The sequence below is a fragment of the Castor canadensis genome, chromosome 14, assembly GCF_047511655.1.
Source record: "Castor canadensis chromosome 14, mCasCan1.hap1v2, whole genome shotgun sequence".
Lineage (NCBI taxonomy): Eukaryota > Metazoa > Chordata > Mammalia > Rodentia > Castoridae > Castor > Castor canadensis.
The window spans coordinates 62259038-62403216 of record NC_133399.1 but is presented as its reverse complement, the minus strand read 5'-3'; the positions used below and the strand labels follow the sequence as shown (position 1 = coordinate 62403216).

General features: G+C 37.3%; 1 pseudogene; it reads right to left on the bottom strand.

The window, feature by feature from the left end:
• Positions 1–36253: 36253 nt before the first annotated feature.
• LOC109680082 (small ribosomal subunit protein uS2 pseudogene) lies at positions 36254–127150 on the bottom strand (annotated as a pseudogene).
• Positions 127151–144179: the final 17029 nt, after the last annotated feature.

Genomic DNA, 144179 nt, shown 5'->3' with positions numbered 1-144179 from the left:
TAAAAAAGCTTCTCCATGCCACATTACACTAAGAAAACAGGACAGATCCCGAACTGCCAGACACAGGCTCCAAACCTGCCTAGGATATGCACACAAAAAGGACTGAAAGCTGAAGAAGTAACACCATAACTACTAAGACTGAAATTTTACTGCTCCTGAACTGGGAATTTTTTTTTTCTTCTTTTCTTTAAGTGTTTGTTTGTCTTGTATGCTGTTTGATTGTCAAGCATCTCTCCCTATTGATTTCTTTGGTTCTCCATTTTTTTCTTTCTTTTCCTTTTTTTCTTTCTTTCTTGGTTTTGTTAGTTTTACTATTGTAAGTTAGCAAATACTAAATTACACACAGACAGAGACAGAAACAGCACCAAGTGGAATAATGGGAAGACTAAAAAGGGATGGAAACCATTCTCCCTGCAGAAATAAATTAGTCAGGACTCAGAGGGAAATGAAGAAAATGGATACCTAGATCTAGACTCCAACAAAACAAAGATAAACTATACCAAGGAACCCAACTAAGGACACAAGAACACCCTGAAAGGATAAATCCTACATGTAATCAATGAGAATTTTGTAGAGCTGTTACTAGACATGGCGAACCAAAACATACTGGAGGCACTCAAGAAATTCTAAGACAACAGAAATAAAGAATATGAGAAAACACAAAAACAAATAAATGGACTCATAGGAGCCGTAAATAAACACCAAACTGAAACAGAGAACACCATAAATAGAGAAATAAATGAATTAAGGGCAAAAATTGACAATATTAACGAGGAAGTGGCCCATGATATGGAAAACCTCAGAAAAAAAGAAGGAAACAGAAATACAAAATAAAATGGAAGGCCACTCCAGCAGACTACAATAAGCAGCAGACAGAATCTCAGAACTTGAAGGTGAAATGGAAATTAAAGGAAAAACTGAAGAACTATTAGTCAGACAATTCAATACCTGTGAAAGGAATATGCAAGAACTCACTGACTCCATCAAAAGACCAAACCTGAGAATCATGGGCATTGAAGAAGGAGAAGAGGTGCAAGCAAAAGGAAATTGTAATATATTCAAAAAAAGTAATAACAGAACATTTCCCAAATCTGGAGAAAGTTATGCCCATTCAGGTACAGGAAGCCTCCAGGAAACCAAACAGACTTGACCAAAATAAATGATCCCACTACATATTATCATTAAAACAAGCACAGAGAATAGAGAAAGAATAGTGAAGGCTGTAGAAGAGAAAATACAAGTAACATATAAAGGTAAACCCATCAAAATCACAGCAGATTTCGCAAAAGAAACCTTAAAGGCAAAAAGAGCATGGAATGAGGTCTTCCAGACATTGAATGAAAATAACTTCAACCCCAGGATACTCTACCCAGCAAAAGTATCATTTAAAATAGTTGGAGCAATAAAAGTCTTCCATGATAAGTAGAAATTAAAACAATATATGACCATCAAGCCACCACTACAAAAGATTCTTCAAGGAATTCTGCACACAAGAAAGTGAAAGCAAACAAAACCATGAAAGGACAGTCAGTACCAAACCACAGGAGAAGAAAAGGCAAGAAAGTAGAGAGTAACACTGATTCAGCTGCACACAATCAAACCCTTAATCAACAAAGACAACTAAATGACAGGAATCATCACATATCTATCAATAATAACACTGAATGTTAATGGACTAAATTCCCCCATCAAAAGACACCAATTGTCAAACTGGATTAAAAAGGAAGATCCAACAATCTGCTGCCTACAGGAGACCCATCTCATTGACAGAAATAAGCACTAGCTGAAGGTGAAAGGCTGGAAGAAGATTTACCAAGCCAGTGGCCCCCCAAAACAGGCAGGGATAGCAATATCTATCTTGGATAAAGTAGACTTCAAACTTACATTGATCAAACAAAATAAAGAAGGACACTCCATACTAATAAAAGGGGAAATACACCAAAAGGAAATAACAATTATCAGCCTATTTGCACCCAATGTCAATGCACCCAATTTCATCAAACATACTCTGAGGGACCTAAAAACATATATAGACTCCAACACAGTGGTAGTGGGAGACTTAATACCCCCCATCACCAATAGATAGGTCATCCAAACAAAAAATCAATAAAGAAATTCTAGTTCTAAAATCAAATGGACCTAGATGATGTGTACAGAATATTTCATCCAACTTATGCACAATATACATTCTTCTAAGCAGCCCATGGAACTTTCTCCAAAACTGATCATGTTTTAGGGCACAAAGCAAGCCTCAGGAAATACAAGAAAATAGTAATAATCTCAAACATTTTATCTGATCACAAGGCATTAAAACTAGAATGCAACAACAAAAACAACAGTAAAAAACATGCAAACAATTGGAAGCTGAACAACACATTGCTCAGTGTTCAGTGGATCATTGATGAGATAAAAGAAGAAATTTAAAAGTTCCTGGAAGTTAATGAAAATGAAAACACGACCTACTGGAATAAATGGGACACAGCAAAGGCAGTCCTAAGAGCAAAGTTTATAGCCATGAGTGCATATATTAAAAGGTCAGAAAGATTTCAAATCAATGATCTAATGATACATCTCAAACTCCTAGAAAAACAAGAACAAGCAGATCCCAAAGCAAGCAGAAGGAGAGAAATAATAAAAATAAGGGCTGAAATCCATGAAATAGAAACAAAATAAAAACCATACAAAGAATCAATGAAACAAAAAGCTGATTCTTTGAAAAACTAACTAAGATTTACAGACCCCTGGCAAACCTGACTAAAATGAGGAGAGAAAAAACCCAAATCAGTAAAATCAGAAATGCAAAAGGGGAGATAACAACAAACACCACAGAAATTCAGGAAATCATCACAGACTACTTTGAGAAATTATGTTCTAATAAATTTGACACTCTTGAAGAAATGGACAGATTTCTAGATACTTATAACCATCCACAACTGAACCAAGAGGATATTAATCACCTGAATAGTTCTATAACACAAAATGAAATTGAAGCAGCAATCAAGAGTCTCCCAGAAAAGGCCAGGACCTGATGGATTCTCTGCTGAATTCTATCAGATGTTTAAAGAAGAACTAATGCCAACTCTCCTTAAACTGTTCCAGAAAATAGAAAGGGAGGGAACACTGCCTAACTCATTTTATGAAGCCAATAGTACTCTCATCCCAAAACCAGACAAAGACACCTCCAAAAAGGAGAACTATAGGCCAATCTCCTTAATGAACATCGATGCAAAAATGCTCAATAAAATAATGGCAAACCAAATCCAACAACACATCACAAAGATCATCCACCATGACCAAGTCAGTTTCATCTCAGGGATGCAGGGATGGTTCAACATACACAAATCTATAAATGTAAATCAAAACCATACTAAGATTCCACCTCACCCCTGTTAGAATAGCCATCATCAAAAACACCACCAATAATAGGTGTTGGTGAGGCTGTGGGGAAAAAGGAACCCTCATACACTGCTGGTGGGAATGCAGGCTAGTGCATCCACTCTGGAAAAAAATTTGGAGGCTTCTTTAAAATCTGAACATAGATCTGCCATATGGTTCAGCAATCCCACTCCTGGGGATATACCCAAAGGAATGCGACATAGGTTACTCCAAAGGCACCTGCACACCCATGTTTATTACGGCACTATTCACAATAGCCAAGTTATGGAAACAGCCAAGATGCCTCACTACTGACGAATGGATTAAGAAAATGTGGTACGCACAGGAAATCAATGTGAGTCAATGCCCTGTATAACTATCCTTATCTCAACCAGCAAAAACCCTTGTTCCTTCCTATTATTGCTTATACTCTCTCTACAACAAAATTAGAAATAAGGGCAAAATAGTTTCTGCTGGGTATTGGGGGGGGAGAGGGAGGGGGCGGAGTGGGTGGTAAGGGAGGGGGTGGGGGCAGGGGGGAGAAATGAACCAAGCCTTGTATGCACATATGAATAATAAAAGAAAAATGAAAAAAAAAAAAGAAAATGTGGTATCTATACACAATGGAATTTTATGCAGCCATGAAGAAGAATGAAATCTTATCATTTGCAAGTAAATGGATGGAACTGGAGAACATCATCTTGAGCGACGTTAGCCAGCCTCAGAAGACCAAAAATTGTATTGTGGACTTCAGATCTAGGGCAAATACAGCAATGTTGTTGGACTTGGGTCACATGACAAGGGGAGAGCACGTATGAGAGTTGTGGGGATAGGTGGAAAACCCAAAACATGGAAGTGTTTGATGTCCCCACTGCAGAGGAACTAATACAGAAACCTTAAAGCGACAGAGGTCAACATGAGAAGGGGATCAGGAACCAGTGTAAAGATCATTTAGAGATGAATCAACTTGGGTTGTAACACATTTGTACATGGAAGCAATACTAGGAATCTCTCTGTATAGGTATCCTTAACTAGCAAAAACACTTTGTCTTTCTTATTTTGCTTATATCTTTTCTTCAACAAAATTAGAGACAAGGGCAGAACAGGTTTTACCTGGAAGCAAGGGGGGGGGAAGGGGGAAGAAATGACACAAATAATGTATGCACATGTGAATAAATGAATAATAATAAAAAAGTCAACACAAATTCCCAAACCAACAAAAATAAAGTAAAACAAAAACAAAACTGTTTAAGACATTGTTAGCTTGATCTTATATATTTCTTTGACTAAAGCCTCCAGCACTGTTCACATTGCTCATTTCCTCAAGAAATCAGTATCTACCCTGTATAAGACAGGGTGCCAGGCAATGAAGATAATAAGAAATGTTCCCTGTTTGTCTACTCCTCAGGAGCATATAGCTTTATTGAGAAAATGGCAATTAACAAAACAAGATGGTGATACACATCTTCAAGAATGTGCAACTGGTAAGAAAAGTTGCTGGAACTGAGGGGAACACCTCATGACTGAACTCTGTGTGTTTGGAGAGCTGTCAAAACCATGGAGTACAAAAAAAGTCATTTTTTTCATCTCTCAAGCTAACTAAAGTGATGTGGTTTTGTACTGTAATTTTAGCAGCACAACTATTTTTTAATGAATATTTACAGATATTCCAACTACTAAATAAGTAAAGCATACGTTCTTTGAGGTATAAACCCAGTATTAACTCTCTTAATTCTTCCACCCCAGTCTGTCTCCATGCACCCCTACCTGCCCCCACCCCCAAATCCTTACATACTCCTCTGAAATTCCAAAGATCACAGAATCTAGTTTGAAAATGATCAGGCATGATGATTGCGGAGAATTACGGAGTTAAAAGAAATGCATCTTACAAAGATCAGGCATGCATATTTTTTGGGTACCTCTACCACTTCATGAGCTCAGTGCCACAGCCTGGCTGATCACTTAGTCACGGATAGAAGCCTAAGCAGAACTGGTCACCCATAGACACGTGCTGTAAAGTTAATCATAGGACCAGGGAAGCAGAAGGTCAGAGCATGTGAATGAACCAGTATAAAATCCATCATCACTAACTAGAAAAACAACTTAGAGCTCATTCCTCACTGATTGTGAGTTGGTGACATATCTCTTCTTATTAAGGGAGGCCAGCATTTCAAACATCATGAAAGGAAAAATGCTCTTTAGATTAGCTCCCCCTCTTATCACTCCTCCTTGTACCCAGAGGGGGAGGCTATTGTGCTCATTAGCTTTTCTTGTATTAAATCTGCCTGGTCTGACTAGGCCATTTGATTTCAGGTTTATCCTAAAGCCACAGAAATCGAGTTGCTGGGTATTTGCTTGGGATTAATGACCAGTTAGGAGCAGCTGTACTTTATACCATTAACCCAACCCAGGTGCTAATTCCTGGAACATGCCCTGCAAACAGAGGTCATTATTGCTATTTGAAACTGCAGATGCTGCCTTAGAGACTACAAGCTTTATTTAAAGAGGAAGACATTTTGATTGGTCAACATGACATATTTCTGGAGAATTAATGCCCTGTGTATAAGCCAAACTGATGTCTGGAAACATCTTCCTGCACCGGTGCTGTTCAGCTGATAATCTACTTCAAGACATGGGGCAGCTGCTGGAAACTGCAGCAGGTTCTATTTTTGGCACCTAAAATCAATGCCCCACTCTGGCAGCCTGGTCTGCTGCCTCATTATCCCTCTCCCCCCAACACTCCACCGAGCGCACTAAGCCCAGCTTCCCTTTGTGGGAGATTAAAGCAAGTCAGGGAGTATGATAAATGCTTTCAGTCATATCTGCTGTCATTTGAATAATACTAGGTGTCAGGAAGAAATACGTCCCTAGCCAGTTTTAACCAACCAAACTCTTTTGATATTCTCTTTCCCCTTAGTGCAATAAGAAATGATGACTTAGGAAACTGCAACCCCCTCCAGCCCTCTCCACTACAACCATCAAAAAAAAAAAAAAAGCAGAAAGCAAATCCTGCTTATATTTTCAGGCCGAGCTGGAAAGACTTTTAAATTTAGACACATCTAGGAAGTGTCTACTTGGTTGGGGAGGGGCATTTCCTCTACCAGAAGAGAATGTGATTCCATTTTGCCAGAACATCTTAACCTTTTGCTACTAGCTCACATTTTCTGACTAGACCTTGATCTTTATGCATTTAAGTTAGCCTCGTTGAGTATGCTTTTTCATGCTTCAGTGTTACTGTGATAAAATGGAAAGAAAATGGAGGTATTATTAAAGGCACAAGAAGATGAAGAAGTAGCAAGTCATGAGTCCTGACCCTCCCCTTCTGGTCACACCAACCTATGATACCTACGCTGGCCATGATATAGCATTGAGGCAGATGAAATAGGTCTTTAGTGGCCCCAGGTTCCCTCTTTTGAGCCTATTTGACACACAGGTGGGTTTCTCTCCATTTATCTTGTCACTAAGCAAGAATCTTAGATTGTTTCTCTCCCCCTCCCATGGAACCAGCTCTATGGAAGGAATCTGATGGATTTGTTCTTAATATGGTACTGATGGCAGGAATCAGTGATTCTTGGTGACAGGAGGGTGGCACACCTTGAGCGACAATTTAGATTGATGTGTCTGGTCATTTAAAATCTCTTAATGGCCTCCAGAGATATTAGTATCAGGCATTCTTGGAGTCCAGGAGTAAGTACCTAAGGGCTCTATGTTGTGCTGGAATACTGACTTTTGAGGAAAGAAAGCCCCAAGCTTTTGCTTTTGCTGATTTCAGTGGTATAACTGTTTCCATGATGCCTGATTTCAAATCTCCAGTGCAAAGGCAGTGACCAGGAAGTTGGAAAGAGATGTACACATTTAGGTTCTGTGAACCATGTGAGACTTTCTCTGGCCCCCTTTAGGGGATTGGTCAATGTGGGTTTTTTTTGTTGTTGTTGTTGTTGTTGCTATTTGTTTGCGTCTGTTTTTTCACAGCTCTCAGATTTTACTGGATGTAAGATAGAGTGTTGCTCAGGTTTAGACTGAGAAACTTAGCTTTGGTTCCAGGAGCTGAACATTAATTATTAACTTTATGATTTGGGACAATTAATTAATCATCAATAAGCTTTTGTTTCCTTGACTGTAAGACAAGGATAACACATATCTCTTAGAGATGTTCTGAGAGTAAATTGTATAAAATATAAAGAAATGAGCCAATGTTAATGGCTCATTTTGAGCCTTTTGGGCTGGGGCATGGCCAGAGAGGTAGAGAGCTTGTCTAGCATGTTATAGGTTCAATCCCGAGTACCACATACAAAAAAAAACTGCCTTTTTAATAATGTGAGTCTATTGTCATTTACTTCTATTTATTATTTGTTTAAGAAAAATAAGTAGGAAATACAACCTTGAGGATACATATGAAGATGCCTAGAGAGGGGAGTTGTATTATTCCTTTCTATGATTTATTTTCCTATACCTTCGTGAATCCTTCAGTAGAGAATTTAGTTAAGAACACCCTCATTTTGTGGATGATGATAAGTATGATAAGCATGGTTATTTCTCCTTGTTCTTGTCAAAAAGTAACTCTGTACCATGGTGTCATCAATTGCTCCATTTGATTTTCAAATATTCTCAGTACCTCCATAAAAAGATTTTGCATTTTAATAAGGATAAGGATTTTGAGTCAAGAGAATGGATGAAAATAGCTAACATTCATTCATGTTTACTACATGCTAGAGATGGCACTAAGCCTTTTTAAAAGGATTAACTGATTTAGTCCTCAGAACAACTTGTGAGATGGGCACTATTATCCCAATTTACAAATAAGCAGTTGGAGACTTAGAGGTGTTAAACACTCTGCTCAAGGTCACAGAGTGCAGAGTGCTTAATCTTTAATTATGGAGTTTCAAGCATCACTGAACTTGTATGTGAGGTAGACTGGGGAAAAAGAAACCTCTTCAGGACTCCAGTAGTCATACTTCCAGGCAGTCTTTGCTTGGATGACTCCATTAATACTTGGCTACAATAAGTTCTTTGAGGGCAGGGATCTTGTTCTGTTCATTCCAACATCATCAGTGCTTGGCTCAGTGCTTTGCATAAAGTCCTCAGTCAAGGATGTGGACTGACTCTTTAATTTACTCAACAAACTTTTAGAAAATGCCTACTATGTGATAGATACTTTTCTGGACACTGGAGATAGGATATTAAAAAAACAATAATCAGAAGATATGATTTGTTTTCATGTAATTTATATTCTGTTGGAGACCAATAGGAAATATAATTAATAAGTCAATTATTGCTGGGTGCCAGTGGCTCACACCTGTAATCCTAGCAACCTGGGAGGCTGAGATCAGGAGAATCACCATTCCAGGTCAGCCCAGGCAATGACAAAAAAGTTTGTAAACTTCTATCTCAACGGAAATAAAGTTGATGTGGTGGTGCACACCTGTCTTCCCAGAGACAGTGGGGCAAGTAAAATAGGATCTTGGTCCAGGCTGGCCTGGGCAAAAAGCAAGACCCTATCTTCAAAATAAGCACAGCAAAAAGGACTGGAAGTGTGGCTCAAGCTGTAAGGTGGCAAGTATGAAGCCCTGAGTTCAATCCCCACTACACTAATTTTTTCATGTTAAATCTTAAGTTTTACAAAAAAAGAATAAAAGAAAGGAGAAATTTAATGAAAGCGGTTCAATGAAATGATAGTATTTGAGTAAAGACTTGAAAGAGAGGGGGAATTGGCCATGTGGCTATATGGGCAGAGGGGTAGGTCATGACTGACCTGCTTTGTAATAGCAGGAAGGTCACTGTAGCTGGGGCAGAATCAACAAGTGGGAGTGTAGGAAAAGACAAGGACAGAGACTTCAGGGATATACATTTCATAGACTGTCTAAGGAATGGCATTTACCCTGATGAAATGAAAAGCCACTGGAAGGTTTTGAGCGAAGCATCAATGATCTGACTTACATTTAAAAAGGATAATTGTAACTGCTGTGATAGGCTCATGCTGTAGAGGGAAAAAGGCTGGAAAACAAATTAGGAAGCCTTTGTAATAATCTAGGCACTTAATGATGGTGCCTGGGACCAAGAAGACAGCAGTGGAGTCAATGGAATGTAAGAGAGGTCCAAGATGATTCCAAGCAACTGAAAGGTCGGGGGCACATAACCCAAGCTGGGAAAGACTGCTGGCAGAGCAGGCTTTGGGAGGAAGATCGAGATTTCAGTGCCAGACCTGTTAAATTGGAGATGCGTGTTAGGCATTTGTCCAGTAGGCAGATGGATGTGGAATTCTGAGCAGAAGATTAAGCTGGAAATTTTTTAAGTGTTTGGGAGTGATCAGCTTCTGGATGGAACTTCAAACCAGGAGACTGGAGGAAAATGCCAAGGAGACAGTATTCAAGGATTAAATCTTTATGACCTAAAATTAGGAGGTAAAAAATAGGAGTTAAAAAATATTAAGAAAGTGTGGTCAGAGTTTGGAAGACATCAGAGCTATATGATGTCCTAGAGGAAAAATTAAAATAGGAATATTTAAGAGAAAGTAATGAACAATGGGGTTAATTGTTGCTGGTAGCTCAAGTATAATGGGAACCAATATTGACTTATGATTCAGCAATTTGACCTTGACAAAGGCACTTTCAGTGGTTTGGGTGGCAAAAGCCTAAGTGGAATTTCTTTAGGAAAGTTTGGGGTGAAAGAACTTCAAGATAGTAAATAGAGGCAACTCCTTCAAGGAGTTTTAATATATAGAGGAACAGAGAAATGGGACAGAAGCTGGAAGAAGAGGGACTGAGAAGAGACATGTTACTGTAATTATTTCCTCTTAAGTTAGAAAAGTCATAACAGTAGTTATGAAAAATAGATGGCATAAGTGTGGTACAGTTTAGATGTCCTTATATAGGAGATGGAAGATGAGATTTTGTGCAAGTATGCAGGGTTTGGTTCTAGGCAGGTGAGTGAGCAGGGCATTTAAGTTTTGGAAGGAAGTCAAAGAGTATGTGCACTAATTTTTTGGTCAAAATTGCCCAGAGATTTTTGTTTTTGTTTTTTTGGGAAGTACACACACACACACACACACACACACACACACACACACACTATATATATATATATATATATATATATATATGCGTATATAAATATATAGGTTTTTGGTGAGTTGTGTGTATATGTGTTAGTGTGGTTATAGGTACATGTGTATAAATAATACCTGTAAGGGATATATGTATGTAGAAATGTTTGAATGTGTGTATATGTCTATTATGAATATATACATATAATAAAATTCAAAGATTGTTCATTTATATACACATGTGCATACCCATACATATACGTATATAGTGAAATGTATGCATATGTATACACACATGCATAGTGATTTTCTCTATAAGGTAGAAAACAATAACAAAAAAATGAGCACTCATTCCATGAGGTTTCCAAATTCTATAGCACTATAAAGCCACTTAAATTCTCCCAACCTTACAAAGGCATATTGTTAAAGCTCAATTAGTCTTCTTTTTTTTGTACCTCCCAATATTAAATTAAAATGAAAGAGCAGTTAAGTATATTTAGGACATTTTATTTAAAGTGTTTTCCAATCAGGAAACAATAAATTTTTTAAAAAGAGTGAATCTTTGAAGTAGTCAGCTGCTGCTTCTCCCTCCCATAATTGAAGAGAGAGGGAATTATGTAGAAAGAGTCCTGGTGCTGTGATGATTAGGAGAATGAATTGCAAATGAGGAAGACAATAGGGAAGAAGGTTCTTTTATAGAGGGAGAGAGGGTGGGTGTTGCAGAAAGGACACTTAATAATGACAAGCTAAGCTCAGAAAGCACTTGAAGATGTGAATAATTCAGCAGCCATTAGAGAAAGGTACCCTTGGAGAATGTCAATCTGTGAGCACCAAATTGTACACTATGGGTGCAACATCTGTGCCTTCCCAGAATGGGCCTTGCTGTTGATGGGTAAAAACAACAAATGCAGCCAGTTTATTGAGTGTGCTCAATTAAGAGAAATACCAACATAAAATGATTTTATTTTTCTATAGCCACTGCTCCCACCTGATGATGCCTAATCTCTCAATGGAGAGCAGCTCTTACCCATTTGGGGCAGATCCTATAATTCACCCAAAGCTTTAAGTTATTAAAAGACTTTCCAGTTTAAACTTTAATTTTATATCTCATTCTAAGCTTTTCTTGTCATAATAATATGGAAGGATGGTAAATACAGAGACAGGAAGCATGGTGGCCAGTCATTGCACAGTTATGTCAAGCTGGCTGCTTCTCATGACGCCATGTATTCCTTTAGCAATGTCCATGGTGATGGGCAAACTCCAGAACTCCCACTGAAGTGGACTGTTTGGTTAAATGCTATGTTGGTATGGGATTCTATGCCTGTAAGTCAGCCCCTCATTGGCCCTGAATCATGGTACTGCTTGAGGTTCTGTCAGGAGGAAATGCAAAACCATACCTAAAAGACTATTTTTGTCAGAATGTATCATGTAGTCTCCCAGGTTGAAAGAAACCCATTATAGCCAATACACCATGATGTGGCCAGCTGGACTTGTTAAGGAATGATGCCAGTCTCAACTTTGATCTTAGTTGCTTGCAGGTTAGACATTCAGAGATGACAATAGCTAGATCAACTTTGCTATGTGTTGTGAATCCCTTGCTAGTTCAGAGTCTATGCTGTTGGTTTCATGCAAAGTCTTACTTCTGCCACTTTGTTCATGTGCCTATTTTTCCAGCAATTGCACTTGGCAGCTGACAGGGCTGGCTAATATCAACTGACTGATTCAATTTATCTAATTGGAAATTTACTGCCTTTTCTGTGATAGATGCTTTCTTCTAGGTGCTAATGGGTAATGTAAATATCACCAAACTTTATACTTATACTTATATTGCCTTGTACATGGTTTTGTGTGATTATAATGGAGCTGAAAAAATCCTATCACCTACTGACAGAGAGTGTCATAATGTTCAAGCATGCTGCTTGTGTTTTTAGGGATGTTGGTATGAATGAAACTCTTGCACTGTCAGTCATTAGAGTACAGCACAAACAATTATGTACAGTACATAATACTTGCTAATAAGTGAGAAGGTTACTGGCTTGTGTATTTACTTAATACAATTTTTAATCATATGTTAGACTGTGCTCTTTCTATTTGTAAAAAAAAAGTTAGCTGTAAAACAGTATGTTGGATTATGCTGTCAGCTAACTCATACATCTTATACTTCAAGAGACATCATTCTGAGTGAGGTTAGCCTGGCCCAAAAGACCAAAAATCGTATGTTCTCCCTCATATGTGGACATTAGATCAAGGGTAAACACAACAAGGGGATTGGACTATGAGCACATGATAAAAGCGAGAGCACACAAGGGAGGGGTGAGGATAGGTAAGACACCTAAAAAACTAGCTAGCATTTGTTGCCCTTAATGCAGAGAAACTAAAGCAGATACCTTAAAGCAACTGAGGCCAATAGGAAAAGGGGACCAGGAACTAGAGAAAAGGTTAGATCAAAAAGAATTAACCTAGAAGGTAACACCCACGCACAGGAAATCAATGTGAGTCAATGCCCTGTATAGCTATCCTTATCTCAACCAGCAAAACCCCTTGTTCCTTCCTATTATTGCTTATACTCTCTCTACAACAAAATTAGAGATAAGGGCAAAATACTTTCTGCTGGGTATTGAGGGGGGGGGAGCGGGAGGGGGTGGAGTGGGTGGTAAGGGAGGGGGTGGGGGCAGGGGGGAGAAATGAACCAAGCCTTGTATGCACATATGAATAATAAAAGAAAAATGAAAAAAAAAAAAAAGAATGAGACTAGAAAAAAAAAAAAGAGGCTATGTTGAGTGATGGATCTATATTATTCAGATTTGTGTAAATACTTTCTGATGTTCACATGTGTCCTCTTTAAGTGACACACAACTGTATATGTATTAACCCCAAGTCTTTTATTTTCCCATACAAAGTAGATGATCAGTGTATTACCAAAACTACCCACTGAAAGGCTTTCTTTCTTCTCTCTTTCAAGGCTACCCTGGAGTAAGACTGTAAGGAAGCTCACCCCCATCAAACCACCCATAAAGTAGACTTGGACTTATTCTTTTGCTCCAGCTCATCTTACAAGGCATCCCATCTGACTATCTGTGTGAACTGTGAGAAATGTGATGGTGTAAATGTGATGAGTGATCCCCACTCATGTTCTGCCTTTCTTCCAATGCTCCATCTCTTTGAATTGCCTTTGGGACAGCCTGATTTTATTACTTTGCAGGTCAGTTGGGACCCAGTTTGGACTGCACATTTGCTTGGTATTTCATGAATAAGTATTCCATCTCTCTCTGAGATTGGAAACCGTCAAGGGCTTGTAAGTTTTTATGTTTGTTTGCTTTTTTAAGGCATGCAATTCTCCACTGTAAAAGTTGAGGCTTTTTTCTAGAACTCCAGATTCTGCATTGTCCTTCTTCTCCTAGGTTTGCCATGAAACTATGTCTTTTACCATCACTAGCGCCTCAAACACCACAAGGTTTGCAAGAACGTTGCAGAGATACCTGCCCTGCAGTCTGGACAAAAGGCTGGTTGTGTTCCTGCTTCAGGCTCCACTTGCAGTTACTGTCTTCCACATCTTGGGCTGGTGCTGTATTCCTAGCTGTGCAACACGTTTTTTCTACAACTCACAGGAAGCTGAAACTGCTAGGTGTGTGCTTCATTTTTTATGGTAGAGGATGGAAGCAGTGCAATTTGTTTTTTACACTTTTCCTTTCAAAGCCTCTTTATGGAAGTGTGATTGACGTAACAGAACTGTACATACTTAATTTATACAATTTGACAAATTGGGGTATAATTATACACTTGTGAAACCATAACCACAGTCTATGTCATCAACCTATCCAGCACCTCCAAAAGTTTCCCCTGCCTTCTTATTTGTAATAAAAAATCATTATTATGATTTTCTGAGATCCACTGTCTCAGCAAATTTTTAAGTGTACAATAACAGCATTATGACTGTAGGCATGATACCATACGGTAGATGTCTATGACTTACTCATCTTATATAACTGAAACTTTGTATTCTGTGACTCTGCCCATAGTCCCAGGCATCTACCATTCCATTTTCTGCATCTATGAATGTGATTATTTTTGATTCATCATATAAATGTCTTATGGTTTTGATTTCAAATGTCCCCCAAGCCCATATGCTAAAAACCTGGTCTCCAGCTGATGGCATTGCTAGGATGTTGTGGAAACTGGAGGAGGTAAGGTCTACTTGGAGGAAGCAGGTCACTGGCCCCTTCCTCTCTTGTTTTGGTTCCTGGCTGCTATGAAGTGAGCAGTTTCATTTGACTTGTGCTCCCAGAAAGACTGTTCTGCCATGCCACAGGGCCAAGTGACCATGAACTGAAACTTCTGGAAAGTGAGCCAAAATAAACCTTTCCTTCTTATAAGTTAATTAGCTCAGGTATTTTTTTTTCATAGTGATAGAAATTTGGCCAACACAAATTTTATCTTGAAGTATCTGGCTTATGTCATTTACATTAATAAACTTCAGGACTTTCTTCTTTTTTAAGGGTGGGTAATAATTCATTGTATGCACATGCCCCATTTCCTTTATTCATTTATCTGCCGATGAACATTTAGGTTGTTTTCACGGCTTAGCTATTGTGAATAATGTTGCAATGAGCTTGAGTAAGATAATATCTCTTTGAGGTCCTGATTTCGATTCTCTTGGGCATATGCCCAGAGGTGAGGTTGCTGGATTATATGGGAGTTCTGTTTAACTTTTTAGGAGCCTGCAATAGGGGTTTTCCTAGTAGCTGCACCAGTTTGAATTCCCACCACAGTAGGCAAGGGCTCCCTTTTATTCATACTCTCACCAATGTTTGTTATCCTTTTTAAACAGCCATCCTAACAGATGTGAGGTGATTTCTCATTGTGATTTTGATTTTAATTTTGATTTCCCTAATGATTAGTGATGTTCAGCACTGCATCAGTCAGTTCTTTGTTACTAAAATGAAATACTGAGGTTGGGAACTTATAAAGAAAAGAGATTTATTTAGCTTACAGTTTTGGAGGCTGAAAATACAAATAGCATGTTACCAGCTCTGACAAGGGCCCCTCTGAGTGCATATCCTCATAGTGGATGGAATCCCAATGACAGGAACACATGAAAGAGGAAGAGATCATATCATCAAACAGGAAGCCAAAGAGGTGAGGGACCCAGCTTACTTCTTTTATAACAACTCTATTACGAGAAATAACCAGGAGTCCCATGAGGACTACATGCTCCCTTCTGAGGCAGTGCCTGTCATGACTTCTAAGCCCCACTTCTTAAAGGTCCCACCACTTCCTAACATCACACTGGGAACCAAACTTCCAACACTTGAACTCCTGGGAACAAACCACATCAGGTCATAGCAAACATCTTTTTATTTAACTATTGACCATTTGTATGTCTTCTTTAGTGAAATGTCTATTCAGTTCCTTTGACATTTTTAAAGATGAGTTATTTATTTGCTTACTGCCATTGAATTGTAGTAGTTTCTTGTATATAGAAAGAACATTTTATCAGATACATGGTTTGCAAATTTTTTTCCCATCCCATAGTTTGCCTTTTCATTCTGTTGATTATTTTCTTTGCTTTGTAAAAGTCTTTTAGTTTGATGTAGTCCCAGTTATCCATTTTTGCTTTTATGACTTGTACTTTTTATGTCATATCCAAGAAATCATTGCCAAGTCTGGTGTCAAGGAGTATTTCTTTATGTTTTCTTTGAGAAGTTTTATGGCTATAGTTCTAAGGTTTAAGTCTTTAATTCATTTTGAGTTTATTGTAGTGTACAGTTTAAGATAATCCAAGCTTATTCTTTCACATGTTCTGTCCTTTCCTTTAGAGGGGTTGTCTCAATATGCTCCCAACACTGGACCTCTAACAACTTTACTCAAGTGACAGATACATGAGATCTCTGCATTATACTTGTTTCTTGAGGGTACCTCTTGCTTAATTAGTTGGGTCTGCATCATGTTCTCAATATAAACTATCACTGTGAAAAAATATCTATTTTGAATGGATTCTGAGGCAAGAAGAGTTAATAGAGTTCTAGGGTAAAACTGAAGATATGTATCATTATGTATACCATATGAACTGTTTTCACTTCTCTTTCCTGACTGGGATAGAAAGAAGGCTTTCCTCAAATCCTTGCCCACATACCACTTATTTGAAAGTATATTAGTCTGCTGTAGCTGTATACAAGCGTGTGGTGGCTGTGACATTGTTGCAGCGTGCAGTCCTTCTCCAGCAGCTCTCTGGTGTCTACAACGTCTGAGTAGTGAATTAAATGGGGATATAAGGACTGCCATTTCTGCATCCTTTAGGTACTTAAGTGGTCTCTCATTTCCTCATTACGCAATATTGTTTTCAACCTGCTATCTAGTGTAGAATGAAGTGCAGAAGCTTACACTTAGCCTTCCACACTCAATAGATTTCACTTCAAAGACCAAGGATCCAATGTGAAGTTTACTCTAGCTCAACTAAGAGGCCACAGGTCACTTTAAGGACAGATTACAGAATCATTACAGTAAATATTTGCATGGTGTTACAGTAAATGTTTGCATATTGTATGGGCAATAATTTCCATTTCTGAACTCTAGCTTAGGGATAGGATCCAGCCAAGAGACAGTTACTTTTTATTGTAATGACCTCAGCTTCCTGTTCATTCATTCTTCCTTTCTTTCTTCCTTCCTTCCTTTCTTCCTTCCTTCCTTCCTTCTTTCCTTCCTTCCTTCCGACTCAGGGCCTTATGCTTGCTAGACAAGCACTCTATCACTTGAACCATTCCCCTAGCCCTTTTTGCTTTATTTATTAGCTAGAGTTTTGTATTTTTATCCAGGGCCAGACTGAGACCATGATACTTCTGAGTAGCTGGAATTACAGTCATGCATTACTGTGCCTGTCCCAATTATTGTATTAATTATTGTGGTACTTTTATCAGATTGGCAGTGCATGGTTTTGTCTATACCAGTATCACCATGAACATAGTTACCAGTGTGTTAGTTGAGTCCTCTAGAAGTTGATGTTGCAATAGATTTAGGCATGCAAGCATTTTTTAATAGAGTAATGCCTGTGAGAGAAAAAGGAAGGAAATAAGATTCATTTGATGTGGCTGTTAGATTGCTATGCAGATCTAAAAAAACATCTTTGATAGCTCAACAGGAAAAGCACAGATGGCTGTTCAAAGTGTCCACGTAGATGGAAATGGTTGGGTTCTTATGCCAGTTTTCCTTGGTCACTGCTATTGTCAACCAAAGAAGTTGTGGTAAACCCAAAGGAATTCACAGCTGGAGACAATTAGATAATCATATCCTTGGAAGTTATCAATGAATCCATTTTAAAGTGTGATCTGAGCAGCACATGTCTGTGACTGTCATGGATTCTGGCTCAGGGAGGAGGGAGAGACAAAAGGACATGCAACTCCTACCAAACTTTCCTCTTGTGCACACCTCTGTTCATTGTTGATGCTCTTACTGAGGCAATCACCTAATTCTTTGTTTTCTCATAGAACATGTGTATGGAATCTTTAGGGTTTCCAGTGGTGACCTTACTGTACAGTTTTTGGTAGCTGGATTCTTATGATGGCTTTGTGGGTGTTTAGCTGGGTCAAACTAAGCTCTTTTCCCTATATCCCCTTTCTAGTATGTTTCTAAATGAAGTTGGCTACATGGGATAATCTCTCTTAGAGCTGGAGGATGGAAAGGAAGCAACGGCCAGCATCTAGCAAGTACACATCTTCTCTCAGTCCATCAAACACTCATTGATCATATTTAAAGTTTGACTTTAAATTAGGGTTGACTTTGAATTAGGAAAATTATCCTGACTTGGTTTGAGGTTTTTTCAAAAAAGACAGGGAGGGGGAGAAAGAGAGAGAGAGAGAGAGAGAGAGAGAGAGAGAGAGAGAGAGAGAGAGAGAGAGACTGGTTTGGATCATAAGATTCAGTCTATGCTTTTGGGATTCTAACTAGTTTATAATCCCCTCCCTGACTGCTTGCCATATGGAATTTGATCTTGTTTAGTGAGCTCCCATAATGAAGCCAGCTTCTTGCTCTTTCTCTATTCGATTCTACTCTACTGGCTTTGCTGATTATTCACTCTTATCTTTTAGTCCATAGCACTTTGCAATCTTTTGAGTCCTTTTAGCTAAAGTCTAGTTAATGACTAGTCTATCTAGTCATAGCTAAAGTCTGTGGAGAAGGCACAACCCACATAATACAAACCAGGCTATCATTTTGGCTTTCTATTTGCTTCCCAGGAAAAGCCCTCTTATTCTTGTGTGTCAAATAGAGCTTTTGGGCATGCAGTTGCTGTATATCAACACCTTCTCTTTGCCCTAATGTCTATCTCCATATAGCTTCCCATGATTAGTAGGAGTAAAGGGGAAGAAAAACCCTCTAAATTAGATGAGCAAATGGAGATACACTGCCATTTTCCTTTACTTGCAGTCACCTCTTATCTTTAGTAGGGCACTTGGCTCTGGAGAGTAGAGAGTACACCCATTCCTTTCCTTACAGGAGCTTCCTGGCCCCATCACTGAAGAATCTCAATTTCCTCTTTGTCCTCAACTCTGGTCTTCAGTCACCAATTGAGGCAGGGAAGAAATGCTGATTTCTTCTAGAGAACAAACAGGCAGGAAAGCTTAAGGATTCTGTGCCTTGTAATGCAAGTACACAGGAGTCTGCTCAACTTGTCTTCTTGGGTGGAGATCTTAGAGAGCAGGGTCTCATTCTGAGTGAGAGCTGCTTCCCTAGTGGCTTGGGGAAGAGTGTGCTGTAGTCACAGGAAGAATCCATATGGGGGTCACTAGGAAACCTGGACTAAAATTTAACTCTACCACTACTTACTGCTCAACATTGGGAAAGTCACTTATTCTTTGTGAGCTATTTTCATCATTTACTTTCACATTTTTCTTATGTGATATAAAAGGCTGTTTTGAGGATTAAGTAGGATTGTGGGTGTGCACATACATAGTGTAATAACAATTTTTTCAAAGGTAAGGTCATTTTTAAGGGTGTTGGTTCTGAGGGTGAAGGTTGATTGAAAAAATGTTTTTTTATAGGCTATGATTTTCACCTCCCATCCATCTATTCATTCATCTATCCACCCACCCATCTGTTGGCTCATTCCTTCATTTATTTACTCATTCATTCAGTATGGAGCACCTATAATGTGCTGGATGACAGAGATCCAAAGATAAGGAAACATGTCTTCTTTCACAATCTAGTAAAGAGGAATACATGAAAACATAAATATAACTCAGTTGATTAGAGATTTTGATAGAGGTAAGTGGCAGAACATTGGGAGCACACAGGAGGGGCATCTTATTTCTGAAAGGGTCAGAGGAGGTGACAATCTCTTCACTTGTGAAGTCTAGGAGAGTAAACACATTCTGAATTAGTCCGTACATCTTTTGAGAATTGTCCCATGATGAAAATTATTTCCTGGTTTGTGTTCTCAGATGCTGCCAATTTTCCTGCCAGGTAACATCTGCTGTAGCACCTGTAAGCTTTACGCTAATGATTATTAATGACCCTCTCTCTGTGCACTATAGTAGATTGCAGGGAAGCCTTTCCACATACCAAGTGCTGCAGCCACTGCTGAAGGGACCCATATTACCTCTAGTGCTGCTGGAGAGCGGCCCACCCATCATGGATCCTGCCTGCCGACAGCATCCTGTCTTTGTCCTTTTCATATCTTTGGATATTAAGCTTTCTTAGGAAAAGGGACTCTTTTTCACTGTTTATGATTTTTTTCCACATTATCCATTACAAAACAACAACAGCAGCCACAAGAGCAGATTCCCACATGTACTTACCCATTCAATAATTTTGGTCAACTGTGGGTATGAAAAAGGTGTTTCTCACTCACTCCCGAGATCAGTCCTGACTTGGCCTCTTTCATGTGAGAAATAAGGACATTCCTAACTTGGATATAACATATGGATCTAAGGTGCTTTTCCAGGAGTTGGTTAAAATTGGGTTTGGATCCTCAATTCAATACTTTCTAGCTGTATGCCCTTGGACAAATTGCTTAGTTCTCTAGAACTTAGTTTCCTTCTATAGTCCTTTTTCCAAAGGGCATTTAGTAGAATTAAACAAGATAATGCATATAAAATATTTAGCACTGTGCTGACACATTGTAGGAGTGCAATCAATGAAAATATTACTGCTACTGTGATGCCACTGTCCTGATCCCCTGCAGACTATGCTGTTCCTTCAGGGTTGGGGTTAATATTAAGTGGAAAATCTTAAACCATAGAAGAGGAATTGATGGAGAAATGACCCCTTCAGCATTATTTGTCAATAGTCTGATAAAGTTAAACTCTTCATCCTCTAATTCAAATGCTGTTGTGTTTATAGGTTTAGTGTTTATTGGACAAATAACATGAGGACATTTGTATTTATGTTATCTTCACTCTTGTAAATAGCGTCTTTGGTGGGAAGGTTGCTAACTCCTCCTTTCCCTCCCTTACCAGACTTTGTGGCCTCATCATCTCTCCCTGAGTGTCATATGGTCCTTCATCCTCCCAGTGACCCCAAGGTAATTCTCTGAGTGGGTGTTGGGATGTACTACCAGGAAAAAAGACACTGAATAACTGGTTTGTGAAGGAACACAGCTCTGTTCTGACTGGAGAGTGCTTCCTTCCTCCCCTTTTGCAGAGCAGTTTATAAATAATTGAGATTTACCTTTAAATTCTGAGTCTGTAGGATTATGTGCATGCACTGTTTTACTTCCTTTCTTAAGAGAGACTTTACTTTGCTCATTACCATCATTTTCTTCCTATTACTTAACTCCTTCATTTACTTTCACCACTGTTATTATTACAACTCAATGCAAACATCAATAGCAGTTACATGATAGTAGCTGGCATTTAAGATGCCCTTGCAGTGTGCTCGGCAATATTCAGAATACTCAAGTAACATCACAACATCAAAAGAATCTGCATGTTACACAAGGGAAATGGAGGCTCCAAGAAGTTAAGTGTCCCTAAATCACACAGCTAATAAGTAGTGGGGCCATGTTTTAAACCCAGGCAGCCCATTTCAGGAGTTCCCAGTCTTTTATCACCATGAATCATTGTCTTTCAAGGACAGTGTTTTATAGCAGTATATATATGCATATATACTGACTATATATTCAGTTAGCCCTTACAGGCAGCTTGCAATGTAGCTGTTAATAGTTTTTTGTTTTATAAATGAGAAAACAGGGTTTCAGAAACTTTTTAAGATTTACCCAAGTTTCACAGCTAGTAGCCATCCATCTGGATCTGGGAAGTAAGTTTTGTAACCATAAATAATCTTTCCATGGAGTACATGTCTTCAAACAAGGAATTCATATAGAAACTGCTAATTTAAGGAGCCCATCCATTGTCTTAACAATTTTGACCTGGTAAAAAGCCCATGTGCAAAGCACTGAAAATGCCCCCCCAATAATTCTATTCTCTAAGGTCTGTTTTTTCTCTTTTTTCTTTTGTTTTTCCTTCACATAGCAAGAAGAGCTAATTGAAATTCTGTGGTTTTATGAACTATGACTCAGAAGGAAAGAAGCACTTAATCACTTAATGCAATGATTGTCTTTTCAAGCAAGCAAAAGGGAATAGGGTGAAAGTGGGGTGCAGAGAGGAAACAAGTGTTCATGATATCTTATGAGAAAGTCTTTGAAAACATGACCCCTTGATCTTTGCGGGGTTTCTTTTCTCTCTCTCTTTCTTTCTTTCTCCCTCCCTCCCTCTTTCTTTCTCCCTCCCTCCCTCTTTCTTTCTTTCCTTCCCTCCTTCTTTCTTTCTTTCTTTCTTTCTTTCTCTTTCTCCCTTCCTTCCTTTCTTTCTTTCTTTCATCTTTCTTCTTTCTTTCATTCTTTTCTTTCCTCACTTGGGTCAGTATGTTCCTTATACTCTACTCAATAAAAATGAAGCTGGTTGATTACAGTTATGCATCTACATTAATGTCAGAAGACACAGCCATGTGTGTCTGTGACCCAGCATTCATGAGTCATTGTCAGGTCTTTATAAACATACACACAACTAAGGTGAGGGACAGTATTACCATCTGGGTACTCAAGCTTCCTCTGTTGTTTATGCAGCTGAATTGGACTTGTTTCTTAGAGTCAAGTGTAGCTCCCAGGAGGATCGATACTGTCCTATGGGACTTTTAGCCTATCACTTTCCCCACCACTTGTTTTCTTGTTAGGCTCCAAAGTACTGGTAGATGACAAAACTTGCAAGTAGTCATAATTTCTCTAGAATTATTTCTTCAGTTCTACATAAAAAATACATTATATGAGTTTATGCATACTGCACTGTCCTAGTGAACCAATGCAAGCCAGTTTTTTCTCTCTGGCATTGAAAAAATTTCATTTCTTTGACTTTTGTGCCAGATAAAGTGCTTAGTTTGTGCTTAGAATGAGGTTGTCTAAACATGTTTTTTTAAAAAATTACCTTTATCTAACTTTGCGTTTGAATTTGCACAATTTAAATGTTCTCAAATTCTACTTAGTGCCAGTGCCATATGTTGAAGATAACTGATATTATCACTCTGAATTATTCTGATTGAGGCAGAGAGTTAGGCCACTATGTACATCAAGGACGTCATACCATGCAGCAGGGAGTGCTTAGAGTTGGGCAACATTTTAGACCTTGGACAGTTCTTATGTTAGATTTCTCTGAATGTCCTTTGCTGTGTATGTGATAAAATAATGTTCCCTGTACTTATGGAGGATTGTGTTTGTGTATGTACTATAATTACCATATACCTAGCATTCTGGAGAGGAATTAAAATATAGAAAGTTGCATATTCAGAGATGGGTCTAGAATACAAACTCTCCCCCCATTTTAAACGCCAGAGAACGTAACTTTGGAGACATTAGAGACTTTTTGAGCTTCAATTTCTTTATTTGTAAAATGGGGACAAATTAGTTGCCTCATTGGCTTTGGATTTGTGGGAAGGATTAAATATATAGGAAAGCAGTTTTGTGTGTGTGTGTGTGCGTGTGAAATGAGTGGGGCTTCTAAAATGCATAATTTCTATTTTAAGTATCTGAAATTTTATTTATGGTTTTAGGGTACTATTAGAACTATTTGATACTTTATGTGAGAAAGTTAGTTTTTTAAACAGAGAGAACAAATCACCTTATTTTTAGAATAATCATTTAATGGAAAAAATTCAACTAGCCATATTAGATAGTATTAACTTAGATTTTATAAGCACAAAGGAGAAGGAAAATCAACATGGAAGAGGAAAGTTAAAATAATTACAGCATTAGGGCTGGTGGTGTTATTAAATAATGATTACGACTCCTGGGTACAGCAGAGGGAGTTTGACCAAGGAGTTGAGTTGGTAAGTATGACCTATCCGTTTATAACATGTGATATGGAAAATGAGTAATGGATAAAAGGGACTGCATATTGTGTATCTTTTATAGCCTTCAGGATTTAGATACCAAAATTTCTAGCACATGTAACTAGAAATTTCACACATCACATGAACTCTTTGTTTTAAAAAATGGACTGCTTTTTTGAGTGATGTGTCACCAGCACTGCATGTTTTTGTGATTATTACTCATCAGGTAATATCAGATTCTCTCTCTGGCCTTGCATTACCCTTATGGAGAGACTGGAATATTATACTAAGTCATTTATGAGTGGACAAATGCTTCATCCTTCAAGAATAAGCAAGAGAAAGTGAGACAGGCTTGGTCCATTCTCCCTTGAGGTCTGGCAAATTTCCTGATGATTGAGATAATCTTTCAATAATCTGAAAGGAACTTTTAGACAAATTATTTATTTTATGTGTATATAAAGTACCCAGAAAAGATACTTGCCTAAAGTCACATAGTAACTGTATTAAAGTTTGGTTTCCAGGTTCTACTCAGCTATGATTTAATGGAAAAATAAAATAAAATTTAAAATAAGATGTATTTCGGACTGCCATTTTCTAGTATCACTGACCACTTTGACCTAGTTAATTGTGAACTTGCCAAGTTTCTACCTTATCCTCAGCTATGAAGGAAAGTTATTGATATTTACTTTAGAAATATGAGTTTTCTTTGAGCAAAATAGCATTGAAGTTTATTCTATTTTATTAAAGCAACAAGAATATAGTTTCTGAAGTCAGAAAGGTCAGCTGTATTGCAGCTACCAAAAGAAAAGTTGAGAGGAGATTTTTTTTTTTAACTTGAAATTATTTTAGTTTAGCAGACAGAACTAGCTATTAAATCAGTTTCCAGGAAGGTTTTGAATTTGAAGAAAACATTGGGAGCTATAAGTAGTTTTAAATATATCCACGAATTCTTTGAGGCTCCTCCTTTCCATATATAGAGCTTAAGTTTTCTTCACCTGTGGATTAGACTTAGAAATTGTCTTCTAACAAATAGATGACAGCAGAAGTAATGATGTACGATTTTGGAGACTAGGTCATAAAAAGATACCAGAGCCTCCTTCTGGATTCCTCTTTTGTATTGCTTAGTGTGGATGAAGTTTGCTTCCATTATTGTAAGAACACTCAAGCAGCCTATGGAGTAGACCATGCACTTCAAAAATCTCCTGCCAATAGCTACCAAGGAACTGAGGTATCTGGCAAATAGTCATGTAGGTGCACCATCTTGGAATCACATACTCTAGCTTAAGTGAAGCCATTGATGAAAAAAGACCCTCTCATCTAACGGACCCAGTTGGTTCCCAGTCGACCCAGTAGACATATTGCATACTGGCTTCCAACTGAGACATCCTGAGTCCAAACCACCCAGCTGAGCCCCAGCTGATTGACTCATTCTGACTTGACTGGAACTTTCCTGATTTTTATCACTGAATGCCCAAGTTCCTTGATTCCTCTTAATTCCAGGCAAATCAAAATGGGTTTCCATCTTAATCTTTTCTGAATTCTTGACCTGTAGAAACTCTAAAATAATGACTGTTACATTAAACCACTAAATTTTGGGTTAACTTTTTACATAGCAATAAATGCAACATGGTTAATTGTTGGCAATGGTTAAAACAAAGGAATACAGAAATTGTCTTAGACATTTACTTATGCCATTTTGAATTTTACATTCTGACTCTAGACTTCACGATCTAACAAGTAGCTAAAAATCCAATCATTTAGCCCATTATTTTATCATTTGAATGAAATTTTGCCTAAATTTTTTGATGTTTTGACTTGGTACCTTGGAGATATTTGTCATACTTCTTTTCTTTTTTTGCTGCTAGGGATTGAATCCATGGCCTCACACATGGCAAGACAAATGTTCTACTACTGAGTTTGCCAACCCCCTTATCATACTTGTAAATGATGTTACTTAACATATTTTCTACAAACTACCTGCTTTAGAATCACCTAGAGAGTTTTTTAAAAATGCTGATTTCTGCTCCCATTCCAGGTACACAGAATTATATGTTTTTGGGAATGGGGATCAGAATTTTGTTTATTAAGCTTTTGGGGGTGAGTCTTAGATTCTGATTTAAAAGAAATGAAAAAAATATTACTATTAATAACAACTTTCAAGCTGGTAGAAATAATACTTTGAGTATAATACATTATGAAAGAGTTGTTATTGATAACAGGATTACAATTACCCTTGGTTTCAATCTTCTTAACTTCACTGGGGAAAGGAGAAGAATATGAACTGACAGAGCAGATGGATGAGATCAATGATTGCTTTCAGAAGATGGGTAATAGGTCAGCAAATATACTGTGTACTCATCTTGGGAAGTGCCTGGTGTTATCTGGTATTGGGAGCAGAGGAAAACAATTGAAAGTCCACTGGCTGTGAGGTCTCAGTGCATATTTTTCCCTTTCTTATAAAGTTATACAGACATCAGAAAGTCCAACTAATCTGACACAAATCCAAACAATTATATCTGGAGTCAGCCTGGTTTTGAAGAGAGATGAAAAAAGAAGACAAATGGAGGAGACACAGAAAAGCCAAAATGAGAAAAGTGATTTCAGTTCCAGCATAATGACAAATACCAATAATAACACACCCCTTTCCCAGTGCACAATTGTTGCTAATGAAACTCTGTACAGATTGTACAAATAGCATATCCATCACAAAGAGGAGGTACACCAAAGTGAAATAATCAAGGAAGGCAACACTTCCCAGAAAGAATGTAATCTAGCAAAAGCAATAGATGAAAGCTAATGGAGGAAAAGGAAAGGGAGGCTATGAAATCCTTCTTGTGTTAATATGAACAGAGCAGCAAGTCAAGGGGATAGGATAGAGTGAAAAGAAGTGAATCTTAAATAGCATATATTTTTCTCTGATGCACACATTTGTTTGGTATAAGTTTGATTAATTTCAATTCAGTTACATTTAATTAAACTCAATTCAACATTGCTAACTCTGTAATACACTCCACATAGGCACCAAGGTTATCTGGGAATAAGTAAAAGCAGATTCATCTCCTACTAGATTGTAAAGTTACAATTTAGAGGACTGAAGTGGGGATAAGTAAGCAGACATATAAACAAGTATACAGAGTGATGAGTATTCCAGTCTCCACTAGATGTCTAAAATGCAGTCCTCTGTATCCTAAAAGACATTCCATGTGTCCTTCTGAGTGTGTGGAACTCATTCAACTCATTTGAAAAACTAAAACAATTTTGGTTTTGCTAATGAATTGTCTCATTTTTTCTAACTTGCTATTTTGTTTCTATAGAGAGACAATATCAGAAGAGTTTATTTAATTAAAGCCACCTAGAGTAAATATTTCTTTCTAACATCAATTACTTAAATTATAGCAGATATTTATAAGCATAAAGATTTCTCTACTCCTCATAATAATTACATGAAGTAGCTATTATTGTTCACATTTTAGAGATAATGAAAAGAGATTGACACAGTTTAAACTAAATGTGTTGTCCAAGGTCATACAGCTAGTATGGGGTAGGGCTGCAATTGTAACCCATGTCTTTCTAATGTCATTAGCATACTCTCTTAAAATTCCTTATGTTGCCTTTTGAGCTAGCATAGAAGGAGAGAGAAATAAGGGCTAAGTATATGTACAAATAAACTGTAGGCATCCAAATGAACAGGCAATTTTTTTCTGACATGGCGTTAGACAATCCAAAGGCACAGCGGCAAGTGAAATGGGTCTTGAAGGATGAGAAGAATTTTAATAAAGAGCTTGAGAGAATAGCAGGAGCGAAATCATCAAGACACACAAGCAAAGGGTGTATTTTGAAATTGATTTGAGTGTAGGGCATATTGTGTTATGTAGAGAGGACTAAGGATAGAATGATAATTTGCAAGTGGATGTTTTAAAAATCTGTGATAAAAATTTGGGATTATATTCTGGACACAGTAAGGAAGCACAATAGTTAGTGAAGAGAAAAATGAAATAACCTGACCAATATGTTTGGTTAATAAAGTATGAGAATATGATATTCAAGAAAAGCAAATATTGCAAGACTGATCAGGAGTATTATCAAATTAGTCTATGTTAAAACAAAAACAACAAAACACAAGAAGCATATTCAATGGCAGAAATATTGCAAAAAAAAAAAGACTTATTAGGATTTGTTGAGTATATGGGTGCAATGGACAAAGAAAGTAAGCTGTTGTCCACTGTGTAATTTGTGCTTATGCATAAGATATAATTGCCTCATTAAACAGAACAGAAAATCTGAGCAGAGTAGACATTTTTAGGAAGGAGAAGATGAACAGTTTAACATCATTAAAACCGAGGTTTTTATTTATTTGCAAAGGTATGGAAAGCACTTGGAAATCTTGTTCTAGAGCTCAAGAAAGACTGTGGGCAGTGATATGAGTGGGGGCATTTATGCTCATTGGGCAAGTTCGAAGATTATCTCTATTTTAACTATGGGTAACTGGAGGAAAAAGCAGGCATACTCACTTCCCTTTGGTTATATATTACCTGAATAAAAAAATTAATCTCTAACAATATTTATGGAGAAAAATCAGTCTGTGGTCCTTGCAAGCCTTTAGTCCAAGAAAGATAAAAGAAGTAACTCAAATTCCAGAAATATTCTACAAATTCCATGGATATCTCAACAGAATTAGAGACTGTTAATGCCTTTAAAAATTATTATTACATATGAATTATACAAAGAGGTTTCAACAGAGTATTTCATATATATGTGCATTGTACATTAATTACATTACTTAATTAAGCCCCCTATTGTTCTGTCTTTTCCCCACTCCCTCTATCATTCTATTTTCCAAAAGCTTTAAGTAGGTTGCCTTGTGCCATTTTCATACATAGATACAATGTATTTCAGCATTGTTCACCCTCCTTCATCACCCTCTCCTGGTCCCCAAGATAGCTCCTTGACTACAGTTTGTGTGTGTGTGTGTGTGTGTGTGTGTGTGTGTGTCTATATATATTTTAGGTCTAGATTCCACAAAAGAGAGAAAATATGCAGTCTTTGTCCTGAGTCTGGCTTGCTTCACTTAACGTGCCCTGCAAACATCGTAATTTCATTCTTTTTATGGCTGAATAGTATCCCATTACATAAATATACCACAGTTTCTTTTTTTAAAATTTCTTTTATTCACATGTGCATACAATGTTTGGGTCATTTTTCCTCCCTTCCCCCTGCAACCTCCCTTCCCCCCCCACCCCCTTGCTACCAGGCAGAAACTATTTTGCCCTTATCTCTAACTTTGTTGAAGAGAGAGTATAAGTAATAATAGGAAGGACCAAGGGTTTTTGCTAGTTGAGATAAGGATAGCTATACAGGGAGTTTACTAGCATTGCTTTCCCATACATATGTGCTACATTCTAAATTAATTCTTCTCGAACTAACCTTTTCTCTAGTTCCTAGTCCCCTTCTCCTATTGGTCTGTGTAGCTTTAAAGTTTCTGCATTAGTTCCTTTGCATTGAGGACATCAAATGCTATCTTGTTTTTTTGGGGGGTTTCTTGCCTATCCTCATACCTCCCTTGTGTGCTCTCGCCTTAGCATGTGATCAAAGTCCAATCCCCTTGTTGTGTTTGACCTTGATCTAAAGTCCACATATGAGGGAGAACATACAATTTTTGGTCTTCTGGGCCTGGCTAACCTCGCTCAGGATGGTGTTCTCCTGTTCCATCCATTTATCTGCAAATGATAAGATTTCATTCTTTTTCATGGCTGAGTAAAATTCCATTGTGTATAAATACCACATTTTCCTAATCCATTCATCAATAGTGGGCATCTTGGCTGTTTCCATAACTTGGCTATTGTAAATAGTGCCGCAATAAACATGGGTGTGCAGGTGCCTTTGGAGTAACCTGTGTCACATTACTTTAGATATATCCCCAAGAGTGGTATTGCTGGATCATATGGCAGATCTATGTTTAGATTTTTAAGAAGCCTCCAAATTTTTTTCCAGAGTGGTTGTACTAGTTTGCATTCCCACTAGCAGTATATAAGTGTTCCTTTTCCCCCACATCCTCACCAACACCTGTTATTGGTGGTGTTTCTAATGATGGCTATTCTAACAGGGGTGAAGTCAGTCTTAGTGTGGTTTTGATTTGCATTTCCTTTATGGCTAGAGATGGTGTGCATTTTTTCATGTTTTTTTTTTGGCAATTTGAATTTCTTCTTTTGAGAAAGTTCTGTTTAGTTCACTTGCCCATTTCTTTATTGGTTCATTAATTTTGGGAGAGTTTAGTTTTTTGAGTTCCCTGTATATTCTGGTTATCAGTCCTTTGTCTGATGTGTAGCTGGCAAATATTTTCTGCTATTCTGTGGATGGTCTCTTCAGTTTACAGACCATTTCTTTTGTTGAGCAGAAGCTTTTTAGTTTTATGAAGTCCCATATGTCTATGCTATCTCTTAGTTGCTGAGTTGGTGGGGTTCCATTGAGAAAGTCCTTGCCTATACCTATTAATTCCAAAGTATTTCCTACTCTTTCCTGTACCAACTTTAGAGTTTGGGGTCTGATATTAAGATCCTCGATCCATTTTGAGTTAATATTGGTATAAGGTGATATACATGGGTCTAGTTTCAGTTTTTTGCAGACCGCTAACTAGTTTTCCCAGCAGTTTTTGTTGAATAGGCTGCTATTTCTCCATAGTATATTTTTAGTGCCTTTGTCAAAGACAAGTTGGTTATAGTTCTGTGGCTTCATATCTGTGTCCTCTATTCTGTTCCACTGGTCTTCATGTCTGTTTTTGTGCCAGTACCATGCTGTTTTTATTGCTATTGTTTTGTAATATAGTTTGAAGTTGGGTATTGTGATACCTCCAGTGTTGCTCTTTTTGCTGAGTATTGCCTTGGCTATTCAATATCACAGTTTCTTTATCCATTTATCTGTTAAAGGGCATCTATGTTGATTCCATAGGTTTGCTGTTATGAATGGTGCTACAATAAACATGGGTGTGCAGGTGTCTCTATTATATCCTGACTTACATTCCTTTGGATTTAAGGCCAAGAGTGGCATCACAAGATCAAATGGTAGTTTTATATGTACCTTCTTGAGGAACTTCCATACTGCTTTCCATAGTAGTTGTACCAACAGTGTATGAGGGTTCCTTTTTCCCCTCATCCTTGCCAGGATTTGTTGTTTGTGTTCTTGATGGTAGCCATTCTGACTGGGGTGAGAAGAAATCTCAATGTTGTTTTGATTTGCATTTCTTGGATGTACATTTCTTCATTTATTTGTTGAACATTTCTTCATGTATTTGTTTGCTCTTTGTACTTAATTTGAGAATTGTCTGTTCAATTCATTTGCCCATCTTTTAATTGGATTGTTAGTTCTTTTAGAGTTTAGCTTTTTGAGTTCCCTGTAAATTCTGGTTATTAATCCCTTGTCAGATGTATAGCTGGTGAAGAATTTTTTTCCCATTCTGAAGGCTATCTCTTCATTCTAGTGGCGGTTTCCTTTGTTGTGCAGAGGCTTTTAGTTTGAGGAAATCCCATTTGTCAATCTTTGCTCTATTTGCTGAGCTATTGGAGTCCTATTCAGAAAATTGTTGCCTATGTCTGTGTGTTACAACTTTTTCCTGTAGTAGCTTCAAAGTTTCAGAACTGTGGACTTAATGAAAATGCAACATTATGTAGACAGGGAGGAGAATGGGAGAGACACATTGGCTTACCTAGGATGACTGCGTTTTCAGTATATATTCCAATAGGAAACAAGCCTTGGGATAGGATGCTATCGACACTTTTATAGCTCAGTATTCATGCCCTAAAATTTTTGCTGACTCTTGTCATTGTTTGATTCTTTCACTGAAGAATGGTTTTGGCAAATATATTGTTTCATGCTCTGCCTTTTTGAAATCTGGATGTTATTCTCCCCATAGCCTCTGAAAAAATTTACAAGTAGGAACTGCATGTATCATAATTGAGAAACACATCTTTTCTCTCCAATGTTTAAAGGAAGATTTTTGCAGCTGTCATTTTGAAAATTAATTATCTTTTATGCTACATGTGTGACATATTATCACATTATTTAGAAACACTGAGTATTATTTTAACTATTATGCCGTGAGTATAATTATTTAATTTTTTCTGATGAAGTTTAAATGGATATATGCTATTTTATAGTGAAAGAAAGTATTCTGTTTATAGCAAGTTTCTTTTAGTGTGACTTTTAGACTTTAATTTCTGACATTTACGAATAGGAAAAGTCTTTCATTAGTTTATAGATACTCAATAGATTTCAGCATTCCTACAACTTAGTCTCCAAAATTGTGGTCAGTCAAATAAATATCTCCCCAATTCAGGTTATCTGACTAGTATCTTCTAAGAACTCTTTTTCTGACTTTTTTGAATAGTCTTCTGGGTCTATAAGCAACCAGTGATTAAAAATGTAAGAGATATTTGTGGTTTCTTTCTTCTCAGGCATTGATCTGCCCTCTCATGAAGTATGGTGGCATTTCAGTGTTGGTGCCCTGGAACAGAAGTGGCACGAGAATGTCCACTAGGTTTCCTACATATGATTGAGCATATTTCCCATGAGCAGGCAGCTGTTCCAGTTTTTTAAGTTTCATTGTCCTTAATACTCACAGGATCTTGCAACTACACATCTTTAGCTCCTGACAGTATTTGTCCTCAAGTGATTAGTGACTATGATTAGCCCAATCTCTGCTTCATTCACAAGGCAACTGATATTTCATTTGGCTTTAATACTGTGCCTCTATGATAGGAAGTGCACACTATCTTACTATCTCATGACAGTTCTAATTGTTGAATTAGTGGTTTTTCTTTTGGTAGTAGTGGAGTTTGAACTCATGGCCTCACATCTCTTAGGCAGGCTCTCTCCACCTGAGCCACACTCCCAGCCTTTTTTGCTTTGGGTATTTTTTGAATAGGGCATAGTTTTATGCTTATGCCAGTCTGGATTGTGATCTTCCTATTTTCGCCTCCCATGTAGTGGTACACAGGTGTGTACCACTGTGCCTAGCCATTGGTTAAGATGGTGTCTCATGAACTTTTTGCCTCAGCTGGCCTTGAATCTTGATCTTCCTGATCTCTGCCTCCTGAGTTGCTAGAATTAGAGGCTTGAGCCACCACACCTTCTTTTTCTGTCAGTCTCTTCACACCTCTTCCTTCTCAACATATAAACTCCCACTTTCCTGCCTTTCTTGGAATACTGACTCAGGGATACCTGCATCCATGTCTCCCAAAATGCAATTCCTAACACTCCAAATTAGTCTTTATTTTCTTTTTCCATTTATGACTTTACATTGATTGTCATTCTGTGTCTCATTGCTTCCCTAGCCACATATTTTATTATTTATTGATGAAACAAATATTTTGGGGGTATGATGTGTGCGCCAGAAACTATTCTAGATGCTGGGAAAATATAAATAAACAAGTCAACGTTCTTGCTCTCATGGCACTAATATTTGGGGCTAAACAAAATGCAATATAATTATACTTAGATATAAGCACACTTTGACAAAAATTAAAAAGGGTAAGAAAGATGTTAATGAGCAACTGAAAAGAGGTGAATGAGGAGAAAGGAGACAAGTTGCAGCTAAGCTAAGGAGGTTAGGAAGGTTTTTTTTTTTTTGAGATGTGATAGCTACTGTTTATGCAGATACTGTCAGGGAAGGGAAGAAGTAGAAGGGAGAAAGTGAGACCATTTATGCAAGAGGCAAGAGTGACAATTCCAGGGGCCATGTCATTGTATGGAAAAACTGGAGAAAAGTGACAGTGAGTTACAAAGGAAAGACAGAGAGGATCTTAGGTCCTCAAATATGTGCAGCTGTGTTTTGGTCTTAGTGTTTTTCTTCTAGCTCATAACAAGTAAAAGTCAGAAGAATTTAGTAGCATATTTCCTTTGTCTCAATATATCCCTTCTTCTGCTCTTCCTTCATTTCCTCCCAGGAGAGTGTATTGTTGAGAAGAAGCTAACTTAACTAGAAAAGCTGAAACCAACAGTGTGGAACTTTGATTCTCCTGTAAATGCAGCCCTGATTATTATAAAACTTGCCTATGACAGACCTAATGTCTCTCTTTACCAGTAAATTGTCATTCATCCTGAAAAATAAGAGAACTTAATCCTTTGTATTTAAGGAGCTCAAAACCCGAGCACTGCAATTATCAACCCATTTCTTAGTTTTCTTGAGAGACTCCAAAGTGCTTAAAATGTGCCCTGTCCCCTTCCTTGGTGTCAGTTCAGGCTCAACTCTGCTGACTGAGACTTAATCTACTTATGCTGTGCCTTCTCTCTGATCCTCTTCCTGTTGTTAATGTCTTGGCTAGACCTTTGTCTGCTTAGTATCTCAATAGAGGAAAACAAAAATTCACTTTATTTTCTTTCCACAAGTTCAAATATGTCAAGTGTTGACATGAAAAAAATAGAAAGAATGTGGATTTGTGCTCTAACTATACCACACCATCATTTACTAGCTGTTTGACTTTTGCAAGCCTTTTCAGCTATCTGAGATTTAGCTTGCTCTTATACAAATAGTGCTAATAAGATCTATCTTCTCTGGTTGTGTGAAGGGAGATAGAAATATGGTACCTGGATGTGAGACTCTAGGGGACAGCTAAGTCATTCAGTTGCTATTAACCCACCCTTTAAATTTAACATTGATAAAGATTAATCAGGTCACCCATCCATCACATATCAAATAGCTGAGCATCACTCTCCTATCTTCTAGTATTTGGGATTTCTATGTTTTCCCTAGGTGTTCTGGCTTTAACCCTGGTTCTACTTCATCATCAGCTTCATCTTTGCCTACTACACTATTCTCCATTTTTTTCATTCTACCTGGAGGAATATTTTTAATTTAATTTCATTATATAGATCAACTTTCTTTCTTTGCTTTTGTTGAATAATATATATTTTCCCAAAAGTGCAATCATGACTATATAAATAGACAGGAGCTCTACCACTTGAGCCATTCCACCAGCCCTTATGACTACATAAATAAATGAATAAAATTAGCACATGGCAAACATGGTATACCTACCCATGTGTATGAATGTGTATCATAAATATGTATGATGACAAAATTGGTCCATGTTCCCAATAAGAAACTATATGTCTTCTATAGATTTGTATATCTTTGGACAAGAATCATCTGCATGTATGATAGTTTACTGTATAAGATAGTACAGTTTACTGAGTTGTAAGAGAACTGAAAGGCAATGAAAAGAAGTAGTGTGGAAGGGTGAGCTAGGTAGGACACCATGATTTTTTTTTCCCCCATTTCAAAGTCTTTCAAAATTATTTCTAATAGTTCTTCCTTACCTTATCCTGGCTATGCACAGATGGACTATTTTGACACTGTCTGCATTGTCCACCAGTTATAGACTATAACTAGACAAAAGTCTATCCTTTCTTTCTAGGACATATTGCTGACATATTTGCTTCCCTTTTTTTCTGCTATCTAACATTGCACACATTCGATATATACTACCTACTTATCCTTCACCCTTTCTGACTTGTTCTTCAGTTTTTGGCTTATACGCTATGGTTGTTATATACTTTGTGTGACTTTTTTGAATGAAAGCACTCTTCTCACTTTGAGTTTTCACGTATTTGTACTGTTAGTGCTTCATTACAAAGTTAAGAGTGTTAATTGAAAGAAAGTAGATATTAAGTGTACTCACCACAACAAAGATAACTATGTGAGGTTTTGCATTTGTTAATTAGCTAGATTTAGCCATTCCAATATATACATTTAAAAGTATATATAATGTTATAAAATGTACAATTATATCTCAATTTACTCAAAAAAGGTGTGTTAAAGGTCTTATTTCCCTACTTCTTGAACATATTCACAGGACTGCTTTGATGTCTCTAAGCAATCCTCACAGAATCTGCTATATAGTCTTGAGTTTATTGTTTGTATGCAAAGCTGAATTAGCCCAAGGAAGTGAAATACAGAGTGATAAAGTGAAATTGTGGCTTCAGGTATATTGGTATTTTGATCATCCCTAAGTCTTATTTTAGCATCAGAATATGTTCTTCAAAAAAATTAGGCATGAGTAAATGACATGGAATCTGGAAGAAGGCAGAGGAAATAGGACTGAAAGTCCTTTGAAATCTTTCTCATTACAGGTTTCATTCAAAAGACAAAAATTACTTTTACTCAATTAGTGAGGTAAAAACAGGGAGAGGTTCCATAAAATGGAAAAAAGAATCGTATTGTTTTTCAACTTGCTCATCAATGTTATGGTAAGTCATGGAGCACTGTGTTTCTCAAAGTGTGTTCCATGGTTGAAATGCATTAGACTTACTCATGGGATTGATAAAAACAGATTTGAAACTAGACTTTTTTGGCAATACCCTCCAAATTAGAATATCTTGGGGTGAGTCTCAAGAGTGAATTTTTATTTAAAACACTAGATGATTTTTTTTTTCTTTTTAGAAGGTGGTGTTTGTTTCTGCCAACCTTATTTCCATTTTGCTTAAAAAACTATAGAAGAGCTGCCAAAAACACACAGTGGCTATTCCTACCGTTCAGTGGCTGAGTGGTGAGCATTGCAGGCCAGTCTTCCAGGTACTCCAGGCTTTAGTGGGAACTTGTTGACTAGGCATAGAAGGCACTTGCCCACTTTCAGGCTGGTCTGAAACCTCAGGGGGAGTATCTCTGAACTCAGGATTCACCCTGACATTCCTTCTTGGTCACAGCTTTTTCAGCTACAGTCTGCTTTTCCTTCTACATCTCTGCATGATCTCTGTGGAAGTCAAGGTCAGGCAAGACCTCCCATGAGTGTTTCTGGAGTTTCTTTACAGAACTTTGGCTGACATCCACCAGGTTTGCCCCACCAAGGGAGCACTGTTTGTTTTGCTTAGGATAGTAATATCCACACAGTACAGAGAAAACCTGAGTTACACAGAGCAATGGCACACAGGTTGACATAAGACAACTCTGTGAAAGGCTGGTGATCAGCCCTGGGATCAGTTACCACAAGAACCTGCAGCTCCTAAAAGGCTGCCTAGACCTGGTTGGTAAAGGTTTCAGGAGTAAAGTGGCCAGCTATAAGAGTAGCTGTGGTAGAGGCAACAACCTTTGGTACACTCCTCTGGAGGATTCCTAGAGGTTATGACACTGACCACAGCAAGGTTTTGCATGGCTGTAACGACACAAGCTTCTGGGGGAAGCTTCTCCCAGTCCCTTCTCAGATGTGTGATATAGATGCCACTACTTTCCTTTGATAGATGTACTGTTTCATTTGAAAATCAAGGTTGGTGCCACCTAAGTGGATTTACTGAAAGGAATCTGAAGGAAGACATCCTCCTTCATTTGCAGGATATCAAGGGTCTCAAATTTTGTGAAAGATTCTCTTTAAGTTATGATGGGAATAGCAGTAAATGGACCCCTCACTGGTTAGTGTGGAAAGATATAGGTGATTCTTGTGTCTACTGAAGTATGGGAACTCAGATGAAGAAAATATATTACTTTTGTATTCAAGGGAATGACAAAGAATTTCTATTAATATGGCCAGTAGTTGTGTAGTCCAGCAATAAGAGCAGCACCCACTTCTAGAAGATCTGAGGATATGACCAGTGCTCTGTCACATCCAGGCAAACTAGCAGGTCACCTGTGTGAATCTCTAAACCTCATTGGCCCCAATTTTTTTCAGAGAAAGTATTGTAATAAATAATCTCCATGTTTCTTCTAATCCTAGATTCAGTTTACTCCTTTCATAATTAAGATGAAGATAACTCTGTTCTTCTGATACAATATATTTGTAAAGCACCATGGGTTTTCTTTGGTTCTCATAAATAATTCAATCAAGGCACCGTGTAAGGTTCATTATTATTGTTTCATGACCCATTAATTATATTAGTACTATTCATAAGATTTATGTGTGTGTGCGTTTGCTTTCTTTTGTTTAGGTTCATATAGCACATTTTTCTTTTGAAAGAACTAAAGCAGAAACCCACTTCTGAATTTTCTCTCCCAGGGTACAGCACACCTGATGCCTAAGAAAACATTAAATGAATATGAGACACTTGGCATTATGAGCAATAAAAGTCTCATTGTTCTCTGAAATAGACTGAATGGCAATGCTCATCCTCCCTTGTATTAGAACTCAATTAATTTAGTTAGACTATTTTTTCCCTTACTAACTGTCCTCTGTGCTTAATTGGACCAAATATGAGATGGAAAGATGGAGTGTTGGAATGTCAATAGGACTAATTTTAGCACCAGGGATGATTGTGTGAGGCTCAGAGCCAGGTGCATTTCAGTCTTAATGAGGTGGTACCTTCTCACTGCTTTTGACCTTGTCCATTGTAGGTGGAATTTGTGGAAACCATTTAGACAGCTTAAATTATAGTTGACAGACTGTACCAGTCACCCTATCCTATTTGAGCACCACCAGCACAGGCCAAGTTCCATTTCCTATAAATAGAGAATAACATACATTTATCCTGTCACGGAACAGACATGAACTTGAGCTGGCTCCTCCTCTTTGTTCTTTGGTCCAACCAGAAATCAGCATTAATAAATCTCAAACTCTGGAAATTTTGCTTAGGAGACCTATCCTAAATTGACAGATTTCTTATAGCACCACCAAACTTGGGGCCAGCACCTGAAAGTAGAAAGTGTAAAGTACAACTCATCAAAAGGATGTGTATGTCTAGGGTATTTCTTCCAGTGTAGGTCCATGACTACCCTCATCCTAAATGTGATAAATCGGAAAAACTGATGGAGTCATTCCTGCCTACAAATCCTTGTGTAATGATTTCTGATATACTCTAAGGCTTATTTCCACCTTTCCACAAAAGGAAAGATGACTACCTTTGATTTTTGTTAGTACTTAATCATTGCTCCTCTTGAGTGCTACTGAGAAACAAACTAAAATGGACACAGCTTCTAAGAGCCTCATGCTAGTCATTTATGTAATAAACCTACCCCTCCTCAGTCTGTGCTTCCCACATCTTTTTAGTGAATGTTATCATTTAAAAAATTTTTTTTATTTTTCTGTGGTACTAGGATTTCAACTCAGGGCTTCACACTTGTTAGGCAAGTACTCTATCATTCAAGCCATGCTTCTAGTCCATTTTGCTCTGATTGCTTTGTATATGGGGAGGTCTCATGAACTATTTGCCTGGGCTGGCCTCAAACCATGATCCTTCTGATCTCAGCCTCCAAAGTAGCTTGGATTACAGGCATGATCCACTGGTGCTCTACAACAGCTATCATTTTAATGATTCAAAAATAAACAACAAGCAAACTGAAACTTTTCCCTATCACCATTCTCTTTCCTTTACTGAGAAATTGTCTGGAAAGCAGAAGTTACCATCTACTTCAGCAGAAAAGCTCTTTAAGGACACTGGCTTTGATGTGGTAATTCTCAAGATGAACAGAACATAGGTTGAATAATTTTATTGTTTCATGGCTGTTGGGGTTAGGAGTAAGTCACTGATAGAATGGTGATGTTAGAGACTTGGTAGCTTTGCTCAAAACATTTTCTTAATGTCTACATTTCCCAAGAAGGAAAATATCTTTAAATTTCCTGGGATAGGTGTTATAAACAAACATAAGATGTTACAATGGAATGACAAATATCTAGTAAAAGAGTAAGGACTGAAACTCAGGAAAGTCATACACTGACTCACTGTGCATTGCAGCTTCATCAGTTCTCAAAATGTCAACCAACCCCATCTGGAAAGTGATTGTGCCATTGGAATCTGTGTGTACACTATGCATATGTGGAAGGGGGTATAGCAAAATCACACTCTTTTTTTTGAGGCTCTAAGTTCATTTCCCCAATTCTAAATACCTGTTCAAATTTCTAGACCACCATCCTTCCATTCATGTCTCTTATGTTTTTATTTTTACTTCACTATTTCCTTCTCATAATTTCTCTTCCACCCTATGTATACCCAGCTACATCCTCAAAGCCTAAGAAACACTGGCATAGAAGAACATTAAGGAAATCATTTTATTTCTAGCACAAGTGATTGAAAAAGGGAACCAGAGCTTACAATCACAATGAGTTGTATTTTCTCATTCTTTTGACTAGCTATATGACTATATCTATCTAATCCAATCTATCTATCCTTCTATCTATCTGTCTATCATCATCATCTATCTATCACTATATATAATCAATCAATCTGTCTGTCTAGCTTTCTATCCATAATCTTGATTTTTGCCTAGACTAACCTAGACTGTGATGCTTGTATACTTCCTGCTGTTGCTGGGATGATGTGTGCCTGACACCATGGCCAAGTTTTTTTTCTGTGTAGGGTGGTGTCTAATGAACTTTTTGCCTGGAACCATGATCCTCCTTATCTCAGCCTCCCAAGTAGCTAGGATTATAGGTGTGAGCCACCAGCCCCTGGATTGGCCATCAATACTTTAAATGTTTTGAGTTCAGTATCTTTATTTCAAAAAGACTATAATAGTACTAACCTTACTTAAAATGTAGGATGGAAATAAATATTAAATATGTTAATTTAGTTGAAAATGTAAATTACAAATCATTTCGGGGAAGGAGTTAAAAATTTTTAAAAGCTATTAAGTACTTTTTATGCCATGAAATCCACAATGTGAACTTGATTCTGTTTTTGCATACAAAAGGTAAAGTATGGGTTTTATTTCTGAGAAAACAGTAGTCTTCAAGACCACATACCTTTCCAATACATTGTTCCTTCCTATCCTGAATTAGAGGAGATCAGGAGTGTTCAGGGTGGTATGGCCATAGACTCCACCTTGAATTAGATCATATAAATCTTCAGTACTAATGGTCACCTAAATTGGAAGAAACCTGAGTGTATGAAGACCAGAGACAGTGACAATGTGAAGTTGGGACAGAGGGTACAACCATAGTTTCTAGACATTCAGCCTTGGTGACCAACAAGACTGAAGAGAACCATCTGTGTCTTAAGTCTATGGTGGTGACTATGGAAAAAACAGGGTAGGTAGGACAGCTCACAGTTACTTCACCACCCAGAAGATGTACCTAGCATAGAATATGGCTGATGGCCAAGTGCACACATCAAATAAACATTGGTGGGGTGGTTTTCCAGTTTGGACAAAATGACTACTCTTTTTTGCAACAATGTAATATGATGCATGAGTGTTCAAATGCAAAGAGAGATAGAAATTAATGAAAAGGGAAAGAGTAATGTCAGCGAGCAATAGCTGCTACAGTTAAAGCAAGAAGACTTAAATAGTACTAAGTGGACTTAGTGGAGTTTGCACTGACCTTTTAGATAGGGTTCTGGAAATATTAGAGCTATATAAAAAATAAGCTAGAAGTAGGTAATTATAGGGTTTTAGTATATATAGATACCACATAATACTACCACCAATAGTAAGATTTAGCTGTCCCTGAATGAGGTGAGCCTGGGAATTACAACAGAACCAAACCTATATTTTATGTTAATGTAAAACATATACACAAGCCTGCCTTTATTTTTAATTAAATCATTTGTGTTCACAGTTTCAAAATTTAATTTTTGAGTCTCAATAGAACAAAAGGGACCAAATTTAAATGGATCCAACCAACAGGCAGACAAGATTTTAGAGCCTAATGGATATTAACCTTGGAAGTATTTACAAAACTTATTGCAGAAACATTGAAAACTCAGCTGGAACTGACTCAATAAGTGGACCAGAAAGGTCATAGAAAAACTTGTAAAATCTAAAATTACACAAATGCAAGATTCTGTTACCAAGGTAACTGTATGTCATAGACACAAGATCTCTTGAATGGGTAAGTCGTTGTCCACACCCACTCCATATATTTCTCCTCTTAATGGGACCCCAGTAAAATAATGGTGGTTAAATTTTTTGGGAACTCAGGTTGGCCATCCCAACACTTGGAGGGATGAGGTAGGAAGATCATGAATTCAAGGCCAGCCTGGGCTATAATAGTGAGACCTTGTTTCAAAAAAAAATTTGTTGAGAAGTATATAAGGATAAACACGTAGCTAAGATTATTATTAAAGCTATCACCTGAAATAATTTTTGCCTATTAATTCTTTCTTGCTAATATAATTTCCTTCATTGCTTCTCACTTGAGTGTTCATCTTTCTTCACTCAGCAATCCACAGCTCACACTCAAATGTGCCATGCGCTGTGCTTTCACAGAGTTCTGATCATTAGCAAAGGAGACAAATTCCCTGCACCTCATGAAGCTGATGCTGCGACAAGGAGGCAGAAATCACACCCATGATTGTGTGCCTGTGCATGAAGGACACATGTCACTGTAAACTATGATGAGTATAAGAATGTGCAGATTATGGAAGGCAGGGAGCTTGTTGAGGTGGGGTCTGTGGTGTGTGTTGGGGAAGGCCTCAACTATCCATCACAGTCTCACAGATGAAGTGACTCTTAATCTGAGACCTGAAATGTGAGTGGAAATGAGACAATGTATGTGTGGGCAAGGTCATTTCAAGCACAGAGAGCAATATGTACAAAGACACAGAGGTGGCTAACAGTTGGCATATTTGAAAAACCAAGAGAAAGCCAATGTGGCTTGAGTCTAGTAAATAGGAGGTATATCAAAACAAGGGGTGCAGAATGGCTGGGGAGAGACACTAGCTGCATTGTGTTCTAAGAAACTGACTTAAGCATATGAGATTCCCAGGCTTCTTGCTAGTCACTCTTTTCTCCATGTCAGCTCTCACTTCAGGGTTCTGCTTCTGTGGATTCAACCAATCATGTGTGCAATGAAAATATTTCTTCAATATTGCATTTGTACTGAACATGTACGAGCTTTATTTTTCTTGTCATTTTCCCCTAAACAGTACAGTATAATAACTATTTACATAGTGTTATGGTTTGAACATGAAGTGTCTCCCACAGGTTCATGTGTTGAATTCTTGGTCAGTAGCTGGTGGTACTATTTGGGAGGCTGTGGAAACTTTTGGAGGTCGAGTATAGCTGGAGGAAGAAGGTCACTGGGGCAAGCCTTTGAAGATTATACCTGGTCCCTAGGCCCTGTATCACTTTCTGCTTTCTTTCTGCCATGAGGCAAAGCAGCTTTCTTCCACCACACACTCTTGCCACCATGATGTTCAGCACAAGTGTGTGGGGCCAAGTGACATTGTGCTGAACCCTCTGAAACTGAGAGGCAACATAAATCCTCCTCCCTTGGTTTATTTCTGTTAGACATTTTCTCACAGCAAGGAAAAAATAACCAATATACATAGTATATAGTAAATAACCAATATACATAGTATTTATATTCTATTAGATTTTTTTGGTGGTACTGGGTTTGAACTCAGGGCTTCACACTTGCTAGGCAGGTGCTCTACCACTTGAGCCATACATGCAGTGCTCATATTAGGTATTATAAGAATTTTAAAGATGATTTTAGGCATGCAGGAGGTTGTGCATAGGTTATATGGAAACAGTAGGCCACCTTATGTTATATAGGAGACTTCAACTTTCACAGATGGGTGTCTGAGGCAGGTACTGGAACCAACTCCCCATGGATACCAGGGAATGAGTGTATTTCTGAATTTCCTGCTTTCCAAACAACTCTGTCCTTTGTTTGCTGACAGTTTCTTTAGTATTGTATCCGAAGATATACAAGTAAAAGCAACCATCGCCAAAACAATACTATGATAAAAACATGATAATTAAGGCAGCAAACAACCAGGGCCAACCCTGCCCATACTCTGTGACTTTTGTATGTTCAGAAAGGAGCACTTCCCAGGCAGTTCCCATGTGCAGGAGAGAGGAGGGTGGGTAATAAGGCAGTGTTTCCTCTATCACATGGAATTCATCCTCAGTGCCTTGCCCTCACTTGCCAAGTACTCAAAGGCAAAATGGACCAGGGAGAGAGACACAAGCTTTATTTTGCTTCTCTTAGCAATAATGTAAGTATGTCCCCAATTGATCATCTAAACAATAGATGGTCATGCAAGCAAATAATAAAGAATTCTAAAGTTCAATGTGCCACTAGTAGCACTTAATGTTGTGTACCCCTTATACAACGTTAGAATCCCTGCTTCTATGATCACTTAGCATGTGCAGTCCCAGCAACAGCATTTCCTGAGGACACCATCAGCTGCCTTCATGGAGATTCTGGGAAGTTCCCATCCCAGAGGAACTAGTCAAACTTAGTATCTATGGTAAAGAGGGGTTTCCAGAATATTTTTGGTTTTGGTTTTAATCTTTTAAATTCATTCTCTCCCCCAACATATTCCCTTATCACCTTCCCCATGCCAAGATAGAGGGTACTCCTTGAGAAGAATCTAGAAGGTGGAGAAGTATTGAGGGAGGAGGAGCTAGGTAGAAAAACAAAACTCTTTCTTAAAAACAATTTCAGTGGAGACTTCTGTTGAAAATCTATACTCTTCCCTGTATCCAAGATGGCAACTAGGGCACAGAAGCAGACAGCGTGAGCTCCATCAATCAAAAATCTTGCTGAGATACTGGAGCCATGCTTGGTGGAAATAAAGCACCAAGGAGAATCAAAACTTTGACACTCTGAACTCCTAGTCTGTAGTAACCTCCATGCCACGTTACACTGAGAAAACAGGTGGGCTGCCACTGCTGCCAGACACCAATTCCAAACCTGCTTGGGAGACATACAACAGACTAAACAGGTGAGTGCCAAGCATCGCATGGTATTCCCCCAGCCACCCCTGCGATCAATCAGCATAGCCCTCTGGTCAAATTGACTCCCCTCCCTGGCCAAAAAAACCCAAAAAAACAAAAAGCTGAACAATAAACAAGGAACTGAAAACTAACACATGGCAGAGGGGGTGGGAACTCTGAAAGTGCACTGGAAATGGGGGAAGGAGCACGGAGCTGATCTCCAGGCTGACTTTCAGTAAACAAAGGCTGGAAATGCAGAAAGGCCAACAATGGGCCAGTGATAAGCTGCTGCCTGCAACAGGGCAGGTAATGGCCCACAAAACTCATCTCCTGAGCCAGTGAGCAAAACCTAAAGTCAGACGGCTCTGCAAAATTGAAAAACAAGCAGTGAACCATCACAACACACTGACAGCAGGGGGATGGCTGACAGATCACTGACCTTGCCACAGAGAAAGGGGGCGGGGCAAAGAAACAAGCCCCCAGTAAACAAGTACAGGGAAAACCCAATTTCAAAGCAGAAAAGCTGGTGGGCTACAGAGCTGATCTCCTGAACTTGAGGACAGCATGCAAACTTAAACTGGCACACCTCACGAGGGAGGAGCTGACCAAGCAGCTGCCACTGAAAGACAGAAGAGAAAAACACTACCCATAAGCCAACCACCTGGCGAGACTACAACAGAGCTTCTGCTTAAATACCAACACCAAGACTGGATGCTGGAGGAGTAACAACAGAACTTAAATTAAGACTGAAATTCTATTGTTCCTGAACCTGTAGTTTTTGTTTATTTGTTGTGTTTCTTGTTTGTTTATTCATCTCTCCCCATTGATTTCTTTGGGGTTTTTTTTTGGTTGTTATTAATTTTATTATTGTGAATTAGTTAATACTAAATTATACCCAGACCAGGGAAAGAAATAGCACACACACACTTAGCTAAAAATCCAGTAGAGCCACAAAACAAAATTAAACCAAGGGAAAGAAAGCAGGTGACTGAAAGCACCAACTAGCCTATTAAGAACATAGCTGCACAGTACCAAGTGGAGTGATGGGAAGAAGAAAAAGGGATGGAAACCATTCTCCCCCCAAAAATAATTTAATGCAGGATTCGGAGGGAAATGAAGAAAGCAGATACCCAGTTCTGGACTCCAACAAAACAAAGATAAATGACAGTCTCTTCAACAAATGTTGCTGGAAAAAGTGGTTATCTGTCTGAAAAAAACTGCCATGTTTATCACCCTGCACTAGTATCACTCAAAATGGATCAAGGAGCTTAATATCAGACCCAAAACTCTGAAGTTAGTACATGAAAGAGCAGGGAATACTCTGGAAGCAATAGGTATAGGTAAGGACTTCCTCAATAGAATCCCAGCATCCCAGAAACTAAGAGAAAGGATGGACAAATGGGAGTACATAAAATTTAAAAGTTTCTATACAACAAAAGAAATGGTCTCTAAACTGAAGAGTCCACCCACAGAGTGGGAGAAAATATTTGTCAGCTACACATCAAAGACTGATAACAAGAATACACAGGCAGCTCAAAAAACTAAACTCTCCTAAAATCAATGAACCAATAAAGAAGTAGGCAACTGAAGTAAACAGAATTTCTTTGAAAGAAGAAATTCAAATGGCCAAAAAACATGAAAAAATGCTCACCATCTCTAGCCATAAAGGAAATGCAAATCAAAACCACACTAAAACTCTACCTCACCCCTATTAGCTATTAGCTAATAGCTATCAAAAACACCACCAACAACAGGTGTTGGTGAGGATGTGGGGAAAAAGGAACACTCATACACTGCTGGTGGAAATGCAAGTGAGTACAGCCACTCTGGAAAACAATATGGAGGCTTCTTAAAAAACTAAATATAGGTCTGCCATATGATCCAGCAATCTCACTCCTGGGGATATACCCAAAGGAATGCAGCACAGGTTACTCCAGAAGCACCTGCACACCCATGTTTATTGCAGCACTATTCACAATAGTCATGTTATGGAAACAGCCAAGATGCCCCACTACTGATGAATGGATTAAGAAAATGTGGTATTTATACACAATGGAATTTGACTCAGCCATAAAGAAGAATGGAATCTTATCATTTACAAGTAAATGGATGGAACTGGAGAACATCATCCTGAGCAAGGTTAGCCAGGCTCAGAAGACCAAAATTTGTATGTTCTCCCTCATATGCAGACTTTAGATCTAGGGCAAATGCAGTAATATTGTTGGACTTGGGGAAGTAGTGAAGAGGTCAGGTTGTAATACATATGTGCATGGAAGCAATGTTAGGAATCTCTCTGTATAGCTATCCTTATCTCAACTAGAAAAAATGCTTTGTCTTTCTTAGTATTGCTTATGTCTTCTCGTCAACAAAATTGGAGAAAAGGGCAGAACGGTTTATGCCTGGAAGTGAGGGGGGTGGAGGGGAGAGGGAGGGAGCAGGGGACAAGGGGGAGAAATAGCCCCAACAATGTATGCACATATAAATAAATGAATAAAGAAAAAAATAAAATCTATACTCTTAAACATATTCTTCCTGAAAAAAATTTATAAAATTGCAATAGCTAGCAATTTTGCAAATTGTTTAAAATGGCTAGATAAGTACTAAAAATTAGATTACACTTAACATGTCTAAGTGACTAATTATTAATGTTATTTTATTATTTTTTTTCTTTAGGAAAACCTAATCTTAGTTTTCCTTTCTCTTGTCTGTCACTTGGTTATTTATATCTTAATGGAAAAATAGTCAGGAAATCCTGGAGGGCACTAAGCATTAAAAATTATCCTCTAGATTTAAATATGTGAATTTAAATACAATTCTAGGTGAGATCCCCTTGGGGCTTGGCAGCTGAGGAGAAAGTACAGGTATCACTCACATTCTTCTTTTTTTTTTTTTTTGTATATTCTATGTTACTGTCTTCTAAATATAACATGGGCTTCCCTAGAGAGACTCTTTAGGAATAAAAGGAAAACTAATAAAAGTAATGCTTAGTAATATTATTTTTTGGCAGTACTTTCCTCTGAATTCACAGGTCCACACGGAAAATGAATGGCAAACAGCAGGAGTCAGTCCCTGTGTGAAAAGAAATTAGCTGCTAACCAGAATCCCTAGGAAGTCATTTTGTTGGGCCATAAATGTGCAGAATTGGTCTAGTCAAATAGTCATTCTCTGTATCCTATATAAAATTTTTTGAAACTCAAGGATAACAACATTAACTTTGTTGCTCTCACATGGAGTGGTTAACAACAATGATGGAAGAGTGGTGAGAAAAATAGAGTAGCTTTGTTCTGGTTGGGTCTAGGGATTGGTTTTTAGATTTACTTGGGAAAATAAGATTGGCATAAATTCTAGATACTGGAAGAGCTGGCAAAGCAGGTAAGTTTTTATTCTGTCATCTCCTTCTGCTTTTCTTTGGACTGTGCTCCCAACGCTCAATCCCTCTCTTGAAGGAGATGCACAGTTGGCTCTTTGTATTCATGGGTTCTACATGTATGGATTCAACCAACTATGGATTGGAAATATTAAGAAAATATAGCCTCTGCACTGAAACTTGCATGGACTTTTTTGCTGTTATTATTCCTTAAACAATATAACTATGCTACTTGTATAGCATTTACATTGTATTAGGTATAAATAATCTTTGGATGATCTAAAGTATACTGGATATGTGTAGGTTAGAGGCAAACACTACACCATTTAGCGTAACGGACTTGAGCATACATGGATTTTGATTTATGTGGGGAGTACTGGAGCCAATGCCTAATGGGTATTGATGTGCAATTGTACTAGGGAAGGACAGTTCTACTTCATAAACTTTGATTTCTAAGATGGCTGTGGCTTAGTCACAAAGTTTGATGTTCCCAAAGACTTAATTGTTTAACCTAGTGACAGTATTCTTTTTCTTTTCTTTTTTTAAAAAAAACTATATATGAATTATCAGGGGACAGAAGAGAAGTAAGCAGACCTAATTTTCATTTTGAAATGCTCTGGCAGTCATATGAAAGACATATATATATATATGTAGTGTTAGAGCTAGGAGACACAAAAATGCATTAAGAATTTTTGTAAAAAGCTAGGTGTGATGGCACAAACCTCTAACTCCAGTATTTGGAAAGATGAGGCTGAAGGATCATGAGTTTGAGGCCATCATGGTCTACATGGCAAGACCCAGTCTCCAAAAAATTAAAAATAAAAAGTTTTGTAAAAACATAATTATATAAGGTATAGAAGCAGTTAGACTAGAAAGGAGAAAACTGATTTCAGAAGTATACGAAGAGCTATTGGGACATATTGACCACTTAAATATATAAAATCACGGAGAGAAAGACATTGATGATGTTCGATTCCTTAGGAACATGGGTTTCATGAATGAGACAAGGCATAACAATCAGGCTAGGTTATGATGTGCTAACAAAGCAAGTTCCAACTCACAGAAGCTTAACACAGCAAATATTTATTCCTTATTCAGGCAATGAGACAGAGAGAATCTATGCATCACAGTCACTAAGGGATGGGATTGGGAGAGGTTACTAGGGTACCACTATTTCAATGTTTCCCTCCACGTTCTAAGCACATGCAGAATTATGCTTTAACTTGTCAGTCTCTTTACATGGAGTAAAACACACATAAATCTGCTCATATTTCATTTTTGGCCAGACTTGTTACAAGGCCATGCTTATCATCATGAGTAGAGAAGTATAACTTTCTATGCACATGAAACTACAAAAGAACAAGATATTGATGACTGCCAGTGATGTCCATTGCCATTGGAGGAACAGGAGGAGAAGCAAACAGATGTAATGGTGACAGCCCTGATGGGAAAGGTCTTAGAGGTTGGTGTGGAGAATGTTGCAGCAATGTGCAAAGATGAGAAGTGCATTGCATGCGGTGTTAGGGTTCACTTGAAAAACAATAAATATTCAGCTTCCAGGTGAAAAGGTAGGTTGCTCATATCTAATGAGAGAATCTGATTTTAAGGTACTGAGTACCATGAACTTAAAATTATGGGAGTATATGGAAGCTTACAGGGAAGCTATGTCATGGTAGAAAAGACGTGTTAACAGGATCATGACCTTGGGAACTTAGGTACTTAAGATATAGCTAAAGAGAAAGAAACGGAAAATGAATAAGGTAAATGATTACCAGTAGTATGGAATGTATAAAATAGGTGATAACAAACTGAAAAAAAAATAACCCGTAAGTGTGTATAATTTTGTATTTTTCTGGTTAAAAATGAAGACTTAAACCATAATTCTGTTGCTAAGATTTCTGGCAAACATGCTGCACACAGGTACATAGAGTCTCCCGGAAATAACCTTGAAACAATTCCTCCTGCCAATCAGTCAGCTAAAAGGAATTAAATGGCTCACACAGTGAGGCAGGCAATCTTGTTAAGCTGGGTTTCTAAGTGACCCCTGACTGACATACCTCAAACTTGGGAAGTCTTTGACTTTCACAGTGTGGAGAATGAGATTTAAAGAGCAGCTTGTCTTTTTGGAGTAATGATTAAAAAAACCTACAACAAAAGTGAACTTTCAAAGTGAAGTCTGAAAATACACCCAAAGTGATGCTTGCTGCTCTCAAGAGGCAGTTACTCTGATGGGCTGAGGGTCGGTACTAGAATAGGTCATATGCTCTACTAGGTGGAGTCAAAAGGTTTCAGATTCAAGAGAAGGTGGAGGCTGTTGGAGCTAGGACGCTTAGAAAAATCAGGTAATAAAAAAATTATTGTGTTTGCAATTCCTGGACTGAGACTGTTATTTTGAGGATGTCATTAATTGTGCTACAGGAGAACCTGAAGGATTCTAAAAAGATCAGTCCAAGGCATAATAGTTTTATGTCTCCTCTAACAGCTTCCTCTCTTGGACCTCTGAGAGAATAACCTTCAAGTCCTCTTGTTGGAAATAGCTTGTTAATTGTGTATATGTAACTGTAATATATGCTGAATGGTGTCAGAAGGAAGGCGAGATAAACCTACGTGTGGTGAGTGCTTACAGAGGGTGGTAATCAGAGCTGTGGTAAAGTCCTGAATTTATTGTTGGGATCATTGACCACCAGTCATTTCTGTTCTAAGAAGCTTTTCCTCACAAGGGGAAGAGAAACTCAGGGGGCGAGCAAAATAGATGGACTATTTTGAAATACCATAGGATAGAAAAGTTTTCCCAAGGGAGCCACAAAGGCATTAGTGAGATTCACTCTAGAAGGCAAACTTCAAAGAAAGAACAGATCTTAAGAACAGACTGGTGACTGAGTTCAGTGAAAGAAAGTATAAGCCGCTACTTTATTGCCCTTATTTTCTGACTGCTTTCCCCAGGTCCTCATAGCTGAGTCTATGATTTGCCCCTATCTGTTGGTTAAAACCCTACCCTGATTTCATAGCCAAGTTAGTCAGAAACACTGAGTGTAGCAGGGAACTCTCACCCATACACAGACATGTTAAAATAAGGTCTGGACCTCAGTGGCTCATTAATGATTGATGCCCTTAACGCAGAGAAACTAAAGCAGATACCTTAAAAGCAACTGAGGCCAATAGGAAAAGGGGACCAGGTACTAGAGAAAAGGTTAGATCAAAAAGAATTAACCTAGAAGGTAACACACACTCACAGGAAATCAATGTGAGTCAATGCCCTATATAGCTATCCTTATCTCAACCAGCAAAACCCCTTGTTCCTTCCTATTATTGCTTATACTCTCTCTACAACAAAATTAGAAATAAGGGCAAAATAGTTTCTGCTGGGTATTGAGGGGGGTGAGCGGGAGGGGGTGGAGTGGGTGGTAAGGGAGGGGGTGGGGGCAGGGGGGAGAAATGAACCAAGCTTTGTATGCACATATGAATAATAAAAGAAAAATGAAAAAAAAAATGATTGATGGCTCCTCATCTTTGAGATTTGTTCCTACCAAGAAAATGAGTCATCTGGTGTTCCCTTGTATAAATTCTGGAGAACAGTTTCCCTTAATTTACTCCACTCCTCTTTCCTGGACTGTTGGTCCTACATTTATTCACTATTTCTCATGACGAGGATATGTTCAAGTAACAAACTACCCTAAAATATTAGGGGTTTAATGAAACAAATGTCTATGTATTGCTGCCATTGAGCTCCCATTTCAGCTTGGGAGCTCTGCTCCCTGTCTTCCTCATTCAATGATGAATACTATAGAAGCCTGTACCATCTGGAATGTCATCAGTCACCATGACTGAGGGAAAGAAATACATTGAATGGAGCACTGGAATTTGTAGGTTTCTCCTGGAAGTCACATGTGTTTGTTTTCGAATTGCTTTCCTTGGTCAAAACAAGGCACATGACCAGCAAAACTCCAAGGCCAGTGGATTACGAGAATTTTAGCATGAACTGAGAAGAAGTGAACTGGAAAAATTGGGGCCACAGAAACTTTTATCTCAGTTGCTGCTCCATATTTCAACCAGAATATTTCCCAGTGTGCTGTCTTATTTCAGGAAGAATCTGCATCGTGAGATCTGTTGAACATTATTGCCTCTTAACTTTCTTACTGCCACTTCTGGACATATTAGCTAGAACAGGATGAAATGTCCACTAAGGGTTATCTCACTACAGCAAACGTTTCTGAACTCCTGGCAAAAAAAATACCATCTTCCATGAATAGTGCTTGATCAACCTGGCCAAACCTCTAGAGGAAACCTTTCTATAGAGATGGTTTTGTCCTGCTGAGTAAGTCTTCAATCAGTTTCCATCTTCTCTCTCTTTTCTTCAATTCCTCTTAGGCTTCAATGACCCACAATACTTAGTGTCTTTGCTATGAATTGATTGTGAAAAAGTAAGGGAGATACAAGTGAAAAACTGAGGCAGAAATCCCATTACATCTAGAAGAGTGTACAAGCAGGCAGGGTGACTCATCTCAGTACTAGAGGGAAAGCCTTAGTGCTGTTAGGAGGAACTCTCTTAGAACACCAGTTTGATGGTGGCTGCCATTTGCATTTGCAGCAATGCCAACACAACTATACTTCCCTATGAGTTTTAGTAGCTTGTCTACTGTTCCTAGGGAAGGAGTTTTCAAACTAAAGCAAAGAAAAGGGATTGGAGGCATGGTTAAAGTGGTAGAGCACTTGCTAGTCAAGCACAACGTCCTGAGTTCAAACACAAGTATGGCCCAAATGGCTAAGGGTGCTGTCAGTTTTCTGCCTGAAAACTTCTCTCACAAACTCCTTTGCAAACTTCTCTCACAAACTCCTGGCTCTTTACACCCCTTTAATAGTCCCAAAGAGCTATTCTAACTGGAACATTAAGGTTGGCATGCTGGATGTTTTTGTCCTCTGTTTATTGGCCTGCTTCCTTACAGGGGACATTGTGGCAGGAACCAGTGGCTGCAAAAGTAGACTGTTGGCATCTCAGGTCCTGTCTCCCTTTGCGTTTTGCCCAGGGGACTCTTTATCAACACCAGGTATAACACTTGCGGGACTCCATATTAGACATGGAAACATGGGAACATTAGTACACTGCTGGTAGCACTTCACAAAGACTGGGTAGGAAAATACTCTCTTGATTTTTAATTTTGGATTATTTACATGTTTCTCAAACCCTTGTTGGAATCAAAGCTCCATTGCTAAAGCAGTTATCATAACAATGCATTGGTAATACTTCTGTTTCTCCTTATCTGGTTTACTCTCTCCAGGCCCTAGCTCCTGCACCAAAGGATTACCTCACAAGTTCTCCTTTTGTGGCAATCCAAATTAAAGCAGAAATGTAGTTTTGTAGTGGTCTAAGGGAGAAGAAGAATTTTACAAGCAGAAGAGTTTGACATTACAATGAAAAATCTCACTGTATCTCAGGCACTGGTTTCTAAATTTTTTTCTCAAATTCTGTAGTTTAAGTTCCTCTCTTCCTTTGTCTTCCTCTCCTCAATAAGTTTTCATTAAGTCCTAATCAGAAGTCAAGCACAATATACCTTTAAGTCTGTGGTCTTAAAGAGCATATGAGATCTTAGTACAATGAAGAAATCTATTCTACATTCTGTGCATGAGTGCACACATGCACATATGGGCGTGTACCCACATGCATTGAGAACTGGTGAAGGAGGTGAGAAATAAAGGGAATCATACTATAAATGACTTTTGGATTTTCTCCCATCTGATCTTGGGTTCATGAAAGGGCTGTGTCTGAGCACAGGATACCTGTATGACAGCAAGAATTTCCTGACTGTTACTAAATTGCTCTCAGCAGAGAGATTGAGCCAGTGACACACATATGAGTTGAGGTATTCCCCATGATCCCTGATGAGACACCTGAGGCCTAACAATTCTGCCTTCCAAGCAGACTTGTGCAATCCACTGCCCTTGCCTACATCACTTAAGCTCGTTAGGCTCCAAAATGTGACCAAAGTGCACAACCATCAGTTGCTTTGAAGTGCGCTAACAAGGAAATTATTCCTACACTTCTCTGTGTTTTTCAGAGTCAGCAACTGACTTGTAATCAATCAATAGCATTAAGAACTAGGGTCAGATGCACTGACATTTACCACGTGAGAAGAACATTTGATTGTCTGAAGGCAATTCCCTGTGGCACTGTTCCCATATGGAGGCAAGTGAATATGAAGATCCATGCACATGTGTGGCATCCATGCTGTGCACACACACTCACTGCTTTCAGTTGTAATGGGAGAGAATATGGTGATGTGGAGAAATCCTGAGCCCCAGGGCTAAGTGCCTGCCTCTGAATAGCTGTGTGGCTCCCTCAGTAGGTGACATGGGGAACATACTAAATTATTCATTGTGTGTTATGAGAATTACATGAAATGGGGCTATAAAAGACACACAATAGATGTTCATAAATGATAAATGTTATAGTAATGGAACTAAAACCAACTTCATGTGTCACATGAGAGTGTACAAAGGCAGATACAAGCAGAAAGATGGGGTCTTATTAATTTTATTTTTATAAGCATATTTTTGATGCACTGAGGCTACATTGTGATGTTTACAAAGGGATTACAATATATCTAGGTTAGATTCACCCCTTCCATCATTCTCTTTTATCTCCCCTCCCCCCTTCTTAGAATAGTTTCAACAGGTGTCATTATTCCATTTTCACACATGAGTACATAGTGTTTCCACCACATTCACCTGTCACCGCCTATGTCTTCTTTTTTTCCTTTTCCTTTCTTTCTCTTGTATGGTGAAGTGGATCTTATTTTCCTTAAAGGGCTAGTTAGAGCATTCCATTCTCCAAAACTTATTTCTGAGCTTGCAGTTCTCAGGGTCACTCTCCCTCCATCCTCTGGTGGCATCTGTGGCCAGCACCACCATCCATGGAGCGCTCATCCAATGTGCGTAATTCAGACACATCTCTCCAAAGAGGCTGTAAGCATATGGAGACCTAGATCTTACTCATTTTTGGATCTCTTGTGTTCAGTATAATACTTCATATACCATAGGTGCTTCATAAATGATCTGTTTCACTATTGATTACAATGACCTCTCTGTGAGACATTGGGCTGCTCATAATCACTTTTGGAACCTTCTCAGTAAACATCTCCATGGAGACGAGTGGAGGGCACACATCTACATGATTGTCTTCAATTGCTGTAATAACATTTCTTGGTTTCATATGCTACTTAATATGATTTCTCTCTTCTCACATGGTATGTATAACAAAAGATTAATAATAAGCTCCTCAAACATCTCTGTGAGGTAGAAAAAAGCTATGCGGATTGGAAAGATGCTAATGACTAACATTTAATGAGGTTTCACTGTATTCCAGGCACTGTTTAAAATATTTTCATATAAAAACTCATTTAATCTTTCTAACAACCTTATGAAGTGAGTACTATTATTATGAGCTTTATTTCACAGATGGAGAAAATGAGATGCAGAGGGAGAGTATATTTTATGCAGAAGTTATTTACTTCCTTCCATGAAAGAGACCAAGGATGGCTGCCATTTGCTGTTTGATTTGCTTACCATATTTTCCCTATGGGAGGAAGATTTTTCTTTGCACACTGGTGAGAAATAAACCTTTATTGTGAAAAGCCATTGAGATTTTTGTTGTTATACAGCATAATCAAGTATAAGCTGCCTAATACAGAAACTTTAAATAAATTTCCCAAGGTGACATGGCTAATAGGTGGCAAAGCTTGGATTCAAAATGAAGAAATCTTGCTTGCAAAGTCATGTATTTAACCACCACACAATACTGCTCCATACCAGATAGAGTTGCTGAGGCAGAGAGAGGTAATCATCTTAGATCCAAATCATACACCAAACACTTTTTCAGTTTTGGACTGTCTTTAGACCCTGAGCTCTTTTGATAACCTAGTCAGGATTTTGATGGCAAGACTTATTGTTGCCTAGTGTGGCAGGTAAAGCCCTGCTCCTATTGCACTAGAAAAGTTTGGAAATCACTCCTATGCTTGTGGCCTGGCTGCGAAATTATTCTCTGAGGAAGAGCTGGAGTCTGCTATGCTGCTCTCTTCAGCATCCAGGCCATGTCTCTGTGGCCGTCCTTCTTGGGGATTATTTATGAGGGATGAAGGAAGAGGGGGGCTGCTCACAGTTATTTGTTTTCTGTGAAGCTAGGGGATTGGAAATGTTTTAGAAACATAACTGGTTGACATAAAGGATAAAAAGTTAAACATACAGAACCCAACATGTCCTCTCTCGGGACCCCTGTCTAGCTAACAGCAGGATTCACTTCGACAGTGTACTGCAGGCTGAATGAGGAAAAGACAACCCATTCAAACAAAGGCTTGAATACAATGATTCTGAAGGGCTCATACTGAGTTCTGAAAGGATGTTCAAGAGAAAATGCAGCTTGAGTGCTAGTTTGGACCTAATGCTGAGATGGTGTGTACTGGTGTGGGTCAGGATGCTTGAGGAATGAATTCAAGGGTTTCTTGCTTGGGTGCCTGTGTGCATGGACATGACCAGGAAACAGAGGACTCTGCATTGAGAAATACCTGCCTCCCTTCATGCCCAGCATCGCCACCATACACACACACACACACACACACACACACACATATTTCAAGGCAATACAATATAGAAAAGAACTTTGTACCAATTTGCTTCAAAGTGTTTCCATTTTTACTCTTTTGAGATGCATAACACAATGACAAGGTCTTGATAGGATTAGATGATTTATTGACTATTGCCCAGTAAGTTGCAGAGTCAGAGAGCAGAATGGTTCCTTCTATATCTTGTCTCTAACAGGAGAGATTTTGATCAGTCAGTATTTGTGGACCAGAAATGTTCAGCAGACTTGTTTGAGGATGTCTTATAAGGACACAGCAAATCTGGATGGGTGTGAAGATGTCCAGAGCAAGGAAATTTTTATCTATACCTCTGAGAAAGCAAAGCTTATGCTTTGCCCTATTGGATAAGGAACAACTGCATCACAAAACACAGATAGAAAGGAAAATCATTTGCATCCTAAAATAAAGAGATTAACTCAATCAAAAGCACCCTGTCTGGAACTGATTGTTCAAATAAATGAAGCCCTGTGTGTTAGTAGCTATTGTCTAATGAAAACAATTCTATTCCTGACTTTTGTGAGATGACTACTATAGTTATGTGGTGAACCCTGCAGCTAGGATAATGTTGTTGAAAGTATATATTTTCCCTTGAGTAACAGACTTACTGTGCCAATGTGTTAGATCAGGTCTACCAAGAAGAAGACATGAAAACAGGTTTTGAGGTACAAGTGCTATTTAGGAAGAGATAGCTTATAAACAACCAAGGGAGTTAGAGAAAGTCAAGAGTGTAGGAAGAGTCAAGGAAAGCCCTGAGAATACTGCACAGACTAAACACCTGTGTTAGTCAGCTTACTGTAACTATACAAAATACTGAGATAATTAACAGGAAAAGAGGTTTATTTTGGCTCATGGTTTTAGAGGACTCAGTCCGTGATTTGACAGACCCATTGCTTTTAAGTCCATAAGTGGGGGTACAGACTGGCAATGGTGGAGAACACATGGCAGACAAAGTTGCTCACTTCCTAGCCAGAAAGTGAATAGACAGGAAGAGGAAGGGTTTGGGTCTCTTATCCCTTTGGCAGACAAGCTCTCAATGACCTAAAGACTTCCTACAAGGCTCCACCTCCTAAAAGTTCCACAACCTCCCAATAGCACCCCTTTGAGGACCAAAATTTTAAAACATGGGCTTTAGAGGGCATTCAATATCCAAACTATACAACTCTTGTGAAAATAGGGAAGAAGGGTGTGGTAGAAAGAGACTCATACTGGTGTGTGGTTCTGTGAAAGTCTTGGCCACACTGGTGGGGAGGCCTCTGAGGTTAACAGAGGAATCTTGTGGAAATGAACTGCACACTTCTTGTACCTCATTATGCTCAGTGTTTGGTGGAGCAGCCCAGGATCCAGGGCTTCACATGAACAGAATGATTGAAATAAAGATGTGGCAATTGGCTACTGTCAGTAGGTTCTTTGGAAGGGAGATTGGGCCTCCAACTTTGTCAAAGTAATTATTTTTGTCATTTAAAATCTACCATATATGAGAGAAATTTCATTCTTCTTTATGGCTGAATAAAATTCAATTGTATATAAATACCACATTTCCTTAATCTATTCATCAGTTGTGGGAGATTTTGATTGTTTCCATAGCTAAGCTATTGTGAATAATGCTACAATAAACATGAGTATGCAGGTGTCTTTATTGTAATGTGATGTACATTCCTTTGTGTATATCCCCAGGAGTGGTATTGTTAGATCACATGGCAGTTCTATTTTTAGTTGTTTGAGAAGCCTCCATACTGTTTTCCATAGTGGTTGTACTAATTTACATTCCCACCAGCAGTATATGAGGGTTCCTTTTTCCCCACATCCTCACCAACATTTGTTGTTTGTGTTCTTGATGATGGCTATTCTAACAGGAGTAAGGTGGAATCTTAATGTGGTTTTGATTTGCATTTCCTTTATGGCCATGAATATTAAGCCTTTCTTTATGTCGTTTTTGGCCTTTTGACTTCTTCCTTTGAAAAAGCTCTGTTTAATTCATTTGCCCATTTGTTTATTGAGTCATTGATTTTTGGGAGTTTAGTTTTTTGAGCTCCCTATATATTTTGGTTATTAATCCCTTGTCAGATGTATAACTGTCAAAGATATTCTCCCATTCTGTGGGCTGCCTCTTCAATCTGGTGACCATTTCCTTTGCTGTGCAGAAGCCTTTTAGTTTCATGCAGTCCCATTTGTTACAATTTGAGTTCTATTTAGGAAGTCATTGCCTATGCCTATTAGTTCCAACGTATTCCCTGCTCTTTCCTGTACTAGCTCCAAAGTTTTAGCTCTTATAGACCAATACAAATACAAGCAATATTTTAAAAAACAGGTCATGCTAAAGGGAGGTCACTAATGGGAAAGGGAGGATAAAAGAAGAAAGTAAATAAGGTGAATATGGTTGATGTACTTTCTACACAAGAATGAATGTAGAATTTTTAATCCTGTTGAAATCACTATAAGAAGGGGAATAAATTCCATAATACTTTAGTCCTTGAGTAGTATTTAAAAATAATTTATTAATTATTCAATAGATGTCAGTGGTTGTTGACAGAATTTGTGCCCTCGTGGCAGGTCATAAATATGTATGTGTTTTGAAGTAGTTTACTGGTGCTCTGAATGAAAAAATAGATGGGTGGAGTATGGAAAGAGGGTATTGTAAGAATAAATAGAGTGTTTGAGTCAGGTCTTTCTGAGAAGTTGAAATTTGGTAAAAATTTAGGAAAAGGAAAGGCAGGTGTTTGGAAGAAATTCTATATGGTGTGCCACACATGTCAGACCATCTTTTTGAGGATGTTTACCGGCAAATAGCCTTGCAAGCTAGAGATAGTATATCTTCCTAGGCCAGGTGGATTAATTTCAGTATAAGCATAATAAAGATGAAGAATCTCTCCCTGCCCAGAGACATTCTAGGATAGCAAAGCCTGCTCTCCAGAGAAGATTTGCTTACATTTCCACTAGTTTGATAATATATCTCTCTGGAGAAGAGAGATGGGAAGAGTTTATAGTAGGCCCCTTATAAGATTAGTGTCTCCTCAACTTAGTGTCTCTTAGCTGTGACACAGTCATGTGCAAAGCATCAATTCAGGCTGCCCTTATCATCCAAGTGGCACTTGGGTGAGCAAGTGAACTGATGCACCATCAAGTGTGTGCTGCCTGCTATGCAATCAGTAATAACAACAGCCTGTATAAATTCATTTGAGATTGTTTCCTTATTGACCAAGTTTATGGGGGTATGATGAGTCAACCTAACATCTATACTGCTTGACCAGTTGGTGTTTAGTGGATATTTAAGGGAAAAGCATTCCAGGAAGAGGACAGTGCTAGTGCAAAGCCTTTGAGAAAGAAGATGCCCAGTTTACTTGATGAATAGAAAGTAGACTAATGGGCTGGAGTAAAATGAATTGGGGAAAATCAGAAGAGGTGAGACCAGAGAGAAATGGGGACTGGAAAGATCTGATAACACCTTATAAGATGTCATAAGAACTTTGAAACTCTTCAAGCTTGTTGATATAGAAATGTATTGAAAATGGTTTAAACAGAGGAATAGAAACATCTGCTACCTTATAAAAAGTTCACTTCTGCAATGATAACAAAATACAGGAATGCAAGGACTAAGGAAATGAAGTCAGGAAAGTTGCAATGGAAATAGGGATGGTGGCTTTGATCACAGTGATATCAGAGGGAGTAGACATAACTGAGCAGACTCTGGGTCTTCTTTGAAAGTAGTGCAAACAGATTTACTGATGGCTTGAATATGGTTGTGAGAGAAAGAGCAGAAAAAATAATGATTTGTCCAAAAATTGGAAAATGGAGTTGCCAGCCCTTAAAATAGGATGATTACTATGAGTGGAATATATTTGAGGAAAAGGGATATTAGCTGTTCAGTTTGAATAGTTTACACTTAAGGTGTCAACAAGATATCCACATGCAGAGAGTGAGTAAACAGATGGGTGAGTATATTGCCTTGTTATTCACACAACAGATGAGTCTGAGTTATAAATTTGTGAAACATCATAATAATGATAATATATAAGGTAGCATGATTTTTTATTAACAGTGCTGTTGAAGTACAATTGATATATAATTGTTAGAAATACCTTTAAGATGTTGAGGTGTAACAAGAGAGATGACTCAACTCAGAAGTCAACAGGCAAGGAGAAATTTATTTTTGCAGAAGGGTGTGCCACAGACAAAGAGCAAGCACTCCCAGCAGGAAGTCCACTGGGCTTTTATTTCTAATGCAATCTTGCTCCTCCCTGAATTGGGCAGGTTTTGGGTTCACAGTCTATGTGGTTGGCTAATTGGAAAAGGGGACATCGGGAGGGGGCATTGAAGACAAAGATGTTTAAAAGCTCAGGAAAGCAGTAACTGTTTTAGGTTATCAGCTCTGGAACCAGGGCATCTAGTGAAATTTTGTCCTGCTGAGGATAACAACCCTTTGTTCTAATAGAAACTTTTATCACGTTAAGCAGAGTCCATGAAGCCAGCATATGGGAAGCGAGTTAGTGAGACTAACATTTGTAACAGTGGTGGTTACCGATTTAATCCTTTGACAGAAAAGACCCAACCTAAATTGATTCTCACATAATCAGTCATACATATTTAAACGTAGAATCTGATGAGTTTTGAAATACATATCCCTTTATGAAGTCATCATCATAATTAGTATAAGGGAGATCCCTTCACCCCAAAATTTCCTCATTTCCCTTTGCATTTCTTTCACTCACCTGTCATGGTCCTATGCCAGTCACTACACAACCACTAATGTGTTTTCTCTAAGTTTAGATACACAAATTAATTTGTGAAGTACATTCTCTTTGTTTTTGGCTTCTTTCACTCAACCTAATTATTTTAGGGTGCATACATGTTGTCTTGTGTCAATAGTTCACTCCATTTTTATTGAATGAAGGTCATTTGTTAATCTTTTGGTAAATATTTGAGTTGCTCCCTATTTAGGAATACTATAAATAAAACTGATATGAAGATTTATGTACAAGTCTTTTGCCCATTTTCTAACTGGGTTGCTCACTTTTTATGGTGGATACTTTAGATACATCATTGTCAGATATGTGGTTTGTGAATATTTCTTCCAAATCTGTTACTTGCCCTTTTGTTCTCTTAACAGGGTCTTTCTCAGCATTTGGGTTTCAGTTTTGATAAGATTTTTCTTCTCAACTTTTTTTCTTTCATGGATCATGATTTTTGTTGTAGTGACTAAAATCTCTGCCCGACCCAGGTCTTAAAGATTTTTTCTCTTACATTATCTTCCAAAAGATTTATAGTTCTACATTTTACCTTGAAGTTCATGATCTGCTTTAAGTTAATTTTTTATGTGGTGTGAGATCTAGGTTGAGGTTGATCTTTTTTGCCTGGGGATGTCAATTATTCTAGCACACTTTGTTGGAAAGATTATCTTCCACTGAAGTGCTTTTATGACATTTGTCAAAAATCAGCTGGGCATATTTGTGCTTTGTCTGATTACTGCAACTATAAAGTCTTCACATTGGGTAGAGTGATCCTTCCATTCTAGTCTTCTTTTACAAAATTGTTTTAGCTGTTAATGTTACTTTCCCTTGCCATATAAACTTTAAAATGACTTATCTATATCTATTATAGTCTTGATAAGGTTTTTCTTTATTACTGGTTTTAAGCAATTTGATTATCAATGTTTCTTATTCTTGGATTTTTGTCTAACATCTTGGATCTGTGGGCTTATAGTTTTCATCATATTTAGAAAAAATTTTAATCATTCTTTTAAAAATATTCTTTGTCTCCTCTGATGTCTCTGAGCATCCATTTATTAAGCAGTTTAACATGGACTCAGCTCACTGACACTGTTTTGATTTTTTTTTTTTTTTTTAGTTTCTTTATTTTATTTTTTTTTTTGACCTTACAAAACCTTTAATGCAATTCTTAGATTTTACTTAACTAAATCACTTGCATAAACATTTGTAAACTCCATTTTTTATGACAACCTATTTTGTACTTTTATGACAATTTACTCTGCACCCCTGGGGGAACTTGTCTTTATTCTCTTTTTAATTTTTAAGAACAAACCTTTTTATATAATCCTTTTTCATCCAAAAGTGTTTTTTCTTTTTTCTTTTTCTTTTTTTTTTTTTTTCATTTTTCTTTTATTATTCATATGTGCATACAAGGCTTGGTTTATTTCTCCCCCCTGACCCCACCCCCTCCCTTACCACCCACTCCACCCCCTCCCGCTCCCCCCCTCAATACCCAGCAGAAACTATTTTGCCCTTATCTCTAATTTTGTTGTAGAGAGAGTATAAGCAATAATAGGAAGGAACAAGGGGTTTTGCTGGTTGAGATAAGGATAGCTATACAGGGCATTGACTCACATTGATTTTTTTTTAATGGTTTTTCTTAGGCTTGAGTTTGTCTCAGAGGTAGTGTGGTTGCCTTGTAAGAATGAAGCCCTGAGTTCCAACCCCAGTACTGAAAAAAAAAAGTTTTTCTTTGTAAATCTCTGAATTTTGGTTAATTTCTGTTTCTGTGTCTTCTATTTCCCCAGTTTTTTCTTCTGCAGTATCTAATGGGCTGTGAAGCCCATCCAGTGTCTTTTCTTAATCTCACAGTTTGTAGTTTTTACATTGACAGTTTTATTTTGGTCTTTTAAAATATTCTATGGCTTTACTTAATGTTTGAACATGTGAATCTCAATTGTAACGGCTCTTTATGTCCTTGCCTGCTAGCTCAAACCCATTTTGGGTTTGTTCTAATAAGTTCCCTCTTCATCCTGGGTCATATTTTCTTGCTTCTTGCATGTCCAAAATTATGAATTTTACTTTCTTAGGTATGGGGTATTTTTGTATTTTTACATATATTTTTGAGTTTTGTTCTGGATGCAGGGAATTTACTTGGAAATAACTAGATTCCTTCCATTCTACTTTTAAGATTTCTTAGGTGGGAAATGAGCAGTGTTTCTCCTGTGGATAACTACCCCCGCTATGGGTGTGAGACCTTTCTGACTCCTGTACTTAGTGTCCTATGAATCATGTTGTTCTTCATTCTGAGTACTGGCAGTTGGTGCTAACTTGGACCCACTCAAGCCCAGCCATGGAACTCAAGTTCTTCTGGATGGTTCTTTTCTCCACTCTGGATAGCTTCCTCATTACCCTCTTCAGATCTCTTGTGCTCTCCTTATAGTTCTCTTGTCTTCTAGCTGCCTGGATGCCTGAGGTGTTCAGCTTTGAGTCCTCAAAACTTCAAGCTGCTGCCAAACTTCCCTTGGGTTTCTCCTACCTATGTTGTAGCGTAGATGAGCTGGGGCACACATAGGTCTTCCTGTCTCTCAGAGATCATTGTTCTAATTGCCTGATGTCTAGAGCTTGAAAACTGTAATTGCACTGTGTTCATTTTTTGTACTTTCAAGTAGAAAAATGTTATTCCATTTTTGCCAGAAGACATCTAGTTAAAATTTTCTCTGCCCCATGCCACCCCCTCCCAACATTTTGTAATTTTGGAAGGATAGGACAGAGAAAGTCTGAAAATGAGATAACTACTTTTAATAATGATATTATATTATGTTCTCTGTCCTTAGGGTTTTCTAGGCTAGCTACATGAATAAAAGAAGATTTGAACTGGATAGCCAAATAGGCATGATTATGCAGCTCCTTCTTATGTCACAGTTGAGCAAGCTTAAGATTATGCAACTCAAGCAGTATTAGGAAGGCAGGCAGTATTCCATCTTCTTGGGGTTTTCACAGCCATTACCGATAATTTTACAAGATATTTTCTTATTTTGCCTACAAAGCTTGTCCATTGGACATATATATTTGCATATTCAACAACACCATTAGCCAATGAAAAACTGTATCTCATTCTTTATGCATTGTCTTTAGAATTTTCCCATTTCATTCAGAGTCAGCTTTCCCCAGTTTATAATTTATATCTATCCATTCACCATGTTTTCTTGTCTTTTCTTAAACTAGTCACCGAATTCTCCCATTACCATGTTTTCATTATTCCAGACTGCGTTCTCTTCCTCTAATTCTTAGCCAAGAGTCCTGGCTAATCTCTGTTTCTCAGATCCTCATTCAGGACCCACTGTAGGTACCAGTGATACATCAGACATCTCTACTTCCCACTTTCATTATGCCATGACCTTTTCTTAACATTGAATTCCCACTGAAATGTAACTCTCACCTCCATTATTTTTCATGCAAACTCTCACTTATTTTTTATTAATGTACCATTGTATTTATTTATTAGTCCAACAAATATCTACCAAGTGCCTACTTTGATCATATCACTGGCTTTGAATACAAATGATATTCCCTGTATTCGTAGGGTTTATATTCTATTTAGGAAGCCAAAATAGCAGCATTCATTTAATATGAGTTAAAAGAATATGTGACAAATATATGTTTAAATTCAAAGGCAGGTATAAAAAATAAATACAAGGTGATCCCGTAATTTGATGGGAGAGCTCATGTTGGGTTGTGGTGGGCATGAGAACGTCATTGAAGGTGTCAGTGAGATAAACAGTAACTTGAAGAATAAGCAAAACTGTTCTAGTGGAAAGGAATGTGAGGGGAAATAATGTCATTTATGGTAAATGATGCAATTAAAATATGAAGGTATATATGCTTGGTTTATGTACTGAAGCAGTATAAGAAATAGAGAAACTACTTCACCTTGTAACAATAACAATATAGTTATTGTAAGAATTTCTAGTTATTAAGTTTTTATTTTGTGCTGTTTTTTAAAAATATGTTACCTAATTTAAATAGTCACAATATTGCTAAATTCATAGTATTATATTCAATTTAGAGACAAGAACAGAGAAATTTCAGAGATTTTATAAGATAAGCACTGATGTTGGGACTGATGTGTGAGTGGAGTTTTGCCTGGGTTTAAGGCCAAAGCACATATTTTTCTAGCCTCTCTCACTTGCCTTCCTCTGTGTGCATCACAGATAAGCTTATTGTGAAAGCTGGAGGATAGGGAAAGGCCTGGCAGGGAGAGGCAAAAGATCAGAGTAGAAAAACTGGTTAAAGTACATATTTTGGTGAACAATTTCTTAATGAGTAAAGACTATAGATAGACAAAACAATAGGAGGGAAATGAAATGTCTAAAAATATGGGGATACAGGTTATATGGACAATAGTGAGTTCTATCTGACTGATAGACATATCAAGGAAAGGAAGGGGAAACTCTTGTATAGACAAAGTGTTGAGACTCATTGTACAGGTGTTAATTTGAAATTAATTCTTGAAAAAGTGAAAATGTCCAGAAGGCATTTGGAAAGTGTGACTGGGACTTGTGAAAGAGGTTAGATTGGCAACAGGAAAGCAATAATTTGGCACAAAATTCATATACTGTGGTTGAAATAGTTCCCTAACAGAGGGGAGAGTATTAAAAATGTGACTACAGTTCTGGAAACTAAGCTTTGGGAATACCTTCATTTTGGAGACTGGAGGAGGAAGAAACTTCACTAAGAAAAACCAACAAACAGATGCTGAGTTAGAGATTCGGTTTAGTTTGCTGTCAAAGAGGCCTCTTTGCTAGGAAACTTCAGCCCAAGAATAGGTTGCTTTCCTGTGTGTTCATGGGCTACAATAGTGACAATATATTTCCCCCTTGAAGTACTGCAGTGTAACCATCTGTTCTAAACAACTGAGTGCTTCATTACATTCTGCTTTTCAATGTTTTCTATTTTTAACTCTCTTTCTATGCAACTCCTGTACCTCTGGTCAAAAACACAGAGACCACATCTTCAACTTTTCATGTTTGCCACAGTATTTCACAATGTTGAGCATATTGTATCTTTTAGTAAATACAGTAAGCCTGACTTATCCACAGGTTTCTTACATGCAGTTTTGACCCAACACAGCCAAAAATCATATAGAAAAAATGAAAAAAAATATTTTGGGGGAGAGGTCTTTTTTTCTTCTTTTTTGTCCTTTCTTTTTTGGTGCTGGGATCGAACCCAGGGCCTTACACATGCTAGGTAAACATTGTACCACTGAGCTACATTCCAGCCCTAAAAAAATATTTTGAATTCCCATGCTCACATTGCATAGCTCAATTGATGTGGAGAAACTCTGTCAGTTCCTGTGTTATTGTCAGTTTTGTTTAAATCTTTGCGTGATCTGTTTCCCTGCCCTTAATTTTGTGAAAATGCCTCTAGAAAGCAAACAGTACCTAAAAAGCAAGGTAAAAGTTAATGTGCTTAACTTAAGTGATAAAGTGACAACTGTTGGAAGGTGACATGTCTTTATTAGAAGTTGGATGTGTTATGGGAAAAATAAATGAAGCATCCAAAGTGTAGCACTATACATACATGGTTTTCCCTCTATGGCAGTCTTCTTGGAATCACAGCCCTGAAGATACCACGGGTCTACTGTACTCCCATTTGTATGTGGCATGAAGTGCAGTACAAAGCACTGTGCTGATGGAGCTCTTAATTTTTCTTAGGTCCGGAAATTAGAAATTTAGTCTAAATCATATTATTTCTTACTTGTAGGCAATACAGTTTTTTTGCTAAAAATTTTTTCAAAATTGAAAATCCGTGGCAGAACCAGTATGATAATTTGTGTTATTTAATCAAACCATGTATCTATGAAGCTTCTTTTTCGCCAAGCACTGTGGAAACCTAAAAGATACCTCTCCAAACTACTCTTGTAGGGAGGAAGATGTTAAGACTGATTTTAGACATGTACATTTAGAAATATTTCATGGAAAAGTTAATTAAAATGCATAGAAGACATTTGTAAAATATGACAGGTGCTTTGGAAAGAGGTTAGATTGGCGATTTAAGCAATCTGTGGATAGGATTATGACATCCAGGGCATGTATAGGATAATTCTTTTTACTGCCGCTGTTTTTTTCTTATCCCTATAATATTATGGTGATGCAGATAATTATTTGAAGATACTGCTTTATAAGTGTGAGCTTATGGTGATTTGAAACATTAAGGGATTTATTTATTTTGAAACATTTGAGAATGCTTTTAGAATTTCTGACACCTTCAAGAAAGCCTGTCCTACTTAATATAGGCTTATAAGCTTGAGTTAAAATGCTACCATAAAGCTGGGGATGTAGCTAAATGGTAGAGTGCTTGCCTAGCATATGCTAGACCTTGAGTTAATCCCAAACACTGCAAAAACAAACATGCAAACAAACAAATAAATATGCCACTATGGAAAGGTATATTATTATAGGGAATCATAATACTGTGTACTAAATATAATATTCAGATGTGATAGTTAATCTTGATTGCCAACTTGATTGGATAAAGAAATGCCCAAGAGATTAATAAAGCACACCTTTGGATGTGTTTGTTAGGGCATTTCCAGAGATGGTTAGGTCATGAAAGCTCTGACCTAATGAATCTTTTTTAATGTTTTTATTAGTATGTGTTACTAATAAAATAGTTGTACAGGGGAATTTGTTTTGACATTTACATATATATGCATACAATGTACCCTGGGTTTTTTTTCCCTTCCATTATTCCCCTTTGTCCCTGTCACTTGAAATGACTTCGTTAGGTTTCAATGATCCATATTCATACATGTATAGAAAAAACATCAACCTGTTTCACTTTCCTTTAACTTCTTCATTTATCCTCCCCTTATCATGACCTGTTTAACGTTGTTTTAATTATTCATTTATTCACATGTTCATACATTGTTTGGGTCATTTCTCCCCCCTGCTCCCTCCCCTCCCCTCACTTCCCCTTTCCCCTCAGTTCCAGGCAAGTCCTGTTCTGCCTTTATTACTAATTTTGTTGAAGAAAAGACACGAGCCTAATAAGTAAGACAAAGCATTTTTGTTAGTTGAGTTGAGGATAGCTATACAGAAATATTCCTAGCATTGCCTTTATGTACACATGTGTTATAACCCATGTTAATTCATCTTTAATTGATCTTTACACTGGTTACTGATGCCCTTCTCATGATAACCTCTGTCACTTTGAGGTTTCTGTATTAGCTCCTCTGGAGTGGGGACATCAAATGCTTTCATGTTTTGGGTTTTCTACCTATTCCTATATCTCCTGTGTGTGCTCTCCCCTTGTCATGTGATCCAAGTCCAACCACATTGCTGCATATGAGGGAGAACATACGATTTTTGGTCTTCTGAGCCTGGCTGACTTTGCTCAGAATGATGTTCTCTAGTTCCATACATTTACCTGCAAATGATAAGATTTCATTCTTCTTCATGGCCATTGTGTACAAATCCCACATTTTCTTTTTTTTTTTATTATTCATATGTGCATACAAGGCTTGGGTCATTTCTCCCCCCTGCCCCCACCCCCTCCCTTACCACCCACTCTGCCCCCTCCCTGTCCCCCCCACCCCCTCAATACCCAGCATAAACTATTTTGCCCTTATCTCTAATTTTGTTGTAGAGAGAGTATAAGCCATAATAGGAAGGAACAAGGGTTTTTGCTGGTTGAGATAAGGATAGCTATACAGGGAGTTGACTCACATTAATTTCCTGTGTGTGTGTGTTACCTTCTAGGTTAATTCTTTTTGATCTAACCTTTTCTCTAGTTCCTGGTCCCCTTTTCCTATTGGCCTCAGTTGCTTTTAAGGTATCTGCTTTAGTTTCTCTGTGTTAAGGGCAACAAATGCTAACTAATTTTTTAGGTGTCTTACCTATCCTCACCCTTCCCTTGTGTGCTAAAGCTTTTATCATGTGCTCAAAGTCCAATCCCATTGTTGTGTTTGCCCTTGATCTAATGTCCACATATGAGGGAGAACATAGGATTTTTGGTCTTTTGTGCCAGGCTAACCTCACTCAGAATGATGTTCTCCAATTCCATCCATTTACCAGCGAATGCTAACATTTCATTCTTCCTCATGGCTGCATAAAATTCCATTGTGTATAGATACCACATTTTCTTAATCCATTCTACCACATTTTCTTGATCCATTCATCAGTAGTGGGGCATCTTGGTTGTTTCCATAACTTGGCTATTGTGAATAGCACTGCAGTAAACATGGGTGTGCAGGTGTCTCTGGAATAACCTGTGTTGCATTCCTTTGGGTATATCCCCAGGAGTGGGATTGCTGGATCATATGGCAGGTCTATTTTTAGATTTTTAAGAAGTCTCCAAATTGTTTTCCAGAGTGGTTGCACCTGCTTGCATTCCCACCAGCAGTGTACAAGAGTTCCTTTTCCCCCACATCCTCGCCAACACCTATTATTGGTGGTGTTTTTGGTGATGGCTATTTTAACAGGAGTGAAGTGGAATCTTAGTGTTGTTTTGATTTGCATTTCCTTTATACTAGAGATGGTGAGCATTTTTTGTCCTTTATTGTTTAAGTGTCTGTTTGTGAATGTTTTATTTCATTGATAGATTCAAAATTTGAACAGACTCTTAGGAGGTGGTGGAACTGTGGAAGGTACAGTCTGTTTGGAGTAAATAGGTCACTGGGGGTGTGTTCTTGGGGTCTATGTCTTGCTGTGGCCCCTTCTTATTATGTTCAACTTTGCTTCCTGTTCACCATGATGTAAGGAGCTATATTATACCTTCCTGCCAGGATGAACTGAAATCTCTGAAACTGAGCAAAATAAATATTTTGCCCCTTGAGTTGTTTTTGTCAGGTATTTGGTCACAGAAATGATAAAATTATCATTTGTCTGGTATAATCTACTAGGAACACAAAAATTACAAGTATTCTGAAATACCATGGAGTTGATAATCAAAAAGGGAGACAAATTAATAGTTAAATTATATAGTACAAAGATTTTGGTGGGGGTCATGAAGTATTGTGGCTTAGTGAGAAACAGGACTTACAATTAGATGTGCATGTGATGTCTGATTTTACCACACCCGAGTTTTGTGAAATATGGAGAGTTAAACCTGTTATATGGATTTCTTGAAAGAACTAATGGTATTACATTACTTTTTATAATTACAGTTCATGATTTAGAGTGGGTAGATTTTCAGTAATGATTGCTATAGTGTAACAGGTAAGATTGATGACAGCGATATTGGTGATGAAGGAGCACAAAGAGCTATAGGAACAATGATGAGGAAGAGCTAAACTAGAATTAGAGATGGGAGAATGCCTTACAGAAGAAGTGGGGGACAGTAGCTATGGCTACACAGGCCCAAAGAAACCTAACTAGATGACTACAAATAGATTTAAGTGGCTGCCATAAAGTTAACTCTAAGGTAAGAATTATTTTAAAAACAGGTATTTAAAGGATGTCTATCTACCTACCTATCTACTTATTTATCTATCATCTATGTATGTGTCTATCTATGTATGTACCTATCAATCATCTGTCTATCTATATATCTATCTATATGCTATGAATAGAAATTTATTTTGAGCTCAGAATGACTTAGGCATCCTCTATTTCCACCTTTTCACTTTTACCTTACTGATGAGAAGATTAAGGTATGGAGCAGGCGAGGCACTTGCTGAAGGTTGTACCCATTAGGTAGTGACAGAGCCGGAATTTGAACATAAGATCACTGATTCAATTTAGCATTGTTTCCACCACACCATTCTGCCTCAATAATGAGACTGCAATGCCTATTAGCATGCTTAAATTGTCATTATTGTAATAGCATGTCAGATAACTTTACATTTCTATAACATTCTGAACTTTTCAAAACACTTTCACATCTGCTCTCTAATTTGATTTTCACAATAGCCTGTGAGGTATTTATAAAGTGATTTCATTTGAAAAATAAAATGGAGATGATACTACTAATCAGGGCAGACCCCAAACTTTGAAATGAATATTTTCTGTCAAACATATGGAGAAAAGTTCATCATTCCCCAATATTGACTTGTAGGTCATGGGGAAAATCTGATAGCTAGCTTTGTGAATGAGGTCCTCCAATATTTTAAACTTCTTGACACAATCTCAGTTGTTGGTAATGAATACATTAAGGGTTGCAAATTTGTACTTGTGTGGCTCTGATGTGCAGAGAAATTGTGCCTTCTTTATTTTACCTATCCAGGTCTTATCTGACACTACACTTATAGTTATTTGGGACAAAAATTAATTTTAGCTCAATATCATATGATACTTGGTCCACACTAATAATTTGAAACTTCTCCTTAGGTAATGCTAGGTCTGTCTGTCCGTTTCTTGTACCCCGCACAGTGGGGTATGGAGGACAACTGTGGCCTTTTGATCTTAGGGTTGAATGAAAGCCTTGGTGGTCCATGGATGAAGCATTTCCTGGCTTTAGTGAATCCAAGGCTCATGATCTTTGTCTGCTGAACGGTGTTTGTTCTGCTGGGATTCATGCTTGGAGTCTGTGGTTGGTATAAATCAGTCTGGTTGGTTAATCTTGGATTGGTTAGGTCATGGTGGATAGGGAAGAGAATTTCTGGGTGTTCTGGGCTCATGTTTGTCTCTCACTTATATTGTAGTTTCCTTGGGGCCTGTCTAGTTTTCATTCAGTTCTAGCCTGTGATAGATTGCAATGATAGCCCCAATTCTTCTCCCTCTGTTTTCCCATGCCCTTTACCATAGATTTTGTAGTTTCTCTCACTAAATATGTGAAATCCCCACCCTGCCTTTCCTTTGTTCTGGTTCTCCTTGCTTTGAATACTTGCTGAAATTTAAGTTCTTCTCCCATTTCCAAATGAGGCAGTAGTGCTCCTGTTGCAGTTCTGAGCCTAGATCCTCCAGAGGCCACACATATTTCTTCTTGCTCTATTTTACATCTACCATCACCATGAAAATATGTTGGCTTTGTCAGACACCTTCCCACTACTTTGACAAGTACCTGAGACAATTAACTTAGAAGAGAAAAGATTTATTTTGGCTCACAATTTCAGAAGTTCCAGTCCATGTTTGATTGACTCTTGCTTTGAGGCTTATAGTGAGGTACCAAGTCATTGAAGAGTGCATTGTGGAGCTAGCTGCTTGACTTGTGGCAAGGAAGCAATGAGAGAGAAAGAGGTTGTGGTCCCATAAATTTGACAGCACACACCCAATGACTTAAGACCTCACATCAGACCCTACTTCTTAAAGCTTCTACCACCTCACAATAGTGCCAAACTTTCAACACATGGGTCTTTGAGCTAGCACCAGACTGGCTCATGAGAAGATGAGAGACAAATGAAGTAAAATGGAGACATCTTAGCCCAATCTAGGAGATCCTGGGAAGTTAGTCTCAGGTGCTTTTTTTCTTCTCAATTTGATTTTACCTAGTGTTGGTCATTGTGATGAAAGCTCTCCTGGATTGATGTGTGTGGAAGCCTTGGACGTGATGTCCACAGCAAACGGTTTCCTCTTTGCTACTCTTCTCCTCCTGGTCAATGTCCCTCTCCTGTTTCAGGTCAGAGACAAGAAAAGCTGAGCACTCTGCACTGGACTCTTACCTACTTCTTTCTCATTCTGCCTCAACTTGGGGTGAAAGGTCACTTGTTCTATGTGTACTTTAGAAAGGCAGAAGAGTGGATAGGAGCTCCCAAGAATTTCTAGCTCTACCACATACTGATTAGATCTTTTTGTTCCTCTCGAGACAGGGTCTCACTTTGTAGCCAAAGTTAGCTGGAACTTGCTATGTAGCTCACAATGGCCTTGAACTGGCAGTCCTCCTTCCTCAGCCTCCTGAATGGTAATACTACAAACATTGGTCACCATGCTCTGCACCAACTAGATGCTGGACAAAAAAGAAGTTGCTTTTCAAAATATAATACCCATGGTTAATTTCAGTGACTTTTCTCCTCCTCGCAATGACTGTATTCAATCTTCCTGTCAGCTATTTCCCTGAGATATGCAAGGGATGAGGCAGAATGGGAAATTAGATCTGGTTTCACAAATGTAGCAGCAGATTACACACTCAAAATGTCTGTTTCTCTAAGCTATTGTTAGTTTTCACTAGACTCTGTAAACTCCATCACATCTCAGACACATGCCTGTAATCAGGAGGCTGAGACAAGAGGATTGTGAATTAAAGGCCAGCCCTATATAGTGAGACCATATCGTCAAAGAAAGAGCAAAACTATACGCAGCTCAGTGGTAGAGAACTTGCCTAGCATGTACAAGGCCTCAGGTTCCTTCCCCAATACCATAAAAGAAAGAAAGAAGGAAGGAAGGAAGAAAGGAAGGAAGAGAGGGAGAGAGAAGGGAGGGAAGGAGGGAGGGAGGGAGGAAGAAAGGAAGGAAATAGATTTGGAGTAAATGCAAAATAGAGTGAGAGATCAATCTGGAGTCTGTTGGGATGATCCAAATAAGAAATGAGGAGTGGACTGGAGATATGGCTCAGTGGTAGAGCACTTGTTTAGCAGAGAAAGAAAGAAAAAAAGAAAGAAAGAAAGAAAGAAAGAAAGAAAGAAAGAAAGAAAGAAAGAAAGAAAGAAAGAAAGAAAGAAAGAAAGAAAAGAAAGAAAGAAAGAAAGAAAGAAAAGTTTCTCATTCTTTCTGGTCTACAGGAAAAATAATATTATCAGGTCTTTGACGATGTTTAGCTCAAATAAACCTAGAATGGGGGCAGGGTGCTGTGGTCATTATGGTGCCAAGTGCAAGCGCTGGAGACCAGCCACCTGGGGCTCCATTGGCGAAGGAAGTGAGCATGGGATAGTAATAACCTCTCTGTCCCTCAGTGTCATGAATACAATGCGATTGTTAGTAAAATCTGCCTTGAATATTCATTATGATGAACACATTAATGATCCAGCAGAAGCCCTTAAAATGAGGTCTCACTTTTAGTTAATAAAATAACTAGGCACCCAGAGAAATGACTGTCAGGTAGTTTTATAATATAGATATTTAACATGGATATTACTAATATTTTTACTTATAAACTAAGACTCTGATTTTATTAGGCCAAAGAAATACTTCCTGTTACTGTCCTGAGTTGTATAAATATTCCTTGGACCCAAAGCCCTTGCTTTAGGGTAGAGAATGGAGGATGAATGGATCTTTTTTTCCTTATTTCCTACAATTTTGTTCTCTGTATTGCCTTCAGTACTTGTAACTTGCATGCGACTGATGCTTCATGATTGTTTATTGAATGAGAAAACAGTTCTTTCTACTTTTCTTCTCTTTATTCAAGAGCTTAGACTAATTAGCTTGTAAAATATTGCCTAGACCTACTGTTTCAACATGTAGAATACTATCAGAGAATGACTTACAAATTTCTGAAAGGCAGTGGCAGGAAGGTGGCTGTAACAAGTTTATTGTACAAGCTCTGTCCTTTGCAGAGCACACGAGAAATGTCAAGTGAATTTGGATTTACTTAAAGTGCAAGAATATTTGTCTTGTCCTTGGTTTTAATTTTATTTTTTAAATATTTTTATTAAGATACATTCATGAGACAGGGGGTGGTTCATAGTGACAATTCCAATTAGACTTATGTTGTACATTAGTTACATTGCCCCCACTGTCTCTCTCCCTCAGTCCCCTCCCCACCCTACTTAAAGCAATTGCATATAGGTATATGAAGTCCATCAACCATATACTGTCACCTTAATCTCCTTAGTTCACCCTCCCCCACACACAATTACCTACCCTCTGCACACACTGTGCCTATTTTACAGTCCTAGTTTTCATAATATTTGACTTGATGTTTAGAGGGGTGTCTCATTGTGTGCCCTCTGTGGGTGTGCTTTACTTTGGTCTGTTCAAACAATACTCTCCCTTACCCCTTTACCTCCCACCCCTCATTTTTTAACATCTTTCAATACACATTCTTTTATCCTCTATGTTCACATCTTGTGGTATGTGATATTACCATTGCTCTATCATTCTCTTTTCCTTTATCTCTTTCCCTGAGTTCCATAGAGCAGTTAGACTGTTACACTGAAGTTCATCGCAGCACTGTTCATAATAACCAACCTCTGGAAACACCCAGATGCCTTACAACTGATGAATGGATCAAGAAAATGTGGTATATATACACAATGGAGTATTACTCAGCCACAAGGAATAATGACATGGGGTTTGAAGATAAATGGATGTAATTGGAGGACATCATGTTAAGTGAAGTTAGCCAGGATCAGAAACACAAAGGATGCATGTTTTCTATCATACATGGAGGATAGATCCAAAGATAAAAATATACACAAAACAAGCATGATCATATACAAACTCAGTTGTTTTGTCCATTTTTGCCTCCTTTTTCCTTGCCTGGAATGTCTAAGTATTTCTTCATATGCAGCCATAGCAGAGAAACTCACTGATAAATAGTTTTTATATCTAAGTGAGATTTGATCTAATTGCTCATTTCACAAAAAGTTAATGTTGGAGGTTCAGGATGATAAGATTGTGCAAGGAGGCAGGGAATTATGGGAAATCAGAAGGGAAAAAGATACTTGGGCAGCCCCAGAGCTATCTCATGCATCTGGAGTGGAGGGTTCGGGGGGAACAGAAGCTTCATCTGTTTCTCTTAATAACAGCCCTGTTTTTGTGGCTACAGAGCAGGATACATTCTTCAGAGTGCTCTGATGTTCCTGGATTGTCAGAAGATAGGAAGAATGATATAAATATGAAAAGAAGGATGAATTTCTAGTTTGATTTAACAGCAGAGCCTCCTAAGTCATTCTCCTTTATTTTTTACTTTTTTAACTTGTTGTGTTGGGTGGAGGTACATTGTGGCATTTACAAAAGTTCTTACAATCCCCCTCCACCATTCTCCTTGATCTTTCCCCCCAATTCCTGGAATGGTTTCAGCAGGTATCATTTTTGCATTTGCATATATGTGTACACATATTTTCTAATTACACTAATAACAATCAGAGATTGAACATACATCACCCTGGGCTCAAGGGGGATGTAAGTGGTAGTCTGCTGGTCACAGTAGTTTGTGACCAACCCCTAGGATCCCTCCAGGTCTATGTGGATGTGCACTGATGCTTTATAAAGTGGATGCACAGCTCAGCAGAATCCAACATCTCATGGAATGTGAGGAGCATCCATATAGCAGCAAAACTGCCCTGAGGAGCTATGTATCCCAGCCTGAAAGCCAGGTGGGAATGGAAGCCAATAGCAGCTGTGCTATATTGTGGGATGGCTGCAGTACTATATTGAGTGATCACGGTGCCATTGTGGGAACACAGACAGTCTCAAGTCATCTATGGCAGTGGAGGATAGATGAGAACTTCTGATTATAGCTAAGTTTTAAATCATTAAAATTTTTGCCATTTACATAATGTGTACATAGTACTTCCAGCCCACTCACCCCCGAGACATTTTGAAGCTATTCTAGGAATGAGGGAGGGGCGAAAGAAGAACGATGGTGGGGGTGAATTCAAGTATGATATATTATAAGAACTTTTATAAATGCCACAATGTACCCCCAGCACAACAATAACAAAACAAAAAACCATTAAACATTTATAAAGACATAAGGACACACATATTAGTGGTACTTGCTTAAAAAGTGATTTTTTAAATAAATTTTTTATTATGGTATATTCATTATACAGGAGGGATTCATAGTGACAATTCTGATTAGACTTATATTGTACATTATTTACATTGCCCCCATTGTGTCTCCCCCCAACTCCCCCCCACCCCACTTAAAGCAATTGCAAGAGGTTGCTTAGTTCTGTTTCATATAGGTATATGAAGTCCATCTGCCATTGTCACCTTAATCTCCTCCCTTCACTCCCCCCCAGTAACACCCCCTACCCACATACACTGTACCTATTCTTACAAATCATTTTTTTAGGATTGGAAAGGCCTGTCGGGTTCATCTTTTTCCATGCTGTTCAGCCTGGGATCTGGCTGTATACTAAGACTTCCCAAAACTCAGTTGATGAATACAAAAAGTATTTATTTTTGTACAGGAGTCTATGGGTACATAAGTTCTATTGATCTAGACACACCTGTGCTGGTCTCAGTGGGGCTTGTTGATGTGTCAACATCAACCCACCTGGTGGGTCTAGGATGGTCTTGTTCACATGTCTTATGTTTGGATGACTACAAGCTGGAGTGATTATCACTCATCACTCAGCACACTGGTCCAGGCTTTTTATTTATTTTCTTCTTTTTGTGTGTTATTGAGGTTGAGTTCAAGGCCTTATGCTTGCTAAGCAGGCACTCTACCAATTGAGTCACTTCCCCAGCCATTTTTGCTTTAATTGTTTTTCACGTAGGGTCTCATGTTTTTCCTCAGTCTGGCCTGAACCCTGATCCTCCCATGTAACTGGGATGATAAGCACATACCACCATGCCCATCTTTTCTTGCTTGAAGTGGGGTCTTCCTAACTTTTTGCCTGGCTGTCCCAAACCATGATTCTCTTGATCTCTTCCTCTCAAGTATCTAGGATTGCAGGCATGAGCCACTGTGTCTAGCTCACTGACCTAGGTTTTTCCTCATGGTAGTTGATCAGGGTTGTAAGAGAACAAGGCCTCTGAAAACTGAGGCTACGAACAATATTTTCCAAGCATATTCTAGTCTATTCCTTGCCCAAATCAGTACCAAGAGCAGTCCAGATTCAAGGGCATGGAGAAGGAGAAGACTTTACTCTTTGATGAGAAAAGATGCACAACCATAGGCCAGGAGGTGTGAATACAGCAAGGGCACAATTGAACCATCTTTGCAACTGGCATGAGGAGGTGCTAAATATATCTTTGTCAAATGAATCAGTGACTTTAAATGACACCTAGTCTCTCATAATTTCATGCTTCCATGTTCTTTCCAACTTTACCAAATGGTTACCAATCCTTTGCTTGAACGCCATCAACAACAGGAAAACTACATTAATTGCAATCCACCTCTTCTGAAGCCAATAAACTGAATTAAATTGTACAAGTTACTTTACATCTTTGGAACTATGTTTTTTGTGTGTGACATATTGAAGAGATCTTCAATTTCTATAATAAATTGAACAATATAAGTGTTCTGACATTCTATGTAGTTTCTGAAATAAGAACGACCTCTCCTCATCTTTCCATACTTGTTCTCTTTTAGTATAAAGGAATCATATATTTTTGGGGATGGGGGTACTATAAAAACATCTACCTAGGTTTTTGTAAGGACCCAGAGATCAGAAGTTGATAATATACAGACAGCATATTTTCTATGTCATTTTTATGATGGTGTCTGCTATAGAGTATTTCTTGCTAATAGAAAGAGACACTTCCAAAGGGGTCACCTGGCCTTTCCAAAGGGCTTTACAAACATTCTGAGTTCTTCTTGTAGCAATTCTGTGAGGTCATTGAGTGTTTTCATTCTTCTCGATTTATAAAGGTTTAGATGCAAGTGGTATGCCCTAGTTCACAGGACATGTCAATGGTTGAACATGTATAAAACCTCATAGCCCAAGGCTCCATCAGCTTTCTGACCTGTATTTTTACTGGTTGGTGAAAGCAGATTGAGTCTTTGGGCTTGGATTCTACCCTGAAACTCTCACCCAGCTGAGAGTTATAACTTCACACTGTACAATAAAAAAAAGAGATTTCCATTTTTTTTTTTTTGGTTTAGGGTTGAATTCTAATTTGGTTGTGAAATTGATTTAGTGGGTGTAGATAAGCATTTAAAATAGAATTTTAAAAGAGTAGGACAGAAAATAGATTGCATTCATATAATAAATGTTTATTAAAAGGTTTCTTCTCTGTATATTAATGCATGTTTACACATGCATGTAGATGCATGAATAGCTATATGTAAAAATAGGGTTGCAATTTATTTTTTGGTGATACTGAGGTTTGTTTGCTGGGCACACACTATATTACTTGAGCTATATCTTCAGTCCTTTTTGCTCTGTTTTTTTTTTGCAGCTCTGGGGTTTGAATTCATGGCCTAACACTTTCCAGGCAGGTGCTCTACCACTTGAGCCACTCCGCCAGCTGCTCTGGTTATGTTGGAGGTAGAGTCTTGCTTTTTGCTCAGACCATCCTGGACTATGGTCCCCCATTTTCTGCTTCCCACCATTGCTGGGATGACAGGCACATGTAATCTTTTTTCTGTTGAGATGGAGGTCTCACACATATTTTTGCCTTGGCTGGCATCGAACCTTAATCCCGATCTTAACCTCCCACATACTTTGAAGTGACAGGCATGCACCACTGCACCCAGTTATTGGATGAGATGGGGTCTCCCTAAATTTTTTGCCCAGGCTGGCTTCAAACAGCAATTTTCCTGATCTCAGCTTCCCAAGAAGCTAGGATTATAGGTGTGAGCCACTGGTGCCCAAACTAAAGTATTGTTTCTTAGGTGGGGTAGGTTCAAAGACATTTTAATGCCATCAGTTTAGTTTTGTCTCCATTATTTTAGAACTCAGGAAACTGAAGTCCATGGACATGAAGTATCTTCACTGAAGCTGCCCAGAAGGTTGGTGGGTGAAGGTAGGTTTTGAATTTATATTTCCCAATTCTCATAGGAAATCTATTCATGGTGGAAAAAATAAAGACTTTTCAGTCAAACAAAAGTTGGCTCAGGTCCTTGCCCCATGATTTACTGGCTGTGATAACAGATGTATTGCTTATCTTCATTTTGTAGATAAGAAACTGAGGCTTGGAGAGGTTAATGCATCATAGGATTCAAAGTGGGAGCTAAGTTAGATAAATAATGTACACATAAAACAAGTAAAAATTTACTCATTTTGCAAATAATTTTTCAGGGTAGTCCTTTTTTTGTGGGACCAGGCATTTTCCTCCTAATTCCCAAGATCACTATTATTCCACTTTTAAATATAACATTATATATAAAGGTTTTATATATCTTGGTATATATCTATGTATACTGGGTATATCTATCTATCTATACACACACACACACATATATGGTTAAACTTTGCATAGTACATGATAAACAAATGAATAATACTAAATTTAGTCTTTAGTCTTATGCAATAAATATGTTCTAGAAATTATATAGAAACATGTAATATTGTTAATATCATGGATTAAAATAAAATGTATAATAATGAACAGTTGCTTTAAAAACCAAGCAAAATTTATTAATTTTGTGATTTGTATGATCTAAAAAAAAAGTGTAACAAATGTGAAGAGGGAGAAATCACTGTGTGTTAAAGAATTCAAGATGGGCTGCCTGGAGGATATTTGAGTTAGTGATAGTGAAAGAACTGGTAGAATTTAAGAATCCATGGAGAGAAGAAAGCATGAGATGGAAGAAAAGTACAGAGAGAGGCATAGAGGCAGAGGGTCTAATGAGACAGGACATGTTTGGGTTAGGTAATGTGGAATGTGCACAAAAATGACAGAGGAGCTATAGGACCTGAATTGTCAGATCAGGATTTGAGATGTGATTCTACAGGAAATGGACTCATCTGAGGAATAGCATGGAAAGAGAGTATTTAAAGAAATCTAATTCTCAGTTCAGTAGAAGCACAGGTTCTTGGAGGCAACACATTTTGCAAAAAGTTTTAATCAGGGTAGGTTAATTTATTTCCAGACTTTATTGTCATATATCATCAAAAAGAAGGCAAAGGTAAAGAAGGAGGAGGAGGAGAGGTAGGAGAAGAAATAGAGAAAGAGAAAGAAGAGAAAGAAAAAAGAAAGGAAGGAAGAAAGAAAAGAAGGAAGGAAGAAAGAAAAAGCAAGCAACCAAGTAAATTGGTTTAATTTGAACATTCAAATTTGAGGTCAGACAGCCTAACTTCAAACCTCATGGATTCTGAATAAAAGCAATGTGGAGACATTTCTCCCAAAATATTATACAACAAATGGATAAGAGATGCTAAACTCTGGAGAGAGTCAAGGAAAAGAGAAACGACCCAGTCCTGACAAGTCCCAGAAAAATGATTGTGATGGACAGATGACTAGTACCTGAATGAAAATACACAAAGAGGATTATAGGAATTGTCCCATCAGGACTATCCTTGAGAAAATGATAATTAGAATCAGCATGCATGTTAAGTCAATGGCCTGTAAGGATGATATAGGAAATGATGATTTGAGGGCCTCACACCTAATCCATGAATAAAGACCTCATATCTATAAACTCAACATAAAACAAGCAATTACTGTAGTTTTTACATTCGTGAGGCCTCAGTCCTTCTGAGTATCCCTGTATTGCAGAGTCATTCTTCATCTTTTTGTGTGACTCTAAGTTTTGTCTCTTCTGCTTAGGACAGTACTGTTATGATAACCAAAATCTACAGAGCATACTTTGTACCTCTAGTACATTGTACATATGTGAAATAATCATATTATTTCATTATTGTTGTTGCTACTATTAGTAATGTTTTTATTATTACCATTTTAATCTTCATTCTGGAAACATTATAAATTAGAGGTAACTGATATCAAGCAAAGTCATGATACAAATTTTTCTTATTTGAAGCATGCTACATTGGTCCTATTTGTATCTAATTAGCCAGTCTTTAGATTCTATGGTTTCACATTCTCAGTTGAATAACGGAATAATTTTGTAATATAATGACTGATAGAGAATTTTCAGATCATTCATAATTCTCCTCTTCCTTCCCTTCTTCTTCATATTCTTGACACATAATTATAGTGTCTTCAACATTTCCTCAAACAGTAGACTCCTATTTTGTGATTTTCTTTTACTTCTTATTTTTTGTGTGTGCTGTGGTTTGGTTGTATTGGGACAGCTGTAACTGCATACAAACCTCCACATATGGTTAGACTTTAGAGAGCCATGGGAGGATAATTATATGATTTGTTAGGGTATAAAATTTCTACTGGTGCAGTAAAATATATCAGATTATTATATCAAAATATTGACACAAAATAAGTGAGACCCAAATTATAGAACTTACCAGTTTTGCATGGCTCCACCTGCCTCCAGGCCTCTCTCTACCTTTTGTTCTATGGAGTTTGGAACTTGTATATACATTCTATACCATCTCTAGCTATCTATTTCTGCCACCCAGATAAGAGTGGTCTCTAACCCTGGCTCTCTGGTTTCCAATGTGTCAGAACTGTCAATGGTCAGCCTGAACCCAATAGGACCAAGAGAGAATCTGACCCAACTCACTCTTAGAAGACTCTGATGCACTGACATGGGATAAGAGATCTGGCTTCTTCAGAAACTGCTTGACAGACCAGGTGATACAGAGAGATGTGTGAAGACATTAATACCCAAAGTGAAAAAATTTGATCAATGATAGGAAAGAGACAGAAGACAGCCAAGAGAATTTTTTCCTTTCTCTTTCCAAAGGCTTGTTCAAATGTGTAGTTGGTCCCAAATATAGAGACTTTCTGTGTGAATGAACAATTAGCCATGTTTACCCATGAAGTTATGGGCATCAAGGTAATACACATCTTTTATTTACTCTCTTCTTTCCCTGACTAATGTTTCCATTTTCTTCAGTTTTGTTCCTCTATTATTTCTGTAGAAGCAATAGTATCTAAACTTTTTCTTGGACTCTGTCTCCTAAGAGCATGGGCTAAGCTACATATTGAATATGTAAGTGTTTGTGCCACAAACACTAAGTGCTTCCCATGTAGTTGAGAAAATGTGCTGAAAAGTTGTGGCACTTACTTGGAAGATTATTCAAGTCTATTAGAGGGAATAAATTATTTATGGTTTATGTATAAGTTTTCATTAACTCATAGCTTTTCTATGTGATATTAGTAAAATTAATGTTTAATAGAGGTTAATGTAAAATTTGGCACTAAAATTTAAGGAAGACTTAATCAGTATTTTCTCATGTCATTTAATATATTTGAAAGCACTGAATTTATGGTAATTTATAAAGCTGTATTTAGTGAATGTCTAATAATTGATTAATGGTTCTTTTAAATTCGGATATGCTGTTGTTTTCTTCTTCTCTGCCATCTTCTCTCTCTTCTCTCTCTTCCCACTGCTCACCCATTTCCTCTGTCTTCATATCCTTCTCCTCTCAATCCTCTTTATCTTTGTTTGCACACACGCTGCTGAGGTGGGCATTTTGGTCTGCAAAAGTGACCTGAATTTGTATACCTTAGGTAAGAATCTTAGAAGTAGAAAATGTGTCAAAGAATAAGAATACCTTAAGGCTACTGATAGGGATTGATACATTTCTTGATAAGTTCATCAAATCGATCTTCACCAAAATGAAACATCACAACCTTGACTTTTGGTACTTTAACAAGCTCCAAAAGGTTACTGCCATTTTCACTAATTGGTATATTTGAATATATATCTTTCTTTAACTGGTTTAGTAATCTTTTGATTATTATTTTATTTATTGTTATTATTTTAGATGAATTAACAGATTACTTTTTAAAATTTACCTTGATTAGGTTCACCCCTACATCATTCTCCCTCACTCCCTGCCCCCTCTTAAGCAATTTCAATTTTCTATTTTCATATGAGTATATATTCACTCTCCTTCACATCCCCATTTACCCTCCCTGCTCCCATCTCTAAACAGGTCCTGTTTTATCTTCTTGTTCTTCATTTTTTAGAGTGTGTATTCATTGTTCAAAGGGGTCATATTTTTCTTTTGTGATACATACACACACACACATGCACACATACTGGAGTCTTAGTATTTTTCTTATGAAAAAACTTTATATATAATGAATATCATCTATTTTTCTGTGTACTTCTCATAAACGTTTTTCTTAGCTTGATGTTTGTCTTTCAATTCATGGTTTTGCTTCACAAAAATACCAAACATTTTTGAATACTACTTCTTAGTACTTTATATTTGATTGACTTTCAACTTTGCCTTTTCTGCAAATTACACAAAATTTACCTTTCAGAATTAATTTAGAATGTAACACATATGTACAGGAAAGCAATGTGAGTAAACTCCCTGTGTAGCTATCCTTATCTCAACTAGCAAAAACCCTTGTTCCTTCCTATTATTGCTTATACTCTCCAACAAAATTAGAGATAAGGGCAAAATAGTTTCTGCCAGGTATCAAGGGAGTTAGGGGGAGAGGGAGGGGGCGGAGTGGGTGGTAAGGGAGGGGGTGGGGGCAGGGGGGAGAACTGACCCAAGCATTGTATGCACATATGAATAATAAAAAGATAAAAAAAGAAAGAAATACAGAGAAAAAAAATAAATAAAAAATAAACATTGTACAGTTAAAAAAAAAGAAATATAAGACAGAGAGAAATTGTAATAAGATACTCACCCAGAAAAATTAAGCTATAAATAATGTTATTCTTAAGCAGAGAAAAGAAAGAAATCTTACAGTAATTAAAATCAGCACCAAAATAGAAAAAACAAACAAACAAAAGAAAGATAGAATTAAACTTCATTGAGTGAAGCTCAAAATTTAGAAGTAAAATGATCACATTTTTACTAAGAAAACTTCCTATCAAAGATTATTTATTCACATAAAAATAACTTTTGAAGACAACATAAAAGTTTTCATCATTCTCTTCTACAATGTAGAAGATATTTCTTTTTCAAACATTTGCCTGGAAATTATTTTAATGGATTGAAAAATGGATTCTTCAATTCTTCTTTCTGTAAGAGATGATTCCATGATCTTTTTAAAGTACTAATCCTATCATATGTCTAATATTATCTTTCCTGTCTTAATTACACTACTTTATTCATCGTTATATTGTAGATTTGCCTAATGCTTAGGACAATCATGGTAAATAGTTTAAAATAAGTAAAGGATTTAATTAATGGTGAAGCAATCAGTCTCAGATTTTTCAGGTGAAACAAACAACTATAACAAAAAAGAATTGGAATAAAATTTGTTTTACTAATCAGGCAGCATAGGAGAGATACTGGGCTTCACGGATCACAAAATTAACCAAGAATGTTCTGTGATCTCATCTCAACCCTAGCAAATTTCTCAGGGACAGGAAATCAATTTCCATCATGTGATCAAGCAGTATTCTAGTTTGGGGTGTGTCTTTCCCCAGATTTTATAGAATTTTAAATAATTAATCTTCATAGAATAGGTCGGAACCAATTAGGGTAGTTCTGTCTTCTCTCCCGCACCCTTAGGGCATATAGTAGTGTGTTGAATGATGGAAATTATGGTTCCAGTTGTAGCTATTATGGTTTCTTTCTCATTCATGCCTTTCTTTAAGGTCTACAAGGATAAAATCAACCAGCGTGAAACCAGTATTCACAACATGTGGGGGTAAACGAGGTCCAGGGCTGTCTGAGCTTTATGGTCTGACCATCATTGATGCTGAGTACACACAGAGAACTCTCCTGCTATAACTCACTCTTGACCTTGCAGAAGGCCTCTTGCTGACCATGCTATCAATCACCTAGCACTTTGAGCTGTGGACTAACATTTTCATTTTGCATGGAAGAGCTAGGACCTCCAGACCCACATTTATTTATGCAGCGTAAATCTGATTGTGTGTGATATCTGTCAAAAATTAATTTCACCTTGTTTCTTAGCTTCTTTCTTCAATAAGGGAAAGGGACTATCCAAACTATGCAACTGCATTTCTGTCTAGGGATCCTTTTCCTCTTTTCAAAGGAAGGTTCCTGAAAAAAATACCTTCATCTTGCTTGGTGCAGTTTCCTTGATTATTACTACAAGTCCAAAGAAAGAATACAAAAGAATCTGCTTGGATAAGAATGTCTCCTGTGCTATTTAACTTTTGGACCAATAAATGTCCCTGGAGTCTGGCTGGAGGGATGGATAACACATACATTTATCTTTAACCTGCAAGCTGTTAGGGGCAAAGAGCAGAGGAAATTCAATTTCAAGAACCAGTTGTTCTGATCAGACTTGGCATGTGTGCCTGGACAATATGATTTGTGACCTAAGCAGAATTCATGTAAACCTAATACCAATTAGCATGTATAAGTAGTTTTCTCCAAGCACTGCCTTTCAATTTTGGACTTTGAAAGCACATGGGAAGTGAGAGTGCAAGCCTAGGGCCTTATAGATTCGAATTCTGGGTCTGTCCTCCCTCTAGGTATGTTAAAGTTGGCTAAATTTCAGCTTCTTTATCTAAAAAAAAGAAGAAAATTAGTCCCTATTGCATAACTTTGTTACATTAAATGAGGACCTGGTATAGGGTCTGGTAAATAGTGTTTAATAATAAAATGATGCTAATAGTAATACAGCAGTATAATAATTTTATGACCACCAATGATTACATAATGATGTATTTTATCTATTTCTTATTTCCTTAGTAATAGGAATATTAACAATGAACATTTTTTATCATTGTCATTATTATCAGGAACCAAGAAGATGGACAAGATGCATTGTTCCACACATAACACTATTTACCCAAGGATCTATAAACAATTCACAAACGTCTTTCTGACCCTCATGGTGGTATTTTTCTTCTGCTTTTTTTCAGGACAAAGGAATATATTCTGAGTCATATCTCATTTGTGTGATAACATGAAATTTTTTCTCTTTCTTACTAATATCTGGTCCTAGACCAGATTATAAGCTACTCTACACCAGAGTGCCTAACGTATGGTTATTGTAGGTAGAGAAACACACAGAGAAAATGAAGTCTTATTCAGAAATCAGAGTGGATACTATTATTGCTATATTGAAAAAGATTGCAGGGATTTCCCTTCCCTTTTTCCTTTCCCTCCCTTTCCCTTGCCTTGTTTTCTATTCTTTCTAACTCAGGATTGGCCTCATAGTTTCTAGGCCAGCAATCTATCACTTGCTCAGGGATTTTCTAGGAGATGAGACCAGTTGGAAAATGACTCAATTTTGTTTCAGACCTTGAAATAAATCCTTAAGTCTTAAAACATGTGTGTTTCTCAGTTTTCTTCCTCAAAATGTTCTCCTGTAGTGAAGCAGACAGACCATCTTTTATTCTGATGAAGGAAGTAGCTTTGAAATTTCCCTGTATGTAGGGATCTGTGTGTGTTAGGGGATAATCACAAGTTACAAATCTTCGAGTTCATCTCTAGGACTGGTAGAGTGGCTCAAGTGGTAGAGAACATGCCTAGCAAGCACGAGGACCTGAGTTCTATAACTACCAGTAATGAATCAATAATGGTTACTAGTAAGAGCTGTAATAACAGTAATAGAAATGTAAATATTGATGATAAAATTTCTTACAGATTTTATATGGTATACATTATGCACAATACTTTACATTCTTTAATGTATTTTAGCTTTATATGAAATCTAGGATATAGGCAACTATTTATATGAAAATAGAGTCAGAAGTTAAGTAAATACCCAATTTTTAATTCTTAGAAAAATATTTATGGAACGCCTACTGTGCCAGATGGAATTGAGGATATAGCAGTAAACATCACAGTCAAAACTTGGCTTTTTGGTGCTTATTTTCCAGCAGGAGGGCAAAAGATGATTTTAAAAAAATAAGATGTATGGTTAGATAGATATAATAAGGACTAAGGAGAAAAATAGCAGGAAAGAATATTAGAAAGTGTCAGAGGGAGGAAGCAATTTTAGATGGGTGGTCAGAGAAGACCCAATTAAGAAGGTAACATTTGAGTAGCGACCTAAAGAAACTAAATGCATTCATTTGGAGGAGCTTTTATGGATGTCAATAAAGCAAGTGCACAATGCTTAAGTTGGGAATAAGTGAAGAACATTTAGAGGGTCAGTGTGATGGCAGAGAACTGAGGTCAGAGATTCTACTGTGGGCTGGAGCATAAAGTCAGTGAGAGGGGAAGCATTTGAGGGCTAGAGTGGAGGAAGGAAAGAATCTTACTTTTCTTTGTATTTATTTTTTTAAATTTTGGAATAATTTTTGATTTATAGAAATGTTGTTAGATAGGATGGCATTATTATATATGTCATGTAGTTTCCCATAATGTTAGAATCTTACATAATCATAGTATATTTGCTAAAACTGACATTACTATTGTTATGTTACAATTACCAAAATTATAGCAGTTCTCACTTATCAATAGGGGATGTGTTTTGAGATGCTTACAACCATGGATAATACAGAAACCTGTAATTTAATGTCTTTTTCATCATAACTACACACTTATCATGCATTGTAGCCATAACTTTTTCAGTTTGAGGTGTGCTGTCATTTGCATCTGAACTGTAACCCAAAGGCCCATGTGTTCAAAGGTTGGCCCCCAGCCTTTGTTGGCACTGAAAAAGGGTATAAAGCTTAAGAGGTGGGGTCTAGTGGGAGGTTTTAGGTCATTAGGATTGTGTCTTTGAAGGCAATTGTGAGATGATGATTTTTTTTCTCTTTTACTTCTCTGCCACCATGAAGTGGCACCTTTGCTCTACATGTGCTCCTACCATGATGTTCTGCCTTGCCAAAGGTCCAAAATGACAGGTCAATGTATGGGCTAATACCTCTGAATCTGTGAACCAAAATAAATCTTTTCTCTTTTAAAGTTGATTATCTCAGATATTTTGTTACAGTAACAGAAGACTAGCACAAATTTCTTTCTCCTTCACGATCTCATGGATAGAAGATTCTTTCTTAATGTAGAGCTCAGCATAAGACCTTTGTCTTTACTTAGTAAGTCAATAATTTCTATCTTTTCAGTTAAGAAAAGTACTTAACAAATTCTCTTTGATATATCTGAATTATCAATCTCACTATTCTTGCATGTTTGGGTCATAATTAAGTAAAATATAGATTACTTGAACACAAGCATTGTGATACCACATCAGTCATTCTAATAACCTAAGTGGCTGATGGACAGGTGGCATACACAGCATAGTTACCCTGGACAACAGAATCATTCTCATCCCAGGCAGGATGGAGTAGAATGGTTTAAGATTTCATCACTTACTCAGAACAGTGCAAATTTAAACTTATGTATTATATGTTTGTGAAATATCCCATTCAATATTTTTGGGTCAAGGTTGGCCATGGGTAACATGATACTGTAGAAAGTGAAAGAGGACACTACTGTATCGATGTTATCAAGACTTCACCAACGTTTACACTAATGCTCTTTTGCATGTTGTTTTAGTTATCATGCTTCCTTGATCTTTTTGGGTTTTTCCTCCGTCTTTTTTTTAAGGCTTTGAAAGTTTTGAAGAAATGTTATCATTCGCTGGTAAATGGATGGAATTGGAGAATATCATTCTGAGTGAGGTTAGCCTGGCCCAAAAGACCAAAAATCGTATGTTCTCCCTCATATGTGGACATTAGATCAAGGGCAAACACAGCAAGGGGATTGGACTATGAGCACATGATAAAAGCTTTAGCACACAAGGGAGGGGTGAGGATAGGTAAGACACCTAAAAAATTAGTTAGCATTTGTTGCCCTTAACACAAACTAAAGCAGATACCTTAAAAGCAACTGAGGCCAATAGGAAAAGGGGACCAGGAACTAGAGAAAAGGTGAGAGCAAAAAGAATTAACCAGAAGGTAACACACACACACAGGAAATTAATGTGAGTCAACTCCCTATATAGCTATCCTTATCTTAACCAGCAAAACCCCTTGTTCCTTCCTATTATTGCTTATACTCTCTCTACAACAAAATTAGAAATAAGGGCAAAATAGTTTCTGCTGGGTATTGAGGGGGTGGGGGGGACAGGGAGGGGGCAGAGTGGGTGGTAAGGGAGGGGGTGGGGGCAGGGGCGAGAAATGACCCAAGCCTTGTATGCACATATGAATAATAAAAAAAAAAAAAGAAAGTTTTGAAGAGCACTGGTTATGTTGTAGGCTATCTCTCAATTTTGGTTTGTCTAATGGTTTCTCATGATTAGACTGGGCTTATGATTTGGGGACAAATACCACAGATGTGAGTCTCCTTTCTTGTCACATTGAATATAGTATCACATTTCTTATCACATGTGATGTGAGCCTTGATCACTTGATTAGGTTGGTATCTGATTGTTTCTCCACTATAAACTTAAAACCCAGCTCTTTCCTTACTCTACCTTTCGGAAACGAGTTCCTAAATCTAGCTTACACTCAAAGGGATGTGAATTAACTAACTCCTTCCTGACCTACTTTGTGATAGATTGTCCAGGCTACTGTGCTGAGAAAAAGAGTGGGAGGGAGATCAGTTAAAAAAATATTGTGCAAATCTGGCAAGAAAGGGCTAGCACTGCAGCACTGGAGGAAAGGGAAATAGCTGGGTTCTTGATCTATGTTAAACCTAAAGGACTTTAGTGACAGATTGGTTGTGGGATGTAAAGAGAGGGGTCAAGGATAACTCCAACCACATGGGAAAATGGAGATGCCATTTGCTGAAAGAGGAACAGTGCACATTGTTAGCAAGTGTGGGGGCAGTGAGAGGTGAACCAGGTTCTGTCTTTAATGTCCAGCCTCTATTTTTTTGTGCTCCTAAGTTTCTGTGACTCATTCTTGTTGTCTTGGAAGTATTTTCTGGCAGAGAGGGTAGTAAAGTTTCCATACTGTTTGTTCTGCTCCTTCCTCTTCTGCAGTTGGTCTTCACCAGCAAGACTTTTCTTCAGGTGTTCAACAGGTATGTCTTTCCTCTTGCTCAGCAGGTATCCAGCAGCCTGCCAATAGCAATACTTAAATTGGGGAGCATTTGAGGACAATCATCTATTATAACCATGGTGGCTTTTAATTGGATTTCTTTATTATCTCACTGCAAATGCTGGTCTCTTCCCTTCAAATTAAGCAGCAACTTTTTATTGTCATTGAGAAAATCATGTAATAACACATGTCCTAAAGCATTCCAAATTGGTCAAGGTGAAGGAGATGTTCTATGACATTCAGAACTAAAAATGATGCTCAGTTAGAGTTTGACCATGTTGGCAGATCTAATTCTACAGGCTAAATGGAAAACAATGAAGAGACATACGTTCACTCGCACAGCTCTGTAGTAGTGAACTTTCTTTTACTGTGACAATATACCTGAGGTTATCAGCTTAAAAGGAAAATGTTTTATTTTGGCTATGATTTTAAAGGTAGTCCATGGCTGCTTAGTTCTGTGGTTGGAACACTTGATAGATGAGTTTTGCTGGAAAGCAAAGAGTTATAGGAAGAGGCTGTGGTTCCAATATCCCCTTAAAGGGCATGCCTGCCCATATTTTCACTTGTTCCCACTAGGCCCCACCTCCTAAAGACTCCACCTTTTCTCCATATTGATATGGGGTGGGGACTAAGTCCTCAATACATGGTCCTTTGGGGACATTCAAGATCCAAATTATTAACAATCTCACATCCCATATCTTTTTCTTTTCTTCTTTGTCTGCTTCAGTGGAAACTCTGCTGTAAGAAGGCAGCTCTCCTGAGCCTACACATAGGAAGATACATTTGAGATATTTTCCACTATCCATGGGCATGCACTGATGGTTATCTATCTGCTAAAGTATTTTTTCACTATAGTTACATCCAAAGTCCTCATTATAGCAAAGTGATATAGGATCTAGATCCTGTTTACTCTTCCTTTCTCATAGCTCAAAGAATTCCAGAACCTACTTTCTGCCCTAATCCTTGCCATCTTTCTTACCTCAGTGCCTTTGCACTGGTACCATTTGCCACTTCCTTTTACCTTTGCAGGCAGAGCTAATTGCTGTTTATCTTTTATATTCCAGTAAAAGTATGGTTTTTCTAGAGGGAATTTCCTCATCACAAGCTCTAAAATTGGAATGTGCTCACATTATGTCATACAGCAATCACATCTCTTCACCAAACACTCCTCAGTATAGAACTCTGTTCATGGTAGCTACAGAACTTTGAATAATCTGACATCATCACTGCTCATTTCCTTGCTTCCTTGATTATTTTTGGATTCCCTCTGCTAGAATATGCATCCTTTACTGACAGAGGCATTATTTGCTTTTAAATTGTTGTATCCTCAACAACTGGACTAATGCCTCAAAATGACTGATCAACAAATATTTGTTAAGTGAATGAGTGAGTGTCCTGTGGACTTCCTGGAATCAGATTGTGAACAGCTCACTTCATGAACTTAAAAAAGAACACATTTGATAATGCATCTTTGGATAAGCAAATGACAGGAAAGTCTTTTGATTTGAGGGTTCAAAGTACATGTTTTGAGCCATGGAAGAACAAACAGCCACAGAGGACTAGAACAGGATGTGGGTGAAGGCAAACCAGCAGAATGAGGTCAGAACGGACAGCTGAGCAGAGCTAGTAAGTGTCTACCCACATGTAGCAGCATATTCCAATTTCCAAGAGATCAGCTTCCATGGTCTGACTCTGTGTTTCACAATATACCTAAAGAATTTCAAGTTGGTTTGCCACATTATTCCAGAGGGGTGGGTGGGGGGTATTTTGGAAGTCAATTATCTTGAAAAGTTCATTTATTCACTTCCATTCTAGTCTTTTGTGGAAAGTGGCAGAATAATCTAGTGGTTACCTGATGTTTAAAGTTGGAAGCCAAATAGGAATCTGGGCATCTCATATTGAGTTTTAGAAGAGACTGACCCATAAAATAATAGTGGGAAAGTAAGTTTATAAAGACCAGGGTATTCTGGGGAAGTGTGCTCACTTTATAAATTGAGAAAACAAAGCCAATATTATCTTGTCCATTTATAGGATACAATTTTTTGGTAAGAAAGTCTTTGACACTGTCCTTTTCCTTGAATCCTTAGCATTTGGATGCCTATCAAAATAGATAAGTGTGACCCATGGAGTTTATATCCAGGTGTAATTCTTGGATACAATATCTGATCTCAACTCTATTAACTTTGGCAAGAAGCAAAGCCACTCCAAATCCAGAGGCACAAGGGCACTGAAAAGGGTTCTCAATGAGCCATACTGCACCTTCGGCTAGAAGGAGCAGCAAGGGAGAGAAAGACAGGGAGCTGCAGCCCTGGCCCAATTCAGGTTCCGGGATAGCTAAGATGTTGTAAGATTTTAGAAGGAAACTTATGTCAAGGACAAAAACAAATATCTTCGTAGCAGAGATCATCTCATTTTTAAAAATCCCTGCTACTTTTTGCTTATTTTGCTCATTTCCTTCTTTTGTTCCTCCCTCTCTTCCTCCTTTCTTCCTTTTCTTCTCCCTCCCTCCTTTCCTTCCTTCTTTCTAAAAATTCTGTTGTGTTTGATATTCAGTCCCTCCTTGAGGAAAAAAAAACCCAATAATATGTAGATAGATAGATAGATAAAGATAGATAAATAGATAGACTGGTAGATAGATAGATTAATAGATAGAGGCATGTGACAAGGATTTAGTAGGGGAATTGGCCCACACAGTTATGGAGGCTCAGAAGTCTAACGATAGACCATCTGCAAGCTGGAGACACTGGGATGTCAGTAGCATGGTTCAGTGCAAGTCTGAAGGCTTCATAACCAGGGAACCAGTATAGTTCTTAGGCCTGTGGCCTGAGAACACAGGGGACCTGCTGGTACATATACTGGAATCTTAAGGCCAGAGAGCCTGGAGGTCTGTTTCTAAGGAGGAAGAGAGTGTCCTGGCTCCAAAGAGAGACACCAGCTTATCTTGCAGTTTCTGTTCTATCCAGGCCCTGAGGAGTTTGGATGGTGCCCTCTCAATGGAGTGTGGATCTTCATTTCTTGGTTCACTCAGACTCACACAAATCTCTGGAAACACCCTCACAGACATTCACCCAAATAATGTTTTACTAGTTCACTAGCTGTTCCTTAATTCAGTCAAGTTGTCCCCTAAATTAATCATTACATATCTTGGGTTTGGTTTTTAAATTTATTTTTAAAATTAGCTTTATTTCATACTATGCCATCTCCTACCCCTTTCCCCCACTGCAGTACCTGACACAGAATAAACAACAACATAACTGTTCTCTCTCTTTCTATTCCAGTTGTGTTATTGTTTTACTATGTTCCACATTCTGCTATCTTCCAACCTAAAAGAAAGTTTTATGACACTTCACACTAAGGTATTTATGAAAACATAATTATTGTCAAGGAAAACATGATAAGAATGGAGAGTAAAAAAGGTCTTTTAGAACGATGCCACTGAGCACAGTTGCTGTTGTGTCTACTCCTAAGATACATGGGTCTCAGGAGTCTAGGATGATAGAGCAAGAGAAAAAAATTAACATTGGGTTGAAACCCTTAAATGCTTCGTCTAGAATCTTCTTCCTCCCAAAGTTATCCCACTGATTCTTTCCCAGTGTTTTCTTCAAGGATGTACCTTACTTATTATGAGTGATGTTGAAAGAACTGACAAGTCAGCAGGCTGGGTCTGACCCGACTCAGAAACTCTGTCTCCTATTCCTGCAGTCAATAAAACTCCCCAGTTCTTCTGAGGACAGTAGGTTAGCTGTGGAAGGCTGGGCACCATGTCAAGGGTTGGGACACCTGCAGAAAAATAAATCTAATCGCCAGCCACAGTTGTTCTTTCTTCAATCTTCAGTCCCACACCTACCCGTGAAATCAGATCTGGCAGCTCAAGTTCCTGAGACTAGTACACTGTGTACTTTCTGGCTTCCCACAAATCAGAGAGAGAGAGAGAGAGAGAGAGAGAGAGAGAGAGAGAGAGAGAGAGAGAGAGAGAGAGAGAAGAGGAGAAATGTAAGAGGAGAAAGTCAAGTAAGAGTGGTTTGGAAAGGGACCAGAAAGCAGATAGATGAGTAGATGAGTTTTCCCTTTTCCCATCCTTTTGATGTCTGGACAGGCAAGGGAATAGTTTAGGCACATTAACAATTTTCCGTCAACAGTTGAACTGAGCTGAGAGCTGATGCTAGAAGAAACCTGCATTGTTGCCAGGTTCTGCTGCCTTTTTGCTTCTGAAATGAGGGAATTAACACAGGAAGAAATGTGGCTTGCATATATTATAAGACCTCCTGTTCCCAGCAGGGTTAGGGGACAAGAGACTTTGTGTGCATGTGCCTTTTGTGGAATAAAGTGTATCTTTTAAGGGATACTTTTAGTTCTCAGGTTGCTGTTAGGAGAGAAGAGCTTTACTCTGGCATGCAAATTCCTGTCACAAAGTGAACCTGAGACCTGGACCGCTGGGACAAGTCACCAGCCGGAGCAAGAGGAACTGAAGTTACCAAAAGTTACCAAATGATGTAGACTTGTATTGGGAGATGGCTTACAAATTACTCAAAGTCAAATCAAGCCAAGTAGATTTGTAGTAGTGAGCAAAATTCTAAGAAAGGCTTGGTGTTCAGGTGTTGGGAGCATTGCATTCCTAACCAGCTTTGTCTTCAGTGAAGTGACCTTTCAGGTCTAGAAGCAGGTGTGGCAATGACCCCAGCAGAGGCTTCTCTTTTGGCTGTGAATCTGGCTGCACACTGCATGCATTTATCCCCTTGCCCTCCCCAAGAGCTAGTGGCATTCTTACAAGAAGGCAGATTTCACATTCCAGCCTGGCTAGGTCCTTTGCAGAAGTGCCACATCTGCCCCAAATCTGGAGGGGACTGGGTTGCAGTGGCGGGTACCAAACCTGCATTCTCTTCTGAGATCTCACACTTATTCTTCTGAGGAAGTTTTAATGCAGTAGTTTTAAAAATAAAAATTAATGCCAGAAAATCCATATAGAACCAATTATCAAAATTTTCAACAAGGACAGGTTCAGTGATACTTATTTTTCCTTGGTTTTAGGCTTCACTGTAGCTCAGCTGGGTACTGACCCTGTCACCAACATTCTGAGGATAGAGACCTTCCTTCTCTCATGTCCCTTCCTCAACAAAGCAGAAAAGTTCATAATAATGTAGAAGCTGAGCCAGAGCTGGAGGTGAAAGCTTGTGCCCCAAAGATCAATTGTGCTGACTATGCCTGGTGCTGAGAACACCCTAATAATTAATTGAACCTCCTCACTCCACCCCATACCTGCAGAGCTCCCGGCTGGCTGTCAAAGGGGCTCGCCAATCAAGAGTGTTCTGATCCTACCAGGCACTCTCATTGTTAGGTCATATTTGGGGAGTTTTCTCAGCTAGTTCTCTCAGGAGACAGGGCCACTTCCTTTTGGGAGGACAAGATCTCTTGTGCCTGGCAGATTTTTAGTAGTCAGGGATAAGGTTTTTGAGTCCCTGAGGAAGACATTTCATGGGACATGGTGAATCCTTTTTCTTTCTATTCACTGCACTTTAAGTGGGAGAGTCTGGCCCTTAACATCCCATTTGCTTCAGAGACACTTTCTTCTGGGATAGGAACTGAAACTCACTCAAGTGACAGTGCAAATCATGAATAATCTGCAAGTCCCCTGGGCAAGAGCATTAGCTTAAGGCTTTGATCTCTGCCAACAGTAACAGGGGAACTACAGGTAACAGCCATGAAGCAGAGGAAACAAAAAATGGGGTTCTTCTCACCAGTGAATAACTAGCAATGACATTCTGATTAACTTATTTATTTGTTTATTTATTTTGGAGGAGAGCTACAGTGTCATTTGGGAATTCGTAGGCTTTCTTCGCTTCTCTAAACTAAGAAATAGCTTTAGCAGGGAAAAAAGCATAGATTTTCTCAAGTGTTTTTGTTATTGTTGATAACAATAAGGGAACACAAAGTGTTTTGCAAGTTATTTCACAGGTTCATTGCAGTCCTCAGGATAATTCTATGAGGTGGAATGTATCATTTCTATTGCATTGTGAAAACTGAGATTTGGAAAGAGAAAAATATCTGCTTAAAGTCTTGTAGCTTATATTCAAGTAGTAGAACTGGGACTCAAACCCAGGTAAGGTAACTTGATTTTCAGGGCTTGTTATTATTTGGATATGAAGTGTCTCCCTCAAAGGCTCATATGTGAAGGCTTGATACCCCGCTGGTGGCACTGCTGAGTGGTGCTAGGTTCATAAGGTCTCTGGCCTAATCAGTAAATTAATCCATTATATATGTTAATTTAACATATATAATGTTAAATTATAACATTATAATGTTATAATTTAATAATATTATTGGGAGGTGGTAGAAACTAGGATGTGGGGCTTAGTTGGATGAAGTAGACCACTAGGAGGTTTTCATTTAGGATATACCTTGTCTCTGGTCCCTCCTTCTCTCTTTTTGTTTTCTAGCTGCTTCCTCTGTCACCTGCTCTTGCTGTCGTGATGTTCTATTTCACTGCAGGTCCACAGCATTGGAGCAGCTGATCATAAAGTGAAATCTTTGAAACCATGAGCCAAAATAAATCATTTCTCCTTTAAGTTGTTTTTTTCAGGTATTTTGTCATAGTAACAAAAAGTTGGCTGACACAGGGCTCTTATTAAAAATTCAGGCTTCTTCAAAATCACTTGGACATATCTGAGTTCTCTTATCCCCACAATGCTTTTGCCCAATGCAGAAAGCTATGACGTCTGACTCCTTCTCTAAATGGCAGCCCATTGAAAGAAGAATAGTTAAATAACATCCTGTATAAATGTGGTTTGCCCATGAGCTCTCAGCTTTATTCCACGTGTTGGAAATACTTGCGTTGGTTTCTTTACTCTGGGCAGTTATGGGGAATGGTATTTCAGTTGCAAACATAGCATGTCAGACTGAGGAGAATGAGTCTGATGAGAACCTGCCCTTGACATACTTTTCTATATTTACCTTCTGAGTCTCCTGAGGCTGACCCTTGAGACCCTTGTAAATTCCTACAAAGCTGGAACCATACTGTTGCATGCTTTTTTGGATGGGAGCAAAGATACTGTGCTTACTCAGCAAATGTTGAAGCTTAAAGAAAAAAAATCTTATAGATTTGGGTTAGTGTATAAATTATCTATCATATTTTGGGAGGAATGATTTGTCCAAAAGCATTTATCTAACTGTGCATTGACAAGCTGGGTCATAACAGGACTACAGTACTCCCTCCTTATCTGTGGGAGATGCATACATTCCTAGGGCATGCTGGAAACCACGGCTTGATAGTAGTATACTGTTCTTTTCCTATACATACCTACGATAAAATTTAATTTACAAATTAGGCACAATTGGAACCAATGGGTGCTTGGAACTCATGCCTGTGTTTTGAGTATATATATACTCAAAAAGATAAATAGCAACAAGTGCTGGAAAAGATGTTGAGAAATTGTGGCCCTCATACACTACCCATGGGAATATAAAATGATACAGTTACTTTGGAGAACAGTGTATAAATTCCTTCAGTGGTTACCATATGCCCCAATAATTTCACCCCTACATATGCCTTAAGACATATGGAAACATGTCCATGCAAAAACATGTATATGAATATTCACAGAACTACTATTCAGGAGAGCGCCCAAATGGAAACAGCCTAAATGACTGCCAGCCAATGAATGGATAAATAAAATATGTTATATATTTTTTCAGATCTCATTTTTCTTTTTTTTTTTCTTTTCTCTTTTATTTTATTGTTTTTATTATTTACTTACATGTGTGGACATTGTTTGCGCCACTCCCCCTCCCACCTTAGTTTGAGATAAAGATAGCTATACAGAGAGATTGCTAGTGTTACTTCCATGCACTTGTGTATTGTTACCCACATTGGTTTGTCTCTGCCAGACGTCTTCACTTCTTCCTGGTCCCCTTCCCATAGTAGTCTCTGCCAATGTAAGATTACTTTATTCACTCCTCAGCAGGGAGCACATCAACCACATCCAAGTTTTAGGTTTTCTTTCCTTTTCCATATTTCTCCCGTGTGTTCTCCCCTTTGTGTGCGACCCACAGAATCTCATTTTTCAAAAAAATAAATGCAGCACTGATACATGTTACAAAATGAGTGGGCCTTGAAAACAGTATGTTAAGTGAAAGAAACCAGCCACAAAAGACCTTATATGATTTTATTCTTAGGAAATATCTAGAATTGGCAAATCTTTACAGATGGAAAATAGATTAGCAGTTGCCTAGGTCTAGAAGGAGGAGGTAGATAATGGCTAAGGGGGACAGAGTTCTTTGGGGAACAATGAAAATTTTTCTGAAATTGAAAAAAAAAACTTTTTGGTGGGGGGCAAGACTGGGGTTTGAACTCAAGGTCTCATGCTTGGTAGGCAGGCATTCTTACTGCTTGGGCTACTCTTCCAGCCCTTAAAATGAAAAAAAAACAAAAACAAAAACATAGGCACAGTGCAGATTAACACCAGTAACTAATAATAAAATAACACAATTTTAAGAAATACTGTAGTAAAAGTTATATGAATGTGGTCTTTCTCATTTTCTCCCAAAATACCTTATTGTACTTTCAACTTTTTACTAAAAGGGAACACCTTATGTCTTCTCTGTGGTGAATTGGAATAGCCAGCACTGCTGCTCTAGATCTTTAGTGCCATTATAAAGTAAATTAAAGGATATTTAACCACATCTCTGTGATTCTGTGACAGTCAAGCTGATCACTGAGATGGCCACCAAGTGGCTAATGGATAGGTTGTGTGTCAGCATGGATATGCAGAGCAGTGAGGGTTCATTTCCCTGCAGGAAGGCATTAAGCTTGCATCATACCCAGAACACTATGCAACTGAGTACTTAGGAATTGTTTATCTGGAAATTTTCATTTAATATTTTCGAATTGCAGTTGACTGTGGGCAACTGAAACTGTGGAAATTGCAACTGTGGATGCCAGCTCGTGTGGCTGACCAAATATGCCTTCTGGGAGAGATTATTTGCTTTGTTTGTTTTTCTTGCAATGTAAGAGAAATACGTTTAACTACTCTCTCTCCTTTAAGGAAATTAGATGCCCCAGTGTCCTTTAGAGGTTCTGATATTAGCCAGAGTAGTACAATTGGCACCAAATTATATGTTTCTTAAAAGTAAAATCAGAAAAACTTAAAGAGGGAGCTTGTAAAAACAGAGGGAAGATTGCTCAGAAGTTAACCAGCTGAGAGAGGAGGAGAACCAATGACACTGTTTTTCCTTTAAATGTGATGTCTCTTCACAAAAGAAAGCATGTGGCTGCCCTGCACCATGACCAATCCATGTTCCTCTGAAAGATGTGGTAGGAAAGAAAAGGACAATTAAAACTCAAGAAAAATGACAGAACACTGAGACATTGGAGGTTTGAATGCTCTATCTCTACAGCAGATGGAGACACTGCACCTTTAACATGCCTGATAAATAATCTTTATTTTGGAAATGTTGTGCATCTCTCCCACATAACAAAATCCTTTTAGTAGTTTTAGACTTTACCGTCGTTCTCTGCCTGTATAGAGGATAGCTATTGAATACATTATTTTTTCATATTTCAAAAGAAAACAGATATAAAAAGCAAAGGGATATTATTAGAGCTGCATCTCAGAGTAATTAAAAGTAACAGAAAACTGCTTCTTCCACATTTTTTCCATGTTTATTTGTTATGTTGAGTTCTACTTAAATCCTAATGCTGCATGAGATACTTGGATTGTTTTTTCTTTTTACTACTTAAAGAAATGAAAGAAAATCTCCTCTTTGTATTATCTTAAAGTCTACTAACTGTCACTCCAGACTGATGACATGAACTATTATGTTTTGAGTGTGCGTGTGCACCTGGGGACCCATGCACAGCCATAATAACATACAACCACATTAAGAGCTGCCTCCTTGACTATTTCAATGTCATCATTCCCTCCAATTTCTAAATCTTGATAGTGAACCTTCTGTTCTTACTCTTTCCATCCTTGCTTATCTTTCAGATTTGCCTAACTGTTAGACTTAATTCTACCCATTTTCTGCCAGCAGTGATAGGCACTGTGTGACTGCTCTTCAGAATTTTGTCCATCTGCCTGTCAGCTGCCCAGATGGAGCATCTCTGTGGCTTGGCTGAGCTTGAGAATGTACCTATTCCTATCCACTTATAGACTGCACTTCTTCAAGACTTTGGAAAGTCTCTGAATGATAAGAAAAAGAAGTAAATTGACAGTAGCAACACATATGCTGATAAATCTTGTGTATAACATTTTCATAGCTTTTACATTTTGTCTTAAAATATTTAGTCCATTTCTTAAAAAAATAAAAATTCTTATTTTTGAGCACTTGCATTCTCCATGAAAGACCTTTTTGTTATGCTTAGTAAAAGGAGGAAAAGACTGTTAAATTTGCTAAATATCTTCCACTATTTCCCATCTTTGCATTTTGTTATTATTTTTTCATTCAGTTGGAAAATTATTGCTTGTGTAAGATACAATGATTTTGCTCAGAAGAATTTTCTTGGAAACTGGGAAATAGGTTCTTTCATTAAATAAGCTGGATCAAATTTTAGCCTCAGGACAGGAATTAAATGAAACTTCTCTCTCCCATCATCCTCAGCCCTTTCTGCTATTATCTTCTTACTCATTCTTTCTGGTTATAAATTATTTCTCTGGTTTATTTCTTGCCTTCTTCTTTTTCATATGGTAATTGGTGTCTTCAAGCTACCTTCCAGAGAGAGAGAGAGAGGAATCCAGAGCCCTTCTAGACACAATAGAAAAAAAAAAAAACCCACAAACAATGATTTCAGGGCTTTTTTCTAACCAATTTGGCCACAGACCTTCTAATTCACTTCCTTTTCTAGCTCCCAATGAGGCCTTAGGAATGCAATAGGCAACAAAAGGAGCTCAGATATGGACCACCATGATTTATTCCTCTCTTGATGATGTTGCTATTAATGCCGTCACTGTAATACATCCTGTCACCTGTACAGGTGGTGAAATTCTTAACATAACTTCTAAAAAGATGGAAGGTGTTCAGGCTTAAATATACTAACAGCACAATTGACATCTGAGTAGCATCAATTTCCTTAGCATCCAGAGTTACTGATAAGGTTATTGAGATGACTAAATTTAAAAGTTATAAAGTAATAGCTTTAAATATGGTTTCTGTAAGATTTAAATAGAAAAAATGTAGCATGGAAATTCTCAAATGAGCCTTTTAAGCCAATATAATCAGTGGTACACTGGAACTGGCTCATACCAGCTAGCAAGAGTTCCTTATTACATTTGTAGGAATCTTGAGAGCTGCTTGTAAAATACAGACATTATTAAAAGTTAAATCAGAGAAACTTACAGTGAAATAAATTATATTAAAATGGTAATAAAAACTCAAACTTATTACTCACTAATTATTTTACTACATTTTACTATTATCTACGCTTCTGAGGTTTTTAAAATCTATTACTTACATAAAGTGGAAATACTATATAATGTGCTACAGCATATCTCTTCCCAACTCTGGGTTATGGTTTGAAATTGACCATCATGGGTCTATGTACATCACAGAAATTTGGCAAATATAATCAGAGCTCCTCTGATGTCAGACAGTTGATTATTAAACCTCTACTAGCACAGCATGTACAAAATTATCCCTCTCTTACACATGAGGATCAGAAGGTAAGAAGGCAAAGAAATATTGCAATGAGTGGGGAGAGTCAAGGCTGTATCACTACTGATCACTGCACAGCTAGGACAGTATGAACACATAGGTTACTTTTTTAACTATTAAGTATCAGTGGGGGAGAGAAATGTCTTTATTACTCTCCAATCTCTCCTCCTCACCAAAACTTCTGAAAATGCCTGCTCCACTTTCATTACTTTCATTCCACAGCCAGGATAGTATGCTTTGGGATATTCTGTTTTTAAGTGTCACACTCCACAAAAGAGCTGTGGTGTCTCAACTGATATCATACCTAGAAGTTCACAAATTAACTTCTACTCAAGTGTGATTCTAGCTTTCAGACAGAAGAGCCCCAGGTCGTGGTGAGATATTTGGGCACACTAGAGCTTCTGTGGGCATGATAAAAATGGTAAGTAGAACAAAACAGGAAGTGTCTGTCATGCCTGGCTATATGTAAATCCTTGTGTGTTGAGAGGGTGTTAGCAATGGCACTCTTTACCTATTTATCCTTGTTCAAGGTGTATCCTGACTTGGACATTTTAAAATAAAAACAGCATATAAGGACATCACTCAAAGGGACACTTGAACATACTTGTTGTGAATTCTGTAGACAACTCACAATTCCCAAATAAACACTAATATTAAAATTATTTTTCACAATTATTATCACCATTTTTCTCCTTCCCATTTGTAGAGTACCTTGTGTGCTAAACAATGTTTTCATCAAATATTACATTTTGAACTAAGAAATCTTGTTGTCTCAATGGAAATACTTCGGCATAAGAAAAACACTTCCCTGGGACTTGTACAGATTACTAAATTGATGTGAAACTTGATGTAGGTGTTAAATGTCAGCTCTGAAATTCATATTTGGAGAAAGAACAGTTATTATATGCCAAACATTGTGTTAAATATTTTTCCATATACTGTCATACACTATAATCAAGATAAAAGTATTATACTTATATTTTATGGATGGGGAAACTGGGGCATAAAATAAATAAGAGATTTTTTCCCAGGATTCTGTAGGAAGTTGATGAAAAAGACAGGGCTAAAGTCCAACCCTGCCTGACTTCAGCAGAGCTGTTCTGCACCATCTACTTGGAGCCAATAGGTCCAACCAAAGATCACACGCACTCTTCTAAAGTTTGTTCTATTGGTGGGAAATGCACCTCAACTTGCCTGCTGTGAACAGTGGTTAGCATGTATCAATCATTCAAAGGACGTTTTTGGAAATTTGTCTATTGTGAGGGATTTGGGGACTAAATGCCACAAGAAAATGAAAAAGGGGGAAATATCAAATAATCTCAGTTCTTTTCCCTCTGGTGTTTGGCCACCAATAGGTTTGGGTCATGGGAGAGTGATCTAAAATTGTAAAGTTGCAAACTTTTATTCAGTTGGATGAAGTTTAGAATGCAAACGCCAGTGTGTCTATGACATCTAGTATTTCATTATCTACCCCATGGATCCTTGCATCCCCAGAGAACTCTGCAGGCAGGTTTCTATGGAAATATAAACCAAATACTTTAAGGGTGTGAATCAAAAAGTGTTTCCACTTTTGCCCATGGGAACCAAATCTGTTGGTTGCTCTGAAAGACAGAACTTTAAAAACAGGCACAAAATGGAGAGCACTGTAGAGTCCGATTCTGTATTGCTGTAGAGTGCTCACCTGCACATTACTTTAGAAAAGAGTGTTCTTAATTCTAAATCCCAGCCTGAAAGAAGTAGGTTGGTTCTATCATTAAAAGTTGCTTTTCTTACAAGTATCACTGGATGAATGTCACTGGGAAGTGTCAGACTTATTAGTAATGGGCTAGGTAATTTTCTACCTTCATGTGTCATTGATAATGCTGTAGGCATTCCTATATATTTTCAGGGATCATACAGATTTTAGAATTTTCTAATGAGAAGTCATAACTTCCACACATTACTTGATTTTTCTACTATGAATCAATCACTCCATAATGATACTCTGGTACTATTACTGCATAACTGATTACTCTAAAACTTATCAGTTTAAAAGAATCATATTTTTGTTCACAAATTTGTGCATCTGGATTCTAGAAGGGCTTGATTGGTTAATTTTCACATGAGGTCTCCCAGGAAGTTGCAGTCATACATTGACTGGGGATTCATTTGAAGTTTTGACAAGGCTGGATGTACAGTGGGGTCAATCCTGTGGCAGGCAGTCAAGGCTAGCTTCAGATGGGAGTTCAGTTGTGGTCACTGAACAGAGCACTCAAATGTCACCTCTCCAGCATGACAACCTCAGTCAGGAGCCTCACTTGTGAGGCATCTTCCTTGAAGCCTGACTTTTCCCAGAGTCTATGTTTCAAGAGAACCATGTGTGTACTGAAAGTCTTTTCTGACCTGGCCTCAGAAGTCATGCTGTATCACTTCTGATATGTTCTATTGGTTAATCAGGCAAAAACCCACCCAGATTCAAGAGAAGGACCAAAGATCCTTTTTAATTATGGGTTTGCTAAAGGACTGTTGTTTCTCATCTTCTTGATGTGAACAGTGTCAAAGAAGTGAGGCAATAACAAAATGCACTTGTGAAAGTAATTGCTACATCAGCTTCCTTTGCTACACAATAAGCCACCACAAAATTTAAAATAACGGCCATTTGTTTAGCTCACTGTTTTACAGTTTGTAATTTAGCTTGGGTTCAGTTAGGTGGTTCTTGTGAGCTCTCCTGAGTGCCCTCATGCATCTGTGATCAGTTTTAGGTCAGTTCTGTGGATTTTTTCCTGGTCTCTTTGGGGCCTCAGTTTGGCTGTGGTCTGAGTGATCGCCCATTCTCTATTTTGTTCCAGTGGTGGAAAGAGGTCTGAGAGAGGGTGGAGACATGTGCAACCTCTTGAAGTCCAGGCTCCAGATCAGCATGTCATTACTTCTGTGAGCCAAAGCAAGTGACAAGGCCAGGCTAGTTCCTAGGGCTAAGGAAATGGAGCCCATTCCTTCTCAGAAATTGCTATACAGTCACTTTGTACAGGGTTAAGGAGTGGGAAAATTGTAGCCTTAGAAAATAACCTATTATAATAGTTAATCCTTATATAGTATCAACTTTTTGCCAGAAACTATTTTAGGCATTATATGTATACATATTTTATTTCATTTTCAAAATAACCCTAATGCAGTTACTATCATTATGCATATTTTGGTAGATAAGAAAGCAAACACAGAAAACGTGATGACTTGCTTGAAATCACACAGGTTTTCAATGAATACACCAGTGTTCACACTGAAAACTTGACTCCAGAGTCAATGTTTACTACTACCTTATATCGCTAAGATGTTTTGTTTTATAGGAATGACATTATGACAGCTAATTGAGGAGTGTTAATTTTCATATGTGAACTGAGGGTGAATTCCACTAACATGCTACTTCTTGTTCTGGGCTGGATGCTTGGATCACAGAGCATGACCTTTAGAACAATTTTGTCACATTATTGGCATTCAGTTGTATTATTAAAGACATAAGCAGATTTTATAACATGGTTAAAGAATGTAGCATATAATTCCCAAGTTTGAAAATAGAACTAGGTGCTTGTCGACTTAGTTTTTTTTTCTTTTTTGCCAAATGATAGAATTAGATTGAATGATTATTGATAATAAAATATTCTAAAATCTAAGTTTACTCAGTCTAATAGTTGTACATTGATTCAAAGCTATTTAAAGATGACCAATAAGGAGAATAAATATATTATTCATTGACAGTATTTGGGGATTTTGATTTTCTGTAAATTCTTTGCCTATGTCTCAAGCCACTTTTGTAGGTCTTAGTCAGATACATTACTTGCTGATAATTAAATATCCACCATTATCTTATAAAATATAGCACCTGGGAAACAATGTATTCATGTAATGGAGGTTTAGATAGACATTTCAATGATAACTGCTTTAGTAAAATAATCATGACAGTACCAGGACAAGATAATAAAGAAGAAAGACACAAAGGAGAAGAAAAGAAACAAGGGGGAATAAGTCAAGACAGAAAAAAATAAAACCTGTATATTTTTGGCTTTAATAAAGCTGTGTGTTGGGGACTTTCATTGTCAATGGGGGTGCTTGGCAAGTCTTGGTGTTCTCTGGGGAAATTTGAAAAGACATCTGTCCCAGTGCCTGGATAGCTCTTGATGGTGATGGTGCTTCCAAACTCTCTGCTACTGGATGTATCTTGATCCTTATTTGGAGTTTATTTATTTATTTATTGGCAATACTGGAGTTTGAACTCAGGCTCTCCCTCTTGCTAGGCAGGCCCTCTAACACTTGAGCCACATGCCCATCCCTTTTTTGCTTTAGTTAGTTTTTGCATAAGGTCTCATGTTTGTTCCAAGGGCCAACCTTGTACTGTGATCCTCCTACCTATACATCCTGCATAGCTGGATAGGTGAGATTATAGCACCACTATGCCTGACCTATGGAACTTATTTTAAAAGAAAAGTGAAAAAAATTATATCTTAGCCAAATGAGCAGAGGTAGCACAAGAAGATGAAATATAAAGAGCAGTTGTGCAATGAGGAGTATATCTTTGCACAGCCTCTTGTCATTTGACTTACTAAGTGGGGTTGGAGTGAGGTAGGTAGAAGGATAATGGCTCTGTATGAAAAGTAAAATCAGTTCCTAAGCAATTTCTGATTTTTCTTGATGAGTGACAAATTTATAGTTTCACCATCATGACATTCTGAGGTAATGCAGAACTCAAAAACTAGAAACACTTAGGATTGTATGCTTTGACCAGAGGGTTTATAATAGTTTATATATTTCTGAAAATTAAACCATTAGCTCTTGCCCAAGTGTCTGTATTGACTTAGCACACATGACCACAATCATGAAGTGTCAGAAGTAGTTTAAGTCCAGACTAATAAAAGATGTCAAGATGAGCCCAAAAGTACACAGAAATTAGCCATAGAGGAGAATGGAGGCTGGGATTTTATTGTCCACTTAGAATAACAGATGTGGCTATTAAAAAGAGGGACTATAAGAGACTACTGGGAGACTGATTGCTGAATCTATGACTGCAGTAGAAAGCTGAGACCCCTTAAGAGTTGCCCAGTTTGTCAAGTGGACAAGAACATATTATACGCCCTAACAATTGACAAGGAACCATATCTGTTCTCTATGCATCAGGTAAGACAAAAATATCCAATTAAGCTCTGAAACTGAAAACTCTCACCATGCCCAGGTATGGAATAACAACTCATACTCTCAGTACAGACATGAATTCTAAGCCGATAAATTAGGATGTAAATACTGATCCTGGACAGATGAATTCTCAGAGGTGCCTGCTAGAAGCAAAACAAAACTGCTCTTTAGGGCTTCTACGATACAGCAGGAAAGGTTCAAGTTGAAAATAAACTCTCATTCAAAGATTACAAGCCATAAGGGGAAATGAACCATAATGGAATGAAATCAGCAGATACAACAAACTGTGATATTAGTATTCTAAGAACTCAAGATTGTGGAATAATCTAAAAAGACATAAAGATAAAATAGATGAAAACATGCCACAAAAGAATAGGTATTAACAATGAAAAAGTGCATAAATGTTGGAAGAGAAAAAATAAAAACTGAAATAAAAAAGCTCAATGGAGACTTCAGTTCTGGAAAGATGGAGTAGAAGTACGGCCCTGTTCTCACACAATGTACAGCTAAGAACTCTGGGGTATGTCATAGCAGAACCCTGAATGATGGGAAGAAGAACGCAGAAGGGCTGGGGCATTTGGGTCCCAAGGAATGGCATGGTGATAAATTCCCTAGGACTCCTTTCATTTTCCTTCTATGTCCCACACTTGGAGCTGTGAAGAAATTAACAACCAGGAAGTCTTAGTGATCATAGATAAAAATGCTCCAATGAAAACGTGCTCTCTCTATTCAAAGGATGAAGGAATGGGAAAGTCCAGTAAGACATAAAACTTTTAAATGATAATAACCTGTCTCCAGACAAACATCAACAATAAAACCGTGTCTACAGTTCTACCCCATCTATAAGGGCTCAAGAATCCTAGATTTCTATCTTCACCAGGGTATAATGAGGTACCCCAAATACTCACCAAGGTTGTATTTGAAACTTTTGAGTTAATATTTTTATCACCACTGAATAATAATGGGCTTCCTTCTTTTTCCACCATGTCAATGTGGCCCATATGGGGAACCTGGATTCCTCCCACTCCTAGCAATCATGATGTGTGCCTCTCTACTTCCACTGGAATTGTGTCAGAAGAATTCCAATGGAGACTCAAGTACTTTTTAACACCCTAGGAGCCATAAAGCCATGCACCTCTCCCCTACCATGGGGTAGAGGCCACCTGGAGAATCAGATGGACAATGCCACCCTGTGTCAGTGGAAGTTTAATAGAGAACCTGGGTTTCTACAAACACTGTGCCAGTTACTTTCCTTACTGGAGCTATTTATGTCAGAAGAAGCAAGATAAAATATAAGGCTTAAGTAAAATCCACAGTCTCATTACATAATATCCCAGATCCCAAAGTTTCAAACTAAAAATCACTTATGCCAAAAAGCAGATGAATTCCAAATGAATGAAGCAACAACAAACTACAGCAACCCAGAGATGACAAAGATGCTAGAATTATCTGATGGAGATTTTAAAGTATCCATCATAAAAGAGGAACAAACAAGCAATCACAAACACAAATAAAGGAGAAAGTCTCAGAAAAAATACAAACTAGAAAATATAAGAACCAAGTCACAATTTTAGCTATGAAAAATATAGTAACTAAAAAGTATCCCTTAATGGCTGTGTTCAATGGCAGAGTGGAGGATCAAAAAAAACTACCAGTGAACTGATAGTACCAGTGAAAGATGGAATAATAGAGATTACTTTATCTGAATAATAGACAGAAAGTATTCTGTAAATAAAACAAATACAGCTTTATATATCTTTGGGAGCATGCCAGAATATCTAATATTTATTTAATCAGAGCCTTGAAGTTCAAGTACTCCAGGAAATAATGTCTGAAAATTACCCATATTTGGCAAAAGACACAGAATAAAAAAGTTGGGCAAGCAGGATTAAACCCAAGAGAATGAACAAATAAGACATATCATATTTAAAGCTCACTAAAACACATCATATTGAAGAGGCAGAAAATTCTTAAAATCAACAAGGAAAAAAAAGATATCATTTGCATTAGAAATCATAGATTGAAGAGATACAATGTATTTCAAGTCTAATAAGTAAAAACCTCTCAACTCAGAGTCCTTTATTTAGTAGAAATATACTTAAGGAAAGAGAAATGAAATCTTTCTGACATGAATAATTTTTTTTTGAAGGTACTAGATTTTGAACTCAGGGCCTATGCCCTCTACAACTTGAGCCTCCCCCCCGCCCCCAGTTCATGAATAAAAACTAAAAAAGCATTGTCATTTCACCAAAAAAGAATACCTAAGATCAATTATCTACATAGAAAGGAAAATAAGAAGGAGCCAGGGAAGAACAATGAAAAGAGTAAACACATGGGTAAATATGATATATTTTGCTTCTCTTGTTGAGTTTTCTCAATTATGATTGTGGTTGATGGTTGAAGTGAAAATTATATCACTGTCTGTTGTGGTCATAAATGTATATGGAGAAATCCATATGAAAAATATAACATAAATGGAGATAGTATAGGAGCATATATCAGGATCAGCTGGTAAAGTAGACTTGATAAGTTATGCAGAGATCATGTAGTGTCTAAAGTATAATAAAAAAGGTATGCAAAGAGATTCTCTCCAACCATATAGACAAATGTTCAGATAACCCCAAAGGAAGGCAGGAGAAGTTACTCAGAGAAACAAAAATTAGAAAGCAATAATAAAATGTCCCAATGTAAGCCCTAGCCTTTCAGGAATTACATAAAATATAGATAGTCTAAACATGCCAATTAAAAGAAATAAATAAGCATGGTGAATTATAAAACATGACCTATGTTCACAAGAGGCTCACTTAAAATATAATGGTATAATCAAGTTGAAAGAAAATACAGAAAAATATTTACCATACAAATATTAATACAAAGTAGGAGTAACTATCTTAATGTAAAATAGAGTAACTTTAGAGTAAATAAAATTACCAGAGACAAATTAAATGAGTTAGTACAGCAAGAAGACAATAGCACTCCTAAACGTATATGCAAAAACAGAGTAAAACATGTGAAGTAAAAATTAGGAGAGAAGAAATAGAGACATACACAATTATATTTGGAAAGTTCAACACCAATCTCTCAAGTCATAGAACAAATGTAGAGAAAATCAACAATCACATAGACGAATTCAACAATATCTTGAATCAACAGGATTTAATTGACATGGTCAAGATTTATTTTTCTTAATAGATGTCTAATTGATTCAGCACCATTTGTGGAAGAGGCTGTCTTTCTTCTATTAAATTGTTCTGTGCCTTTATCAGAAATTCAATTTGAGCAATTCTGAGCAGAAAGAGCAATGCTTCAGGTATCACTATACCTGATTTCAAATTATACTACAGAGTTATAGTAACAAAATCAGCATGGTACTGGCCTAAAAGCATACACATACACCAGTGAATAGAATATAGAGCCCCAAAATGAATCTATGCAGCTATAGTAATTTGATTTTTGACAAAGGTGAAAAACATATGTTGGAGAAAACATAGCTTCTTTAACAAATGGTGCTGGGATATCTAGATTATCTATATGTGGAAGGTCAAATCAAGATTCCTTTCTCTCACCTTGCACAAACAACAACTCAAAATGGATCAAACACCTTAATGTAAGACTTTAAACTTTGAAACTCCTAGAGGAACACATAGGGGAAATACTTCATGATATAGTCATAGGCAATGTTTTTCTGAATAGGGCTCCCATAGCTCAGGAAATATGAGCAAGAGTTGACAAATGGGATTACATAAAATTAAAAAGCTTTTGCATAGCAAAGGAAAGAAGAGAGTGAAGAGACAGCCTACAGAATGGGAGACAAGTTTCTGCCAGCTTTTTATCTGACAGGAGGTTAATATCCAGAATATACAAAGGGCTCAACAAATTAAACACCAAAAAGAAGAAATAAGCCAATCAATAAGGGAGCAAATGAACTGAATAGACACTTTTCAAAAGAAGTACAAATGTTTAGAAACACATGGAATGTTCAACATTTTACTTATCAGGGAAGTACAAATTGAAACTTTATTAAGATTCCATCTCTAGCCAAGTGTGGTGACTTAAACCTGTAATCTTAGCAACACTTGGGAGGCAGAGGTTGGGAGGATTGTGGTTTGAGGCCATCAGGGGCAAAAAGTTTATGAGACCACCACCTCAACCAATAAAAGCTGGGCACAGTGGTGTGCACTTGTCATTCTAGCTACTCAGGAAGTATAAATAGGTGGATCATGGTCCAGACTGCCTGGTTGTAAAGAGAAACCCTATCTCAAAAACAACAAATGCAAAAAAGGTCTGGGGGCTAGCAGGTGCAAGGCCCTGAGTCCAACCCCCCAGTAAGAATTACTGTCCACATGAAAATAAAAATAACAAATAATGGTGAGGGTGTGGGGTAAAGGAAAACTTACATGTTGTTCATGGGAACCTAAATTAGTCTAGTCTCTGGAAATTACTGTTGACATTCCTCAAAAAGATAAAATAAAGCAGATGCTGGCTCATGACTGTAATCTCAACTACTACTGAATTTCAGGGCCACCCCTAGCGAAAATTTCTTAAGACCACATCTCAATAAATAAAAGGTGGATATTGTGGTATCTACCTGCAATTCCAGATACTTGGGAGTTTAAATAGGAGGATCACAGTTGAGGTTGGCCCAAGCATAAATATAAGACCTTAATTGAAAAAATAGCTCTCTCTTTGTCTCTCTTTCTCTGGCTTCCACCCGACTCCACCATGGCCTTTGTAATTCCCCTTTCTAACCTTAATAAACTCCATTTACACCTCCCCCCCGCAAAAAAAGAAAAACAACTAAAGCAAAAAGGATGGGGTCATGGCTCAAGTGCAAGGCCCTGGGTTCAAACACCAGTACTGCCAAGAGAAAATTAAAACTAGAACTAGCATACTATCCACTATACCACTACTGAGTATGTAAAAGAATCCAAGTCAGCATACCATAGAGACATTTGAACACTCGTCTTTATTTTGACGCTATTTACAGTAGCCAAGTTACGGAATCAGCCTAGGTACTCAACAATGGATAAAGAAAATGTATCTATTCAGTTATAAAGAACAATGAAGTCATGTCATTTTCAGGAAAAGGGTTTAACTGGAGCTAATAAACCAGATTCAGAAAGACAAACATCACATGTTTGCACTTATATGTGGAATCTAGGGGGGAAAAAACCTATGAAAGTCAAAGGGGGAACTATTAGGGAAGAAGAAGCAGGTCGGAGGGAGACTGAAAGGGGACAAGAGAGGGTAGCAGTGTGTATGAATATTATCAAAGAGCACTACACACACGTATAAAAATGTCAACCGAAACCCATTATTTTATACAATTAATATATGCTAAAATTGAATTTGGCACATTTGTGTGGATCTGTTTTTTGAAGGGGGCTTTATGGGGGTTGAGCTCAGGGCTTTGTACTTGCTTGGCAGAAGCTCTACCACTTGATCCATGATCCCAGCCTTTTTGCTTTAATTATTGTTTTGGATAGGGTCTCTATGTTTTTGCCTGGGGCCAGCTTGGACAAGGATCCACCTACTTATGCTCCCCATGTAATTTGGATTACTGGTGTGTGCCACCCTGCCTGGCTTTTTGTGGGTCTATTCTTGATTTCCATGGATCTGTGCATCTATTCCTCTGCTGATTTTTGATCACTGTAGCTGTATGTAGTATAATGAGTCTTTGATTCCTTTGACTTTCATTTTAGAAATTGTCTCAGCTGTTTGGTTTATCTTGTCATATATGAAAATTTATAATATTTATTTATATGTACATAAAAATCTTACTGGGATAGTGGTAGGAATTGTCTTATACTTATCATCAATTTGGGGAGATTTAACATCTTTACTATATTGATTCTTCCAGTTGGTGAGCATGGGTATGTCACTTCACTTATTAAGAGGGACAATTTTATTCCTTCCTTTCTGATCTATATAACTTTATTTCTTGTATGGTGCTGACTACTACCTATAGCACAATATTGAATAAGAGTGGGAGAGTAGACTTCTTTGCCATGTTCCCAAACTTAGGAGAAAAACAGTCTTTCACCAGTGAGTACATTTTTAGTTCCAATTTTTTTACTGGAAGTTCTGTATCAGGTTGAGGTAGATCTCTCTATTTCTGACTGTCTGAGAGTTCTTATTCTTTCAAATGTATGAAAGTGGAGACTTTCCTAAAACAGTGATAATTTTTTTTGAGTCAATATGTACTTTTACCATTATATTATTTCAACAAATATTTAAAGATCATCTTTTTAAAGAGCTCTTTGTTTTCCTTTTTTGGCAACCTCTCTTTTGTAAATGGAATATCTTCTCTTTGGAAAAGATCATGTTTTAAAATTTTTCTAATATTGACATTCTGTTTCCTTTGAGTTCCTTTATTTTCTTGTTTGCATTAGTTTTTTTCATGTATTGGACATCGGTCTGCTAGCATGAAGCACTGAAAAGTAGATTGGAATTACTGTTTTCACAGTCATGGCTAATCAGATTTATTAATAAAAAAAGAATAAAGAAGTACAGATAAAAATTTCAGAAATGAAGAGTAGCACAAGCAAAGGTAGATTAGAACATTTTTAAAAAGAAAGATGATTTTTGATTTCACATCTCTGTTCGTTACATTTGCTTTGCTTGTTTGTGTTCACCTTCCTCAGCTGCAATGACTTTGAGTGTGATCTTGTGACATGTCTTGTCCAATGAAATGTAACATTTATCACATTTGAACAGCAGATTTAGTTTTGTGTGATTTGATTATGTCTCTTTTTCTCCTACTCCTTATCATAAAAACAGATTTTCCAAGATTATGAATTCTCCCTTGTTCTGGATCCTAGAAAGGAGAGATTCATGGATTCAATCAAGCCCAGTCCATCCAAGAGAGCCAGCAGAGCCTTCATTAGAAAGCAAGTGATTAGTAAATAAGTGAGTTTCTCTGTAAGCTGCTGATGCATTAAAGTTGTTTGTTACAATAGGATGAGTTAGTTAAAAAACAACCTAACCTTGAGCCATCTTTCTACAAACTGACCTCAAGTAATCTTATCCACACTGTTACCACTAAAACACTGAGGACAAATATGTATTTTATATGTCTACTCTTTTTTCTGCTATTTCGACTCATATTTCCATAAAACTCAAAGGTAGTCCCGTCTCAGGAAGCTTTTCTAAATCTTCCCCCCTGCACTTGTCCAGCCAAATTCACATTCTTTATGTATTTCCGTAGGATTTTTCCATACATTTCTTCTTATAACATTGACTTCACTGTGATGCAACTGTTGATCCTTTTCACCATGACACAGGATCTCCCGAAGACTAGAGACCTTATCTTCAGACTCTGATGTGGCTTAACCCACAATCATGGTTTTTGAGTATTTGCTGAAATGGTAAAATGGTAAAAATAATTTTGGATTAAAAAATGCTTATAAACATAAGGAACTTACTTCTCATAGTTCTTCAGACTGGGATCAAGGCACTGAGGAATTCAGTGTCTAGTGAGGGTCCTTTATTGGTTCATGAAACACCATCGTTTTGCTTTGTCCTCACATAGCAGAAGGGTCAAATATAAATATATTACAGTTTTTGAAAAAAATCCCCATTTTCACTCATAGCAAACCTACTGTAAAACAAAACATGCAGTTAAAAGTAAGAGCAAAAATTATAACTTTAAGATACAACATTTATTTTCTTTTTTCTGTAATGTAGAATTATTTATTTATTTTAACATTTACATTCTACTGAGGTGCAAGCCCTGTTTAATGCCAATTTATTAAATTCTATTGATTGCATCTTATGTTGTTAAATGCCTAATTTTACATTATACAGAATTTTGGTTTTGAAGAAAGAATGGAACAAACAAAGGAAGGAAAGAAGAAAAGAACCTCTTATTAAAAATCTATTAGCTAGATGAGTGTTTGGTATTTTTTAAAATCTTTTTTCCTTCTCTTCAGAACTTTTCAAGATATGTATCTGTAGAGACAGATTGGTTTTTAGAAATGTTAAGTCACTCATCAAATAATGAATAGAGCTAGATTTGAGCCCTTATCTTCTGATTTCACACCAAACACACTTTTGGTGATTTATTCTACCAACTGTTTTTGTTTTGTTGATACTGAAGGTAGAATTCAGGGCCTTCCACTTTTCAGGAAGGTACTGTATTATATGAGCCATACCCCTAGCCCTTTATGCTTTGTTTATTTTTGGGATAAGACCTCACATTTTTCCCAGACACCATCCTGGATCATGATGCCCTATTTATGCTTCTGTTGTGTTGAGGTGTCAGGAGTGCATCACCACACCCAGCTACTGGGTGAGATGGGGATCTTACTAACCTTTTGCTTATGCTAGCCTTGAACCATAATCCTCCCTATCTTCACCTCTCTAGTAGCTGGGGTTATTGGAGTGAGCCATTGCAGCTGGCCTCTGTCATGTGTTTAGGAGTTATTATTCATGTATGTAGCAAGAGTCATAATATGCACTTATACACCAGAGTTAGAGGAAGCAAGACAGAATGTGTTCTATGTGCTACCCATCATCATTCTAGAAAGAAATCATTTGGATCTACAAAGAATATCATGCTTTCTTCTTTAATGAATTGCTTGTTGATGTGATGCTTCCTTATGTTTTCAGCAATCAGTCTGTGATTTATCACCCTGGTCTGAATATGGGTTTCAGTGTTTGAAGTGAGAGAAGAGTTTCTCAAGTAGACAGAGTAAACTAATTTCTAGCCATTAATAACATGTCCATTTCTATTTTCTCTCTGACATCTAAAGGACTACATTAAAGGATCATTGACCTGCTATATTTAATTTAAAAAAACAAATCTTCTTTTGAAATCATGGGATCCAAAAACATTATTAGGAGGAGCTGAATTCTATTTTCACCCTGAAAACTAAAAATAATGGCTGTGATTTGAAATACTTTATAATGAGAACATAGTATGTTCAATTAGAACAGAAATATCTCTAAATTTATTAGACTATGGATTCTTTTTATACACTCTTTTTTAAAAACAATGATCTTCTGACATGTTTTGATGTTTAAAAAATAAGTTTTGTAATTTGATTATCATATTTTATTTCTCACAAATTTCTTTGGGTTTTGTGCTTTCTGATAGGGAAGCTGAAGAAGGTGAAAAGAGAAGTGAATGCTTGGTTCAGGGCTGCTCTGGCTCTAACCTCCAGGACCTGTACTTTTTACGTTGCCTTCTCTCCTTTTTAAACACACTATTACTGTACCTAGTCCCATTTACTGGAAATAAATACTTAAGAAAAGTCTTAAAATTTTTTGTTACTGATGCATTGTCTTCATGGATTTAATATTTATTGAAAGCCCACTATATGCTTGTTGCTTTCTAAAAAGAGCAAAACAGACCAGGTTCTTGTTTTTGTAGAGCTTGTGTGTGTGTGTGTATACTATTCAGCCACAAAAAGAATGAAATATAGTCATTTTTAGAAAAGTAAATGGAACTGAATATCATCATGTTGAGTGGGGTAAACCAAGTTCAAAAAGCCAAAAATGACATGTTTTCATTCGTATATGGATTATAGACCTAAAATGATAATGATAATATGATAATAGCAATAATGGAACATGAATGTAAAAAGATGAACTTTCTGGGGGACATCAGTGAAAGTGGGGAGGGGAAAGAAGAGTGTATTTGGATATGAAGAGGGTAAAGTATTATGTATGTGTGTGTACACATATATGTATATACGTATGTATATGCAGCATAACAGCATAATGAAACCCACCAAATTCTGCTTGAAAAGGGAGGGAGGAGTGAATGGGGGGGTTAGTGGAATATAATACAGGGGTGAATTTGTTCAAAGTACACTGTATGTATCTGTGGAATTATCACAATGAACCCCCCCTTGAACTATCAATGTATGCTAGTAAAAAAAAAAGAATGTGTCAATAAAAATTTTAAAATATAGTAAACACAAGGAGTAGGTGCTGGATTCAAAAAGAACAGTAACACTCTTAGAATAATTAAGCAAAAGAAGAAAAACCAATGGTACTGGAATGCAGAAAGCAAGGGAAGAAGAGTTCAACATTTAGGGAAGTATAGTCACGGTTAGTTATTCTGCATTTTATTTTAATTGCAATGGGAAGTTATAAAAGAAGTTTAACTGCAGGAGCAACGTAATAAGATAAAAATGTGTTGATATCTAAAAATTAAAGATTTGAAATATTTTAGTTTTGTTTGAAAAGAATAAAAGGATCAACAGGAGTTATGAAGAAGGAGGAGCAAGTGTTTTGAGACTTTTCTTCTACTTCCTCTTTGTCCTCTAGAGAGCCCAGGGCCTGGCTTAATGATTATGTCATGACAAAAATCAAGCCTGCGTGGAACCCCTCTACCCTGGAGGTTTTCCTGCATATGTTGGTTCAGTGTCACGCCAGGTGGCAATTGAAATAAACTGTGTATTAGTTCAATCATTGGAGCATTTTCTGTCTTTCTGGGGGAGGGTATTGAGTGACTTTGCTAAATTGTGGACTTATTTACTAACTAACAGCTGTAACTAGAGCAGAAACCCAGTCAGAGACTAAAAAGATGCCAATCTATGAATGAGTCCCTGGAATGATAGCTCGTGAACTTTGCCTGCAGCCTGTGTTCCTTGGCAATAACATGTGTTCTCAGGCGTGCTGGCAGGGACTATGTGGCCATCTGTCCTAAAGCAACGGGTTTCTGTGGTGTTTTTTTATGCAGTTAAAACTGTTCACAAATGATGGAAAATGATGCAATGTTTCAGCAATCTCCTCCTCTTTGTCTGAATAAGGAATGCTATCTGTGTGACCTGCAGGTTATATGGTATCATCCTTATGAGATGGCCTAGGAGCAGCAATCTGAAGAGTTCAATTATATTAAAAACCTGCATTTATCCTGTATGTTTTATGGAACTACTGACAGATTTTAAGTAGAAATAACCAAACTTGTGTTCCAGAAAGATTAATTGGACAGTGGTATAATATGTACATATATTAAAAGAGAATGATACTGGATGTAGAGAGACAAAACTACCTGATTTAGTCAATCAAGTCACAGATAAATCAGGCCTAGCTTCCAGCTCAAACATCGGACAACTCCATATTGCTCATCTATTTCATACACATTTCAAAATTCAAAGTATGTGTATTGATATAGATAGGTAGATGATCCTTAGGATAAACCAGTATTCAATTAATGGTACAAAAATAGCTTTGTAGCTGTCTAGAAAAATAATAAAATAAAATTGGGTCGCAACTTCCAACATACACCAGAAAATTTACAGATGGATCATAGATTTAATGTAAAAAATAGAAATTAAATGTTTTGGAGATATTATGGAAGAATTATACATATATAAATTTATATGGCTATTTCATGTATGGGGAATATATATATAAAATACTATATATATGAAAATTTAGGTGTGGCAATAAAGCCCCAATCCATAAGGAAAAGCTTGATAAACCTAACTAGATCATCATCACCATCAACACCATTTAAGTACAAATCCACAATAAGCAAACATCAAAAGACAAATGACAAATGAGGAAAACATCTTTGTTATATATGATTTTATAATGTTTATTTTCTAATAAAACAATCTCTAATAACCCCATAGGAAAAAGTTAGCAAAAACCATGAAAGACTAGTTCATAGAAAAGAATTGTGAATGGCTCAAACATATGAAGATGCTCACCCTTGCTTAGAATATAAGAATTACAAACCAACACTACATTGACAGGCCAATTCCACACACTAGTTTGGCACACACACACACGTGTCATGGTTTGCAAGGGGTTGAGAAGGTTGAGAAGGGGTTGACATTCTCAGATGTTTCAGATAGGAATATAAATTCTTATAATCTCTGGAGGATACAATTTAAAACTAGCTATCATAACAATAATTGTAAAATAATAAAAATATAAAATGCCTTTTGAACAGGCACATACTTTGCATATGTGAAACTATATATATTTAAGTGTATATAAGTTAACATTTATTTTTGAAATAGCAAAATATTATAAAAAACTAAAAATATCCATCACAGAAAGTCCTACAGTGAAATATTATATAATAACATTAAGAAATATAAAGTTTTTCATGACCTGATATAGAAAGACTTTGAGGTATTTGTTATGAAAAAATTAAGATTCAAACAGTTGCATTGGTATTCTAATATTTTTACAATATTGGGTAAAAAGAATAAATGTCTGTATAACCATATATGTTCAGTGTTAATTCCTCATATATGCATGCAGTACATCTAGAATAACATAAAATGAAGTGGTACAATTTATTGACCTAAAAGAGGGGAACTGAATGTCTGGTTAGGATGGTGAATGGTAATTTTCACTGTGACTTCTCCTTTTGTTGTACTTTTTGGATTTGTGTGAATATATAGTCTATGGAAAAATAATGTTAAAAGAAAAGCAGAATCAACCATGAGAAGCCAAAGGTAATTTATCTAGGGGACTATAGACTGCCACAAAATTTTCATCTACTTTCTTTTTTTTTTCAGTTTTTTAACTTTATTTTTTTATTGTTGTGTTGGGTGAGGATACATTGTGGCATTTACAAATGTTCTTACAATATATCAAGTATACTTGAATTCATCCCCTGAATCATTCTCCTTTATCCTCCCTCCCCCCATTACAGGAACAGTTTCAACAGATCTCATTTTTCTGTTTACATGCATGTACATATAGTATTTGCACTAATCTATCTGATGCCATTCCTTTTCATAAATAAGGAAATTGTGTTGCAAAGTTAAATAACCTTTCCAAGAACACACAGTAAGGAACAGGACTTAGATCTGGCTCCATATTTCATTAATTTAGTCCTGTTTACACTTTTTTTTCCAATTCTTTGCTTGTTTTAAAATATAGTGAACATTGCTATGATGTGATGGTGCTTATTTCTATCCTGTGCAGAGCATCCCACTATTTTTTATTTTTAGAGTTTTAGGAAGTTTAGGGGTAAGGCTGAGTCCAAAGATACCTTAAAGTATAAGGACAAGAAACAAAGGCTGAGTAGTTAGCTTCCCCAGGGTGAGACTTCAGAGTGGCACTCAACAATAGTTACAGCTGGCAACTCTACTTTGTGGCAACTTGAAAATGTAATAAATCATTCATCTGTGTTTGAGAGATGCATTATTACAGGGTGCATAGAGTGGCGAGTGGCAGTGAAATACTCAGAAGGGAGATTTGTTTTTGTCTGTGCACCCTGTGGACATGATGTTTATTAAGTTCTATTTTACTTTCAAGGAGGAAATCATTCCCGGTAATTATGTGTCTCTTGCTTGTCAGTTCCTAAGAGATCCTCTGACAGATAAGGTGCCAATTATATTGATAGCTCCTGGCCCTTGAATTCTACAGAGGCATGGCTTAGCTTTGCCCTAACCCACCTGCTAAGGGGAGATCATTAGAGCAGGTAGAGAGACATCATCAAGAAAGGTACATAGCCAACAAGGTAGAGGATCCAAGTTTTCTTTTAATCATAACCCTCCCTCTGATTGAGCAAGTTCCGAGGATGAGACTCATGTAGAACAAGAAGTCTCAGAAGCACAAAGGTGTAAGAACATAGAGAAAGGTTCCATGCTGGTCTCATTGAAATGAGTTTGGCTGTGAGACAAGCCTCCAATTCATGACTTGGTTCTGTTGATGTTATTTGATTTTTAAAAATAGGACATCTATGCGAATAGGGTTAATTAAGTCTGGGCTTAAGTACGAAAAGAGCTAAGGATCTGATTCAGGTCTTTTCCATTATAATTAGAGGCACTCATAGTATTGACTTGGCTCAACAGCTGTGCCAAAATAAAAATAGCCAGAAGAGATTATTTTCCTTTTTCAATAAGCAAATATGAAATTTAGATTTAATATCTAGTGTTAGTAAGGAGCAATAAGTAGTTTTATACCTGTGAGTGGGTGTTAAATTTGGGCAGTCTTTTCAGAGACTTTAAACAGTGTCTCAGATATTGTTGAAAAATTCAGTTATGTTCAATTATTATTGACTAAAGTTCCTACTTTATTCCTTAGTTTCAATCTCCATCTTTTTCCTGTCCTAGGATTCCATTCAGGATACCACATTTCAACTCACTTTTCTTAAGGAAATAAGTAAAGATTTATGAACAAGAATGTTCATAGCATTGTTGCTTATAGGAGTTAAAAACTGTGAGCCTTCAATATATTTAAGAAATGGAACAATCAAAATTGTAATGTCCACTTACGTCTATTAACATGGAAGATGGTGATGTGTTATATGAGAAGGATAATTTATAAGATCATATTTGTAGCATGTTTTGGGTTCATGCACATATGATATACATAGTACATTTGTACTGTAAGAATATACCAAAACATGTGTTCAGCAACACTTATTATGTAATAGTCCTAAAAATTTCTTTCATTTTTATACTTTTGGCTCACATTTTGTAAATTTACAACTACAAATATGTATTACTGTGAGATGTAAAAGACAAAAAGTCTGCTGGGGGATCTACCATTCAGAACATTCTATCTGAATTTTAAATTAGTAACAATAAAATAGAAAATATATGTGCTAATACATAAGACTAGTGTACCAGTGTTCTGTGTATGGTAGGTTTGGAGAGTGACAATCAGTTTGGTTCACCTATAGCATAATTTACAAGTAAGTGGTTAGACTCAGTTTGCAAGTAGAGGTAGACTCAGTTTGCTATATGAAGGAAGTTCTTGAATCCAAGTTCTTCAGCAAGTTGCAGAAATGGTACCATTGGAATATGGTAATGATATGAGTGATTTTTACCCTAAGAGTCAGAGTAACAATAGCTGGTAAGATGAATGAGAAGAAGAAGACATCTATTTATTTACTTATTTATTTATATGAAAGTTTCACTATGCTCCCCAGGCTGACTGTGAATTCTTAGGCTGAATAGACCCTCTTGTCTCAGTCTCTAGAGTAGCTGGGAATTCAGTTGTACACCACTGAGCTTGGCTAAATGCCTATTTTTAAATGTCTTAACAGATCATCAGAAATTCATCAGTAGTAAATTACTCATTCTCTTCCATGTGTGTATAATATTTACTACTATACTTTTTCATGAAGTCGGTGTACATTCAGAATTGCATGGACAAGAGGGATATGCTTAGTTGTGGAAGAGAAAGCAAGGATGCTCATGAATTTAAATTTCAACAAGTCTCTTTATATTGGTCCCATGTAGCTTTCTCATCATTACAGTAGGATTAGACCCAAAAGAAGTTATTTGCATATACACTAGATATTGGCATAATATACTGGTTAATTGCATATTCTCTAGAATCAGAATGTCTAACTCTGAGTCTGTTCTATCACTCACCAGATGTATGACTTAAAACAACTTAATTATACTTTCCTTTCATTAATTTAATTATCTATCAAATAGGAAATGCTATAAAACCTGTTCAATAGGACTGCTATGAAGATGAAATTAGTGTAAGCATAAAATGCTTACACTAGTATCTGGCTCCTAGCCTTCAATAAATGTGGAAAATATTATTTTTTCTCCTGTGTTCTTGCCAACATAGAGTGACATTATGTTGTGCTAGAATTTGAATTTGTTGTAGTTTGTAAATTTAAGAAGAGAGCCGTACCCAGACATCTCCATTTTTGTTGTTGTTGTTGCAGTTGTTTTTGTCTTCTTGCATGCTTGTCCTGGCTAACAGGAGAGTGTACATGATATGTAGAGTAGAAAGTAAATTAATCCAAGGCTAGAAAATTGACTTCACAGCTTAAATGAGAAAATTTCTCTTATAAAGCATATTTGTATTTTAAGTACACAAACACAATTTCCTGTAACAAAATAGTTTACAAATTTCAGTGGTTACCTTACAAATTTTACTTCACACCATCAGGAAGTACGGGGGAAGACTCTCATAACTGATATTTGAGAATTTGTTTCACCATGTAGGACTTGCCCCACCTTATTCTTTGTTTATATGGTACTGTTGTGAACATTGAATTATAAATAGCAAAACAAAACAAAATAAAACAAAAAACCCTTTGCTCTTCTTCCTCCTTTAATTCATGGCTAGAAAAACACTTAAAATTTCATAGATTTTCTTTTAGTTAAGTGATATTTCTTCATCCAAAGTCAATCAAACACACTAAAATCCATGATGTCTTATTTGCACATTCTATTTACAAATGGAACTGCCTAGATTGCATGATGTTTTACGACATGTCCAGTTTGAAGTGACTACAAATGTGTGGCCAGGAGTCAGAACTCCTGGGGAATAAGTGCTTGCTGGAGGAAAATACTCAAACAAAGAAATGGTGATAGGTTTGGTTCCATGTAATTTTAAGATTCAACATGATTTTAGCATTTGTTTATCCAGCTGATAAATCCACTAAATGTCAGGCACAGTTCAAAGCACAAAATTAAGGAGACATAAGACAAAAATAAGCAAGTAAGGTTTTTAGGTAGAGCAAAGCTTTGAGACGGGAATGGCACGTGGTACTGTAGTACTGTGGCACCAGAACGTGGAGATCATGTTAGAGCAAATTGCCAGTGATACTCGCCTTAAGAAGCTGACAGCTGAGAACTCTCGGTGCATCTTAATTCTCTGACATTAGTTTTTGAAAGGAATACTTCCAAGAATGTGTCTGATCCAAGACCTTTCTCCAGGACCTGTGGCGAAGAACCCAAGATACTCAGCAATGGCCTTGGGTTTCTTTTAAACAAACTTTGTATTTTAGAATAGTTTCAGATGTACAGAAAAATTGTGTAGCTAATCAGATGCCCCATGTTCTTCATCAGCTATCCTTACTGACGTCTTAAATTGTCATGGTACATTTGTCACAGTGAATGAACAATACTGGCAGATTATTATTGACTCAAGTTTATACTTTATTCCTTAGTTTCCACCATCCATCTTTTTCCTGTTCCAGGATTCCACTCAGGAAACCACATTTCATTTTGAAATTTTTCTTCATGGGAGATTGCCTACTCTCCCTCATTTATTGATTTAAATATTTCTATCACATGAACTCATGTGTTTATGAGATCAATCACAACACAATATTACTTTTACTTTGTTGCTTAAATTGTTTCTAGCTTTGGCTATAAGGAAATCTTTCATTTGTCATTTGTGTCCCTTCAACCTACAGCCCTCATGATGGTTGTTTATGTTTGCTTTTTAAATGTATTTTTAATCATTTCCTTAATTTCTGGCACTGTAATATGATCTAGGTCCATTTTATAAATTTTGTACTGTAGTCTATATAAAAATCATCAATTTCTCCAAAGGCCCCAGGTTCTTTTTATTGGAGAATGAAATTTGAAACCAAGTTATGGGTGGTAGGTATGCTCATTGCTACTGGGGTGCTGGTTCTAGTCCCTCTAGCTGATATATCATATGTGAGTATACTAATGTGAGGGTGTGCATATAAAATTTCATCAAATTTAATTTATTACATTTACCATTCTAATTCATCCCTTTGAATTTCAACACCGAGAAATCTGGCTCTCATCTTCCTCTATCCATTGTGTTAATTTTTCAATTCCATTATACATGCATTGTGGTTCCAGAATTCTAAACCTATGCTCCCACGGGGCACAGACTTATCAATTAGAGTACAGAACTTAGTTAGTTAGAAATTTGGGAGACATTTAGGATGGAGAGAGAGAGAATGGTTTGGAAGGAGCAATGAAGATCATTCAAATCCTGCACTCATGTGAGGTCAGACCTGTGGATATACTTGGGGATTTGGGTGCTTTTGTCAGTGTTTTTGCACCCAGAGTCTAGATGAAGACAGGCGAACTTTTTAAAATTTACTTTGTCAATCATTATTTTTAATATGTAATTTAGCTTTTCATTGGGAAGATAGCCTTTCAATTTTGGTTTATATGGAGGAGTCATTTAGTCTCCTTCACCCTGCCCTATCTCAAGATCTTTTCTCCTGACCCTGTTGATCACCCAAACCCAAGTCCATTGTTCCTGAGTCTGCTGTTATGCCCTCATCAGCAGAATTACCAGGTTTCCACATAGTCTGGCTCAGTATCACCTTATTGAAACTCTGAGAGTTTCTGTATTTCCTTTATGTCCCTCTTCCTCAAAAATGTTTTAAGAAAGATGTCTACTATGTATTTTCCAGTTTTTTAAGTTGCTTAATTAGTTGTCCATAGTGCTGAAAATGGAAATTCTTTCTACTGCTTCTTCCTTAAAATGGGCAAACAAAAAAAAATCCTGCCATTTGTAGCAAAATAGATGGAACCAAAGGACATTATGTTAAATGAAAGAAGTCAGACACAGAAGTATTTATTGCATGTTATGTCACATATTTACAGGTCAAAAAAATTGTCGACCTGTACATAGAATAATGATTACTAATGGTTGGGAAGGAAAAGGGTATGGGTAAAAGGAGGTTGGATAACAGGTATGGAAATACAGTTAGAAGGAATAAATTCTGGTGTTCTGCAGCACCAAGGGGTGACTATAGTTCACAATAACCTATTACATGTTTTATAAAGATCGAAAAGAAAGGAGCTTAAAAGGCTCTAAACATGAAGAAATGATAAGGAGAGGGAAATGCTAATTAGTCTGATGAAATGTACTCTGTACACAGGTGTTGAAATATCACACTGAACCCCATGAATATGCTGAGTTAAATTTTTCAAAGAAAAATTTAAATTTTTCTTTGAATGGACAAGTAAAGCAGTTTGTATGAAGACCATATACTATGATAAAATGATTTGGAGCTATAGCAACATACGTTTAATCATTGCAGAATTTTTGAACTTGTATAAAAATAACCCATTTTTCCTATAATACTTTACACATCAGTGTATGTTGTTCAAATATTTGATATAATTCAGCCATTTCATTTCCACTTTGTGAAGCATACTGCAAATAGTCTAATCATGTATATATTATATACAGTTATTTATGCAAGAAGTTATTTTCTCAAATGACACAGCAGTATATGCATGTGTACTAAAACATGTACATTTCAATAAATATTTGAACAATACTTGAAAAGAATATTTTTAATAAAATGAAAGTGATTTCATCTCTTCACTATAATATGATGCTGTTTAAATACCAAACACCATTTGCAAAATTCTCTTTTGAGCATTCCATATTTGAATCATACCTCACTTTTAGGTCAACCCAAAACAGAGCATTCACAGATGTGACCAAGCAGGCCCAGATACTGGCCCCTGGGAGGGTGCCTGCCCCTCCCGCTTCTGGAGGGCTTTCCTTGAAATTTATTCTCCTTGCTACTCTCCAACTGCTGGGGCAGCACTGCTTTCCACAGAGGATGAGTGAGTCCAAACTGTCTCCAAGTCAGACCTCTGTAGGTCAACCACATGCCTGGCATCTATCTTGTAACTATGTGACTTCCTGTAGCATGACCAGTACATAATTCTCTCCGCCAGTGCAGTGCCTAATTTCTTTCTCCAGAGATAGTGGGGAATTGGCTTATCTGAAAGGTACTGACACAGTAATTGAGTTAGAATGTTTATATAGACAGAGGCTACACCTTACAGGAGGGAGGAATTTGTCCCCAAAATGTGTTATGGAAACATCACCCATCCTGCTTCATCTCTATGAGAAGTTAGCAAATCCCGCCTTATCACTTAGTCTTTACATGAAAATGATTCCAGTAAGATTTATAAGAGACAAGAAATCTTAGAGACACACTCACCTCCTCTCTACCTCCAATGTGGCAAAGTTTCTTTCTGTTTCCCACTGTTGTGATGGGGACTCTGGAAGGTGCAGTCTAGCTACTTGAGCTTGCTGGAGGTTCACAGGAACCAAGGCAAAGTCCTGTGTCATCAGGGATGAGCTGAGTGTGGCCTGATGAGAATGGTGGTTAAAGTTCCATATCAACCTGTGTTTTTTTCTCTTTCTTGCAGCGCAGATGCCAAAATATGGCAAGACAGAAGCCATTGCTACTGATTTCTGGTCCATTCAAAAACACTGGAAATCTCCCAAGAAGTAGTTTTAGGGAAATTTACAGTTCAGTTGCTAACCCAGGAGGTAAGAAGAGAATCAAAATGTATTATTGGTTTGTGAGAGTTATTTGGAGATGTGGCAGTGGACAGATTATGAAGGGGCCCTCAAAAACTGTCCAGGATGGTGCATCAATGTGAAACCACCCTGGGAACAAAGACCTTAGGGATAAAAGTCTCCTCACTTTCATTTTTTTCCTTTGCTTTTCCTGGACTTGTCTTGTCTGAGGCTGAAAAGCAAACAAAAGCATAGTGATTTAGGTACAGTAGCAGGAGATACAAATCAATTCTTATCTAGTTTCTTCTTTATTATGAGTGGGATCTTTGGAGATACTAATTCACGATTTACAATCTCATATAAATAGAGAATAATGACAGAAACACGTATTCAATTATCTATATTCTGTCTGGGGAATAGAGAAGTGTTTGCAATAATATCATTACAGAATCACCCAACAGGCCTCTAAGGAAATGACAGAAAAGAGAATACGAGTGACTTGGAGGCTTCCTGTATTACACTTTTATGAAGCAGGAAGAAGTCCCAAGGAGGATTCAAGAGATTCAGAAAACCCCTCCTTCATCTTTCAAAAGACAGAGTCATACCTCCTTCTACCCCCCTTGCTAACCCCATTTGGTATTCCACACATGAGGCCTTGAGAAGAACAGTGGTAAGGCGAGAAGCTGACCAGCTGCCTAGGAGACACTGGGGCTCATTTCTTCTGAAGCAAGTTGCCAAAATCTTGTAGATGCAAGAGAAACTTGAAGGGTAAACTGCAGAAGGGAAGGAGAGTGGGAGGAGGGAAAAAAAAGAGGAAATGATAAATGAGTTGTGAGGGATGTCCATTTATTCTCTAATTGACAGTTAATTCAAATTTCTTTGTTAAAGTCCATGGACACAGTGCTATTAACACAAATTAATAGACGAAATGTAAAGCCACAGGGACAAGAGCGAAAGACAAAGTGAACATCCTTCTATTTCATCTGACATTCTGCCAGTTAGGGAAATCTGTTTCTCTAAGCTATGTGCTTCATTTCAAGCATTGTCATGTTTGAAAAAAGGCAAATAAACAAACATACAAACTATACATACAGACATTGTGTTAGTTCTGAGGACTACCATAATAAATTAGCACAAACTGGGTAGCTAAACAACTGTGATTTATTATTTCACAGTTTTGGAGGCCAGAAGTCCAAGATCAAGGGGTTTGTAAGTTTTGTCTGAGGGTTGTGAAGGAGAACCTGTTCCATACCTCTCCCCTAGCTTCTGGTTTTGCTGGTAATCTCTGGCTTGCAGATTTATCATTATATAGATCATCATCACTTTTCTTTCAATACATTATCCATATGTGGTCTATTTCTGTGTCCAAATTTTCCTGACTATAAGGACTCAGTCCACTTTTCTAACCTTATTTTAAATACAGTGTCTAGCAAAGAACCTATTTCCAATTAAGGTCAAATTTTGAATTTGGAGGGGAGACATAATTCAACTCATAACAGGCATGACTACCATAAGTAATTTTAATGGAGGCTTTATTTAAGTAACAAAGAACAAATTGAAGTCATAAATCTATCATTTGAATTCAGAAAACTAAATTCTAACGTAGGTCCTTTATCATAACTGAGAAGCCTTAGTGATATTGAAACTGACCATCTTGTCTGCATTTGTAATAGTCAGGACATAATAAAACATGTGAGTAGTTTGAGTATGCTGTCTGTAGAGTGTCTCAGGCAGAAAAGCCTTCACAGATATTGTGGAACAAAGATTTATAACTTAAATATCTCTTGCATATAAAGCATCATGGTACAGCTTTTGTTAAAAATGTAAGCAATTTGTGCTCATTTTCTTCTTTTATAAAACCAAGCTTGATTGTGTCCTTCCCTTTGCACAACTTCTTTCCTGATCTTACCTTTAATTGCTTTACACCTGAGGCTTTTGTTTGAGAAATAAATGGACATATCCTCTCTAAAAGAGTTAGTCAGGAACATGGAATAAACATTTCTCTTTTAGCATAATTTGGTTAGGAAACAGGTGAATGTACTTTCAGCATGATGCAAAATTACCAACAACTCTCTGATCTTGAAAATTATCCCTTGATTTCACTCATATTTATCATACTTTGAATATCTTAGGAAATGAATCACCATCATATGACTAAAATAATCTCTATATTTTAATTTTCAGAGTTCTGGTGGGAATAAAACCAACCTCTTTAGTATGTGAAAAGGAACTGCAAAAAAGATTGAAGGTCCCATAGAAAGAGATAATAAAAATGATTTCAGAACATTAAATCAACACACACACACACCCTTCTTATATTGCCTGTTATCAGGATTCTAAAGTTAGGTAAGGTAAACTTGCCCCATAGTGTGTCAGTCAGGGGGAAAGGACTGCACATTGAGATTTTCTAAGCTCTATGTTGACTCACATGGAGGAGAATTAAACTTGCTGAGTTGAACCTAGACTAGCGTTATTCATCTTATTTCATTCATGTCACAGCATAGGATTATGGGAAGTTAAAGCTGAAAGGAATCTCTGAGAGATCACTTAGTCTTCTCCTTTTGAAGAAGAGAACACAGTTAAAGTGACCTGTCCAAAGTCACTTTTGTTTTGTGCAGGACCCTGGTCTAGAAGGCAGGACTCTCACACTCAAGTTCTTTGTCTGTGCTTGGAAAAATTCCTTCTTTCATTCCAGATGCTTCCGATTTATATTCAGAGTAAGTTTTACTTTCTTAAGTATGAGAGAATACTATTGACCATCCTCTGGTTATTCAAGTAATGTGTGTTTGGGGACATGAAGGGAGGAAGGAAGGGCACAAGGGAAGAAGATTGATCTTAGCAGCGAGGTACATTGTCAGTCATTTAGCTAAAAGAAGGAATCTGAGAAGGAGTAAGAATCTTCTGAGAGTTTGTTTATAATATGTGCTTATATGATCTGACAGTCTCACTTTCTAAAATTGAATTAATAAATCATCCACAGCACTGGCTGGAATAGTTAATACACTTTTTGTGCCCCAGCAGAGAGGAAAATGGCACTGCTTTCCTTAGTTTTATGACACATTAAGCCTAAATAGAATTAATGATTGAAATTTTGAACCATATTTACTGTGGAGAGCTCTACTTGATGGCTGAGTGAACTATAGAAATACACAAGAGACTTCTTATATTATTAAAAATAGCCTTTTATTGGCTAAAAACCTTTTCTATTTGTTGAGGTAGCATTACTTGAGGACATACACTGTATCTGTGTATGTATGAATTTATTCATTTTTATATGTATTGAGACTACTAGGAACTATGTACATGTGGTTTATTACTGGTATTGTGAGTTATCATGCTATTTAGTATCTTGAATCATCCAAAGTCCTACATGTTCTATGGGAAGAAGAGAGGGAAGAAATGCAGAGGAGAGAGAGAAAGAGATAGGATAGAAAGGATGAATAGAAATATGATTCTTGCTGTCTTTAAAGAGATGATTTAAAGGAAAGAAGAGGAAAGTTTTATCTTGAGTCAGTTCTTGAGATATTTAAAAGGGTGGAAATAAACAAATAAGTCTGCCTTACTCTCTTATTGCTAAAGTAGTTAATTATTGAAATGTTAAGTGTATTACAGTTAACGAATATTTGATCATAATTTTAAATTTAGAGCAAAACTTGTTAATTTTACTGCAACAATGTTGGAACATGTCTTTTTTCTTTTTGGCAAGTATTTTACTTAATAAAAGACCATTTCTGTGATCCAAATATATTTTCTCCATCTAGAATTCCAGCACAAAAAAAGGTAGATTAACAGTTGATTTCATTCATTCCTCTGACTTTAGAATAATTAGAGAGATTTTTTTTTAAAGGACTCCCCATGCATTTACTTGTTTTACGTTTCCTTTCATGATGCATTTTACTGTCAAGGATTTATGCATATTATGTTTTGTAACTTAGAAGGATACTTCTCTAGTAAAAATAAATGAACATTTTTGTCTAAAATAATGAGTCTCAATGCCTGTGTATGCATGCCAGAAATGAACAAAAATCTAAATCATTATATTTTTTAGAGGTGTCAAGATTCTATTTTATTTTTTTAATGTTGTTATCTTATAGACTGTTAAAATGATAAAGGAGGAGAATAGGTGAGGAGGTGAAAGAAAATGTTTTGCCATTTATCATATGATGAGTAAATAAAGGCACCTTCTTTTAAAACAAGCATACATAGAGAAGCAGGGAAGTAGAGATGGTCTGTCTGTGGGCAAATGTTATATTCCTCCCCATAGACATGGGTGATACCATATTATCTACCTTTCTGTATGACAAATTTCTTCTGAATATTAATTACCATGGCCCAGATGTTCAGAAGATCAGGGCATGGCATCTGGAGAGAATTAAAGTTTCTGAGATAAGTGACCTGAGTAAATCATCATAGAGCATTTGAGATCAAAGCCAGGCTAATTGAGGAAAATACCAGCACTCCCATAACCCAGAAACCAGAAGTCTAAAATGTGTGTGTGTATGTGTGTGTGTAAGATTTCTGACAATTTGACAAATGTGAGTAGAATTACCTTAAAGCACCAGGATTAGCATGAACACTAACTGCTCTTTAGGAAGCACTTCTTAGGCATTACCAGTTGAAGAATGAGGAAGGAAAAGAAGCTGTAAGTTGGTCGCAAGGTAAAACAACAACACACCAAACACAACATTTTTTTTCTTTTTTACATCCTAAAATATTTTTTGAATAAACTAGACTAATTGCATTCTTCAGCCAGTGGCACACGGGGAGTTAACTCTACTCTCAGTCCATCATCTAGCCTTTACCCAGGGCTGGAAATGCCTTGGCTGAGTTAATTAATCCTGTAGAGATTTCTCTCCAAACCAAGTTTTTGTGTCTTATTTCTGAGAACCCAAATTGATAGTGACATGCAAAGCTCTTGCAATACCTAACTTATCACTTGAGAGCAATGATAGATGGTAAATTAATCAATTTGGGACATAATAATCAAGTCAAAGTATGAGAGGAGAAAAAGACAAAATTATGATTTATTAGGTTTTAATTTTTTTCTACCACCTGCATCTTGAGATAGCAATTGAGTTTGTTTTTCTATCTCAGGAGGCTAAAATATTTGGATTGCATATCCTTGCCAACACCTAGGGTGAATGAGACAGCTTACATTATTATCTTGAGGGTCAGAGAGGCTAGTGAGGTAGGAAGCCAATGAGGAAGAGAAGTCAGTGGAAGACAAAAGAGGGAAGATGCTTTTTATTTTAAAAACTGAAGAACCTACTGTACATATGACTTAACATATTTCAAGACATCATTTTGTCTAAATAGAGTAGGCAACCAATTACACACAAGACATTATTACTTGTGCAAAAATAAATAATACAAATGTGCAAAAGAAAGTTAGCTTGTAGAGTGTTTCTAATGTTAGGAAAGTCAGGTCAGAGTTCACAGAACCAATTGGATGTGCCTCCCCAGAGACATGGAAACAGCAGAATAGAGGGAGGCAGAGAGAGCAGAGTCATTTGTTAGTTGATTTAGGGAGTTGGCTTACATGATTGTGGGAACTAGCCTGTCTGAAATCTGCAGGGCAGGCCAGCAGGCTGGAAACCCAGGGAAGAGTTGATGTCATATCTTGAATCTGAAGATGAGTCTGCAGGCAGTATTTCTTCTTTGGGGAATCTCAGTGCTTTCTTTAAAGGCCTTTGTGTTAGTTACTTTAGCAAAGCTGTGACCAAAATACTTGAGAGAACAATGTAAAGAAGGAAAGATATACTTTGGCCCATAGTTTCACAGAGTTTCATCCAAAGTTGTTTGGCTCCATGCACTTGAGTAGAACAGGTTCCTCACCTTATGACAGACAGGAAGCAGAGAAAAGGTGAAGGATCGTGGCCCAGGTATAATCTTCAAAGGTTATTCCCCTGAGACTTACTCCCTGTAAGCCCCACCTCCTAAAGTTTCTACCACCTTCCAAAATAACTTCACCAGCTGGTGACGAAACATTCAGCACAGGAGCCTGAGAAGGACACTTCATATTCAAACCATAACAGTCTTAAGCTGATTGGATGTGACCTTCATTAAAGAAAGTAATCTGCTTTATTCAAAGTCTACAGATTTAAATGTTAATCAACTCTAGAAAACAGTTTTACCACAACATTATATACTGATATTGGACCAAAAGCTCTGTACCATGGCCTACCCAAGTTGACATATAAATTTATAATTACAAGGTAATGAAATCAAGTGAAAGTGCAGGCATAAAATATTATTGCAGTGAACTGAGTCAGAGTACTCAGAGTACTGGGCTTGCAAAGGAATCAAAGTCAGCATACAGTAGTGATAACTTCCCCCTCATGTTATTTGTGGTACTAATCCCAACAACCAAGATATGGATTTATTCTATGTACATATCAATGGATGAATGGATAAAGAAATTATAGAGTGTTTTTTAGCCATAAAGAATGACACAAGCTGTGCACTTGTGGCTCACACCTGTAATTCTAACTGCTCAGGAGGCAGACATCAGAATTGTGATTCGAAGCCAGCCAGGGAAAAAGGTACTTTCGGTATTTTTGAGACCCTATCTCAAAAATATCCAACACAAAACAGGACTGGTGGGATAGGTCAAGTGGTAGAGCACCTACCTAGCAAATGGGAGTGAGGCCCTGGTTCAAACTCCAGTACTGACAAAAGAAAAAAAAAAGAATGACATGAAATTATATCATTTTTAAGAAAATAGATGGTGCTGGAAGTCATCATATTAGGCAAAATAAGTCAGATTCAGAAGGAAAAATAGTGCATGGTTTTTGCTCATATGAGAAATCTAGACCTAGAAATGAATAAATGAACACACAAATATACAAGCAAACAAAAAGTCATGAACTTTGGATGGGCAGCAGCAGTGGGGAGGAGGACAAGACAGGGTGATGGGGAGTAAATACGATCAAAGTACATCATACACATGTATGGAAATGTTATAAATGAAATCCATTATTTTGTACAAGTTTTTTTTAAGACTTCTAGGTTTGGAGGCAAGATATTTTAGTATTTTTCCTGGATCTATCAGCTAAGGCGCTGAAGATACTTCTGATATTGTTTTCCTTGGGAAATAAATGTATGTATATATCTAGAGTTCAAAGAGCAACTCTCTGGTGAAAGTGAAGGTTTATAAGTTGTTAACGTGTGTATGGAAACTGATTTCACATGATTAACCAGAAGGGAGGCTTAGAATGACAAAAGTATTCTGAGGAAACAAGATGGAGAAGAGAAAGCACCAATACTGAATGCCAAAAAGGAATAGTTATGGATTAGGATAAAGTATTGTCATCAAGGCCATTAGGGAATTTTGAGATGAGAGGGATGTTCAATTATGTCAAACATTAAAAGGGAGTTAAGAAAGATTAGGACTGAAAATGGAGAACAGGAAGGCAAAACAGGTCCTGTCTGGGGGTTTGTTACCAGTGAGAGGGGGGAAGATATAAGGAAATGGTATAGAATAGTGAATATGGCAGAAATACTATATATACATGTATGAAGATGAAAAAATGAGACCTGTTGAAACTATTCCAGAATGGGGGAAGAAGGAATAAAGGAGAATGATGGAGGGGGTGAATTCAACTATGATATATTGAAATAACTTTTGTAAACATCACAATGTACCCCCAGTACAACAAGAACAATAACAATAGTGATAATAATAATAAAGAAAATACAATCGGGGAAAAAACAAAGATCAGGTCTGAAAACATTTAAAAAAATAAGTAAAAATTAAGTTTGAAAACATCTCATTGAATTTAGATATTCTTTTTTTTTTTTTTTGGTGGCACTAGGGTTTGAACTCAGGGACTCATACTTGGTAGGCAGGATCTTTATCACTTGAGTCACACCCCCAGCCTTCCATTGGATTTTGAAATCAGTTGATCACTTGGTGACTTGGCTAATATAGTTTAAGTAATAGCTAACATTCATTGTACTTTTCAGTTCTGTGCTATTATGTTTAATCCTGTAGATAACCTTTAAGTTTGGTATTATTATCATTATTCTTATTTTTTAAGTATATAAACTTAAGATTAGAGCAGTCAAATATCTTTCCTACAGCTACTAGGCTGAACACTAGGATTTCAGTCTCTAATCCATTTTTGACTTCAAAGCCTATTCTCTTCATTTTAGTACTTCATAGAGAGTAGGAGGCTAAACCAATTCATACTGTCTATACAATTAATGGGAAATGAGAGTAGGGAGAGGGAAATTACAGACTATTATTAACAAACATTGTAGCTAGAAGAGGAATATCTGTTTGAGGGCTGTTTTGAGGTATGAGAATCTTGTATGTGTTGTACATCACAAGAAAGTAAACAACAGAAAAGGTGAGGAGGGAGATAGAGATGATGTAAAGCAGCCTAAAGAGCAAGGCTCCATAGTAGTCACAGGACATAATCATCCCTGGAGAAACACATTAAAAAGGGGTTATTGACACCTCTTTCCCATGGACTGAAGATAGTCAATGTGTGTAGTAGTTATAGTAGCATTAGGGAGATAGAGGCTTGGTTAGAGTTTAGAAAAACAAATGCCTCAGATTGTCCTGGAGAAGGTCAGAGTAGATGGCAGAGTGCAATGGCTGGGAAGGTTGCCTTAGGCTCATCCTCCCTGAATTCCATTTCTACATCTGCCCCTTTCCCACTCATTCTGTGGTTGACTGGACTTAGGGTCTGTAGAAAAGCCCTTCCCTGACCACCTTCTTTGACCGAGGCTGTCCCTTATTCTTAATTTAATGATACCACAATTTGTCAGCATTTTTACTTATGCATTCACTTATTTCCTTCACTATGACAACCTCTCCATGAAGGCACCTCTATATCTTTCTAATTGCTACATTTCTTACTTAATGTAGTGCTTCTTGGCACATGGTAGGCCCTGAATAAATATAAATTGAATGAAAAAGCTGAACATCATTCTATTATTCAATAGTTATTAACCTTGGGTAAGATAATTTAACTCCTCAGGCCTCCATTTTATCATTTGTATAATGGAAAGACTTGTCCTAGTCTATCCTAGGGTATCATGAGTATAAAATAACACGATGAGCATAAAGGGCTTATTTTTTTCATTAATATTATGATCAATAAATACCAGCTATTATTATTTTGATGATTGTGGAAGTGCTAAGGCTTGGGAGTGGTTATTAAAAAAGTAGTTTAAGATTTTAAAGGGAACTTTTTATAGTAATAACAGAATTCAAACTGAGATTACCTCTTGAACTGGTAGATTAGCACCCATGTAGAATGTTGTTCAGCAATGAAAACAAAGAATAAGGCACACACAAAATGGAAATGGACCTTGATAATACAAACATCTGCTGCCAAGGAAAGGGATTAAAAGGAAAATCAGACCAAGTATACTTCTTTTCAAATACATGCTTACGTCTGAACTGGCCTGCAGAAATAAAAAAATCACTGTCAATACCACATCTCATTACAACCTAGCTTGATGCAGCTTAATACCAAGCAATGTGCCCCATTAATCAAATTTAAGGCACTAAGGCTAGAATCTGGGAGCTGTAACCTGAGTCACCTCTCCCCAGGTAAGCAGGAATGTGTTTTTCTATAAATTGCTTTGAGGTGCCCAGAGATTCCCTTAATCTAATCACAAGAAATGATGGCCAATACCTTATTTGATGGAGCCATGTTGGCAAATCTTTTCTCTTCTTCCATTACATTTTCTCCCCAGATAGTAAGGCTCCACAGACTCTGGATTAAAAAGCATATTATTTCTATCACAAGGGAGGAGGTGAAGAAAAGTTTGGTACTTTCAGGCTTTTCCTGGCCCCAAAAGGGGTAGAATTTCATTGTTGGCTGGACATGTTAACAGTTGGAAAGTGAAAAATTTAACTGTGACTCTGAATCTGGTAGATTTGATAAAACTGAACATCTCAAGAGTCTTTAATTATTTGGAAACAAGTCTATATGATTCTAATCAATAAACCATGAATGGTGCTTGGGGCATCCAGCATTGTTTACTATCATTTAAACTAGACCCCAATTAGATGTAGAGAGAGTGATAATGCCTTGCATAATGTAATTTTATTCCAAGTATGCATGTATTTTTCTATGGAAGATATATATTCTTCATTCATCCTTGACTAGCACAGAAACATCAAAGCTGTCATCATTCTATTTGTCAAGATTAGTTACTTCTTAGTCTCCTTTAGTTATTAATAATGCATAAGCTGAGAGGTCTTTGGGTTCCTTTTAGATGGTTTATTTCTTTATTCTTCTTGTTTCCTCAGCATGAAAATTTATCAAAGCTACCTCTGTAATCTATTGTTCTTTGCCTTGAATGCTCTTTGTCAGATGCTTTGTCTTTGAGGTTTTTAAGCCTTTAAAAACACTCTTTTAAACTCCTTTTATCACTTGCACTGTATCTACTACAGGCTCTCCTAATATTACCCTCTCTTTTTTGTTTAAATCTAGGTCTGAATGTTCAGATAACAGGTGAATGGGACACTCTGAGCATTTTCCCAGCAACCCTTGTGAAATACATATTGGACAGAGATATGGTCCATCGGCTTCTCAGAGACATTTTATAAAGGAATGATTTTCCAATCCTAACCTCAAAGCTATAAAATCTGATTTTCTGATCCCATTTTTACTCTGTACCCCTTCCCATGTTTCATAGCCAGGAACAGCATGGATGATTTCTGCTAAATTCAGCCACTGTGCAACATATACTTCAGCTGCTGGGTTTCCAAATGAGTAAAGGTGCTTTTCTTTCATGATATAAGTAGAGGAGGCACACTGGTATTTTCTCACTACTACATTTCCTCTGACTTTCTTCTGCCAAACAGCTGAGGCTGACATAAAAATCAACCCCAAATTTTGCACCCATATTCTCTGTCATATACTGATTTGTGATTTGCTGTCAAATTTTCCATATCCACTATTTTTGTGTCTACACCAAATCTTAGCCATTTCCTTTTTGTCTTGTATTACTCCCATGTATTTGAACACTCTACAACCACTGGTCCTCAAAATTGGCTGCACATTGGAATCATTCTGGGAATTAAAAAACATTCCCAGTGCCTCGTCACCCACCCAGGACCAATTAAGTTAGAATCTCAAGGAGTGAGGCTCAGACATCAACATTTTATATATCTCCCCATATGATTATAAGAGGTAGCTAAGGTTGAAAACCATTGTTACTTAGATACTGATTTCTGCCTATTAGTCAATGCTTGCCAAAACCCTTTGACTTTCTCTGAAGTTCAGCTCAGAGCTCTCAAATGCATGGTTGAAAAGTTCGTGCCAACACTCTGATTGTCTTGGGTTAATGCATCCTCACATCCAACTCTCATGGATCACACTATGCAGTCACAATCCTCTACTACTTTCTTATAGAAGCTCAGAGATTGAGTAAAGTAACTCAAAATTATCACTCTAGTTTTATGAAGGAAAGCAATTGTTAGAGAGTTAGAGGAAGCAAAAGAGCAGAGAAATAGTTCACCTACCTAAAGATTAAAAAAAAAGATAGAAAGATAATATTCGCTTTGGATCATCTAGTCAGCCATTGACTAGCCTGAGTTCTTCATGTATATAACAAAACAACATGTATCTCTTTGGCTAATAATTATGCCTTGACCGCATGCTGCCCTGCACCAGCAGTGTTGGGTTAAAATTCTGCTTGTTACCCTTCAATACATTTACATAGTGAGGATGCTTACCCGTCATGTTGTGGAACCAGATGGCTTTAGGTTGCAGTCCTCCCTACGCAAATTTTATTCACCTAGAGCCTTGCTTGGAATATAAATTAAAGCATCACTCTACAATAAACTATGTGTTTGGTGATCGATACAGAACTCTAATTTTCTCAAGTTAATGCCTTTTAATGACAGGTTCCCAATGTTAGCTGTAGACAGTTACATGCAAGATTATAAATCATGAGGATACCTTAGCTTTGAATTATTAATCTTCGCTCCCCCCTGAGTTACATAATTGATAATGACTGTATTGACAGTTCCAAGAGGGCTTCTGAGATGGATCTGTTCAGTGGGAGGAAAAGCATTACCATAGTAGAGTGCAGAAGTGGCATGCTGTGTGTTCTAATGAGAGCATTCTATAACTTCTGGTTGTATCTTTGAGTTTTCTAGATTTTTCTTTCTCTTGGAAGATACATTGTGGTTAGAAAGTGACTATATAAATATGTTCCTTTCTTACTATGGATATTTCTTTCCCATGAGTCTTCAAGTCATTTTTGGTGAGTGTTTCACTGGTAAAAAATACATTGTGTCTTCCATTTGGGTCCACAGATCCAATAAAGCTACATGAAAAAGAATAGTAGCCTATTCTTTCCAGCACATTAGCACTCTTTATGGATTTACCTTGTTTGGGAGCAAATGGAAAGCAGAAAGGTAAGCAAGATAATTTAGGACAGAGGTGATCTTGGAGACCCATCATAGCCACTAAATTTTTAAAATGCATGCTTCTTTTGGAATGGGAATTTTATTCACTTACAAAGGAACTTTTCCCCAAATGAGATTGGCTGACTTCGTCTGACAAAGGATAAAGGCAAATTATATATTTTTACAGTTTTACTTAGGACAAAAATGTTATCCACAAGGAGAAATCTACTTGCACATACTACTCTGTGAAGCATATTGCAGCACATTTTCATCTGTACAGTTGGGCCATTTCCTAAGTGGCACCTGGCTTTTTAAATTTTCACTATAAATCCACCCAAGTTGTTAACATCCACAATGACCATTTTTGTTCTCAGTTTTAATTCCTATTTTATACATAGAGGGGCTCTCCCTACTCCACACAGAGAAAGGCACCTGCATAGACAAAAGCATGCTATTTAAAACAGGTCATTTCACTAAACTGGGGGGAAAATGCCTGCATAGTAACCCACCATATGGTCCTACTCCCATCCCTGTAACTCAATGAAACAAATGATGGATAATTTCTTCAGAATGATTTAACCATTATCCCAGAGCCCATTTGACATTTGGATACTGTAAAAAAAAATCACTCTCTCCCTTTTCTTTTGCTGCATATTCCTTGCCATTAGGTCAACACATCCTGATGTCAAGTGGCCTGGCAATGGGAAGAATAGAGGCCACTGGAGGAGCCCTGTACTTGGCGTTGGTATAGTGTTAAGAAAGTCCCCTAATTTTACTGAGTCTTGTTCCTATCTATGGACATTAGCAAAAATACACACTCTGACTTATCAGTCATCTATGAAAGAATTTTGAAAGATGTCAAGTGTAATTTAGAGTTATGTTGTTATGAATACATATGTGTGCTGGGAATTGAACTGAGGGCACCACACATACTAAGCGTGGGCTTTACCACCAGCCTACTTCCCCAGCTCTAACAGTTTTGAAGTCTACATGGTCAAAGATAAATCTACAAAGCTTGCTGAGCAAGGTTATCCTTGCATTTTCTTAAGAATGCTCTTGCAGTGGAACATTAAACCTAAATTCTTTTATCTCTCCATTCTCTAACTCATTTTAAATGTTTCATATTTTTATGCAGCTTGTAACTTACTGAGTGACTTCTTGGTCTTTAACTATCAATATATGCTGCCCAAACCAGCATTCTATCATCACATGTTATCTAACTCAAATTGTTTTGTAAGAGTTCATATTATTTTTCAACCACATGGCACCTTCTAATGCCATCTACAAAAAGTGCAATGTTATACACATGCTCACTTAAATAGCAATAGAAGTAACAGCCCCGTGTATTAACTTTCCTTTGTGTAAAGGTTGAAATAAATTTTATTACACATTTTTAAGTTAAGCCTCAGAAGAAGAAGAAGAATAGTTGTGCTGATGTAGTAGGAATTAACTACCTTCCAGATGAGAGTGGTTTGTACAAATCCCACTGGTACAATTAGTATCTGCTAAAGAATGCACATTTTGTGATTTTTGACAAAGAAAATAAATCATGTTTTAGTCTGAATCCTTAGTCTGGTATCTACGGCAAGAATGTGAGTTACATTTTTAGATATGATTTCTTATTTCAACTAATCTATATTTAATTTAAATAAACATTTAGGAATTAATGCTTCTCATTTTAATGAATACATCAGTCTTCTAATGTGCACACATACCATGTATTGGAATAGATTTAAGCTATGGTGAGTTCACTGCTAAATCATTTCCAATTGTATAATCAACTTATGGAAAGAAGATTGACTTGCGGTTACTTATGGAAAAATATTCCTTCATTCAGTAGATGAATGGAAACACTTAGGATAATAACATAATAGCAAAAACTAATTTGATACCACGTATTAAAGAATAACTTTGGTTCCATGTCTTTTTAATGCTCCTGTTTCATATATATGGGATACTTATTTTTATTATACTGTTTTTCTTTCTAAATATATTTTGATTAATAATATGTGTTCTGCAATTCAGTGAATACTATGGACCTATCACCTTTCAGACATTGCTCTAAAAATGGAGGAAAAATACATTTCTTCAACATAAAATAAATGTGGATGTCAGTTTGTTTCTAAAAACAAGTTGGACGCTTTTGACTTCACATACTGTTGATATACCTTACTTGTTGACCAGCTTCTGCCACTTGTATTGCTCCATTGCTGGAGCCAGCTCTTCCTGGTCTTTAGAACAATCCTCAGTACTCAGTACCAGTCACCTTCATGTTCCTAGTTTAATCCTGTTGTTAGTTAACCTTCTCTTTCCCTCCCTCCTTCTGTCCCTTACTTTCTGCCTCTTTGCCTCCTTGCCTTCGTGCATTAAGAAAGACAGACTGACTTGCCTCCTGTCCACATTTGGCTATGTTACTATTGATCCATCCCAGTGTAAATATCTTCAGCTCATGAATACTTTCCAAGTTCATCTCTACTATCCTCTTCATGGTGGTAAGCCTACTTACCAACACTCAGTTCACTGCGAGAGCACTTTGATTACTAGTAGCTATTTCAGCTTGACAGGGACAACATTGCTTTAGTATTTTCTGGTAGGATATGACTAGGAACAGTTGGAAGTGGATGTAGTTTATCTCTTGTTGAAAACTAAGAGCTATTTTAATATTAATTTGGAGATATTAGCCAAGGGGATTTCTGCTTTTCTAAAGAAGTGATTTGAAAAGAAACTGTAAAACAGCTATGATTTTGAATTGATTTAGCCCACTAGTGGTTATCAGGTTACTTGGTGTAATTATTAGATTAACTCACTTATTTCTCTCTCTCTCTCTTTCTCTTTCCCTGTCCTTCCTTTAATACACACACAAACACACACAAGATGCACTTATTCTTTTGATGACTTGTATGTAAGATTGCCTGTGCTGCAATGACTCATATTACATGATTATCAGTATCTTCTAACATCCTTCTTCTGAATTAATTTGCTCACTTAATTATCAGTTATTGAATATATTTTTAAATTGAGCACAGTGTTAAGTATTATGAGAAATAAATATATTCTTCATTTCTAAAACTTCTTGAGTGATAAATAATTCATCATTCTGTACATGTGGAGAATACAAGAGTGATTTCAATGAATAAGAGATAGAGTCTGCTCTCAAGACAATGGTGATCTCATGGTAAAGCTGCAATGTTTACACAAATAATCATCCACTCTTCTTTTATGGCACTCATCACTCCGTTTAAGAATGTTGTGAAGTTTTTGTCAGTAAAATATATGCACCAGTCTTAGTAATCAAATAGTACTATAGGGCTAATCACACAAAGCACCATTCCTCTGGCCTCCTTCTCCTTAACTGTGATATTCTTCTACAAGCTGCTTCTTTCCCATTCTCCTCATGTTTTGCCATTGTGGTTATGTGGCAATGTTGGTTCTATTGACATTCAGGTTTTTATTTTATCATAACTGATTGATATATCATACTCTGACAACATTTGCTTTTCATATTTTTCCAACAAAATCATACCCTCTCCCTAAACACTAAAACACCCAGTAATGTTTTCAGTGTTTCATTTCAAGATAATTTTTTGAGTGTTACTAATTACATACTCCCAGAAAATACTAAAACAATGTTATCCCTGTCAACCCGGGAATAAGTAGTTCAAGGCAGATTGCTCTCTCAGTAAACTGGGAAGTGTCGGTGAGGACACTGCTAATCACAAAGAGGACAGTGGAGGCAGAGATGAATGTGGGAAGTATTCAGTATTGAGGGAATTCCATAGTTTTTCTGGAAAGTGCTCCCAGAGCTCTCTGGCCCTCTGCTCCCTGCTGAACCCCTGTTGAAGCCTGGTTGATATACAGTCCTTGTATTGTGACTTCACTTTGTATCTCTACCTTGTTGGCTCCTGTTTACTATTCAGTGTGGTCCTTTTTCTTGGTTTATTCTCTTATGGCAATACACACTTAACAAGAGAGATTTAAAAAAATAACTTACATATATATGAAAGTGTATTATTCTGCTCTCATGTTTACTTGATAATTTGACAGCATTTACAATTATAATATGAAAGCTATTTATCTTCAAATTGCTGAAAGAAGTTCTCCATCATCTCTTTGTGAGTGATGTTGCCGAGAAGTCTCATGTTATTATCTTTCTTGATGCTTATATGTTATCTGATTTCTTTGTCTTTTGAAAGCCTTTTGAATCTTTTCTTTCTGAAATTGCAATTTGATATGATTTGGGTTATTTGTCATTCATTATGTTAGGAATTTGCAGACTTCATATTTATTTATTTATTTTTGGTACTGGAGATTGACTCAAGGCCCTGTGCTTGCTAGGCCAGTGCTCCACCACTCGAGCCACATTCCCAGTCCTTTGTTTTTTAGTTTGTTTTCCAGATAGAATTTCATGTTTTTGCCTGGGTAGCTTTAGACTACAATTCTTCTCCCTTTCTTTCCTCATAGCTGGAATTACAGGCATGCCCCACCATGTAGATTATTTTGATCTGTAAAAAATATTACCTTAAAAATTCTTTGAATCATTGAAACAAAATTTTGCCACCCTGGGAAAGTATACCATAAGATGGAGATGAG